Below are 144,179 nucleotides of genomic sequence, written 5' to 3'. Positions count from 1 at the left end.
TGTCCATTCCTTTTTTTTTTTTTTTTTTTTTAATGAAATACATAATTTGCAGAGTAAAAGTATTTAAGAAGAAGAAGAAGAAGAAAAAAATAACATATTAACAATTCATATTTCAAATATCAGTCATTAGATTTGTCACTAGTATCAATTTTAAATTTAAATGTAAACAATTTTCTATTAGCTTTTTAAATGACTATAAATAAAACTAAAATAAATCAAACTTTTGAAAACATTTATCTGGATAAGTTAAAACCAGTTTTTAGCCTTGGATAATGAATTATATGTGGTTCATTCCAGAATATGATCCTATATTTCTATTATTGTTGCATTTTTAGTTTCTAAACTATACAACTATGATTTTAGAGAAGTTTTAGATACATTTAACTAATTAGCAAGAATTAATGTTCTCTCCGAAACTTCCTCGCACGCTTTCTAATAAACGTGTTATTCCTTCCCTCACATAGCCTGAAATAGCGGATGTTTAGCAAGATCATGAAAGCTCAGATTTTTATTTTACTGGGTTCTTTGTAGTATGATAAAGAAAATCGGTACTTGCTTTTCCTTAACTGTGTGCCATTTGATGAAGAAGGCACGAAAGAGCCTATTGAGTGATGGCGATATTTTGGTGATATCTTTCGCGATATTTCATCAACTGATCACTGAAGAGGAAAGTGGTTAACACACAAGTACCAGAAAACCGAATATGTACTTTGGATGCTTTTCTCCGAACCAACTGAACCTGAAATTTAGCTCAGAACTATGACTGTATTAACAAGTACAGACGTATAATTAATTACATTTCATTTATTTTAATCATTGCACCATTTAGTTCTCTTAATTTACACACATGTGAAAGCAAAGCCAGACAAGCTATCGACCCTTCAATACATATGGTTCGGGACCGCGGTGGTCTGGTGGTTAGGTCTTGGCTAGGTTCGTTAGGTTTCAGGTTCGAGACCCGATTCCACCGAAGAACCGCCGTGTAAGGGGGTCTGTTGCACGCTTAATCAGGCCAAACGTCCACCCGCTGGTGTGGTGTGGTGTGGAGAGAGGGGTGCCAGCTCAGGTGTCGCTCTCGTCATCTGACCACGGTTCAAAATGACGAGGTAAGTCCCTAAATAGCCCTAGTGTTGCTTTACAACGGGACGTTAATATAACTAAACAAACAAACAAATAAACAAATACAGATGGTTCAAAATTTAATAAGGATCCACACGTTAGATGTTGTAACTATGAACCAACTTCTATTTACCTAGTTTTTTACGTTTTTGAATTCAAATCCTTAAAGAAATTGATTTGAAATGTGTTGCGTATCGACAATTTAGATGATTTGTATACTCAATTTTATCTATTTAAATTTTTTATGATTTATATTAACCATATTCATTTGTATTCTAAAGCAGCTAGATAACCCATCAGCATATGCATGGGGTCTTTTTGACCCCATCCTTTCTCTTTTATTCAGAAATTCTAGGATTTCATAAAGGTTTACACATATACCTGCATGGTAAATCTAGAAGAAGAAGATTAGAACAGCAGAAATCAATGAAATAATGTATCTCATTTTTTATTGGAGATTTAAGATCAACTTGATACCTGCGTTCCAGTTTCTCAACCGATTGAAGCAAAAATTTGACAAAAACTGCATATGTAATTACAAAATCCCATGCCAAATTTGATATACTTAAGTTACTATGTTTCTGAAATACAGCATTCACATGTTTCTGAAGGTACAGACAGATAGACAGTCGACCCGCGATTGGATTTGGCTCAAAATGTGATAGGTTTCTACACCATCGATATTAAATCTGGGTACAGAATTTTATCTATTTAACTATCTTAAAGCCTGTGTATTTTCTGTTCAAGGTCACATTTTCTACCCCGTTACAGGTTGTCTGCCTCGCAAAGCTGCTTTTCTAAAACAGCTGTTAAGGTATTCCGAAGGTAAGATATTCTCGAAACGTGGAAAAAAAACAAGCTTTGTCGAAACCATGGCAACGGAGAAGGAGAAAGAGTGAATAGTACGGAAAATGAGCGTTCTTGAAACGCCTATAGAAATTACGCAGACTATATGTAATGATCGTGTTAACTTGTATTCGAACAGCCAGACAGACGGACTTATTAAGAACCTATTTTACTCAAAATTTGATAATAATTGGCATATTTGGCTTAAAGCCCATATATCAAATTTCATTCGTCTAGCTCAAAAGCGTTTTTGGTTACCTTTGTCAGAGAAAGACAGACAGACATTTTCCAAAAATGTGTTTTATCGAACTCAGGGGGCTCTAAAACGTGGAGACAACAATAGATCTGACTTTCCCTTTTTCCTATTTTTTAAGCATTTCTTATTTGGCTGAATTGTAAGTTTTCTGTCAAAGAATTTTTGCTTTTGGTAGAATATGTTTTTTGAGAATATCAATTAGCTTCTTTTCAATTCACTTACCGTATATCTTCTAATCCAAATTTTAAACAGTTTAAAACCGTTAACAGAACTTTAATTAACTAAATAATATGTATAAATGACCCAAGCTGCATTAACTATATAAAATTCTCTTTTAGAATTCCATACCATAACATTAAGGGGATAAAGGACTCTATTAGGCACTTTTGCGAATTATTTAATTGGTATTATGAAAATTTTATATGCATATGTATTTCAATATACACATGTCAAATACCTTATAAAAATTCTTTAAAAGAAATGTGTTCAAAAAAAAAATCAATAAAACAGTATATAATTCTTAAGAATTTCAAAATATTCCAGACGATTTAATTTTTAATTATTTTTATTAGTATTTTTCTTATTATGCTGTATAAATTTATTTGGAAAAAAACTGTATATGATTTTGTAATTCCATTTAAATCTTAACTTTTTAGAAATAGTTTTTTACAAATGCACTGAATTTTCACAAGAATTTTATGCTTTTCTGAACTAAAATGGACTTTTAAATATCTAAAGAAACTCGGCACATAAAATGCGCACTCTCTTTTCTTTGGATGCTTAACTGAAATCTTTATTATCAATATTATTTAATTTACTCAAAAATTAAAACCTCTCGAACATCTCAGATATTTGAATCTAATTAGAATTATCATTTTGTGAAAAACAATTAAAGTGTCCTTTCTTTCTCTAGACTCTTCAAGTCTTCATTTTATTGAAAAATACATTTTATAAAGCTATTTAGTTGATATATTGTATGTATCACCAAATACTAATATATTTTGGTGGTGAAAAAAATATTCATTTATTTATTTCTTTTTTCTTCGCAGATATTTACACGATATTTTTGTCACGATAGCTCGGAGAATTTCTTTAAAACGTCTCTTATTAAATCTATTATATGTCAAAGGACTTCTACCACTACTGAACCCCTATTGAAAGCCTTTGTTAGTTGATATTTGTGCCAACAATCAGCATCACTCGGGCACTGACAGTAAAGAAACACTGTAATAAATACTGTAAGTTGTTTCTTTCATAACGAATTATAAATATTACAGTAATTTTGCAATTTATCGATGCAGTGATAAGGCAGTTTTTCTAACCACTTAGCTCTTTTGTACTTAGTTTTTTTTTGTTTTGTTTTTTAATAAAAATTTTATTTTATGCTTATTTGGGACATTCCTAATATATTCTGATTTTTTTCAAAATTCAAATCATAAATGTTTGTTACTATATTATATGTAAAAAAAAGCAAAAAAAAAAAGGCAAATATTAAAACTTTAAAGTTAATTTATATTCTGTGAGAATGTTTATGGTGAGAAAACATTCTTTGCTCATATTTCCAATACTTAAATATTGAATCACTTTTTCGCATTTTACCGCCAACGTAGCTGCTTTACAATCAGCCTTTCTTTTCAAATTGCCAGATTCTCTCTCGTTGTTTCCTCGCATTTTATGGCTGGACGCTACATTACTATTTTTTTTTTTTAAGTACAAGGTTAACGCGTGTCTTACTTAGGTATGCAGACGATTAACAGCCGAGAGACGAAACATTTCCGTTACTCAAAATGTAAACTAACCGGAAAGATAATCATCAGTGTTGCCACGAACGATGTGTCTAAAAGTAAAATTAACAAATAATATTGGTTTACATTCATTTGCTGCTAATTTAGTATTAATTAAAACTTTATTGTTCCTTTTTTTCACTTTCTCACCGTCAAAAGTAATATAAATACTTGCTATGACCTAACGATAATTTTCATTAAATATTTCAAACAATACTGGCAAAACAAACCTCAAATGTCATGGGTCTCGTGACTCGCTTATCTACCAACCTCAAAGCGAATAGAATACAATGTTTACATAATTTTTTATGTATATAATATGTAATAATATGTATATATGTATATAATAGAAAAAAGATATCTTTTCATATGTTTCAGGCACTTTTCTTTTTTTTTATTACTTTTGGGACCTATCGTTTATTTTTATTGTTATATTTTTACTTAATTTTTTAATTTGTTCAGATATTACATAGTATTTTTGTATATCATTTTTATTATAATTTATGAAATAATGTGGACATTATATTTAACAAATTTCAGGCAATAAATATATCTAATCTTGAGATTTGTAATGAATAATTTGCCATTAGAGCAGAAGTTAGCCACAACAAAATATATGATCTGAAAAAAGAATTTTAGAGGCGATATCAAAGTGGACACGATTTTTGATTAAAAATATCAAAGTTTGTGAGTGATTTTATTTAGAAAAAAAAAATTTCATTAATCTCAAAAAGTGACTTATTCGAATTTTCAAACATATAAAAACTTCAATATCCATTGTTCTGTAAATATCATAATCTAAATCTGTTAATATACAGTTAGCAGACGATTCCTTTTCAAACATTTTATAATTTCTACTATTTTTATTTTGTTAAAATATTATTAAAAAGTAAAAGCAAACGATTTTTTCTTTGATAAACTTACTTTGTTAATATTATTTCGCTTATTTTTTTTGTATAATAGCTGATGATTAATTGTAAACCTTATGGAATCTGACAATGTTTGTAATATATGCTGTTAAGTTGAAAGAATAAACAAGCCGATGGAATTCTAAAAGGCTTGGAGTATTATTTTAGTTTTTAAGAATTTAAGATGTTCTGCAAGCTATAGTTTGAAGTTTAAGAAAACGGGTAGTTTTCTAGAAAGCATGCAAAAATACTACTGCGATCAGAAAACAGTTGAGAATGAATAAACTGTTATAAAAACAATTTATTCATCAAAAATCATTACGTCTCGAAATTAAACTCCAATTACAAATAACCTCTCATTTTTACCTATCCTTGTGAAATCCCTTCAGAATTCATATATGGAATTATATTTTTTTCCGTGAAAAAACACAAAACAAAGAGCACGAAAAGGCAGTTTTTCTTTTGGGAATAAGAAAAAGTCTCATAGAGGTCTCAATTGAGGATGATATTCGTGGAGCCATATTTATTGTATTTTCTTCTCGAATTATACAATTCTATCGTTTTAAATGAATTAATTCACTCAAACGTTTGAAAACTTTTTCATAATATTGTGTTTTGACAATCTAATCGGCTGTGGAAATTCGTACTGCATAACAACATACATTACATTGATTTGCTTTTAATTTGGTTCTCCACTTTCTTCGAACATTTGATACAACAGATTAACTCTTGTTTTTGATAGAAAATTGTCTGTAATATGATTCTGCAACACAATTCGAATACTTTGATTGCATATATTTTGCTCAACAGCATGCGTCATTTTGGAAAAAAATTAAAATTCATTTTCAAGAGAAAGAAAATATTTACAGACGATAGTAGGAAATAAAATACTGAGAGTTGCCAGGTGTTTTATGTAAATCATAAAAATATTTAATAACAGTTTGCAAACGATTTCTTCATATGTATTTTTTTTTAAATGAAGCATTACTGATATTTTTGATCGCAGGAGTGCATTTAATCTCATATTCAGTTTATTTTATACACTTGTGTAAAAATGTCATAAATTAGAAAAACCGATAAGAAAAAATAAATAAAATAAAAATATAGATTTTGGTAATAGGATCATTGGCTATTTTTTATTAAATCCCAAAAATCAATTTTTTTATTTGTATTGTCGAAGGTATAAATTTTCACCACCTTCAAGGAAAATATTCATTACACTTTATTCTATCTCTCTGTATATAACAGCACCCAAAATTAGGGAGATTTTGTAAATCGTCATTTGGCAACAGCTCGTAAGTTCGGGTTATTTCCATGCTTCCCATTGAGGAAAATTCTTAAAACAAGTTTTTTTTTTTTTTTTTTTTTTTTTTAGGGAGCGGGGAGAAAATGAATAATATGAAAAAAGTGAGTCTAAATTGAATAATTTGGATTAAAATTCGAAATATTAGAACAAATGAATGCGTTGAAGAGCAACTGAGCAAATGAATGCATTGATACCAATGTTTTAACCTATAAATTAAGTTTTTTTAATGAATTTTTCAAAAAAAAAATATTATAATCATATTTTCCAGCAATTATTTTGCACAAAATGAAAGTAAAATTTAACCTGCAAGAGCACGTTAAGAATGTATCAGCGATTTGCTGTCACGTTGACAAAAACTCAAACTCAATAATTAAATTAACTCTTATTGCAAACTAAACCGAGGAAAGTGTTCAGCACGTGTTTAAACGGAAGCGGAATTTATGGAATAACTATAAAATGTGATATTTTCCACATGATTCCACGGCAGCTGATAGCAAATTCGGGAGATATATATAGCACATTGAACAAATTGTCGTAAGGCTTCTATAATAATATGAGTTACGTGACTGTGACTATCGAAATTTGAAGTTTAAATACGTTTTGCTGAATAAATTATTAAGACAGCAAGGTACATACATATTTAATTGAAAATTTTAGAAAGCATTTATCCTGGCGAACCGGCTGGTCGCCAAAAGCGGCTAGTTTTTCATAAAATAATATTTTCAACTCGGTATACCGACATGCGCACGTTTGAAGCGCTCTAAAGAATGGATAACTGCAAATTTTACGAATAGTTACCTCTTGGATAGCAGGTATTCGCTGAGAATAGTTTTCAAAATTTTAATTACATTTTTAATTAAAAATTAATAAAAATTTAACTTTTACCTTAATGACATCAAGCCATACCACAAAAATAATTTTCACGCCATTTTAAATTTAAAAAAAAAAGCTTTTTAATGCGGACAAATTTATTAATGTACAATTTTTCTTATAATTTTAACAAGTCTTTAAATATATCTTAAGGAATTTGCCACAGCACTCTTTATTGTTTTAATTACTGGAATTTTACACATGCGATATTAATTGCATTTTTTTTTACATACTTATATTACATATATACATCACACATAACTACTTTAAAATTCTGAAAATAAGCTTTTTAATGCGGACAAATATATTAACGTACAATTTTATAATGTATATTTTTTATTAATGTATAATAATAAGAAAAACTTATATTTCGTGCTTATGAGCTGATTTCCATCACACTTGAGATCACATCCGATTTCCGGTATCATGGTTAGGGATTGCAATACCGGACCAAAATTTCAATACCGGTATTCGGTATTTCTTAAATCTTAATACCGGGATACCGGTTTTAATACCGGTATTAGAAATTTTAGAAAAAGGAAGAAAACACAGGTGTTTCTTTTTTTTTTTGTTTGCCAGTTTTGTTAGAGAGTGTAACTATCACAAAAATAATCTGTAACTTATAAATTATAACAGTATATAATCACAAAAAAGTATAGAAACATCTCATTTATTTAAATCACAAAAAAAGTTTAAATATCACTATTCAGTCTGTGGTACTATTACAAATTTTGAAATGTGATCTTAAAAAACATAATGCATCAATTCTACTATCATTAAGTCTGAAAAGTAATTTTGTGTAAAAATTACCAGCTGTCGAAAACGCTCTTTCGGCATCTACGTTAATTGGTGGTACTGTTAGCAATGCGCGATATATTTTTTCCAAGTATTTACCTCTAAATCCCTCGTCTTCAAATAAATCGATTTCTCGTCGGATGGTTTTGGATATAGCTGGTTTCTGTATTGTATTTTGGTTCGTTGCAATTTTTTTATTTATCGCTCATTCTAATTTTTGTTCAAGAGACAATTCCTTTTCACTATCGACAGTAGTGACATCATAATCTTCGATAATTCAACCGAATTCTGAATGTGGATAGGTTTGTGGGGAAAAAAAATTTACGAAACTTTACTCTAACTTAATCATATTTGAATTGGCTATTTTCTTTTCTTCTTTTCATTTTCATTTTTAAAATCATTAGAATTATGTAAATATCCATAAGACATTTTCTATTTCGGTATGCCTTTCTTCTGTGCGAATTTTCAATGTAATATATAATTCTTCAGATACTAATGTGAGTTGTTCTTTCAGTGACTGCAACATGAAATTTATTGTTGCATTAGCTGTTAATAAATTAGAATCTCTCCGACATAATGCCTCAATAGTCAGTTTTATTGGAAGTAGAGCTGATATAGTTCTGGATATTAAGTCGAATTCACTATCTGAAAAATTAATTTACAGGTTTAAGTCGATTATTGCTTTTTGGATTGGATTTCTCAGTTTCAAAAATCGTTCCATCATTAGGAGTAAACTGTTCCAACGTGTTTTAGAATCTAATATTAACATATATTCTGTTTTATTTTCAGTTAGTATATATTTTAGTAATATGTCCTTTTTATAGGGAAACGTTTAAATATTTTAACAATTTTTCGAACTTTATAAATTATAGGAAGCAATTCTTGATAGGTTAATATTTCATCCTCATTAGCAATATCTTCTTCAACAATTACATTGTCATTATCTTCATTGTCAATATCACTCTCACTCTTACTCTTTTCAAAATTGGAATCCGAAGTTTCTATATCCCCATTATTTGGATTCTTCCGTTCTTTATATTTTTGATATATATCTATTACTCCTAATTGAATTGCATGTGCATAGCACAACTGCTGATTTGCCCCAATCCACTTTCCAACTTTTTTCATAATTGTTGCTCCATCAGTCGTTATGGATACAATATTTTCTTTCAGGGATAATCCATGTTTCGCTAATTTAGATTTAAGCAATTAATTAAGCCATTGATTAACTAATTAATTTCGCCCGTAAGGGAGACATAAAAACAAATACGTACACTATATTGCTATGTTCGCGATACCTGAACATATAGTGGAGACAATTTTAAAAATTTTTAGTAAATACCGAAAAACCGGTATTTAAACTTGTGAATACCGGTATTACAAATACCGGTATGCCGGTATACCGATATTGCAATCCCTAATCATGGTGATACCATAGAATTTTTTTTCTCTTAATTTTTACAAGCTGTAAAAAAATATTTTAAGCATATCACATAACAGCACTTTTCATTATTTTAATGATTGGATCTATACACAATTGCATGTCAATGATAATAAATACATTATTTGTAATCATATTATTATTAAAAGAAAGATTTTTTTTTAAAAAAAATAATATATTGACAGACAGATTAAACCTAAAAATCATCATGCGACTTCGTTTCAGATAAGAGGATTACTCTTAACAATATTTTTTCTTCGTGTGAGGTACTGCGTTTTCTAAAGATAGCATTTCAAATATATCTATATGATTCACCATTTTGACTCTATTCATTTTAAAAGCAGACACGTGTTGCATATCGGTACTGTTATTTAAAACCCCATTTTCCTTTTGGTGTGTTCATGAAAACAGCTATAAATCATCCATTGTTAACTTTGTCTAGGCATCTGGACAATATTCACACAAGCATACCAAGAAATTTAACAGAACTTGATCCTTTGGTAATTCGATCCTTACAGCTGACCACCACTTGTTCCAAAACAGTGTGGAAGCGCAGGAGGGACCCAAACTGTTTATTGGTGATGGACAAAGAGGATCGCTAATGTATCTCTGTGGGGAGTGTCACCCCAGGGGTCCAGTAAACCCCTAAGGATCCCCGTTTGCTTTCTGGTGGGCATTAGCTACCTACCAGATGTGTGTCAGATCCTCTTTGATCAAAAAGGCCGCTCTGATTATGACCGTGACTGTGGGTGATATCTGTTTCCAAGGCTGCCATCTCGTCCAATCCTAAAGACTTCACCCTGGGTGGTCTACCATAGTTGGTCACTATGGTCATCACGTCTTCCAAGCAGGGGATAATCCTTTGTCTCCTGCTCTGACATGTGGAAATGCTTGTTTTGTGTCAATCGATTATAAAATTGGTTCTTTACTTCTATGAGATAAGATAGGTCAATCCTTATTGCCTTTGCTGTCTATGCTTTGTCATTTAATAATAGAAGGCACACGTTCCATTTATTACTTTCGTTTCATTTCACCTGGACAACACACTACTAGGGTGGCCTGTTAGTGTTCGAATCAGCTACTAACACATACCTGATTTAGATTATCGGTAATTTAGTAATCTGCAATACTAGTGAGTTAGATTTAAGTCCCGCCTTGAAAATGCACAGTGAAAATTGGGTATCAATGTTGTTGTTTTTTAGTCAGCCAATGAAAAGCTAGGAAATATATTTCCCAGTCAATATATTATAGTTGTATAAGGTATTATGATGATATTTTATATCCTAGGGCTGTTTAAAAGTTGTGGTTGCTTATTAAATCATTGAACGTTTTCACCTTATGTGAATGCTTAAAATTTTTCTTGAGCAGAAAATAGTTTATTTTTTTAATTGAAGGTCTTTTTCAATAATCCTCGTCTGTTATTTTTTAAAATAAATCTTTCTCTCATATTGTAGTAAATTTTAAAATAATTTCATTTCCTCTCTATTTTCTTCTTTATTTCATTATTGCGAAATTCGAATGCTTTCTGTGAAGAGCAGTTTGGACTCTTTAAAATCGCTAGAGCCAATATATAGGCGATAGTGCGAAAAATAAATTCGTATAACTCCTTATTTATAGTTTATTTCGACAATAACACAAAATTCTTGTCTGAAAGTCGAAGTGACGAGTGAAAAATATTTCAAAAAAACTTATGCCAAGATTGCAATAAAAAAAGTTACTACAGTAGAGCACTGCATTTTTACTTTCTGGCATGCGAACAAAATTTTTTAGCAGCCCATTTATTAGCTGAAAAAATAATATAAAAAATATATATGCGTAAATTTTGGTATTTTGTTTGTTTTATACCCTTTTTTATTTTCTCATATACTAAATGGAGATTTTTATGCTTCTCCATATTTCAGATGTTTCTAAGTCTGAAAACACATTTCCGGATTTACGTCTGTCTGCCCGTGAATACAATAATTGAAATATCCTTTGGCATATACGAATGAAATCTTGCATGCGGTTTTATAACACCAAATCATTGGATTTTTGTCGAAACTAACTCCATTCACAGGTAGTTTACTTCTCTTTCTGTTAAATATGAAGTTCTATTATATAAAACAAAACTTTTCTGTTATACATAAAGTTCTCGCTACATAAAATTTCGTGCGTAATTTAGCATATAAATCAAGTTTTGAACTAAATCCATCGACGGATTGCAAATACGTAAACGTATTTATTCGAAAATTGACTTATTCGAATGACTTAAATTAGCAGAATTTCGTATTTACTACAATTATAGTTTTAATTTGTCAAAAAGGGGGGGGGCGTCCGAAATTCATATTCGAATTTTCTTTGATAAGTTGTTATAGCAATAAAACACTCAAATACAGCATACTGGAAAAAACAAAACAAAACATAAGCGTTCATTTCATTTACGGATTTGTTTAAGGATCCACAATTTCTTGCTGTGAGATGGAGAGTGATACATTTATTTAAAGGATATTAAGGATAGTTCTGCGAAGACCACCTGCGCTGGTTGTTCCTATCGATTTAAATAGGATTTCAACAAAATCTTGAATTTTTGGTTAATCCATCAACAGATCTCATTAAAATGGCTTAGATATATAAATACAATAGAATCTTCATTCAACGAACTGCCATTTAATAAAGTTTTCTATCTAACAAAATTCTTTACAGACCATTCCTTTAAGGTTATCTACTCTTCATATTACGACAGATAATTTCTATGTAACGAAGTATTAGAGACTAATTCATTCATTGTGGCAACATTCTGGAGCTGTTGAGGAAGGTAAGAGTTGTCTAATTTTCTTCACGTTGATGAAGACATTGCAATTGGCTGATCATTAAAAAAATGTCGCCAAATGCAATGAAAACAAGACTTTCCGACGATAATGAAGAGATTATTAACAACCTTCACTGGAAGAAAGTTAAAGCATTTGATACAATGAAAAAAGAATATAGTCAAAAGAAAATTTTGCAGCTGAGTCGTTATAAAAATCTTTATAAAAATGCGCGATATTTAGTTAAATCTTAGTAAAACTTAGTCTTTACAAAAATGTGAAAATTGTAATGGAAAAAGTTTCGTTTTCGTAATAAATCGGTGCATTGAAGGTTTACAGACTTTCTTATAAATCAAGATATGTGCTTATTTTTTTTTTTTTTTTTTTTGTCTTTATTGAGTAATCCACCGAGGAACCATCATGTAAGCGGGTTTGGGGCCAAACATGCTCCCGCTGGTGTGGTATGGAAGTTTGGAGAGCCGTGCCAGCTCAGGTGTCTCCTTGTCATCTGATTGTGGTTAAAGATTACGAGGTCCTTCACAAAATAGTCCTAGTGTTGTTTTAAAACGGGACGCTAACATAACTATAAAATAAACTTACTGATTTATCAATTCCTGTTTAATGATTTTTATTTATAGCGAAGAGAAATTCGAAGAATTTCATTCAATAGAGACTCGACCATGATTTCAAAATAAATATAATGATTAAACCAAAATAATTTGCCTTAATATTACGCAATAGATACTCGCAATCAATTATTGATACGGTTCCTTTATAGTTTAAGCGGTTTTAAGCACTCAGTTGACAAGCTATAAATAATAAAATAAGAATGAAAAAAATGAAATCTACTATCGCAAATTTCAAGTTATCATGTTAGAACATTATTAATTTTTATGTTATTATTTGTCTTTTAATTTAAGTTATTAACAAGTTTAAACCTGTTTGAAACAATCACGAGGCTTCTTTAAAGGTCTCTTCTATCACCCCCCCCCCTCTCTCTCTATATATATATAATAATTTATATAAAAAATGATAATTTTTTAAACTTTTATTTTTAATTTTTGTAGCTGCCAAACAAAGTTTTAGAGCTCGACCGATTTTAAGATGAAAACAAACAAACAAAAAAACATCGTTTTTCTAAATATCGACACAATCTGATAATCTCGCGATTGTTTCAAATCGGTTTAAATTGGTTAATGACTTAAATTAATTAAGACAATTCGTAAGAATTTAGAGAATGTATAATTTGAAAATCAAGTGGTAACTTTAGTTGGCGATAAATTGCCAAATGTGACAACCTTCTGCATTATTTTCTAATAACCTTATTTTAATTAGTTGAAATTATCTCTGAACCAACAATCTTTATTGATTAAACAAACAATATTTTAACTTGTTTGGTTTATTTTTTAAAAAATGCTGCGTGAGTTAGGCAATAGCACTGTGATTTCCAAGGGAAATACTACTACAGCAGAGATAGATATTTCAAAAGCTATACTGTGAAAGCCGACTCCAAAATAAAACTACATTAGCAGACGATAGATAATGGAAAAACTATACTGTGAAAGCAGACTCCAAAATAAAAAAAAAAGGGATAAATCGCCAATTTGTTGCCTACGCATTTTGAGGCTTCAACAATTTGTTGCCTTCAAATCGCTTCAAAAACCTCAAGCTAAAACAACATCATGTTCTCACATGATAATAAATAGCATTTTTTGTGGATATTTACATTTATATAATCAACATCTCTTAAATAAATAGGCAGAATTTATCCACAGTTTTCACACATATTAATTCTGATAATTCTTCAAAATCCAAAAGCTAAACAAATTATCAATTTATTAGAAATTAACCTATATTCTGTAGACGTACAATATCTTCAGTGCAAATTATTACATAAAAATCTACATTAATCTTATTACAAATCTTAAAATTCAAAAATTCACCTTTTCAGTGTATTAATTTCATTTTTATGCAGTTTCTCCCTTGATTCTACTAATTAAATTTTCTTTTACAAATAATAAAATAGAAGCAGATAATTTAACAATATAAAATTTTTAAGAAACTCCTTTATTAACTAAAGGTGTGACTTCGAACTAGTCTACATTTATTTTTTTAATAATTCCGATACATTATTATTATTATTATTATTGGCAGTGTTTATTTATTATTTTATTGCATAAAATTTGTTTTTCTCATTTTAATAAAATTTTCAAAATTAACTTTATGCATAGATTGCAATAAATTTTTTATAGCTGAAGAACAAGATTATATACGAAGAACTGTTGACAGAACAAAATAGTAAAATTCTGAAAGAACTCAGAAAAGAAAAGCTTACAAGCAGGCGATTAACACTTTATATAGGGAGCAACTATAGATTTATTTTATTTTCATATTTTTAATAAATGAAAAATTTACTATTTAATTAATTGTCTAGAAACATTCATTAAAATCTTACTTTTATTTCAGTATCTGTGGACAAAATTTGGAATATTTTTATAATTTACTAAATAACTTACAAATATTTTACTAATTACGAATATATAACAATAATTACAAATATGCATAATAATAATAAATAACTTATTATTTATTAAACGACTTACAAATTAAATAAATTATTGGCGTTTTTTTTTAAAAATCGTCTGATCGACTGAGTAAAAAAATAATTCAGACGATAAAAGAGTTTCATTATTATATTTTAAACAAAAGTAGTTTTTGTGACAAAAATATCGGATATTGAAGCCTTTTAATCTCGAGTAAGCCGCAAGTAATAAATAAAATACAAAAATAAATTAACTTAAATTTTAATAAATTAAAAATTAAAAAATGGAAGGTTATGACTGTCATTGTAATCTTAGAAATTGATGACAATGAGTTATAAATTCCAAAATACTATAATTCTTTCTAAGTATGTCGTTTTTATTCATACAACAATAGATAATATAAATATATTTTACTACGCTATTGTTATAATATTTATTAAATCACTTTATCACGTGACCGACTTCATTCATTAAATAAGAAAGGCGTAAATGATAAATCACCTCTGTAACACAACGCAGTAATAAAAGAGATTAGTGCTGAATATATTAAGCATTTTTCGATTAAGTTAATCTAATTAACATCAATACGATACCACCCCAATATATTTTCATTAATTCATTAATATTTTTTACATCTTCTATAGCCTAAACCTAAATTATTCCCTCCAAAAAAAAAAAAAAAAAATCGCAGATGATTTTTTTTTTGCACTAATGGTAATTTTTTTTCCCTACTCCAACAGTAGCATCGGGCTTTACACCCATATTTCAACTCATTTTTTTTTCTTGGAACAATTAACTAATTACGCTTTTTTTTAAACCGAAACCATTCTTTAGACATCGCTTGAACGACTTAAAGATTACAAGCATTTTAAAGTTAAAAAAAACTCTTAAGGGGGAAAAAAGGATAAAAAAAATTCTATAGTAGTGACAGCCGTATCCCAAAGAATCTTGCGCTCACTTCTTGCATCCCCTTCCCCCTTATAAATTTTTCTTAATTTCTTCCTAAATGTATTAACCCTTCTCGGGTCCACAGGGACCATGTCACTGGGACAAGGGACGGACTCCAAAAAAAGGGAGACTTAATAAAGCGAACGCCATATATTTCAGGGCATTTGCATGGACTTGATTAATGTAATGAAGACTGGGGAGAGTAATTTTTCCCTATTAAGACAATGAAGACATACCAATTAAGATAGCGTCGCTAATTGTGGGAGTGCTCTTTGTGGATTTGTTTGCGCGTCACCGAGTTTTTAGGAAGGGGGTTTTCGAAGGGGGGGGTGAGGATCTGAAGCATCCAGTTATCCGGTCAGCAAGTTGCACCTCCCCCCACCCCTTCCAACCCCCGTTCGCAATCTCCGGAACAGTTGAGTTTTTGGAAAGGGGTTGTACTCAGATTGGATTTGGAATATCCTTTCTAATGAGAATTTCTTTTGGAAAATCTATGCAAATTGTTTTTAAATAACGTCTGTTTCATATGTAGATGCTTTCAATTGGCTATCGATTTGAAGTTACAATATTAAAAGAAATTATTTTGTGTATAATTAGTAATGAATTATTTGGATTTTTATTGCATGAATTGGTTTATAAATGCAGTGCATTATTTCTTCATGTAATATTTTCGTATTTTTTCAGCACAGGTTTCAGATTTTCCGATCAAAAATCCTCTAAAAACTTCTTAGGTTTTGCAATTTTTCATTATTATTATTTTTTTATTTGGGAGGGGGTAGGAGGCTTTCGTCTTTCCCTGGCTTCCAAAATCAGAATCAAAAGCAAATTTTTGGTATGCAAAATTATAAAACATTTAATTGCGAGCCCCTTTCAGAAGATTGATTTCCATACCTGACGGATAAAAGCAATTTTATACAAAATTGTAAAACGTAGACAAAATCGTTTGATACAATCTAAATGATATGTTATTGCAAAATCGGACATTCTTCAAATTATATATTTTTTTAAAAAAAAGACTTTTTCTAAAAAAATATAAAATAATATAACATAAAGTTCGTTAGAGGTGATAATTTAGAAATATTTTTTCAATAATATACGAATTTTAGACTGTATTTCATTTCAATTTGAAAATAAGTTCAAATGTTCTTGTCCCTAAAATTAAGTTATTAAAAAAATACTCCAAAATTTCAAGCCCTCATGCCCCACAAAATTGAAAAGCTAAAAAGCAGTCACCTATTTTGCCTATTGAATAATGCAGCGCGATTAGAGTATACGTAGAATATCAAACAGAATCATTCTAATAAATAAAGGATTAATGTTTTAACTCTTCGAAATTACCTTACTGCTAGATTGCACTTTTAAATAATAATACTCTCTATATAAAAATGTAAAGTATATTTTTTACTTTTTAAAAATATCTCTATTAATAATAAAGATGAATACGTGTGGGTGTGTTTGTGTTTGTGTATTGGCGTTGACAGGCCAGATCGTTTGACGTATAGCTACTAAATTCCACCCACATATACTTCGGACGGCAAGAAAGTGCACCTCAGTACAAATTTTAAAGAATATTAATTCAAAAATATTTATGCTGAATTTTACGATTTTTCCGTGACAACGCCCGAAAATATTATTGAACAAAATTGAAATTTACAATATTTTTTTTAAAAAAATTTAATAACTTTTTAAAGATAATTTATAGTTGAGGGAATTAATTTTTGGAATTTTAAAAAAAATATATCTTTTGACTAATTTCTAACAACAGATTATATTGTAGTTTTGGTATTCAAACCGTTTTTCTATACAAGGCATTTTTAGGGATAACATTTTTATTAGAATATAGGATTATTATTAGGAATTTAATAGGATTATTAACGTCTTGTAAATGAATCATATATTAAAAGGCGTTTATTTTTTAGCTTTCAGCAATGGAAGAAAAACCCACGATTAAATATTGGATGAAACAAAGGAAATGGTTTAAATTTTGGAACAAAAAGTAACCTTTTGTTGGAAATTAAGAAGAAAAAAAAATTTTTTTTTTTTTACTTGGCAAAATAAATATTTTAGGAAATATATGCACAGTAATTTTTTTAAAATAATGAAATGTTGTAAAATTTATTTTTGTACAGTACTATTTCCGAAAGTTATCACGAAAAAATGTCGAAATTTAGTTTATTTTTTAAATTAAAATTCTAATTATGATTTTAAATAATCACCTAGAAATGCTCATTCCCAGCCTTCAAAGTATATATGTGAAAATTTCGGAAGTTCTAGATTAAACGTTTTGACATGAAGAGAGCCAATAGCAAACATACACACATTCTTATTATTATTAGTGGATATTTGGAGGGATTGTTTTTGTTTTCTGATTGGTGTATAGCAAAGATGAGCTTATTGCATAGTACCCAAAACAGGTTTTATTTACTTAAAATTTTAAAAGAAAACAATTGGAATTTTCGCAACAAACTATGTAATGTTTCTCAACTTTTTGTCATTCAAAATTCAATTTTCGAAATAAAAATTAATTCTTAATTCAAGTGTATTTTCTAATATGAAATAATTGGTATAAAAATTATCTTTGCGTTAATAATAAACATTTATCAATTTTCAAGAGCGATATATTTTTTGTATGTTAATATAATGTTAGCTTAAAAAAAAAAAAAAAAACTAATGATTTTTTTTTTAATGTTTTGATTTGGGAAGAAGAAATATCCTGTCGGTTCTTAAACATTCTGCAGGAATTAATGAATCTAAAAATTATACATTTTAAATTCTTGTTGAAGTTAACTATAACAAACAAATTATCTAATAATTTGAATTCTTAAGTAGGATATAAAATTTAATGAATTCTAGATTCTTTTCGTTTCAAGGAAACTCTTAGAACTATTTTAAAATGTCTAAGTAGCAAAAAATTTAGACATTTTTCAATGTTATTGCTTAACATTACAGAATAAGAGACTGCAATAATTCTCAAAGCAGCTTCAAATGCCAGATGCCAAAGAATATATATATATATATAAGCACTATAAATTTCTAGCATTTCATGCGGATAACAAACTTTTCAATGGAAGATGCAAAATTATTTCAATATTTAAACGGAAAGTTTGGGAATTCTTATGGCAACAAAGATTAGACTGAAAAAGCAGCAAGTAAATCAACAGTTTTAATTGAAACTATAAGCATTAAGATCAACATTTCCTAAAATTTATTGCAATACTTAACATTGAAGAATAAGAGTCTGTAATAATTCTTAAAGAAGCTTCAAACGACTGAGAAACAGGATACATTTAAATAAAAGAAGAAAAAAAATGCAGTAAACTTCTGGCATTTCAAAAATGGAAAATAAACCTCTAATGGAAAGTCCAAAATTATTTCAGTGTTAGCGAGTATAAGAAGTTTGGAAACTTCGTAACAACAATCTTTGGTAAAAGAGATTAGACACTGAGAACGCAACAAGTAAATCAACAGTCCACAACAGTTTAGATCCACATTTCCTAAAAATTATTGTATTTCGTACATGATACGCCCCCCTCCCCTGTCTTCGGACACACTCTTCACCCCTTTGTAGCCAAGCAGTCAATCCTTGGCTTGCCTCATGCATATGCATAAGCTGCAAGAAGGCGAGGCCCACCGATGTCAAACGCTCTGCTAATGGCAAGATGCAAATTTCCATCGGCCATTTTGAATGCCAAACGAAGGGATATTGGAAGGCAGGGAAGCGCAAATTTGTGATTAAGACCTTTTCCCACCACCCCCTTTTCCCCAGTCGCCCTCCGTTGCCAAATCCTAAATGGAAATTGTTGAATGTCGGGACACAAAAGTAAAGTATCGCCCGACGTGATTAAAGACAGTACTTAACCGGAAAGATTGTTTAACGCAACTAACTTCGGAATTGTTGGAGACATTAAGTTATTTTAGCACTTTAAGAGATTAGTAAGGTGGTTGTAGGGGGTGGCCCAGCTCCGATGTCCTCCCCCCACTGGAAAATGACCGTCTCTTTTCTGCTTCGAACTAATCAATCTTTACGGTCAGAGAACGCATTTTGGATGGTGGCGGGCTTTTGCCCAAAAGAGTTGGGCAGTTTTAGAAAACGAATTTCTATGCAGTCGTTGGCATTACCTGTTAAGTAAAACGGTTTTATTGAATTGGACAGGGGCGCTTGGGTAATTAGCAAAGGGGCGCCCCGGGAAAGTTTTGATGGGGCCATAAAAGTGATTTCTCTTTAGGGAAACGATTGTCCTGTCCATCGACTGTTGACGTCCTTTTAAAGGAAAGTTTTCGTTAGATATGCAAGCTGAGCACTTGCAAATCCTAGCTGGAAAATAATCGTAAAGATGCAACACAAAAGAGGCGTCTAAAGCCGAAAAGATCTTCATACAAAAGACAAAACGTCAGTTGAGATATAAATGGGACAATTTAACTTAAAAGCATCATAATCTTTCTGAAAGAGTTCTTTAAAGAAATGGACGAACTTTTCTAGGTAGGTATAGCAGTGCAGATAGACTTTAAAGCAGGGCTATTAAAATAAAGCTTATTGAACATATTTGGATTCTCTTGATAAGAATCCAATATAATTTCAAAACATTTATACTTTTACATTGCCCTTTTCTTACTATTTGAAAGCAAAAACGTTTTTAAAATATAATTTTAGATTCTAGTTGTTTCCATGACAAAAAAATAAGAATGTGCAAGAAGCTGCGCACGTTGTTATAACAGATGTTGAAAAGGAAGAAAATGGAAAGGATATATTTTTTTTAACAATTCTTTCTCTTTTTGGCTTGGAGAGAGAAAATAATATAATGCAATCCAGAATAAACTTTTTGCATTTGGCAATTTTTAAATAAAAACTTTTAGAAATGATGTGATTCACCAATATAAATATTTTGCACAGATTGCAAATAATTATGCAAATCCATTATCATAACTCATGCCATATTGAATATAAATGTGCAGTACACAGATTGCAAATAAGGTCCAAACCCTTTATTATAACTCATGGAATACTGTAAATAATTATTCATTGCACAGATTGCAAATAACTGTGGGAATCCATTATTATTACTCATGCAATATTAAAAATTGTGCATTGCACAGATTGTAAATAACTGGCGAAACCCTTTATTATAACCCATGAAATGCTGTAAATAATTGTTCATTGCACAGATTACAAATAACTGTGAAATTCATTATCATAACTCATGCAATATTAAAAATTGTGCATTACACAGATGGCAAATAACTGTCCAAACCCTTTATTATAACCCATGGAATATTGTAAATAATTGTTCATTGCACAGATTGCAAATAACTGTGCAAACCCATTATTATAATTCATGCAATATTAAAAATTGTGCATTGCACAGATTGTAAATAACTGTCCAAACCCTTTATTATAACCCATGAAATATTATAAATAATTGTTCATTGCACAGATTGCAAATAACTGTGGAAACCCATTATTATAACTCAAGCAATGTTAAAAATTCTGCATTGCACAGATTGTAAATAATTGTCCAAACCCTTTATTATAACCTATGGAATATTGTAAATAATTGTTCATTGCACAGATTGCAAGTAACTGTACAAACCCATTATCATAACTCATGCAATATTAAAAATTGTACATTGCACAGATTACAAATAACTGTACAAACCCATTATCATAACTCATGCAATATTAAAAATTGTGCATTCCCCAGATTGTAAATAACTGTCCAAACCCTTTATTATAACCCATGGAATATTGTAAATAATTGTCCATTGCAAATAATACTGTTATTTGTTACTGTTATTGTTGCTGTTGCACAGTTAGATTGCAAATAGCTGTGGAAACCCATTATTATAACCCATGCAATACTGAAAATAGCTGTGCAAACCTATTATTATAACCCATGCAATATTGCAAGGGAAATATCATGTCTAATAATTGCTACGGGGTATAGCTCTCCCAAGCAACAATTTTAGAGAGAAATGCTGAAATGATGGTTATTTAAAATTATTGCAAAGGTTACGAATGATCAGAGGTGTTGCGATCAAGGGGCAAGAAGAGGATTATAAATATTCCGAGGGATGGGGGGGGGGAGGAAAAAATATCATTCGATACTCGGGGAATCATTTAGTCAGTTACGTCATAGCAAATAGTTATTTCGCAAACCATAAAAGAAAGAAAATTTTTAGTCAATATAGTAAAAGAAACTTATAGTTTTTGCTTGCTTGCTTAATGATTACCTTACGTGACTTCACTTGGTTATACACACGATGACCATGTGACAGTGCGTTTCACTAACGTATAAATCATTTTCAAGGCTGCATGCTCATTTTCTATTCGCGTAAAGCGTGTTTTAAGACAGAGTATACGATACCTTCTCATTGTGAAATGGACTATCAGTGAATGAATGTTGCCCGTGCCACTAAGGGAAGTAACATAGAAGAATTATTAGTTACCAGAACAACATTTCAATCTCTTATTTGCATCGTGTTCAGTTTCTTTCTTCTTTTTTCCTTTAATGCTTACAAGAAATTACAGCCGCATGCCATCAGTGGGATTATTTTTTTGTGTCAGTGCTTTTATTCCACAGTTAGAAGACGGATATGCACATTGACAGGTGTCGGAATACATTTTATATAAAGTTTTTATCATCTCTTAAAAAGTTTTATATCTTTTTTTTCCCCCAACAAACTGCAAAAAAATGTGACCATACGGGTCTGCAAACGAATTCGGAAAAAAAAAATGAATACAAACCAAGTATAAGATTAATATTCTAAAATTTAAATAATACTATATTTTAATTTAGATGAATATTGCTATTTTACATTAAATAAAATAATGGATTGGATTACCTTAAAAATAATGCGAGAAAAAAAAAGATTAGGAGTGTTTAGATACCCTAGGCAGTCACGTACTTTATCTATTTGAGAACCCGGCCTTCAGTTTACAAATAGTTTTAAAGTAAATTCAATTAAAAAACAGAATTCAAAGAAATATCTCGGAAAAACTTGAAATTACTGAGCTGAATATACATATGCTCCATTGCAAACTTTTTTTTTTCTTTTAGAAGAGGCGATAAAAACAAGCTATAAAGTAATTATTGCTCCAAAATAAAGCATCATATATGCAATAAATAATTAATTTGCTTTCGAAAATGGCAACAGACTATGTAAGCTCAAATAAGTAAAAAAAAAAAAAAAAAAATGTTAATTTTTGGAATAATAACAGAAATTTTTATTACAGCAATAACCATTTTAATAAGAAGAAAGCACGTCATTTTTTTTTATTTTCTGTAAACACGCACCACTTCATCTATTACCACAACTCTTTCCACAAAAAAACACATTTCATCGAAAGTTATTCGATCTTTCCAATTTGGCTATCTGCGTGCGACGAAAATATTAACTACTGCATTTCCTGATACCATCCCGCAACTACTGCTCTGCCGTATATGATACCATTTTTTTTTTATCACGCAAGGGCCTGCATGCTGGCTTGTCATACAAATACACGCCACTGCGAAACAAGTAATTTATATCGAGTGCAATAAGTAGCTTGTTTTGCCCCCCCCCCCCAAAAAAAAAGAGAGATTTGTTTTATTGACACGAAAGAAAAATGTATAGAGCAGTACGATCCCAGATTAAAAACTACCAATTGTTTCAATTTCTAAATTGTTTCTGTTTCAAGTGGCAGCAAAATATTTCTAAAGATTTCCATATGCGAAGGATTAAAAATGAAAATATTGTAATTTGTAGAATTAGATCTTCGAGATTTTGATGAATTTCTTCATTTTGAATCTGTCTGAGTCCCATAATACTGTTACGAAATTTCCGGGTTCGTTTGGATAGTGGAAGTTATATGGTGTGGAGAACACTCAATCAGCAGTAGAAAATGAAACAACGACGTTTATTTACACGAAGACACAGGACAGCACAAAGACGTCAACTATATACAGCACAGAAGACGATTATCTTCAGCCGAGACGTGCAGCATACAACAAAACTCTATTGCAGACAGTAGCGCACAGCTTAGTTCAGCACTAGCTTCACTCCATCGCTGCTCCGCTTATCTCTGGAAGTGCGAGAATAGTCCACCACCGACTATTCTCGCACTCTAGTGGTTCACGACTACTTGGCAGCTGCAGGCTGCTCCTTTTATAGGTCTCAGGAGGCGGGGCTAGAAGCCTCTCAACCAATCAGGAACGTTCGAGGCGTAACTCGGTTCCTACTGGACGGATCGGGAAAATTGTCGATGTTTCGGGTATAATCTACTTTGGCGCCAAAGTCGCCAAATTTGTCGCCAGGCTCTGTAACCTCTTATGAAACCAACTATGCTGGGAAGCCGCATTGCAGATTCGTAACAATATTAATAATGGCATACAACAGTTAAGAAATATTTACCTTTGGCATCCATTTAGCATCTTCACTGATTCTATCGTGTGAACTTTTGGCGAGTTTTCTATCGATTAATTCATGGTATACCATGAATTAATAATACCCAAAAATCGAATTTCTGCTTTAGACATGTTTTCCTCAACTGATTGAATGAAAGATTTGATACAAAACTGCACTTGTAGTCCCAAAATTCTATACCTAATTTTGTATATTTATATATTGTGTTTTTCAAATACAACTTTTACATGTTCCTGAAAGTATAGACAGAGAAACAGTGAATCCGTCGTTGGTTTAGGCTCAAAATTTAACAGGTTTTTATACAGGTGACAATACAGGAGAATGCACCTAATCTTATGTATCTAAATCTATGTATCTAATGTTTTATCTATCTAAATCTATGTATCTAATATTTTATCTATCTAAATCTATGTATCTAATGTTTTATCTATCTAAATCTATGTATCTAATGTTTTATCTATCTAAATCTATGTTTTTATACAGGGTTATTAATAAACCTCATAACTTCCGAATAAAAAATATTACGCAGAAACCGATTACGTATTCGTAAATTATAACTCAAAGAATTTTATTAATGATATTAAAGTGTAAAGCTTGCACAATTTGCACTTTGTAGGCATTCAGCTGAAGGCGATTATGTGTTCGTAAATTACAACTCAAAGAATTTTACGTGGCAACAATGCGAAGAGGTGGACCAATCCCATAGCCTCCGAGATCACCAGATATAACACCGCTGGACTTCTTTCTATGGGGGGGGGGTTGTCAAGAACATTGTGTACAAGACCCCTGTGCCCTCCCTTGATGAACTGAAGCGTAGAATTGTTACTGCGATCCAAAATGTTACCCCATAAATGCTGGAGAACACTTGGAGGGAAATCGAATTTCGTCTCGATGTGTTATAAGCCACGAAGGGCAGCCATGTGCAAATTCATTAATCTTTTTAATATCATTAATAAAATTCTTTGAGTTGTAGTTTACGAATAGGTAATCGGTTTCTTCGTAATATTTTTTATTCGAAAGTTATGAGGTACGGAAACCCCGACAGTAATTAATGAACACCCTATATATGGTTTCATATATGGTGGAAACCAGTAACTTCAAATTATAACGATTTCTACTACTAAAAATGTACAGTAATAATTCGTATTCTTTCTGTTCTAAAATTTGTGAAGAGAAAATGCTGTTGAAAAAGAGACTCTACGCAAGCGCAATACGTAGTAAGCTGATTTGTTCCGCCGTATATTTTGAGTAACAAATAAGGCACTGCTTAGAAAATGAACAATTAGCTGCTCTTTGCGCAACAGCAAAAGCGTTGTTCCCTACAGCAATAAATATTTTTAGTGGTCTTAAATTTGAAGATAAAAAAAGAAATAGAATAATTATTTATAAATAAAAGATGATTTTAAAATATTTCCTTAAATGTTTATGTGATATTAACCTTAATTTGTTATTATTTTTTAATGTTCTGCATCTGATTAAATTCTGGTAAAAAATATTCTGGTTAAATTCTTTTTAAATATTCTGGTAAATATTTATGCCATCATAAACATAACGTGTAAAAAAAAACCAAGTCTCGCAACTCAGTTCTTCTATCGTAAAAAGTTGTGAGATCCATGTAATACCAAGTCGGTCCATTTATTCAGTCCCTACTTAAGGGTCCTTCTGTCTTAAGTTATTACGTAATTAGCTAACCTAACAACATCTTATAGTGACCATATCAATATTAAAAATCTTTTATGGTTTAAATAAATAGATTGACTTGGCCATCGCATGAAAACACAATGTATCTTTACATTAAATTAGATTACATTAACATATTATATAAAATTAGATTGTTTAGTGCGATTGCCAAGTCAATCTACATATATATATATATATATATATATATATATATATATATATATATAGAGAGAGAGAGAGAGAGAGTGGAATAGAAACCGATAGAGAAGTCTCGTGATAGTTTCAAACCGGTTTAAACTGGTTAATGACTTAAATGAATTAAGACAAATAATGACTTGAAAAAAATAATGTTTTCACATGATAACTTGAAATGTGCGATAGTAGATTTCATTTAATTTATTTATGTTTTATTTTTGTTAAAATTTACCATCAGCAATGAATGATTTTTCTATTATTATTCATTAATAAATAATTCAATGATTCAAAATAAATCAGAAAAAATAAATTTCAGATATGCTAAAAGGCTATGCTAAGATATGCTAAGTAAATTGTAAAAGACTACAGGACCTACACATCTATAACAAACGCCTCATAACCTATATCCGGTAAAGGCCCAGAAATGTCACACCTCATTAAAATGTTCGAATTATAATTCTTTGGTAAGAATTCCTTAACAAACAAGAAGAAAAAAAAATGTGTCGACGCTCCCTTTGTGGATTCTATGAAAGAAAGATGCCGCAAAACGCGGTGCCTTTGTAGAACGGGCCTTTCAAAACTCAATTGGAAGCTACGTTGGAGGTTTTGGGAGCATGTCAATAGTGTAACTTGAAAACAGTGGTATCGGTAGTATTGACCCCCCCCCCCCCAATTAGAAGAATGATGTATTGACCAGATATAGAAGGAACTTGACATGAAAGGCCGAAATATTTATTGTTCGAGGAACACAATCTTTAAGAATGGTCAAATCTTTAGCTACGCTAAAATCTTCAGATTTTACACCTTTCAATCAAATCTATTTGGCGAAATAATTGTAGAACATTTTTCCGTCCTGATTATTTTACTTTATTTTCGTAGCAGCTAGTAATAGTGATAGCCAGATATACAGGCTTGTAAATTCTTATCGTTTGCGACCCTTTTTTCTACTAGATGAAATATATTAAATTGCATTTTCAAATGAAAATGAGGCATTAATTAATCTTTTACTGAACATGTTTTTTTTTCAACAAAAATTGTGTTGTAAGTAGAATGGAAAAAAAAATAATAATAACCCTAGGAAATTTTAATTTCATGCATAACTTTTAATTAAATTCATCAAATAAGTTCAATTGCATGCGATCACTCGAAAATGCAGTGACTTACACAATGAGCGAGAGTAAATAAACTTTCTCGCATATGAAATCTCTAATGAAAATATATCCCCCTCTCACCCACATAAAATTGTGGACCACGAATGCCTTGCGTGACATTAGCTAACAATAATTACAAATATTTATTTTTGGCGTGAACCTATCGTTTTTACTAAATCTACCATGTGATCTTTGGCGATTTTTTAGCGATTCATCCGTGTCATTTAGCAATAGGTACCCGAAAATCGAATTTATGTTTTAGAAGCGTTGTTTCCAACCGATTAAAATGTACATTTGACACAGAAGTACAATTGTAATCACAAAATCAGATACCAAATTTTAAATACTTCATGGCGTTTTTGAATATCGCGTTTATATGCTTATAAAAATATAGATATGCCGGCATCCTGGCATAGGAGTAGCGCTTCTTCCCTGATCGTCCTGGGTTCGAGGTCCGGTTCGGGCACGGTTGTTCTTCATCTGTTCTATCTAGGAGATGTGTGAATGTGCCCCCCTGTAAAAAGGGGTTGTGCAAGGGGTGTGAGTAGCTAAGACGTACTCTTAGCCCTAGTTGGCGCTACTAAAACAAGAGACGCTTCCTTGGTTTAAAATCGCTGCATTCGTCAGCGAGCTTGTCCATGGCAAGTCCCATTACAAACAACAACAAATAGAAATATACGAAAATTCAATTTCTTGGCCGATTTAATAAAATCTGCTAGATAACTATTCTTTTGGATGCTAAATCCAAATCTTATTCAACTAGATCATTTTGTTTTGTAGTTATCGTGTTAACTTATATTCACACAGTTGGACAGATGGACTTCCTCTGAATGTATTTTGTTGAAAATTTGATAGAAATCTATAAATTTAGTGTGAAAACCATATACCATATTTCATCCATCTGGCTCAAAGTATTTTTGTATCAGACATAATCTTAAAAATGTATTTTTTGAACTCAGAAACGTCTAAAGCAAGAACATTCTTCAAAATCTCGAATTCAAATTTCTTGACCATTACAATAATTTTTCAATACTTCATAAAAATGAAAATTAAAAGAAAGAAGGGCTGGCGTCCTGGCATAGAGGTAGGGCATCTTCCCCATGATCTGGGCGTCCCGGGATCGAATCTCGATTCGGGCATGATTGTTCTTCATCTGCGTTCTATCTGTGAGGTGTGTGAAGGTGCCCCCCTGTAAAAAGGGGTTGTGCAAGCCAATGTGTGCGAGTTTCATCTTCATATGAGCTAGAAGTCAGACTTCTGCCCTCGGGTGCTCAGGGGTCTTTACCCACAGAAGCTACTGCACCCCCTTTCCGTGTTAACGCGGACACGACATCATCATCATCAAAAGAAAGAAAGAACATAAAGGATTGACTTGCCATACATATTGTACATAATTAAATATGTGTCAATTTGAGGAAAATATCTAAAATTCGTAAACTTTTTTAATTTTCTGATACGAAATATTGCAAAAAAAAAAAAAAAAAATTATTGCAATCGACAAAAAAATTTGAATTCGAAATCAGATAAATCATCATGTTCCAGACCTCCCTGGTGGCGAAAATATAATGCACTATTTGTAATACGATAACTGAAAAATACTTTGAACCAGACATTCAATACATAATCTTTACACTAAAAGTATAGATTTTTTGCCCAATTTTGGAAGTGAATCTATCTATAGTCGTTCTGTTCGTTTGCATGTGAACACTATAATTTATAAAGAATGGTCCCTATGAAATTTGGTATATAGATTTATCATTAAAATGTTAGATATATATTAAATTCTGGATCAAATTCCCTAATCTGAGCGTATACAGCACGATAATTAAAAAAAGAAACAATTTTGGTAAATGAAATTTGGTATGCAACTGATATTGAAGTCTTCTGTCATATTTGGGTTTCAACAGGTTGTAAAAAAAAAGTTACAAAATTCATATTCGGTTTTTCTTTATTTTCATAAGAAACCACAAACTCTCTTTTTCAGAATTCTGAAAATAAAAATCTGAGCACTTTCTACATTCAAAAACTCACCTAAAGTTAAAGGGAAGAACATTATCAATGACTTATGTCTTCTAATATAACTTGAATATGATTAAATAAGTAACTGAATAGAGTTATTCCTCAAAGATTGTTTTAATTCTATAATTTTGCTTCACGGTTTTTTGACTAATATCAAAATTTACTTGTACTTGAAGATTAATTTGATTGCTACCTTCTTGATTGATTGGAAGACAGATTAATTGCTACCAGAGCATCACCACGAAAATTTAAACTTGCATGCCAAACTTTCCTACAGTCAGACGTGTCTACCGGAAGACAAAAGAAAGTTGGGAGAAGGAAAGGACTTTTAATACCCACCCCCCCTCTCCCTCCAAATCATCAATCAAGTCACGTTCCCAGTTAACCGAAACCAAAAAATTAGATTACGCATTCCAAATTGGCGCTAGAACGAGAGAGACACGTGGTCCTCAAATTGGGGGTTGAGCTGTTCACCTGAAAGACCCCTGATAATAAAGTCAGTCACTCAGACGTTCACTCTGGTGCTGAACGGGGTAAAGAGATGAGTTTGGAAGGGTCGAAAGGGGTGATTCTAATCATGATACATATTTTAGAAGAGGAGCTGGTGGTTGTATTCATGTAGGAAGGAGGAAGAGGGGAGGTCTGTGGAATGTAGAGCAGAAGGGGTTAAAAGTGATTGCGCTGCAGTTTTTTTTTTTTTTTTCTTTTGGGAAAAATTAATTGATGAGATATTTGATGAAATGTAATACATAGGGCTTGAAATGACTTTCATCTATTGCGATGATATATCTATCTTTGCTTTGCCTCAAAATAGTATTTGATGCAGTGATTACTCATTTGACGACCAGCTGATAAGATTGGTAATATTTCACAATAATATGTTTTCTTTAAACTTATTCTTATAAATATTCAGTTGGTTGAAAACTGCCTTTTTTTTTCCCCCTTCCCTTCGAGGACACAAAGTTGCATTGCTAATAATTGATATCCAGTCAAAAAATATATATCCTTTCAATATAGAAAAATAAATTCCTCCCAGCGCCGGCGTTCTGGCATAGGGGTAACGCGTTTTCCCCGTGATCTGGGCGTCTTGGGTTCGAGACCCAGTTTGTGCAAGGTTGTTCATCATCTGTGTTCTATCTGTGAGGTGTGTAAATGTGCGCCCCCCCCCTCTAAAAAGGGGTTGTGCAAGCGAATGTGTGAGTTTCATCTTCATATGAGCTAGAAATCAGACTTCTGCCCTCTGGTGCTCAGGGGTTTTTACCCTCAGAAGCTACTGCACCCTCTTTCCGTGGTAACGCGGGCACGACATCATCATCATTCCTCACGGCCCTCTGGAAGGCAAAGGTAGATCTGTTTGTCAACGGATTCTGAGACGACCACATTTCGACGATTCCATCTCACTAAGGGGTGAGACACGATGAGTGCGTTTCCAGTATTCCCTTTGACCTTGGATTTCCCCTATTAGATCTAGTAAATGTAAACATCTCCTCTTTTCATCTTTCCTTTCACCCTTATTTTGATGGATTAAACCCATTCTAACGCATGCGCAAAAGCGCGGAGGGTTTTACAATCCGTTGCTGAACAGTACCTTTACATCTCAGTTACTATCATAAACTGTTGATGTTAGAAATCGTCAATATTAGGGCTTGAAAATCACTTTTCGGTCCTTAACTTCTAAGATATTGCAGTTATGGAAAAAGTTCAAATACAAACATTGTTCGTCTTAACGAGGGGCTCATTTGGCTAATTTGATTTATTTTTTGATCTTCAATATTAAGAAAGTTAGAGAGAAATGAAAATTTCAACCCCCTTTCAGGCCATTTACGAACTCATCTGAGATTCTTAGATTTTTAACAACATATTCCAAGCCAGTTAAAATCCAAACAAAATTACTCTGTTTACAAGATAGCATGGGCAAAGCGTTACACTCATACATATATATAAGCTTTTGAACGAAGGGTGGTTTGGGGTTGTAGGGACCGTGATCGGTAAAAAAACTGAAAATCCCCCCCCCCCCGAAATCTTGTTATGAGAAACATTGTAATCGGTAGTCTTACTATAGGAATCTGCTTAATAAAAAACAATACAAAAAAAAGCAGCGGGGCCGGAATAGCCTGGTTGGCAGGGCGTTGGATTCGCATCCCTTGGGATGCAAGTTCGAACCCCGCCCGCCGAAGACTCCTCGTGTGTGAGGTGGCTGGCGCACGTATAAATCTGTCGTGGTCACAAAGTCTATATCGAGAGTAATACCACTGGGGCTACTGGCTCGTTCTCTGATTCAGGCCTAAATTACGATCTATGGATGAGTGAATGAAATGCATGAATGAAGTCCGCCCGGTAAAAATGCTTGTGACGTGTGTGTAGCTAAGTCGTACTGTTGGCCCTAGATGGCACTACTGAAAAACAAGAGGCGCATCCTTGGCTTAAAATCACTGACTTCTAAAATCAATGAGCTTGTCTATGACAAGTGGCATTAGAAACAACAACAACGAAGAAGTAGCTAAATTCATATTAGCATTCCAATATTGATATTTGAAACATAGGCGAAATTAGAATTTGCAGGTGCAAGTTAAACTGATATGAAAGAGTAGGTTCCAAATGCTAGAGCATGGATTTTTACTGACATAGATGGTGGTTTATAAATTAAGCCAATTTAAAAAATTATAAAATAATGAGGAAAATTGGCTCCGTTTCCGCCACCAATTTCCAAGATTCTGCAGTATCAATTAGTTAGTTGCTAATATCCAACAGGACTGAAGAAAATTTACCTCAATATTTAGTAGTACAAAACTAATGAATTCTGTTTATCTTTATGATAAAAGTTGAAACTGTAAAATATTATAATAAAAGTAATTAATTTACTAATTAAAAAGAAAAATACGCCACTTGTTAAAAAGCAAGTTTCGATTAAACTTATTCCTCCATTTTTTTTTTTTTTTTTACTTTCTCGTATAAATAGTATATAAGAAAGTATTGTAATCGTCCAAAAATTAAAACTCATTTTGAAGAATCTCCATGCTTCAGACCTTCTTGAATTCGAAGAACACATTTTTGGAAAATATCAGTCGGCAAGTCTGTAACAAAAATAACTCAAAAACACTGTGAGCTAGACGGATGAAATTTGGTACATGGTCTTTACACCAAATTTGTAGATTTCCATAAAAATTTGAGTAAAATTCGTTCAGAGGAAATCCGTCTTTCCGGTTATTCGAATATAAGTTAACACGGTAAACTACAAAACGGAGAGAGCTAGATACATAAAATTTGGTACACAGATTTGACATGCATAGTGTGGACATCTATCAAGTTTTGAGCCAAATCTAGCAAGGAGTAGGCCATCTGTCTCTCTGTACTTTCAGAAACATGTAAAAGCGATAACTCAAAAATAGAATGACTTTAATATAACAAATATGGTGTGTAATTTGTTTCACTACAAGAGTAACTTTGTGTCAAATTTTGTTTCAATCGGTTGAGTAATACGTGCCTAAAACACAAATTCGATTAGCGGATACTATTAACCGCATACTAGAGATTAATCGCCAGAAAACTCGCCAAGAATCACACGACAGATTCAGTAAAAAGCTTTCTCGTCAAAAATTCGTATTTCGTAACTATTGTAAGCCAATGCCATGCAAGGCATCCTCTGAAATAACACCTTTATTCGAGAATATCAAAGAAAGTTTTACGGAGATCACTTAATACTTAGAGAATACTTAGGGAGAACTTAATACTTTAATCCTCCATAACGAATTCCGTGGAATAGAATCAAATTATGTTAATTCGATGCAGTTAGGCAAACTCAATAGTTTAATTTTCGAATCTATCGCACAAGAAAAAAGACATGATGTCACCAAACAACAAACGATAAAATAAACTTACAATTCAGAAAGCCTGATTAACATTATTTGTTTTATGACTGTACCGACACGTCAAAATAAGAAACGAAGCTGTCGAGGGGGGGGGGAGAGAAGATTATGTAGATAGTTCTGGAAAAAAGGAAGCAAATTTTAAAACAAAACACTAAACACTTAGGATGTGCATTTAAATTTATTACCATTTACAAGTATAAGTATTTTTAGTCAAGAAATATTCATCTATGAATTTTTAAATTTAGATATTAATTATTCATATTATCTTTATTAAATTTAACATTATAATTTTTAATACACATTTTTATTAATAGCAACGCTATTAATAAGATCGATTTAATCAAATTATTAGAGTTGATCAACAGTTATTCTAAATTTTTAATTAATATAATTAAACTGGACTTCAACTTCGAGAAGGAATATAAAGTATTGGAATATTTAAATTTTAATTCCCAACGAAGAAAAAGAAGTTAAAAAAAAAAGAAAAGAAAAGAAAAAGAAAGAAAGAAAGAAAAATTGTATTGTTTTTGAAAGATAAAAAAGAACAATTTACAAATCGAATTCATTAATTTTTGTTTTATTTTCCTCTCTTGTTTTATTCCGAAAACCAAAGTATATGAAACTAAATTAACATTCTTCTTATATGCAAATTTTCATTTTTTTTTTTTTTTTTAAATATTCTTTCCTCGCCAAACTGGTGATTTGCTCTGTTCTCTGCGATTAAATTCATTTTTGCTGAAGCGACTTTTAATAGAAAAATTTCGAGCATTTGCATTCTAATCGAGAAACAATAACAAAATTTGTGCTGGTATAGCGACAAGCAAGTGGTTCTTTTCGTTAAATCCGTCTCCTAATTCAAAAAGAACAGAACCGGGACTGATGAAGACAGCGAGTTATCCAGAAATTAAAAGTTAACACAATTTGTTTCGGCCCGTTACTTTCGCCAACTAAGGTAATGAATCAAATTTTTGGCGATTCTTCCGGTCGAGGAAGCGCGCCAAATCTCATGAATAGAGCAATGAGGCGAAGTTTCGGTGCGGAACCCTTTCGTTCCGCAAACGATTTTTGCATCGCAGACGAAAATAATCGTTTGCGCTCGTCCTCATCAGTAGATTGAAGCACCCTCCTCCTGTCATTTCCACCCTCCCTTCCATTTTCACTTTGACAATAGGTTAAAATTCTTGATAATCACCGGGGGAAAATTTACAAAAGATTTTAAAGATGCAAAGCGGATTTAAATTGAATTGTCCAAGTTTTAACATATTCCCATTCTTGCACGAATAAATTAATAAATTGTAGGCTTTTAAAAACGAAATTAGTTCTTTGATTTCTAGATATGATTGTCTGATAGTTTTTGCAAATCGAGTAAAATTTTAATAGATAGAAAGAAAATTTTAGTATAAAAATCATTGCAGTAAAGAAAAAAAAGTCTATTGCAGCCAAAACGCAAAATATTTCTTTTACGAGCAGATTCATAAAGCAAATAAGAAAAAGAATATAACATCGAATCTTTCTCCAATAAAAATGTAATTTTAGCTTTGGATTTCCTTGTGTGTGCGTTGCTTATAATCGGAAATTAAGTGATTGAAAAATGTGAAAATAAAAAGCAAGTGAAAATGAAGTTAAGAGAAAATAAAAAGCAAAAAAATGACAAAAAAAAAAGATGAAATTTCAACAAAAGCTTTGTTAATTATTTTAAGGAACAGTTGTTCTGTGCATATTTTTTAAAAAAATAAATTTCCTTGATGGGCTTTTTGTTTAATGTATTTTTAAACCAAACGATTTCTCTTGGCAAACTAACTGAAAGGAAAAAATTCCTTACCATATATATTAATATTTAAAAATTCCTTTATCTTTAAGCAATAAATAAATAAATAAAAAATAAAAATGCAAATTGAAATAATCATAGATAATGACATTATTGATATCGCATAATTCAGCATTTATTGCAAAATAAATATTTAGAATGATTTGTATTTCCATATTTAAATGAATAATTAATTATTATTTATTTAATAATAATTAATTATTCATTCAAAACATCAAAAACATGCGAGCTTCTAAAAGACGAGCATTATTACATAATATTCCAGGGATACACATAGTATAGTTGCATTAACCCATTATTTACCAAATTACTTTAGCATCAATTTTTCAAATTTTTTTTTGAACCATTAGTTAAATTTTGGTACGGAATAAACTCAAGGAAGAAGAAAAAACTTTAATTAATTGAAATTTCTTAATTAGTTTAATTAATAAAGATTTTTAATGTTGGTTTTTATTAATATCTATTGATTTCCATTGGAAAGACTCTCTTCGTGTTCTTTTAAATACTGTTAAAAAAAAGTCATATTAGGAAGATATCAGCCAGATTTAAACGGTACTTTAAAATACCGTCAGTAAATAAAGAGTTAATAAATGAATGATGAAAAGTGTACATTTTTTTTTCTATATTAAAATTTCTATATTTCAAAATATTTATTTATTGAATTCTTTGTCCATCTTTTTTCAAGTGTAATACATAAAGGTAGTGCTGTTTTCTTTCTTTATTTTCCTTTTTTTTAAATAAATTTCAATTTAACGCATCGTATACCAGAACTTTATTTCTTACCATTGCGGACATGCTTCCTATGACTATAAAAAAAAAGGACCATAAACTTTTCGCTATCACAAAAAACACTCAGCCTAATCCAACACATGTATGGGAAACCATATCCACCTCACTTTACTTTATCGCTATAAGAACTAATCCGTGTTCTATCCCATGCTTTTAGTCCCCATGGTTTAATAACGGTTGCCGACTTTCCCCGTATAAAAGTAAGTTACACCAAAAACATTTAACGAAATAACCCGGATATCTCCGAGTATTTTGTCTAAGAAAGTCACGTGTTTCGACCAAATCTCATTTTTTACGAGTCTCTTCACTGCAACTATATTCGGAACATTTTCAGATTTCCCTTTCGTCTTTTTTATTGATTGAGCCATTTTCTTTCTGGATATCTATTTTATCCCACCTCGTTTGAGTGGTATTGGTGACAAAACAAAGAAGAAGGAAGAAAAGTTTTTTTTAGGGAGATTTTGACTTTTTTTTTTCTTTTTCTTTATTATTTTAGTTCTAGTCGTCGTCGTTGCATAAGCCTCGAATCCGAACAATTCATAAACAATATCCTGATCTGACGTTTCGGTTTGAAAGCACGATCCTATTGATAGCTTGGGTTGCCTGGTTGGAGTGAAAACCTTAATGGGAGATTTGGCGATGTTTGGAAAAGATCTCATTTCGCCAAATCGTAATCATTTGAATATGGAATATATTTTGAGTTAAAAAATAAAATTAAAGATTTTCACTTTCTTGTATAGTATTCAGAGACAAATATTGTCAGCGGCATAAAACTTAAAATCGAGATTTTGACAAATCTCCATGTTTCAAAGATCCCTGAATTCTAAAAGCACACTTTTTGAATTATGTTTTCTGTTTGTGATTATGATCACTATAAAACGCTGAGTTGTATGGATGAAATTTAATAGTGGCCTTTACACAAAATTTTTAGATCTTTATTAAATTTTAAATAAAGTCCATTCTCAGTGATTTTGACAGTCGATTTGTTGAAATGCAAATAGACACAGTAACTAGAAAACTTAAAAAGCAAGATGAATAAAATTTGCCCAAATAAAAACAAAATTGTCTAAAAAATTGCCTTATATTTAAACCTTTATTATTAAATACGCAAGAAAATTTCGAAGATTTTTGTATGAAACAAAATGACATACACGATGGTACTTAGGATTAAAACACTTTCATATATAATATTTTTAATGTAAAAATTGCCTTTGTGCAAAATGCTACAATTCATAAAATCTTTTTACTGTCTGAAAAGTTTGTAAATTAAAATGAGCAAATGAACTGAACCAGACGATTTTTTAAATAGTATCGAAGTTTAATTTTCTACATATTAATAAACCAAATAAATAGTTGTTCCTGAAATAAAATATTAATCGTCTGCTTTTAAATGTTTTTTTTATTGTTCTTACCGAATTCTACTTATGTGTTCTTGCAGACGCTCTCTATTTATATTCTCGTTCTTCAACAATTAAGATATAAAATATTGTCTGCTTTTAAATGTGTGTGTGTGTGTGTGTTTAAACTGTTCTTCACGAATTCTTCTTATTTGTTTTGGCAGATGTTCTTTGTTTCTAGTCTCATTCTTCAACAAAAATATATATATATAATTGCAAATTTGTACAAATTGTTTTTCGAAACCAATAAAAAGATTGTCAATTTTTTTTTTTTTTTTTTTTTTTTTTTTTTTTTTGATAAATAAAACAGAAATATCGGAAAAAGAAGATAGAATATTTCAAAACATTGGATTGGATTTTCATATTTCTTTCCTTAGTAACAGAATATATGAGAATATCTTTAATTCAAAATCGTCTGCATCTATTTAGTTGCAAAGTTTTGAAAAATTAATAAAAATAAATGAAGAAAGAGATTTATGAAAATGAAATTGATATTTTTGTCACATTATGAATTTTTAATATGCTATAAAAATATTTCTTGTGGAACAATTTGTTTCCAAATTACTGTGGAAAACGAAAAAATTTCGATTAATTTCTAATTTATTAAATTATTAATTAACTTTTGCTCTTTGAAAAGTTTACACTATTTTTCTCTTATCTTAAATAGTAAGTATGTGAAGTTCAATTAAATTCAACGTTGTTATTTAAGAGAATATATGGATATATACTTTAATAAGACCAATGATTTTAATTTGAATCAATAAATACACAATTAAATGAGCAAAATTATTACCTCTGTTGGCAATCCTAATAAATTGAGATGAGCAGCCAATTCTGGCAATCCTGCGATATTGATGGGGCTGCAATTTTCTTTCTCATGCAAATCTCCCCCCAAGTAGACTACCAAATAATATGCATCTCGATGAGAAGTTGCTCTCCTTCCATATCCAGACTTTATTGTTCTCAGCTTTCAAGGTGATTATCAAATAAAGTCCAAACTCTGCGATGACTCTTCCATTATTTGTTTTATAAACTTGATTTATTGCCCAGTGGAGGGCGCCATTGTTGAAGCTTATATTATTTGAACGTCAAGAGCACGTGCAAAAGCAATCCAATTTCCCAGTTGCCACAATTTCATGTCAAATATTTAATTGCTTTCGTTTTAATACGGTCTTGTTGCTTTATTTATTTATTTATTTTTTTGGATCTCTTTAAAGGAATTTTCCAGTATCATAATTGTTGTGTAGAAGTTGTGAGAAATGTGATTTATTGGGATTGGATTGGATTTGCATATTTTTTTACTGGAAAGATTTTTTTTGCATCTTTATGAAAGGATTGAGGGATTTCAGCGCGGCTTAGTTTTTTCTAAAAAATTAATTTTGAAAACTTTCTGAAGCCTTTTTCTTTAAAAAAGAAAAGGAAAAAAAAAGAAAGAAAGTAGTAGGAAAAGAATGGATAGAATAGAACGATTAAATGAATGGAATATGGAATGAAATTGAGACGACTGAAAAGCTGATAGTCTCATTTTGTAAAAAGTATTTTTAAAGGAAGCAAATTTATATTTATTTATTTATAATTTAAAACAAAAGAGATTTTTTTAAAGAGTTTATGCACTTAATTTAATTTATAATCTGTTTTGAAATGTAAACATCGCCAATCAATTTTTGACTAACAAGTTATTGATCATTTATGGTTGAAAATAAAGTTATAGTAAATTAATTTAGAATTATTTTAAATACAGCTGTACAGTTTTTTTTTTCCCTTTATGGCGAACTTTGTCTTATATACTATATAATTAATAACGATAAAGAATGGCTCCCATCAGTTTTAAGAGAAAAAAAACTCTAAATGATTTTTTTTTAAATTTCTTTTGGACTTATATATGTATAAACATATAGTAAACAAATGACTGAATATTTGCTTTAGAGCAATCTACATCTTTGTTGGAAGAAAAATTTCTTGCTTGTCTTCAACATACTATACAAACGAAAGCCAGTTTTTCTAAAAGTCCTTCAAGAAGAACTGATAGAAAAGTTTGAGCTTGTAATGTTTATGGAAAATAATAAATTTTACTAAATATTAATTATCCTTAAAGTTATCTGCAGTTAAGTATTTAATTGAGGGAAAAATTAATCTGCTGGCTTTAGAAAATCGAAATTAGGAATTAAAATGGAAATTATAAATAAATAAATTAATGGAGCACCGAAATTTTCTGACATACTTTCAAATAAAGGTATTATTGCCTCAGCCCTCTCCCCTCCCAGCATTAAAAATGTGAATTTTAGTTAGAACCATGAAGACCGTGAGTACTCAGATCTTTATTTTCAGAATCCTACATATTAACATTTTGAGTTTCAAGTATAGTGAAGAAAATCGAGTATGTACTTTGAAGACTTTTTTGATGACCATTTGAAACCAAACTTTGACACTGAACTGCAATTTTTGTAATCATACACCAAATTTCATCATCTAAGATGTTGCTTTATTGAATTATTACATTTATGTGCATACAAAAGCGTAGACCAATAAACGATAAACCTTTTGATAGTCTTTGATTAAAATTTTGATAAGACTTTATGTTTTGAATGCTAAAACTTTGTACCAAATCTCATTTATCTAAATCATTGTCTTTATGAGCAATCGTGCTTACTCATATAAAAATACAGATTGACAGACAATCACCAAAATTTGATACAAATCTGTAGTGCAAATGTTAAAACTGTGCACCAAATTTCATCTGTCTAGCTCTTTACATTTTCAAGCTATCATGATCACTTGCTCTCAGATAGCCAGCCAAACAGACTTCTTATGAGTCAATTTCGTTCAAAATTTATTAGGAAGCCTCATATTTGGTTTAAAGGCCATATACAAAATTTCATTCATCTAGCTCATAGCTTTTTTTTGTGCTATCGGGTTCACAGTATACATAATTCATTTCAAGAATGTGCCTACAGTCTAAGGAAGGTCTGAAATGTAGAAACTCGTCTTTCTCGCATTCGATTTTTTTTTTTTTGGCGAACTTAATATTTTTTTTATGTTTATCAGAAACTAAGAACAAGTGGAAAAACAAAAATATGTATAAAGTAATTAAAACATTTTATATATGATTGGAAGACTTTTTGTAAATCCTTGAAACACATTATCTATATCTATACTTATAATAAAGCTCAATGTGTGTGTGTGTGTGTGTGTTGGCGCTCTACAGGCCAGACCGTTTGACATACAGCTACCAAATTTGGTACATGTATACCTTGGAGGTTGGGAATGTGCACCTGGGGTTTCTTTTTTCGAATTTTTAATTAGAATTTTAATTATTAATTAAAAACTTTCCCGCCAAAAAAATCTTCCATTTTCCCCACCGCCAACTTTTCCGCCAAAAAAATCTTCCATTATCCCCAGCGCCAAACGAGAAAGGCTTCAGGTTTTTTTTTCTCCCAACAGTAATGAGGCTAGGGTTAAAATTTTTCGGTGGATTATTTCAATCGGTTCTGTTTATTTTCTTTATGTTTGATGCATTTAAAATTAAACATTGTTAATGAATCAATCTTTCAGATTCATTCTGAAGTACTTTTGAATTAAAATAAAACAGAATAAAGGAAATTAAAAATTTCTAATCCGCATAGCGTTACCCCAACTGGCGTAGAAAAAATCACGTATTTGCGTTACGTAACCGGAGAAGAAAATTCACGCATGCGCATTCTGTTCTGTTGCCATGACAACGTTATCAATAGATGATTTAAATTATTTTTGGGTTAGTTGCATGCTTTTGTAAGTAAATTGTATTTATGTTAGTTATATATTTTTTGTATATGCTTATAGTTTTAAGTACATCGTTTTTTAAGTAGTTTTTTTAAAACCTGTTTTCAACCGTTTATTTTAAACGATTCGTTTTATTTTCTTAGTGTTTGATGCATTTAAATTTAAACATTGTTAATGAATCGATCTGCTCATAATGAATCCAGGAAAATTTTGTTGACCAACTCTTGAGATATTACATAAATTAAAAAAGATATTCTTTAGTGCCCATAAAGTTTAAAAGCTGAGTGACTCTAATTTCAGTAATCAGATTATAAAAAAATGCTTTGTTTCAGTAAAAAATATTATTATATTAATTGAAGATAAATTCTTTCCACTTTAATTTAAAGCATAAATTCTACGGGTGCTAACAGAAAATGAGAGAGATACATATTACGTTATGACTGAAGGCCTTTATAATATTATGAATGAATTATATGATAATCAAAATTTGAAGTTTTAAAATATTTTGATGAAGAAGCTATTAAAGTAGAAATTGCATAAAATATTTAATTATTAAAATTTTAACGAACATTAAGACTGGCGAACCGGCTGGTCGCCAAAGGCGGCTAGTTGTAAATAAAAAAACGAGCAGTTTTTACTTTTATTTGTACCGTTTCAAAACGATTAATTAAAAAAAAATATTCTTTGGGAATTTAAAATGCTATTATGAAAGTATTTACGAAATTTCCTTTCTGTTAATATTAAACGAAAGGTCTATGAAAAAAATTAGATGGCTCTAATTTTTTTTTTTTTTTTAATACTTTGCAGATAACTGAAAATAAAAATTCCGGTAAACCGTGTTTCCCCAGAACTTATGGATCTTCTCTTATTATTTTATTAAAACTACATCCATTGGACTAACAAATAGCACTGATATATAAAGATCGGTGGGGGGGGGGAATGAACGTAATGGAGGTATATGAACATAAAATGAATTTTCCCTCTTTAAATATAAATTTTTTTTCCCATTTTTAGTTGCAAACGCATTTTACGAATCATTACAATAGAATATAAATAGTTACAGTAAATATAAATTTCGAGTGAAGCAATCTTGATTAACAAAAATTGATTAATGTATCTAAAAAGAGCGGAAATGCGATTGATGAAATTATTTGGTTCATCCTAAGCAAAATCAATCAAACAATAAATAAATAACAATTTCACATTTAAATATTTGCAATGAAAGAACATAAAGGGAAATAAAAAAGCTTTACCGCGAATAAAGATACGAATTTCACTTTTCAAAAATAAAAAAGAATACAAACTATACAAATAAGAAGAAAAATATACCAAATAAAAAGAATATTTCATCATTAATAAAAAGAATATTTCATCATCAATAAAAAAGAAAGTTTCTAATTATTTCTTTCTTTAATGTATTGATATGGATCATTAGTAACAAAGGCTGAACTGGTTAAGCGATTAAAGAAAAATGTGCAACTGATGCTTTATAAAAACCTTTTTTTTTCCCCCAAAACAGTCGTAAATGACAAAATTGATTGTTGATTAAGTTTGTTCCCTACGCATGCTCTATGAATTGAATGCAATGATTTCTTTAGTGCACTCTGAAAGTTAAATAAAACAAGCAAAAATTGGCATTTCTCTTTCAGAAAACCAAACGATAATCGAATACAATGTTTTTCTATCTTCTTTCAAATATTTCCACTTTAAAATATCGATTCCCATCGTTTAATCGTATCGCTTTCTTTTCCTTTGCATTTTTATTTTATTTATTTATTTATTTGAATGCGCCAAACGATTGATGTTTCAATTGCATTTGTTTGAGTGCTATTTGCCTAAAAATGTGACATTCACATCCTCTAACGTCAAGATTGACTTGTTCTTTGCAAGTCAGAATTTGCAGAGCGCGGACATTTGACTTTCGAGGAAAGCGATTCGTTTTCGAATTTCAGTCACTTAAATTGAATAGATAGAAATCAAATTTGCAAAGCAAGGTATTTTTGGAAATTCAAGTTGGCATTAAAATGCAACTGTGAAATGTTTTCTCTTTGCAAATAAGTTTAAGGTTATCTTGTCTTGGCAAGAATTGACAGTGATCTTTGTGTTTCCTGTAGATTGGAAAGCAAAGATTTCATTCTCTCAAAAAGGGAGAGGAAAAAAGAAAAAAAAAAAAGGCCTATTTGAATTTTTTTTATTGGGCTGTTTTCCTTGAAGTTCTGGATTATTTTAAGACTAGACGTTTGTTTCAAAATAAATAAAAAGCAAAAATATATATTTTTGAATTAATATCGCATGTTGTTTCCATCTTTTTTATTTTTATGTACATTATTTTATTGTTATGACTAAGAAGCTGTTATGATGATTATAGAAGTTAAATTCTGTGTTTTAGCTTAAATAAATTAAATATTTTTTTTACTTAGCATTTTTTTTATTATATGGTGATTTTTTTTTTAGAAAATATTAACGATTCATTTATTTATTTATTTTTATTTAGAACGAAGGTGAGAATTTGTTTACTAGTTTTTGCTTGGAACAAATATCGCAATTGATCTGATCGATGGGTTTTTAATAATCATTGACAATCATTTTACGATCCTGATTATGGCAACATCATTGTTCGGGAAACAAAAAGCTCTAGCTATCAATGTTTGAAAAGAACATTTTTCTTTGAAAAATATTAAGCTAATCTGAATCCAATTACAAATGTTTGCTTGAACTGCATAGCGTACAGTCACATTTTTATAAACATTAAGAATAATTTGTATTCCGAATGATGAAAAATATGATTATGAAAAAAAAAAAAAAAAAGAAAGAAAGAAAGAAAAATTGTAATATAAAATAAAAGAAATTTAAATCTTTTTTTTTTAAATATACATACCAATTTCTTAAAAATAAATCTCAATACAGATGGAATAACGCAGAAAAATATTGAAATCACGAATTCCGGATAACTTCTTCGTCTTTCAACTTCACCAAAATTCGCAAGCAAATATTGCCAAGGATTCAATTTTGACTTTAATGCTTACTATCATTATCAGAAATTTTTTCGTATTCTTGAAGCAAAATTTGGATTGTTATTCTACAAAATAAATTCATTTTAACTACATTTCTCTCTTAAACAACGAAATGTTTCTAAAAATTTTTTTCGAAATTTTGTAAACAAATGATTATAAATTTGTATCTATTTTAAATTCTCTTTTTTTTTGCGTGTGCGTATGTGTGTTCTAATGAAAATTCCAAAATGGAACTGATAAGTAAGATTCGCCTGATTTTTTTTTTTTTTGATTTTTTTGCTCTTAATTATTTTTGTGATATTTCACCCTGATTGTTAGAAAAGAAATACCTGTTTTTATTTTTATAAAACTCCTTCAACTGAAAAGTTTTAAAATATTTTCAATATTCTCACCTTTTCTTGAGTACATATATTAAAATGCTACTTTTTGAGACTAAATTTATTTACTGCTTATCATTTCAGAAATTTTGATTGTTGTAACGAATATATGCATCAAGAACAACTGTACAGTTTCATTTCATTCTGTTTAATTCATTTTTTATTTTACTTTCTATTATATGAATTATATAAAGAGAAAATATTGTGATTGTCAAAAAAAATTCAAACTGCAGATTTTGCATATCTCCACATTTCAGACCTTCCTTGGTCAGAAAATTGATTCTGTTTTTTGTCTGTGAAAGCAGTAACCTAAAAAACGCTCTGAGCACGGCAGATGAAATTTGGTATATGGTTTTTTCACCAAATTTGCAGCTTATTATCACATTTTGAGCTAAATTCATCCAGAGTAAGTCTGCTTCTCCGGTGGTTCGGTTAAGTGAACCAGATTCATTACAAAACAAAGAGACCTAGATGGATAAAGTTAAGTACACTGGCTTAACATCTATAATCTAGGTACCTATCAAATTTTGAACCAAATTCAACAAGTTGTCGAAAGTTTATCTGTCTGTACTTTCAGAAGCATGTAAACGCCGTAACTCAAAAACGCAGTGATTTAAATGTACGAAATTTGGTAGGGATTTGGGATTGCATTTCAGCAATTAAACGTCAAAGATAAGGTTTTTCGTAGCTAGTGTTCGCTAATGGCTTACGATTAATATACACAAGTAATTTATTAGTATTTACGAGAAAGTTTCGGAGAGACTAATCCTGCTGGTTCAAAATTCCTGGTTCAAAAATATGGTATATTCCCTGGTTCAAAAATATGTCCGTGGAAGAAATGCTGCAGATGGTTTAATGCGATCAACATAAACAAATGGCCATCTGCTTTCAATTTTTGCATCATGAATTAAAAAAAAAATTAAGTGTTACCGAAATGATACAAAATTAAATAAATAAACATTTTTTTCTGAACGTGAAAACGATATTAGAGCCAAATGCGTTTAATTATTACCATTTCTGACATTGTTCTTGATGTTTGTTCGTTCAGAATTGTTATCGTATTCGTCTAGAATTTAAAGTAGAATGGCTTTTATCTTTCACATTAAGAATTCATTATTTTTCACATTAAGAAGAATTGCTACATTTACATTTTTTTTCATCATAAATTATTTTTTATTCCGTATTTTCTAATCTGCATCGAGAATCATCAGTTAATCGTCAACTAAAGAATAAATACTTAAGTCTGGAATTTTCTATCAACAATGTTGACAAAGTCAGATGTTCTCTGTTATTTAATCATTTTGCCACGCATTTCCATAGTAATCATTAGAACCATCGTTACTCAAAAACCGATTTCTTATCCGCACGTTTAATTTAGACAAAGAAGAAAAAAAAAAAAAAAAAAAAAAAAAATCAGGCGATATACTCAGATCAGTACTTTCCAGACCAATAAAACATTTCTTAGACTGCTGCCATTACTGATAAAAACGTTACCAATTTACTTAAGATTGACCAGGACACACTTGTTTGTTTGCTTGTTGGGGGGTCCATGCACTTAGATAAGTAGCCTTCCATTGTCTGTATTCTATTTTAAATTGATTTATACATGTTCTTTCTTGTTATCATAGTTGAGATAGCACGAGTCATAGCAAAAATCGAACGATATGGTACGATGGAGTAAACAAAACATTTCGTATCCTATTAGTTTGTTTGAGTAAGGGTTGCATGTGACTTCCAAGTAGTATGAACTTGCAAACAATGTCATTGACAGGACGTAAATTTTGAGTCTATGGTTTGACTATTTCGCAATATCATTGTTTACCAACAACAGAATTTCAGAATATCAACTAAAATACAAAGCAAATGGATGAAAAAGAATATTTCTGGATGATATAGGTTTAATTTTGTAAACGTGTGGTTTACAGAGGTGCAGTGTCTGGGATTGTATTATCAACTAAGAATTAATATTAAACATAATTAATTTTTAAAAAATTATTTGATTTAAGGAAGAAATTTTTCTGTGGGATATTGTTTATTTGATTCAGAAAAATAAGGAGGGAGCTTCAGAAAATTTCACTCTTATTTCCTAATAATAATACATCTCTTCCCTCCATTTAAAAATTGTTGGCTTTGGACAGAGTTGTGAATAACACGAGTGCTCAGATTTTTATTTTCAGAGTCTTGGACAAGAGAATTTTCTGCTTTATAATATAGTGAAGAAAATCAAATATACATTTTGGAATCTTCTTTGATGACCGATTTATACAAAAATTTGACATAGAACTACATTCTCTGTATCAAGATTACATGCAAAATTCTGGTTATTTAAGTCAATGTGATTTTAAGTTGTGTTTATATGCCTGTGAATATAAAGATATATAGGTGGTCAACAAGTTGATGGATTTAGTTTCAAAATTTAATTTATATCTACACTTTAGATGCTAAAACGATGCAACAAATTTATTTATGACTCGTCACATTGCGTAGTAAATCACTTCACTTGTAGTCGACCAAACAAAGACAAACTTTCTAAGCATGGTAAGCTTTCTAAGCTCAAATTTTTGTTGAAATCCTCCACTTATGTAGAGACGACATACCAAATTTTTTCCATTTAACTCAAAGCGTTTTTGATTTATCGTGTTAAGAAAGAAACATTATTCCAAAAATCTGCTTTTTAAACTCAAGAAAATGAGGAATTTTGTAAAATTCTCGAGTCCAAATTTTTCGACAATTACAGCACATTTTTTATTATTTTTATTTTTGCATATTTTGCATTAAGGAAGTGAAAAAGGATATTAGTTAATGATATTATAAATTCATTTAAGGAAAGAAATATTTATTCTTAAATAAAACAAATATTTAAAAAGGAGATATTTATTTGATTAAAAGTACATATATTATTTACTCAAAATTCAATCAATCAAATTCAATCTATCAAAATTCAATAACATTTTTATGATTTATTTAAATTAACATAGCACTACAAATATACAAACCTTTTCATCCAAAACTGGATGCAGATATACTATCTTGTCATCAAAAACACAAACCAAGTTCTATTTATCCTGTTTGTTGTACTTTCAGTTACTATACAGATAGAGAGAATGACAGATAATCCATTTATTGAAATATTTGAACCCAACTTTGACACAGACTTACAATTCTAGAGTTGATATAATATGACAATTTTCATCAATCTAGGTCACTGCATTTTTGAGTTACCATGTTTATATTTATAATGATTACAGAAACTTCTTTTCATTCAGAATTTGATTTAGATCTATAATCTCATTGCAAAGATCACCTTCCCAAACCTCATCTATTTAACTAATTTCGTTTTTTGAATTAAATTCTGACCCGCTGACAGATATCCGATTCTTTGAAAAAAAAATTACTTAAATAATGTCTGAAAACCCCTAATAGCTTTAATATATTAAAAAGTGTGATAAGATTAAAAAATTTTGAATTACTAAATAACTAAATTAAATAAAATTAAGTAATCTAAACTTGTAATAAATTCTTTAGATTTAATTTAAGAAGAATCGATATATATAAAACATTAATGTACGTGGCACAGAAATCGATCTTATTACTTATAGTTGAATGGCAACATTCAAAGTGTCATACAAATATTTCAGACTACTTCACTGAACGTTTTTACAATCTTAATTCTTCGCTTTGCTAATTAATGGAGCTTCAAAATGTTATTAGAAATTTTCTGGAGATGGTTCATTGGGGGTTGTATGCTAAAAAGGGAACTCAGTACACTTCCATTCAGTCAGAGGAAAAAAATATAAAATAAATCAAAAAATAGAAAATTTTATCGAGTTAAAAATAGGTCTAACCGTAAACATATAAGCAAATTCCGTAACTTGCCTTTGGAAACTGAAGCGCGTATCTTTCAAGACTCAAAACATTATTTTTCAATGATATTAATGTGAATTCTGTATAATTTTCTTCCTTAATTTTAATAATATTTTTTAAAATTCTATTTGACATACTTTTTTTTTTTGGAATGTTATAAGAAAATTCAAATTTTTCCATCAAAACATTCATTCGTGCGATTTTGCCAATTACTAACTCCGTAATAGGATTTTCACTTCTGCTTTTATTAAACATATTTACATTTTTTAACTTACAGCAAACTGATTTAATCGAATTCTTGTTTTGGGGTGGCATCATTTAACAACATCAAATGACATTTCATATTAAACTTTAACAGCCTAAAAAAACCAGTAATTTAGGCGAACGAACTGGTCGTCAAAGGTGGCTAGTATCATGAAAAAAAAATCCAAATTTAAAGAAATTCTTAATTTATAGAATTAATGATGATGAAAGAATCTGAAGAATAAGTCTCTAATTAATAGTAAAAATATTGTTTATGTGTGTTTATCATTTCTTATTTCGTTTCTGCAAATTTTCACTTATTGTCTCGCTTTTCTAATAGTAAAATTTATTTACATTGTGCAACTTACCCGTAACATAATCGGAATCTTGTTTCCAGCTCATTTCATGATTAATCCAATCATGCAACTGCTAGCGCCATCTATTAACAAAAAGAATAAGTTACATACGGGAAAATTATGGAATAATTAATTATTGGTTTATATGTTTCAGTTTGAGATTCACAGATATTTTTAAGTATATTAAAATTTTTATCATTTCATTTTTTATTATAATTTTGGAAAATTTCCTAAATATTATAATATAAAATAAACAAATATTTGACAGACAAAAAAAAGTATCTGACGAAAAGATTCAGTGAAAAAAAAGTAATACTTTAATAAATTTTAAATCTCTATCTCAAAAAAAGTTTTTTTAATTATAATTTGTAAACTATCATTTTAAGGTGAAATGATTTTATATAGAAATTTAAACTATTTATAATTTATAGGTGTCATTGTAGTAACTGATACAACTCACTAACAAAATATTAAAGGAGATCCAAGTAAATATATACTTCAAAAGTGTGATAATGTTTTAAGATTTATTCATATATCTTTGTATTTTTTTAAATACAATACTTTTAATTATGACATCGATTTTTGTGCATACACGTTGATTTTCAATGCCTTGAAAGAAATTTCGCACTATAAAATAATAATTTTGCTATTTATTACACTTCAGAAATTGGTGTAAATATGTTCTTAAAGAATACATAAGAATAAATAAATAAATTATTTTCATAAAGTTATGCAAAGCGTCCTTAAAGATTAATACAACAAAAGAAATTGTTTCATAAATTTATGACATAGAGTAAAAAATGTGAATAATTAAAATAAATTTATGATTTTTTCCCCTTTTCTTGCATGTTTTATGACAAATTAGCTACCTTTGGCGGCAACTGAATTGGCGATAATATTGGTTGTGTTGATTTCCAGTTAAATCTGTTATATATAACTTAATACACATTATTCTACCAAGAAAACATTTTTATATTTAAAATCGCAGCAGACGTCAGGACCATATTATTTTCATAGCATTTCACCTGTCATGTTGTGCATTACACATATGGACTGTCTTAAGAGAGTCAAGTGTCAAGATATCATAGAACTATTAAAAACGTAAATATTCGGATAATCTATGTTCTGACTTTTGCAATTCTGGAACTTCACCTAGTTATTCTTCAATAGCCGTCTTTGGAGACCAGCTAGTATTCTAATCGTGTATAAATCTTTTATGCTTAAATTAATCTTCATATTCCACCAAGAAAATATTTTTAAGTATCAAATTGTGAAAGACATTAGAGTCATATTAACTTATCAGCCTTATGCCTGTTCAATTCATTGTGTGCATGGATTTTCATAAAAGAAATCAGTCAAATGATGTCATAGAACTATTAAAAACATAATTGTTCTATTCGTATATCTTCCAGCATTCGCAGGAAAACACCACCATTTCGTTTAATTTTTAATTTATTAAAATTGTAATTAGTTAGAAATTAATAAAAAGTTTGACATTTTTCCTCAGTCTTAAGAAGTAAATTATCTCTCAAGAAATATTTTTATACTTAAAATTACAAATCTTACTTTTTCACTAACACTATTTCTAAACAGTTGTCCTTCAATTTTCTTTATTTTTCTTCAAGATCTAATAAATAATTGAACAGATAGAGCTAAAATCTAAATAAGAAAATTTATAGATGTTTCATTGTGTGGCAACGGCGAAATGTGGAACATTTTTTTTTGATATTTCGGTTTTAGTATTTTTTAAATGTTTTTTTGGCAACGTTTCTCATTGGTTTAAAAAAAAATTCGTACATAGAACTATTGCCAGAAAACATAAATAGAATAATCGAATAATAATAAAAGAAGAGTTAATAATTTATATCAGGCGATTAATAATTTATATCAGGAGCAATTATTATTTGATTTATTTTCATGCTTTTTATTCATGAGAATAATTTTTATTAATTAATTATCTCAAAACAGTCATTAAAACCTTTTTTATGTTTCAATGTTTGTAAATAAAATTTGAAGTATTTCTGTGAAAAATATCAACAACTTTTATTGAAAATTAGACAACGGTCATTTTTTAAAATCGTCTGTTTCAACTGATATTTTTATTTTAATTAAAAATTGCTTCAAACGATAAAAGGATTTTAGATATTTCAATATTTTTAGGCAAAGAAGTTTCTACATTAAAAGTATTAGGTATGACAATATTTTAATTTCGATTAGCAAAGTATGATATTATGATAGTGACATCAAATATAATAATAATACACGATAAATATTGTGATTTTGGAAAGCAAAACTCGATGCAAATTTTGATTACATTAAATAAATCATTGTAATCATAATCGATATAGGCATGCGAAATCGCATTGCTTCACAACAATTAAGAAAATAATTTTTAATCATCTTGTGAATACTATTAAAGTTACAAAGAGCAAGAGAAAGATGATGTTTCATATTCGGGAAAAATAACGGTTCTTTTCTTAAAAGAAATGGTAGTGTTATAAATTATAATTAGAAAATTTTGAATTTGGTAATAATTTTCTTGAGATAAATTCGTCTAATAGATTACTTCATGATAAAATTGTTTTATTTATACGACATTAAAAAAAATGGCAAAATCTATTCTTTTTTTCTATCTTTTTTTTTTTTTTTCAATTTATGAGAGAGCATTTGTGCTATTTGCTTTTGTTTATGTTAGTCATGTTGCAAAGTTGTTTAAATGATTATATAAATCAACATTAAATTCATTTTTTCTAGTAGTATGATTATAGCAAATAACAATTTAATAGTTTATTTTGTAAAGTTCTATAATATTTTACGCTTGGTATATTTTTACTTGTCAAATCACTTGTCATATTTTTAAATACAAATAGTTTATTTATTTTTAGATTTCGCTCTTAAAACATTCGATGTTTACGATTAACTACTAAAACGCAAGATCAATGATGCATATTATTTTTACTTTTCTCATTTTGTAAACATCAAAATCTGTCAACAAGCACGCCGAGATTCAAAGCACTTAATCCAGTCTTGGATTGACAAAAGTAAAATGTGTGCAAATTGAGTGATTTTCAATTATGCATGTATTCGAAATAAAAAAAAATTATAAAAAGGTTAAAAAAAGTAGAAAACATTTTGTTTTGCAAAAACTGCCCCAATGTTTGCATTCGAGTCATTGTTTGCATCCGAGCTCTGAACGCAGTACTAAAATAACATGTTATTGTAAGGTATATATTTAAAAACATGGCTGATTAAAACTATATGGCTATATTTAAAAACATGGTATAAAATGATACTGCCCCATTATATAACTGCGCCTAAATATTTTAAAACAAACAATAATAAAATAACCGGAGTAGTCTTCCCCAAACTTTCTCACTACTCTCTAATAAAGATGTTATCCCATAGAATGCTTTTGCATGGTATTGTTTCATAATAGTTACAAAATATTAACTTTTGGTGTGAAGTTAGCATTTTCACTGAATCTATCGTGTCATCCTTGGCGAGTTATTTGGCGATTAATTCCTTGCATACGGTTAATAGTATTCGAGAATCGAATTTGTGTTGTTTTATCCAACCTGGTTTGACACAAAATTGACAAAATTTGACACAAAACTGCACTTGTAGTCACAAAATCCCATATCATATTTGATATATGTAAGTCATTGTGTCTTTGAAATATCGCGTTTATATGTTTTTGGAAGTACAAACCGACAGACGGTCAATCTCTTGTTGGATTTGGCTCAAAATTTGAAAGATATCTGCATTATAGATATTAATTGTGTGAATAGAATTTTATCTATCTTGCTCTCTCCGTTTTGTCTGAAATTTTATTCGAACAGTCGGACAGACAAACTTCCATTAAGAGGATTTTGCTCAACCTTTATCTACAAATTTTATATAAAAACGTACACCAAATTTCATCCGTCTAGTTCTTTTTAAAAATGTGTATATTGAACACAGGGAGATCTAAAATATGTAGATTCATCAAAATCTCGAGTTCACATTTTTTGACGATTGCTATACTTTCTCTAGATTATGTATACAAAAAAAAAAAAAAAAAAAAAAAAGTAAAAAGTACCTTTCTTTCTTTTTTTTTTTTTTTTACTTTAACTATATTTTAGAATCGACATTTCAAAACATTCGATTCATTTTAATTCAGCTAAAATTTAAAATTATTTAATGTGGAGCTCAGATCACCTAGTTACTATAAACAGTCGTATAAGGATTGATTGCTACCGGATTATAGAGCGTAAACAGTGGTTGAAAGCAAAAATATAAGAGAAATATATTTTGTTGAGCAAAGCAAGAGTATCAAGTTATGCATAAGAGATTTAAATTAACATAACCAATATTCCTGGTGAAACAACTGATCGCCGAAGACAGCTAGTGTTTAATAAACTTTAAGACCACCTATGTTGACGCTTTTTTTACAGGTTAACGAACCTTCACAAAAATTTGCTGCTGAGTCAATTTATTTGAAAAGCTTTCTTTAAAGTATATAACTTGGAAAAAAAAATTAATACCTCTTACAATTATTACGAACATAATAAAAATAATTTAATATTATTTTTGAATAATGGCCCGTACGAATCATACTAGAAGAAGATAAACATTATCTGGTTCTGAGTTTATTACGCAAGCATTATGTTCTGACCTCTTCTGCTCTCCCAATTCGAGCACCCCTGTAAGGGTCAGAGGCCGCAGATCTCATCCCGATCTTTCCTGATAATCGTCTGCAGCGTTTGCGACATTATAATTTTTTTTTCATAGAGATTGTGGGTAAAAAAGAAGCCATGTCAGAGGTAATATCGTCTGCGTTCTACATATTTTGTGTCATCCACTTTGTGCAGCTGCCACTTTTTTTTAATCTTTCTGGAAAAAACTGAACTTTAGGAAGATGACTCATTTGTAGTAAGTGAAACACATTGCAGCTTTAAAAAAAAATCCTCAAAAGTTACTCTCTCTGTCTTTTTTTAAATCTCTTTTATTATTATATTTTTTTACTTCTAAAAAAAAGAAACGTTATCTTTTCACTTTTGAAAAGGGATAACACTAGTTTATTATTTTTTCCCCTTAACTTGCTTGTCAAAATGACAATTTAGAAAGTATTAAGCAAAAGGATGGAAAATGTGTCAAGTTATGTTTATGTGTAAGAGTTAATGACCATACTTGTTTTTTATACTGTTTTTAATAATCTGCAATTAAATGTCAAAAAGAGAGATAAAACACTTATATAACTCATATTATATATTATAAAAATCGCATATATATATTGAAAAATAAATTCGTAAGCCATTAATAGTCGTAATTATAAAATTATATTAGTTCCAAAGTTCCAATAATTTTTTAAAATTGAAAATTATAGTTGACCTTTGTCATTATTATATGTAAAACAGGGGTTATAAAATATGATTTGCAGGAACATATTTGAACCTTACGTTTACTTGAAGTCCGAGCTAATTAACTTTTCGATCTAATAAGAATTAATATAAACTGTGTTACATTAAAGAGGTTTTCTTTTTTAAAGAAAATGCGTGGAAAAATCCTTAAAATGTCTTTAATTTCATTTCTTTGTTTTGAAAAATTTCAAAACTAAAGTTAACCAGACATTTAAATTTAAAGAATTTCTTAAAAAAATAAGTCGAGTCATAAAAAATTATGGAAAATTTTTGGATTTGCTAATTGTATCTTTCAAAAAATAATAATGCCAAACGATTATTACCAACTGCAAAAAAATAATAAAATAAATAAATAAATAAATAGATGATATTTAGTTGCTATTAGCAACCAGAGGTTACCTCATTTGGTAATAATTTATGTAAATCTAGTGAAAGCAGGATTAAATACATGAAGCGTCCCTCTAACAGACCATATTGATAACTTCTAAGCCTTTAGAAAGATATTTGTATTTCTAATCGGAAACATTTGTGTGAGAAACAAAATGAATTATTCTTTAACATTTGTATCTTTGAAAAAATTACGAAGCTACATTTTAATACATTCCCCCATTCTTATTAAGGCTGCTTAGTAAAATAAATCTACCAAAAATGTTTGATCACATTTTAATAGAAAAAGAAAAGGTTTCATTCTTTTTCAGTTAAAACTGGGTGAGTTATGAATCTTTGAATTTCAATAATTCAGACGATTTTAGACTTCAGTAGCTGATTCAGTAGAATAGTAGAATAGGGGAATTATGTAAAAATGAAAACTTTTTCAGAAATTTAATTGTTAATTTTTTAGAAATATATTTATTTATTCAAGCAGCATAAAATATAATCCTATATATTATCCAGAGCTTTTCACCAATTGGAAATATATGCCTAAACTAGTTTTTGGAACACTACTAGAAAAGAATATTATATAATAAAGAGAAAAAAAAATATTAGCTTCGACCAGATAGAAGCAAAATCATATGAAGTGAACTAAATTCACTTCAAATAAATTAGAAATAGTTGAGCATCGAAACAAAACACCATTTTATGAATTTCAATTTTATTATTGCGTATTGTATCTCAGTGTGTATAATTTCGTTATATAAAATTTTTGTACTAAAGATAAATATAAACTAGTTTGGGGATATTTTATAACAGAATTGTTTTCTGTAAATGCATATTTCGGTACTAAAAGCATATTTTGTAGTTGATTTCTAACTGGATAACTGATTCAAAATAATTATATTAAAAAAATTCTGCATAATGGTCCAAAACTATAAGATTAAAAACAGTAAATGCAATTTTATAATACAATTTGAAACTACATGGCCATATAAAAAATCGGAAACAATATTTTATTGAAATTATATCAATAACTAGTTTTTGCTGCTTTTGCCACTAAACATAGGGAATTATATTAGATAAGAATGCAAACGATTTTTATTGAAAATGATTACTTTTTGTTTTGATTTTCTCTTTGATTCATAAGCAATAAATTTTGTTTTTGCTTATTTTTGATTGTTTTATTTTAATGGTTTCAATATGGTAACAAACAACTGCTTAAAAACAAATATGTTTCAAAATTATATTATGAGTAATTTGATATGCTTTGTGCTTTGCAATGTGCTTAATCTCACAACTAAAAGTAATTTATGAGAGATTTATTGTTTTTTATCTATTCCAAAAGAAAGAGAGAGAAAGTAATATTTATTCGGTATATTTTTCTTTTCCTTTTTCTTGTTCTTCGATTTTCTTACTTTTTTTAGTGGCTAAAATTTTCAGACGAATTATCAAGCTATTAAAAATTTCAAGAATGAATTTGATTAGACAGATATATTCAGTATATGTTACTAGTTAATTTGTCATTTCTTCTTAATAGTTTCTTTCCAATGATTAATCCTTTATCACTATAATCCTTCTAAAAAGAAAAAAAGATTTTCTTTCATGTTCTACATGAATGTTTTTCATGGAACAAGTTCAGTCTCTTTATTATGTCACTAAAAAAAAAAAAAAAAAAAAAAATCAACCATCACGAGGGACGATAAGAAACAAATAAAAAAAAATCAACCTTCATTCTTAGGGTTGCATAATTGAAAGCAAAAGGCCCTCACCCCCTTTTGACATCCGCCCATTCAATGGCACACCTGAAAAGAGGAAGCCGTTATAAATCCCCCTTTTAATCTAACAAGCTAAAATGACAGGTTTCCTTTGCACCATCTGACATATGACAGCCACTTCAGCTTCTAAATCAAAGTCGTTGACGTTCGAAACTGCCCGAAAGTGAAACAATACCTTTCTTCCAAAATTAAGACATTGACATGAACCGTTCCTGAAGAATGACTGACAGAATGTATGCCCACATTTTGGCGGCTGTAATCTTTCAAACTTTGACGAGCAATGGTGGATTTAGTTGTCAAGTCAGCGATAATGGTCTTTTATGGAAACGACTACATTAGAAACCCAATTTTGACCGAATAAATTGGGGATCGAATACTTCAACAGATTGTAATTTGAAAAAGCTACAAAATTAAGTAAAAAATATGCTGACGAGCAAAAAAAAAAAAAAAAAAAAATCTTTACTTATTTAATATCTTATACTCAATAAATTAAGTTTAATAAATAAACACAAGGTACCAAAGAAAGAAAATTATTATATTTATAACTAAATACAAATTAAATTATGTTTGAAAGTATTTAATAAATGTATTAAAATCATACATAAACTATAAACCATGTACCCTACTTTAATTGAAACTTATGTACATCATTAATATTGCACTCTGAGCAGCTTGAAATATCTTTAGCAAGAAATTATACTAATGTAACAAATGTAGGGTTATGATGCAAAATAATAGCAGAAACTGGCACTATGTAGCATTGATTAGCATTTTTATCAGTAGCAGGATAGGAGTTCCCCTATCAGTATTCGTTGCTGACAAAAGAAATAAATTCTAGCAGAATGCATTAAAAAAAAAAAAAAAGACGAATATATTTTAAGAACAGTTCGGAATACAGGCAGACAGTTACATACTACAGAACTGATATGACAGACGATTGACATTTTCAAAGTCTAGAATTTAGCCATTTTAAATTTTAGGATTGAAAAATGGGAAGGTAAAGATGATTTGGATTTCTTTTCCGTATAAATTCTTTAAAAAAATTTGAATAATCTCTATAACTTTAAAAATAAGTTACTTATAATCGTGCTATTGTATTAAAAAAAGGTAAACAATTATTTCAAATTTTAGATAAATGCGATTAAAACTAAAGATTAATTATGATATAAGAAAGGGAAAAAAATCTTTAAAACAAGATTTTCACTATTTATGTTATGCACATTAATATGCTTTAAAAAATGATGATAAACAAATTTTTTTCATTAATTTTGAACCTTTTACAAAATGAGCATATTCATATTCATCTTGAATTATGTGGTCGAATCACGAATTCAGAATTTATTTTAATTTTTATGTTCACTTGTTTTCCCGACTAAAGAATTAATTCCAAAAACAAAACCTATTTTCTTTTTTAAATATTATAATTCGAAGCTTTTTGAATAACAAATTCTACATAATTGAGTTGAATAAGGAAGATTACATCATTTTTATTTTCAACTTTTTTCCCTCAATAACTGATTTATTTTAAACTTTTCTTCATAAAATTCAAACTTTTCAAAAATATTTTGTCTGATTTCTTAAAAAAGATTCGATCGTAATGAATGAAATTACTGCCTTATACTTAATGTTATATATTCTAATGTATTTAAACCAATATTTTATTCTATGTTCTTTTTTAAACATTATAATTCAACGTTTTTTGAATAACAAATTGTACATAATTGACTTGAATAACGAAGATTACATCATTTTTATTTTAAACATTTTCCCCTCAATAACTGATTTATTTTTAACTTTTCTTCATAAAATTCGAACTTTTCAAATATATTTTGTCTGATTTCTTAAAAAAGATTCCATCGCAATGAATGAAATTACTGTCTTATACTTAATATTATATATTCTAATGTATTTAAACCAATATTTTAAATATATTAATTCATCAAATGCTATTTCAATATTGTAGCTCTATTATTCAAGAAATCGACAAAAATGATTGACTTTTCGATGCCATTTAGTCATCTCAAATTTTAAGGAATTATCTTTTAAAATTTTTACTAAGCTTTATTGAGGTTATTGGCTGCATGCGGAAAATTAATTTTAACATTCATCGCCAATTAGACAAAACTGGTGTTAAATATTCAAAACAAATAATTACTTTTTTATAGCAAGAAAGTTTAGGAGAAAAAGAAACGGTTGTTTTATGTACATTGTTTTCAGAACAGTTTTGAAATAAAATTTTTGCAACCATTAATATTTGATGAAGAATTAAAGAATTGTTTTTAGGTCACAGATTATTATGGTAAAATCGGTCATTAGCAGACGATTTAATAGCATAGCAAAGCAAATAGCATAGCAAAAAGAAGAGTTTTCAATTCAGTATTAAAAAAAGGAATTAGCTCTAATTTCCATAACAAACATCTGCGTGTAGAAATTTGTAAATCAAACAAGGGACGAATGTCTCTTCAAAAAACTCATTAATCATTTTTGCTTTTAATTATTTTATGTAAGGGGCGCATTAGGGGACGTTATTTATTAGAGCTACTTTGGAAATGAAAGAACAAACCGACACAGCGTTGAAAATTAATAGCTTTTGGACTTTTGTCTAAAATAGACGATCCGTAATAAGCTTTAGAAATTAACTTTTCACAGGAAATTCGAATTTGTGGAGTAAATAAAAGCCCTCATTTTCTTTGAAAAGTAATTAGTGACAATTTTGGAGAGAAATAAAGAAGAAAATAAAGGTTAATGATGTGAAAAAGTCAGCTTTTTTACATGCAACTATAGATATAAAATATTATTTAGATTCTTAAGAAATATTTTATATAAATAAAGTTGCCATAACTGAGAAGTGTTTCCTAGAGGGGAAAAAAACTATTCATGAATTTTCTTAAATTTAAATTAGGTTTTTTTATTCTAAAAATTATGAAAGAATTCAAAGAAGAGATGTTTAATGATTATTTTCAAGCATTGCATTCCAAACTCGCTATCATGAATAACCAGCTTTGCATTTTATTCAAAAGTAAGAATTTTTGATAAAACATCGCTTCACTAAATTCTTTAATATTCTCGAGTAACGAATAATTCATAAATTCATGTAGATTTTAATAATCTAATAAAAAATTCTCAAATAAATATGAAGGAGAATTAAAAGAAAAACAAAAGGAAAATGAATTTATTACTAATAAAAATCTTTGTCTTTTGAGTTGTAAAATCAACTTAACAGCCATTTTTAACCAACTAACTGCCATTTTTGTTTTTTAAACTTTTGACCGAATAAAAATTATTGTGTGTCGATTGTGTAGCAGCATAATTATATTTAAATTATGTCTTGTTTTGAAAAGATTTGATATTTTTGAAAAAAAGGTGTCGTTATAAAATGATCAATAAAATCATTTCAATAAAGCACAAAAGAATGAGTTATTTTTTATGATAACACAGGGATATTATAATCTCTAAATTACATATTTATGTACGGTATTTCATTATAATAAAAAACCAAACCAAAAATATAACGTTTCTAATATGATAATTCTGTTTATTTCACATTTATTCGCTTGTTGTGAAGAAACGAAAAATAGAAAAATACTTATGTAAAATGAAACTTAACTGTTAGGTCTACTTTTTGGTGCCAAGTGGTGTACGTAAAATTCCAGAATTTCCGATTGGGGACCGTGGTAGCTAATGGGTTAAGACTCAAGTCAGACAAGAAATCACGTAACAAATGACTTTCAGCATGGGTCCAGAAATGGCAAAGAAATTGTTAAAGAGGATAGAAATAACAAGAAACGATCGAGGATATCCAGAAATGACAAAGAAATTGTCAGAGATGTTCAGAAATGACCGAAGTTGTCAAGCATCTTTTTAATTTTTATTTTTTACTATTAATGTTGTTGTCTTTATTATAGCCTCTGTTTGAACCAAATTTCTGCCCGACAATTAAAATTTCAATCGAGTGATCCAAAAATTTACTCAATAGTTATACACAAGAAAAAATTTATGAGGTATCTGTTGATATTATTGAAACTACAACAATTTGAGTTTTAGGATGGTACAAAAATAATTCTTTAACTGTAGTTTTTAGGTAAGTTATTGAGTAAAAACATCAAAATTTAGACTCATTTTTAATTTTTTAAATTTTAATTAAAAATTTTAAAAATAGTTCTTTTGTGTACATCCTCATTCTCTGAGATATATTTGCGCGATGCTTGGGGAAATAATTTGGCCTGTACAGCGCTACGCATATAGACAAATACACATTAATTTTTATTATTAATAGACATATATGCTATGCTATGTGTCAGTTTTTTATCACGCGTTACGGGAATTGAAAGTAATAAATAAGTAGTAGCAAGTAATTTGACACAAGTTCGCTGTTACTGGAATATTCTGGAAGAATTCGTAAAAGCGCGAATATGAAGTAAACAGATCATCGTTAAGGAATAAACATAAATTGCATATTACAAGAATGCGATAATTAAAAAACTGAAAAAATTTCAGAAACACCAAACGATATACACGAGAATTTTTTCTGAGCGAGATTAATTAATTAAAAGTAAGAAACCAACCGATATATTAATTGCGTCATCTGAAACTGACGTCACTTTATAGAAACGTTGAACATTATGATTATTTCAAATAATATACTCAAATGTTGAACACAAATACTGAAACGTAAAGAATGCTTTAGTAAAGATTTTATAACAATTAATAAAATAATATTTTATTAATAAATTACATGAAAATATTTTCATCCAGTGCAAAGCTGGCTATATTAGTTAATAATAAATAAATAAATTATGTAAGGAAAATAAGCAAAAAAAAAAAAAAACATTCAAGCACAATTTTGGGGGAAAAAAAAGATTGACATCCCTAACCTGATCACTGACATACGAACACCAACCAATCTGTAAGAGAAACCATTTATTAGTTGCACGACAGGAAAGCAACTTAAAAGCACCAAAAATCAGTTCCCATCGCCTCCGATACGCATCAGACAATCCCATCACAATGTCCTGGTACGCCCTCCGCGAACGCCCGGTACAGATCATCGGAATCATTAATAACACCACCCCCTGAGGGTTTTTTCAATCCTTCATTGGGTTTCATCACCGAAATTCGGACAGACGCAACCAGCTTCCGGTAATGCTACTGGAAGCTGTCAAGTCGTCATGTCCTTTTGATGGGCATTTTTTTGTGGGATCTGTGGCATTGTGTTTGGCCGCTTTGCTGTATCCGGTACATGGTCAATGGACACGCGACCTTTAGGATTTGGATTTTTAGGAGCTTTGTTGTGGTTGAGCTGTGAAAAAAAAATGATTTTCTCAACTGAAGTGCAAATCGATAGATTCAAATGATGATTATAAAATAATAATAATAATAATAATTTATTTAAATGTATACATAACGAATTGAATAATTGAACCAGAAAAATATATGACAAATTAAACAGTCGATTTCTCTCTCTCTGTTTCTTTAAGTATGTAAATGTCTCTTTATGTAAAAGAAAAAAAGAGCGAGAAAGATTGAAATTTTGCGGAGTTTATCTGTAGATTTAATCACTTTTGTAAACAATGAAATCATTTTTTTTAGTCTATCCCCTTAATAATAAATGCATGCTAGTAGCGAAAAATAGTTGCGAAATATAGATCTTTGTCGTTATTTAGTATTTTAGTAATATAGCATTTACTGCGAAAGATTGAAATCGAAATTTCATTCGGAATTTCAATTGTAGTACGTGTTGAATTTCATTGATTTTGCGTTTACATTCTTACGGAAACACAGATCGACAGACAATTTAAAGTTTGTAAAAAAAATCCATATTTTCGATGCTAAATTTGTATACTACATTTCATCCATCTAGTTTTTTATATTCTGTAGTATAGAGTTCCTTTATACTCGAACAGCCAAACAGACAAAGTTCCTCAGAATGAATCTTGATCAAAATTTGATAGAAATTTACAAATTTATTCTATAAATTTATATACCAAATTTCATCTTTCTAGCTCAGATTATTTTGAAGTTATTGTGTTGACAGACAGATATACGCAATGCCATCAACGGGGTTTTTCGAACTTAAGGTTTTCTGATATGTGAAGATACGTCGAAATTTTATATTTGAATTTTCCGACGATTATAATATTTTTTCTACGTACACGAGAAATTTTAAATAATAATAATAACAATAGCAATAATAATATTAGAGAAATACAAATGATTCATAACATAAAAATTACCAACTTCAATTATTGTTATAAATAGTACTGATTATGTGATTAAAACTATCGGAAATATTGTCAGAAATTAAATACTTCAATTTATAGATCAATATTTATAGCATCGCCTTTAATGTAATCTACTCCAACTTTTACTGCCACTATCCGATTTTCAAAACATGCATGTTGCGAATTTTCATTAATTGCATCAATAAACTTACAATGGTGATCACGAAAACGCAGAATCATATTTCTACCTTCTATAAACATTTTATTTCAAATACTCTTATTTATAAAATATGTTGAATTTCCCGATTAATTATGTTGAAGTGGCGCTGCGATCGCCAAAATGAACTTGTAGTGTGTAGTTTGTTATGATTCGAATCCTTGTAAACGTTGTTGAAAATTCCGGAACGCCAATGTCATATCCGAAATAAAGCTATGTAATTAAAATAGTTTTTCATCTATTATGATACAGTTTATGTTTTGGATTGTTCTACTTCATAACAAAATAGTTATCTTTAAATGATTTTTACAAGTAGTATAACAAAAATAAGTGGGCATTCCTTAATATTTATTAAAACTTATTGTAAATGCGAACAAAATTCCATTCATTTAAAACTTTTTTTTATCATTGTTTAGGTTAGTACTTTTATATAAATTAAATAACTTTCGATTTAAACATTATATTTATTGCTTATTTTTTAGTAAACATATAAATATCTTTTTTTTAAGATTTTTTTAATCGTTTCATGAATATTGCCAATCAGTTTTAGTAAGTAGTTTGGTTTATTTCAAAATATAAAGAAAAAAAATAACCATATTCTCTATTTAAAGACAAAGATAATAAAAAGAAAATAAAAATAAAAAAAATAAATCAAGCGCTGAATTTATACAATAAAAAGAATGTTTTGGAATTTCCTAATACAGACAATTTTATATAATGTTGCCATTAAATTTTTAATTTCTTAAAAAATAAGTAAATAAAAAAAGCAGAAAACTTTAATCCACATGTGTCTAAATTCACACATTCAACCTAAGGAAAAGAAATAAGTGGACAAGCTTTATTTCCTCTAAATGTGGCAAGGTTTTCGACTGTTAATCTTCTTTAAAAAAAGGAAATCAAATTAATTCAAACAGATATAATTTCTTAACATAACCTACATATTATATACGATAATTCAAAACAACAGAATCATAACCAGTCTTGCAAAACGGCAACTTTTTACAGACAAGTTTACACACCATTCCTTTCAGTTTCCATAAATAATCACTCGAGTGCTTCTAACAAATAACCACCAAGTCCGTCATAATCCAACCGGAAAGCTTATGAATACGAGTTAGATCATCGGATATTCGTTTGTTCGACACCCCCTCCTCCCACCCTTTACGAAAAACCCCCCTTCCATATTTCTGGGGGGAGGGGCTGGCTCAGAAAACGGCAGTCGTCATCCATCACATTCATTAGTGGCTTTTTCCTCTGCGGGAGTCGTCTGCTTTTTTTATTCTTGTTGTTGCCAATATCAAAAGAAAAGTTTTGAAATATCTGGTTTCCGACAGTAGCTCAGCAGACGATATTAATGAAACTCGAGGAACCGGTAGGGAACGGTAATGAAAAATGGTAAGGGTGTAGGGCGTGTAAAAGATATGAAAGATTCGAAGACTCCAATTTCGTTGAGAGGAAGTGGGTGTCCACGAGTTTCGAGTGAAATTAATTGTCGTCTGTTTTGGAATAAAAGGCGAAACGGTGGCAAGCGATATATATATGTATATTGAGCTTCTCGTTTACACCTGGGTGGTTGTAATGCCGTTATTTTGTGTCCCTAACAAAAGATTTCCCTTTTGATAACTTCATAAAAGAGTTACAATTTGTAAATTTTCAAAAATATTAATGTGCACAGAATAAAAGTTTTTGTTCGGGAAAAGTGGCAACAGAGTGTTCATTAGTGCATTCTTATATTTGTAGATACAGGAAAAAGAATAATTTAAAACATATCAATAATGAAAGATAGTGAATCTGAAACCTAAACTCATTACAAAATGCTTTGAAATTTCTAAGAACCAACGGAACATAGATTCGCTACCGGAAATTATTTTCTAGATTTTTTAACGACCGTTATTTCATTAATTCGTTAAAAATTTTATAGTTATAATAATTATCAAATTTTCTGAGCTCAATAATGCAAGTATGTAATCTTTAACAGGTGTAGGCGTGGAATTATGGTGTCACGACTCTTTTAAAGGAACGGTGGATTTTCTTAAGCACTTTTGTAAATTATTGATTTAGAGTTAAGAAATTTTTAAGTATATATATGTTAGAATATAAATATGACAGATATCTTTAAAAATATTCTTATTTCAAAAGAATAGATTAAATAAATTTATAAATAAATAAAGTTTATTTCATAAAAACGTTTTAAAAAGTTAATTTTTTTATTTAAAAACAATTGGCAAAAAGTAATTTTTAATTTTTTTTCTTTCTTTTCTTTAATTACCGTTTATAACATATTAAAATACATTTGTAACAAAAATGCATGTTTTTTGTGATTTGATTTAAAACTTATTTTCTAGAAATATTTTTACATGCCCGTAATGAATTTTCAAAAGAATTTTATAAAAGATTTTTTTCCTTAACTAAAATTGATTTTTTCCCTCTAAAAGAACTAAAAGCATGAAATGCACACAATGTTATTTAAAAAATTTAGCAGGAATTTTTTTAAATACATTTTATGCAATTTTCTCAAAAATTAAGACACCTGAAACATTTCACTGACAATTAAATCTGAAACGTATATCTTTCTGAGAAAAAATTCATTAAAAATTAACTTCCAATGAAACTTCCTTAAAGTTAAATTTCATTTTGTTTAACAATACATTTTATAATTATATTTTAATCGTTTATTAACATATATTTTGAAGATAAAGCATTAAAAAAAGAAATACCATATTTTGGGGAGTTTTTACTAATTTCAGAGGCCTCATCTTTTTAATGCATAATTATTTCTTATCAGTTTTATTTAATTTAAAATAAAAATTCATGCTCTTGATTTCCATTAAATTTTCGGATGAGATTAAAAATCTAATTAACATTCAAAAGAATCCTTTCTGGTTAAGCATTTACTGCCCAATATTTGGTAATAAGCCAAATTTAGTCGTTCAGGGTTCAAAGATCTGCCCCGTAGAAAGTTTCGAAAGATTTTTTTTTGTTATTACTCTCGAAATTGACAGAGATTATACCAATTCGTAAACATTATCACGTTAATATTACGATTTTACGAATAAAATTTAAGAATAAAGATTGGTTTTTAAGCGTGGCTTTTCTGCTCAATCAATAAGAAAATCACTGCAAGATGACAACATTCGTACAGTAAGGAATTGGTTATTACATATTTAACTTGAAATAATTAATTTAAAAATGAAAAATGTGATTGCTGTACATAAAACAATCATATTTAGTGTTCAATTTGTACAGAAATTATTTTGAATTTTGCATTAGAATTTGATACTACATTCCTTGATGCATATTTGTGTGGAACATTTTTGTATTTTTATTTTACTTTTTTTTTTAAATATAATTTTGAATAACTTAAAAATTAATTAATGGAATTATTAATCATTATATATTTAATCATTATATATTTAACTCTAAATAGAAGACTTATTTCATAAAGAAATGTTAAGTAATTTATATTTTTAATTAAGAAATTTTAATAAGAAACTCATTTAAAAATTATTTTCCATTTATTATTTAAATACACGAATAAAAAACAGGGATTTCTATTCAAATAATAACAATAAACAAGCCGCCTTCGGTGACCAGTTGTTCGTCTATCATATCATTATAATCAATCTTAATTAAATGCTATCTAATTAATTGAAGTCTATTTTAAATTACATCATAAACATTAAGCCTTTTTTTTTTTAATTATGCTTTCTAAGTAATGAAAGAAAATATTTAAATCGATCGTTGTAGTTACGGGGGAAAGGGTTGTGCCAATATTTTATTTTTCGATTCTTTGGAAAATGGAGAATTGTAGAGAGTGGCAGACGACCAGTTATGAAATATTTAGATATCATAAGCTTTAAAATAAAGTAAAAATTGGCGAAATGGGCCTAGTAATTGGCGCTGAGGTGGAGGAGTTTTTTTCCCATAGATAATATACATTGAATTGTAATTTTGAGATTTCTTATGAAAATGGAAGGATGGTGGAGTTAAAGATAATCACTGTTAACACATTAGAGGGGGGGGGGGGTTGGGAGCTTTCCTACGAAATAAAAATTGGGGAAATCGAACTTTTGGTTAGACTGGAAGACTAATTCTTTTGTTTTGTCTGCCTTTTTAACTATTTAGCGTATTTTTAAATCTTATTTCTTTAAAGAAAAATTCGAATTTTTTTTTGTTGCGTCATCTTAAAAATTCTGGATTAACATAAAAGTCATGCTAAATTTGATACTTCTATTTCACATCCGAAAAATCTTCTTCGTTAATTTCGATTCAAAAATTCAGTGAATTACTTCAAAATATGAAAAATCTACCAGCTGTTCTATACATGTCACCTGTTATTCAACTTTTATCCAAAAGGATTGTCTTATCGATAAGATGGAGATACAAGTAGAAATCCCTGAACATATAAAATATCTTATCTCTGACGAGGAACGACATGTGGTCATTTTCCTAGCGAATCGAAGATCTGATTCCTTGCCATTTACGGAAACAAAGTCCTCGGAACCCACTACTCAGAAGTAAGCTTTAATTTTTTTCTATTTTAAAATTCTTTTATCAATGTAGAAAATAAATGTAATAAAAAAAGAAGAAAAAATGTATTTAAATAAAAGTTTAAAAAAAAACAATAGTAATGTTCTTATCAGAGTTGAAGATTTAAAGTTTGTTAAACTTTAATTTTCGCTTTTATAGTTCTTTCGGCAACGTAAGATTTGTGTTAGAAATCATAAATCAGAAAAATCTAAAGTTTTACGTACTGAATTATGTTAATAAAACAGAGAACAGACGATTAAATGCAGCTAATAATAAAAACAGTGTTCAGTTTGTCTAATTTAAACTTTTCATTTAATTTCTTTTTCTATTCATTTGGCTTTCTAAATGACGATAAATAAGATAGGTGACTATATTAAAAAGTCGATTTTTTGCGAAATTATGAAATTTATTTTATTTAATATTTCTAATGTTTGAGCAGTTAGAATTGTGTTTCCAAATCTATTTTTTGGAAAGTTACACTGATTTTTATATTTGAATTTACATACGTTTTATTTCTTTATTTTAATTCTTTAGATGCTATTTTCTCATATTCTAATCTTTGACGAAATTTTCTGACGGAAAACCTCATAATGAAAACCTAAAAAAAATTTTTTTTCGTTCCAATTTGGTACAATAATTTCTGAATATGTTATTTAGTTCTTGAACTAGAGAATTTAGAAATATTTTATAGTTGTTTTAGTTCTTCACAATGTGAAAAAAGAAAATTCGTGTCATTGTTCAGTCTAACTCCAATATTTACAGAATAGATAGTAATGTAGTTCAGGAACTAAATAACATATTTCTTAAGCTATCTACAAAATTTTAAGCAAATGATTTGATAAACCTCTAAACTAGAAGATTTTTGCTTTATACTTGAAGATTATAAACTAGAAGATTTTTGCATAAAGATTTTTAGACAAAAAAAAAAGCTTTTTTTTTTTTCCAATTTTGTAAAAATATTTACCATTTAACTAGTATATTTTGGTTTTATAAATACTTTTTTTCATACAAATATTCAAAAACATAAGTACTTTTCGAACGTTTTTCAAAAAATTCACCAAACCGTGATCGCATACCTTCATTTCTGTAAATCGAAACAAAATTCAAATTTAAACATACTTTAAAATCAAAATTCATTCAAATGATTAAAAAATGTACAAATTAAGAAGAAAAAAACTAAATAATACACAAAAAATAGTAACTATTTGATTTACTAAGAAAAAGTAGCTTTTTGCATTGAAAAACAAATTCACTTTTATAAAAAGAATACTCAGTTAAATTAGAATTTTACCAGAATACATTTACATTTTTCAATATCGTTTGCGATTTTATCAGAAGAAAAAAAAAATGCTTTTTCTGTTTAGAACTGAATTGTTAAACATTATTCTCGAATGAGACAAAAAGAATGAAACACTTTTACAATGCGAAACAATTATATCTGTAATTCGAATTTATTTTGAAAAACACGAATTGAAAATTGAAAAAAGGTTTTCATTTTTGCTTTTAATTCACTCGAGGACATCAAATTTTTTAAAATTTCGCTTTTCAAAACGCGACAGCTTTGCTCACGGAATTTCATTAATACGAACAAGCAAATTAACATGAAAATGCTTTTTATTTTTTATTTAAGGTTGAAGACATAAACATACAATCATGACTTAATAAAGGATAGATTTCTTATTTGCAAGTTGTTTGTTTACTTTCTTTTATAAAATGAATCGATTATTTATTTTTGTTTTTTGGCATTAGAACTTCTTTTTTTTATTTATTTGGATTGGAATGTTTTAACAATTTTTTTTTGAATTAATAAACTACTGATAGTTGACATTTAACTGTACTCAATCAAACCGTAATGAAATGTTTCTCGTTTTTCTCATCTCATGCTTTAGTTCTGAAATATACTATTTGTTTTGAAATTGCACAATTGTTGTTTTCTAAATGCTGTATACGGTTTGTTTACTGACATTTTTGAAACTAGTATTTTATTCTAAACAATTTAACAGTTTTCATCAATCATATCTATGTTTTTAAAATTATTTGCTTTTTTTTTGTTAATTTTGATTATTAAAAATGATTAATATCAAAGATAAATTTTCAATGTCATTTTTATTTATTTTTGCTGTATCACGTTTAGATCTGTATTTCCTTAATTCAATTTTTACATTTATAAAATTTTATTTTCATTTCATTAATTTCAAATTAACCTAATTTCATATCTTACTTGCAAAAACTATTAACAGATTTTAAGAAATTAATTCTTTTCTGTTTTAGTTTAAATAACAATGGCGAAATTGTTCTATTTGAACTTGAAAAATTAGTGAAAACATACCGTAGTCATCAATCTCATCAAAATAAAGATATTTTTTGTCCTATTTCTTGTTTTTTATATCCTTATGTATTGTATATTTAAAATAATAATAATAAAAGAGGCGGAAAGAACGTAGACGTAAGAAAGTAACGTAAAGAAAGAATTACAGTGGTCAAGTCTCGGAAAGGCAAATTATTTGGTAGGATATTCTTTGATTTGTTTGATTATCGTTCATTGATGAAATTCAGAAAGTGCGGTGAATAGTAAGACACAAGAGTTAATAACAAGATGTAGCTATGATGTCATGATTAAAGTAAAAGATTAGCAGAATTATCAAATAAGCGAAATATTAATTATGTTGTAATGTATTCTTTGATTTGTTTGATTGTCTTAATGAAGAAGTTCAGATTGTTTGTTGAATATTAGTAGAAGAGTTAATAATAAGATATAGTTATGGAGCAACGACAAAAATAATATATGAACTGAATTATCAAACGAACGAAATATTAATTATTTTATAGAATAGGCTTTGATTTGTTTGATTGTCGTAATGTTGAAGTTCAGAATGTTCGATAAACAGTTGGATAAAAGTTAACAATAAGTTATAGCTACGGAGCGATGATAAAAGTAATAAATGAACATAATTATCAAATAGGTAAAATATTAATTATTTTTTAGAATATTTTTTGATTTGTTTGATTATCGAATGAAGAAGTTCAGATTGTTCGGTCAATATTAGAACAAGAGTTAATAATAAGATATAGGCTACGGAGCAATGATAAAAATAACAAATGAACAGAATTATTAAATAGGCAAAATATCAATCATTTTATAGAATATTCTTTGATTTGTTTTATTATGGTAATGAAGAAGCTCAAACTGTTCTGTGATTATAAGGAAAAGTGTTAATGATAACATATAACTACGGATTGATGACAAAAACAACAAATGAACGGAATTATAAAAAAAAAACAAAAAACTATCAATTATTTTATAGAACATTCTTTGATTTGTTTGATTATCGTAATGAAGAAGTTCAAACTGTTCTGTGAATATAAGGAAATGTGTTAATGATAAGATATAACTATGAAGTGATGACAAAAATAACAAATGAACGGAATTATTAAAAAAAAAAAACTATCAATTATTTTATAGAACATTTTTTGATTTGTTTGATTATCGTCACGAAGAAGTTAAAATTGCTCTGTGAATATAAGGACAAGAGTTAATAACAAGATATAGCTATGGAGCGATGACAAAAGTAACATATGAGAAGAATTATCAAATAAGCGAAATATGTATTAGAAGGGTTTTTGATTTATTTAATTATCGTTTCATGTTTGAAAAGATGATAAAGATAGATGTTGTGCAGGTTTCTGTATTTATTTTATACAGAAATATAATATTTTTTTACATGATTTCTATAGATTACACAAACAAATAAATAAAAATTGGACATTATTTATTTATTTATTTTGCTACTAAAATATTTCTTTCTTTATCTGTAATTGAAGTATTTTTATTTGCGCATGAATAATCGTGGAGAATCAAAAATGTTTGTATTTTTTTTTCCATAAAAAGATTATCCTTCATAAAGTTTCATTAATTTTCTAACACAAAGGAAATTTTGTCTCATAACGACAGCATGACTTCATTTAATAAGTTTTCTGGGTACTGTGTAAAAATATCCCCTTCGCAAAAAAAAAAAAAAAATAAAATAAAATAAAAGAGAGAGAGAGAGAGAGAAAGAAAACACTACCTCTGAAGTTAACAGAGATCAAAGAGGGTTAATAACAAAAGGTCAAATTACTTATCTAGTCTCAAATTCAGCCTTTGTATACCGACAAACCAGGATCACGGCACCTCACTGTTTTTTGTCATCCCCTACATAGTATGGGGTTTAATATTATCAGGCAGGAAATATTTTGCAGCCGAGTAACATAATGCTGTTTGCATGGCTTTCAGACGATATGCTTCGATTCATCATATTTCCCTGAGGATTATTTGAAATTTTTTAAGATGATATTCAGGTCATATTAAAGATATTTTCGTTAATATACTAAGCTGCAATTTTTTTAAAGTGAAGATTGTGTGCTTATTGATTGGTGAATCATTATTCGAGAATTTGTTACATAATTTTACTCTAAAGGATTAAAAAAAAACAAATTAAATTTTTTCGCAATATTTATATAAACGAGTGCGACAGGAAAACAGGAAAAAACAAATTCAAAATTTTAATTTTAAATGTAATCTGTAATTAAAATTTTTGCTCAAAACTTGCATTGTCTAATTTAACCTTCCATTGGGCGCAACTAATCTGTGAGATGAAGTCACATTAATTGAGTACTCATATATACTCAAATACTCATACTAAATATACTCAAATGTAAGTGAAAAGTTCTGTTTAATATGTTTTTTTAACATACATTCAAAAATTGCATTAATTGAGTACATTAATATCTTAGATGAATTGCGTCCGATCGTGCTAGGATTTGCATTGCGCCCGACGGAAGGTTAAAAAAAAATCAAATAAACTTCAGAAAGAAAAATTAAAGAAAAGAATTAAAGGAATCTGAAACATCGAAGCATGATAATGTTTTCGACTTGATTTATTCGTTCTGTGTTCGTATGACTTGATTGCATCAGCCTTTGTAATGTTTGAGGTAATGTTATACGTAATTTAATGAGCAGAATGCCAGTTAAAAACAATGTTATGATAATAAAATAGAAACTGAAAATTGAGCATTGGAATTTAGTCCAAAAGAAAACAATTTTTCGATAGTAATTTTTAATTCGATAATTAATTTCGATAACAATTTTTCGATCTTTAATACGCATCAGAAATATTTGATGAAACAATAAAATTAATTTGAAATTCATCACAATAAAAAGCACTGATACAAAATAAAGTTTTAATATTAATTTTGAAAAATTAACAATAATTAAAGAAAAAATGCACTGAAATAAAGCTGATACACTCAATTTTTTTTTGTTTTAATTTAACGATTAAGAAAATGTTTTTTTGGGATGACATTGAAAGAAAATGCTAAAATTTTTATTAATTTTAATAAATTAAAATTTAGGAAATATTTTTTTTTTAAATAAGCTTTTTTTTAATCCTTTCTAGGGCCATGAGAAGTATACTTCCCGCAAAATTCACCAATCTTTGTATGCTTTGTATTAAACCTTGTACACATTCTCTCAAATTTTTCAATGAAGCAGAAACCTAAATGTTTCAGTTTCTAATCTGATACAAAATGATGTGTTTTAATTTATTATTTAATTATTAATTAACGAAATTAATAAATTAAATCATATTTATCTAATGAATTGAACAAATTCCTTTTCTCAAGTCTAAACAAAACTTTAAAATTATTTTAATATAACATTACAAGAAAAAATGGCCCGTTAAAGGGTTAAACAAGAAGTAACTGTGTGCAAAATGTGGCAACTCTAGATGCAGCAAATGAATTTCCTGATAAAATTACGCTATTTGTATTTTATTTGACGATACAAAGTGAATATCTTTGTTAGTGATAGATCTTCTTTGTTCCAGGACATCAGCCATGACGAACGTGATTTTGCCTTTCTTGATGTCCATGTTATTGGGCAGAACAATTGATTTAAGCACTTACACCATCAGTGGAACGAGTGTTTACGATGATGCCCAATTTGACGAGGTAAGATATATTTAACTAGTATACATCTAAAACTAGTATAACTAGTATCATAACCCTGAATCTATGTATTACTCTCTTGACATGGTGAACGAACTATGCTACTTATTGTCATTACTTATAACTTATTGCCGAATGACAACAGTCAAATGTAAACGAATTGCTATAGAAGCTTTCAATCTATTACATTGAAAATTTTTGCAACTACACTTAATTCAATATTTCGTTAATTAATGGAGTTCAAAATTATTATTAGAAATGCTCTAGAGAGGGATCACCATGTCATCAAAATATTCCTATCATTCACAGGAAAGAAGACGAAAAATAAATTCAGAAATAATATTTTCTGCCATGGTTAAATTAATGTTATCGTTATAGCGAGTGGTCACTGGAGGCGAGTTTTTTAAAATATAATGATCTGATTTTTGCATTCCCTCCATCTCCCTCATTATTTTTCATGTTTTATTATATGCAAATGACTGTCACTTAAAATTTTCCTTACTAAAAATTTCTTATGACCCTCTGAAGCATGTTTTCAGCTTTTTTCGTCCTTTTTTTAAGGTAATAAAAAATTTTTTTAGTCAGCTCCCCATATGTAATTTATTTACGTATAAGCAATTAATGTATGTTTCCTAAAATTAAAGATCTTACCTTTGAAGTATTTACAGAAGTTCCTTTTATTTTCGAATTATTTTGTCAAGAATTTTCATAATTTTTAATTTTTTTGCCTTATTATTAAAAAGACAAGTTATTTTATTTTTAAGTGCATTGACTTAAGAGCTTTCTAATAATTCTAGTCAACTTTCTCTTCAGAAAAAAAAAATTAAAAGTATTGTTTTCTACCCATTACTTATTTACAAATACAACAAATTACCCATTACCCATTACTTAGTTACAAAAACAAATCTGTAATATTAGGTAATAATTTAAAACCTGAGCTGATAATTATTTGAAACCAGTGGGAGTGGTCTCCATAAAACTTTCTTGCAGATTCTCTGATAAAGGTGTTATCCTGGAGAAAGCCATGAATGGCTTTGGCGCATGATAGTTACGAAACATTAACCTTTGGCGTGAATTTAGTATTTTTACAGAATCTATGATGTCATCTTTGGCGAGTTATTTGGCGATTAATCTCAGACATGCAGTTAGTAGTATACGAAAATCGAATTTGTGTTTTAGACGCGTTTTTCAACCGATTGAAATAAAAATTTAACACGGAACTACACTTGTAATGATAAAATCACAAACCAAATTTGATATATTCAAATCATTGCGACTTCGAGTTATCGAATTTACGTGTTTCTAAAAGTTCAGACCGACAGACGGTCAATCCGTTGTTTGATTTGGCTCAAAATTGATAGGTGTCTAGACTATACATATTAATTCTGTGAATCAGATTTAATCCATCTTCTCTCTCATCGTTTTGTAGTTATCGCATTAAATTATATTCGAACAAACGGTCAGACAGATTTTTCTCTAAAGGAATTTTGTTCAAAATTTGATAGAAATCTGCAAAAAGAGATTTTGTCTAAAGGGATTTTGTTCAAAATTTGATAGAAATCTGCAAAAAGGGATTTTCCCTAAAGGGATTTTGTTCAAAATTTGATACAAATCTGCAAAAAGGGATTTTCTCTAAAGGGATTTTGTTTAAAATTTGATAGAAATCTGCAAAAAGGGATTTTCTCTAAACAGATTTTGTTCAAAATTTGATAGAAATCTGCAAAAAGGGATTTTGTTCAAAATTTGATAGAAATCTGCAAATTTGATGTAAAGACCGTATATCAAATTTCAACTGTCCACATCAAAGCATTATTTAGTTATCTTTGTCCCAGACAGATGGGCATTTTCCAAAAATGTGTTTTTTGAACTCAGGGTGGTGGAGATTCGTCAAAATCTCGAGTTCGAACTTTTCGACGATTACTGCATCTACTCTATACTACGTATACGAGAAAATAAAAAAAGAATGTTTTATATCAAATGATTGTTTAGATATTCCATTAAAAACACAGTAAAAAAATTTTTGGATAGTCTATTTTTAATATATCATTAATCTCATTTTGAAAAACTTTGAATTGATTTTTTTCTATTTATTAATTATTTTTTATTTTTAACATCCCGTGAAGTCTAGCTTTAATGACTCAAATCACAATTTTAAGCGAGTGCCAAATCAGTGTTCTATTCTAAACATGCACCGACCCAAATGCTGGGGATATTTTCTCCTAAGTCCGTCCCACCTGCTTCCTTGTCCATCCCACAAATCAGGACCCAAATCACTTCACTTCAAATGACATCCCCTCACCTCAAATGCCTCCACTGACCATTATGAACCGTCAAAGCCGATTCAATCAAATTCAAATACCCATCCACACAGAGTGTAGCACTGCTGTGGCCACACGATCTTATTGCAGCGCTGCAGCAGGAAATAGACCTTCCCCAGTAAGTCTCAATTAAATCCGTCTTTTCCTTTAGTCCTAATAACCCCAGTAATCCTGATCGTATCATTAGAAGCACAGTTCAAACATCCCTCTCGGAGGGCGCCAGTAATTGACTGGACATTGCCGGACACAATCCGGCTCTGGTCAGGTCCGGCGGCGTGGGCCTAATTAGCATATCTCTCATCTTACTTGTGGAATATGGGGATTTTATCTAATAGAGAGCGCTTCGCCTCGCAAATGATGTTCGTGATTTAAGAGGATCACTGTTAGACATAATTAATATTCCGCGTCCTTTTGGAGCTGTAATTTAATTTTAAATCTCCTTTTGTGCGGCGTTTTAAAGCTCGCATCGAGGATAATGATTGTAAAAGGAGGGCAATTAGAAAGAAAATATGGCGGTCAGAAACAGGAGTGGACGCAATGAGCAGAGGAGACGGTTTGAAGTGTTGTGTTCGCTTCAGAAACTGAGCCTGTGTGCTTAGATATGCGACGAGATTTTTCGACAATTAAGGCAAAGGAATTCTGGGATTATTGAGTTTAAGAATTTGGTTTCAAAAAGGGTTGAAATTTGCAAGGAAATATTTTCATCAGAATGAGTAATAATAATATATATATGTTACCATTAAAGTATATAATGCAGTTATTTCATAGAATACCTAGTTATTCCATGAAATAATTGATCGTGTCCTTTAAAGTGTGTGATATGTTATTAATCTGACACTTTAACTAGTTATTCTATGAAATAACTAGGTATTCTATGAATTAACTAATGAGAGACAGTTGAAGTGTAAAATAAACAATTTATCTAAAATGAAATTAAACTAATGATAGACAATTAAAATGAAAAAGAAGCCATTTATCTCATTTATGCAGCGTATAAATAGTATTTATGGAAACGTACCATAAAATCATTTGTTACAACAAGGATTACTAAAATGACACTTGGAATGACAAAGAACATTATTTCTAAAATGAAAACATTGTTTGTTGACACGCTGGGTTTTACACGAATATTTTTTAAATCCCTGACCAGTACCTAAACTTTGAGTTGTAGCAACCGACCGGAGCGATATTTCTACATCCGGTACTTCGATTTTAATTAATTTTTGTTCGCAGACACTGAACTGGGATCGGGAATATAATAGTTTTATGCGGCCGTTTCTTGTGCCCAATTGGGAAAATCCTTCTTCGGTTATTTTCATGATGATAGCTAAAATAGATTTGGCATCACTTTTTCGTCTGTCAACTTCAGGCACTGGGATACGGACGGTAAACCCCACAGAGGCTTCAGAATGAGATTTATCCGACATTAATTTCATCTTTTTCCGCTTGAATTTCTAAACATTTTTTTAGACTTTTCTCTTTTTTTTTTGAACATTAAGTTCATTAAAACACAATTTGCAGAGTTTCTGCTCAACTTCATCTTATATATACTGCTAGATATATGATATAGATTATTTTACACTTTAACGGGCTGCAGATCGTTATTCTATGAAATAACTAGGTATTCTATAAAATAACGGATTTCATACTTTAACGGATGTTAAGATGTTAAAACCAGTTTTCTTGTGCATATACATGTAGAAATATGCAGTTGAAATTTCACTGGAGTTCGTTTAAAAGATTGTCTTTAAGAAAAAATTCTTTAAAAAAGGTCTATAAACATTTTTTCTTTCTGTCATATGTATTAAAGAAAGAAAAAAACATATCCTCCTTTCTTTTAATGACTAAAAATGAAGGTACTCGATGATATTTTGAGATAGGTTTCATTTTGTACCCATGGTCAGATGTCGAGTGGGATTCCTGAGATAGAAACACATCTCCAAATTTCCACACGAGAACAGTGAGAGGAAGTCTATCTTGATGGATTTCACGAGAAATATATTTGTATACATGGCAAATTTTTGCTTAAATTTTGTCTTGGCTTATAGGTAATCCGAGTCTCGGATTTCTTCATTTAAACACTTTTACTTCTAAAATCATATATATATATATATATATATATATATATATATATATATATATATATATATTATTGATTTTGATTAAATTCGAGCAGTTTTAAGTAACAAAATTTAACAATTTAATGTAATATAATTACTTACCGGTTATTTTCAAGAGAATTGTTTTCAGTATCTCCTGTATATATATATATAAAAAAAGATTAGTTATTTAAAATTAAAAGTAATTTTTCAACAAAAGAATTGAAAAAATTATATAATTTTTTTTACACAACATTAATTTTATTTAATAATAGAATTCAGTACAGTACACTCTCGAGTATCCGGTTCGCGATTATCCGGTCTAGTTTTCTTTTATCGTAATGAAATGAGGAAGTCAATAGATTATTACAAAAGTAATAATCTATTAATAACTTTTTCAAAACCTAAAAACTGTAAATTTTTATTCTTATCATAAGGTTACTTTTTTATATCTGTGTAATCATTTATCAATGAAAAATAAAATCAGTTTGTGTCAATTTTCTTAAGAATTAGGCCTACGATTTACGTTAACGTTGTGTTTATGTTTCCTGCATTTAAGTTGGGTATTACAGAATTTATGTTAAAATGTGAACAGTTTATACCCTTTAATTTACTTCTTCTTTAATAAATTCTTGAAACGTGCAATGCAGTATATAAACATATAAAAACTACAGTACAGAGTGTGTTCTATTATAACTCTACACGTTACCGGCAATTGCTTCTGTGATTCACCGGGCCGCAGCTGCGTTCACATTCTGATAAATGGAGGGCTTAGTACTCAATAAGAAGCGAGAAAATACGTATTACATAAAACATTTGGTATAAAAACTGTGTCTTCTGGTATTGATGGGCAAAGAACTCAGGCCTATCAGGGTTTTTTTGTTATCCGGCCTGTTTTTCTGCCACATTAAGCCGGATATTCGGGAATGTACTGTATTTGTTTCCGATTGTAGTGTACAACGTTCTTTTTTTTTTAGAATTATAAAACAATATAAAATAAAGCTTGCAGAAAGTAATTAGAATAATATTTCAAGATTCAGACGATATTTGATTTTAATTTAAATAAGTTCAAATTCAAATTATTTATGCCTTTGTAAATTAAATTAGGGCATTAAATTAAATTACTCTGGAAATATGCATAAAAAATGAGGAAAAACTTCAAGTGCTAAGCCGTCACTTACCTCTTTTGTTTGATAATCCAACCTTCTTCGAAATTACGACTTTCAGTGACTCTCAAGCTAATATAATACAGTTATGTCTATATAAAATAAATGAGAGACAGTCAAGAGTCTCTAATTCTTTCCATTGTCTCCAATTCTTTTAGTATTTCAGCATTTGTAAATATTAAAAAAAACCCCAAAAGAACTGGAGATAACAGAGAGAATAATTGAAAAAACAAATTTAGCAAACTTCCACCGTTATTTATGTTCGATTTTAAAATAGAAAAAGGATGATCTTCGGCTATCTATTAAGATAATCAGTGGCTTGATAAAATATAGTGAACACCAGGAGGGACAAGTAATAAATCCAATAGAATGTTTAATAATAGCAAATGTCTATTAAAAAAAAATTCCTGTTTTAAATACAACTACATTTGACTTTTTATATATCGTGATGAAATCTCAAAGGGAGAAAACTTGATATACGAAAATATATCGAGTATATGCAAGTATTTCATTATTTTTTAACTAAAAATAGTCATGTATATTTATTCTATAAGGGTTTAAGAATTCTTTCAGAAAATGAAACTATCGAAGAAATTAAATTAAAAAAATTGCACAGTTACTCGCACATTATTTACAATGTTTCACATTTTATTCGATATTTTAATTATTTTTCTATGATGTAGCTCCTATTTACTTTTCAACATTACATTTTGTTGACGCTCTTTCAAAATATAGTTTATTTTATCCAATCAAATATCGTCTAAACTTCACTGTATAACTTTTAACTATTTAAAAAAAAAACAACATAACTTTGATTTTTAAAAAATATTTCGCTTTTTATTTTAAAGAGGTAAAAATTACTTCTCGGACTTTAAAAATAAATCTCAAGCCACTTCAATCTGTTTTAAATGCTTCCATTATGTATTTTCTAGTTGATATTTTTAATTACTGCTTCTTTATAGCCATCATATTTGGGTTGATCAAAACTGTCATTCGATATGTTCTTGTTGGTAGGTAATCAGCCACAATAGAATTAAAATTAAATTGCAATAAGTTTTTTTTATTTAATTTATATTCTTTTTCATGAACAAAATGCCATTGGTATGAGCAAAAATTTTTGTAAGAAAAATATTTTACGGTATATAGAAATTTTATGAAAATGAAACCCTAGTTTCTTATGAAAATCTAAAGTTTATGAAAAATTTCTATTAACAGATATTTTTGGTATATGTTTGTCTCAACGAACAGCCAAACTATTCAGAAAATATTCTGTAGCACTTTTCTCTCTCCTACTTCGCTTTCAATTATTCCATAGAGTGGGATGCTAGCGCCATCTATAGGTAATAATTAGTAAATATATCCGTAACAAAGTTAATGCCAGCTCATATTTTTTCTTACAATTTTTGAAATAAAAAATTGTTTATATTAGAAAATCTCTGTTTCTTATCTACAAAAACAGTTGACTTACGTTTTTGACTTTTTCTTTCTTTAAATGTTCAAACTTTAAAAATATCACAAAGCACTTTAAAATTTTGGTAGAAATTTTTTGTGACTCTATTTGCATTCGAAACCCTATGCCTAAAACTTAAAGAATTCTGAATAAAACTCGATAAATGGAAAAATCTTGATATATAGAAATTTTAATATACAAACATCGTAAATGTTTATCATTTTCTTATTAAAAATACCATAATTAATTTTTTGAAATTAAAAAAAACTTAAAAGAAGAAAGTTACTAAAGAAAATTATTTTTAAAAAATGTACAAATAAAATCGATTTTTCAAAATTTTTGATGCCTTATTGTTAATTGTCAAATTCTCAGATTTTTTTTAATTATTTTTTTTACAGAGTCATTTGTTATTATTATTTTGTTGATCACTTTCTGGAACTTTTGCAAAACTGACCTTTTACAATTTCCGAAAAAAGGACATATTCTCAACAAGAAACTTAAATTAGATTGATTTTAAAGTCAAATTCTCACTTAAAGAATGGAAAAGCATTCATAGAACAAAAGCTAAGAATTACATATGATTCATTAGCAAATGTTTAATATTTTTTTATAAATGATTTATGATGTTCTGAATGTTCCTAAAATAATGAGAATCAGGTAAAAAAATTTCTTTTAAAATTTATATTTCTTTTTACTCTTTCGTGTACGAAATATACAAATATATGTAGTTGTTATCACTATCTTACAAAGAATAAATCGCGTTAGGGAATTGTTTAGACTTTTTTCGAAATTCATCAAAAATGGCTTTAAAGTGTGACATATGTTCAATAAAATGTTCTCTTCTGAATAGCCTCTAAGAATGACTCTTGTATTTATATTTTTCTTCCCCCCCCTTTCAATGCGTCACTGTGATCTGGTCCAATATCACTTACTAAACTTATTCGTACAACTATATACATTTTTGAATTATTGGTCTCATTTAAACACCAACTGGCAAATTGATAGACAAAAAATAGATGGATTAAGTCCAATTTGGTATAGATTTAAAGTTTTGGATGATAAAATCCATACAGCTAAATTCATCCATTTAATTCTTCATGCTTTTACTTTCTAGTATACGAAAAGAAAGTATTGTAGTCATCAAAAAAATTCGAACAGTGATTCTGATCAATCTGTACGCTTCAAATCTAACCGAGTTCGAAAAGCACGTATCTGGTATCATGCAGTCTGTATGTCCGTCTGTGATCCCGATAACACAAAAAAGCTTAAGCTAGATGTATAAATGTGGTATATGATTTTTACACATAATATGTAAATATATGAATTTTTAAACGAGACCCATACAGAGGCAGTCTTACTACATACTATGAGAATATAAGTTTACACGCATAACTATAAAATAAAAATAGCTAGATGAGCAAAATCTGGACTCAAGTTTAGAATCTAACATATTATTAAAATCTTATGTTATTAATCAATTCTGATAAAGCAAAGGAGAAAAAAAAACAACTTTATTTAATGATTAAACAAAATCCCAATCGAAATAACATGGAATTCACAAGGTCAATCTGTAAGTTACATCCCTGCTGCCATCTAGTGTCACATGTGGTAAATATAAATGCCCTTTTAATGCCAAAGTGCTATATTCTTCTAATTATTTATTTCATGAAATACCAGAAAAATCAATTTGGCGCTGCCTTTAACAAGATGAGTGTCATGAAAGCAAACTCATAATAATTAATTTCCTTTCATTTTCACATTCTCTGAAGCGTTTGTAAGTTTTTCAATCTTACATTGGGAAGTAAAAAAAAAAAAAAAAAAAAAAAATCTTGCACTCAATTCAATTTTTTAATAAATTTTACTGATATCTATAATGGTTTGCAAAAAATATCAAATTAAATCACCTTTGATTAAAAATTAAATAACAGAAAAGTAATATTTTTCGATCAAATATAACTCACAAATGAATTTATCACGTGAATTATTTTAATTTTAATATTACTTAAGAATTAAGTAATGATTTATTCTTTCCACACGTCTCCACCCCTCCCAAAATATTTTTGAAAGAAAACTGTCAAAATATAAGTCAAAATATTCAGTAGGGCATATATCTGGTGACCTATTTAAAAACATTCTATCTCATTTTATACGCCCATTAAATTCTGCTTTAAAAATTAAATTTCCTATTTTCGAAATTAAATTTTTAAGTTTATTGACATATAAATCGCCAAGAGCGAAAAAAAAAATGGAATTCAAGCTTTAATCTATTGTAAATAGTTTAGGCCAAAATTTAGCCAAAAGAAATTGGAAAAATATACATTTCATAAAAACTTATATTATTAACTAGTGCCTGCAGGGAAAAAAAAAAGATTGAAATCAAAACAAAATTTTCGTTTGAAACAGAATGAAAATATTCAAATCAATTTGAATACTGCAACTCTGCTGCCATCTAGTGTAAGAAGTGGTAAAGATAAATATAAACATGATGAGTGTCAGCGAAATCAAACTCATAATAAATGATTTCCTTTCATTTTCCCGTCTTCTTTTTACGCTTTTTTTTTTTTTTTTTTTAACTTTTATACGCTCTTTGACAACACGCAATATAGCTAAAAATGTCTTGAAATCAGTTCAATTTTCCAATAAATTTTGTTGATATCTACAATCCGGTGTAAAGGGTTTCAAATAAATGAAATCACACTGTGATTCAAAATTAAATAACTTATAGTATTTAAATAACATTAATGTTATAAAAATTGAATTTACAATATTAAAATATGGAAACCATATAAAAATAAGATTTATTTTGAATAATTTTTTTTACATGATAATAATATCATGCCCGGATAGAAATCGAAAGAGCAATTGATAATAAAAATGCTTTTAAAATCATTCCAATTAACGGTTTATCTTATGGTGAGATGGCTGTAAAACAAGAATCCGGACTTGAGGCTATTTTCTATTTTATTTGAGACCAGTGAACGCCGAATCTGATAAGATAATTATAATTGTCTCATATGACGAATGCTCATTCAATGGATCAAATTTATCCATCTTGTGGAGATACATTTTAAAGAATTTTTTTCCGATGCATTTTTAATTTGGCTTTTTGCCAAATCAGGGAAGAAGTAAAACTTCTCTTAGAGGATCATCCGTGGATCGGGAGAGAAAATTTTTCAGTTCACCAGGAAAACCATCAATCAAAAATCAATGAATAAAGATACTTTGATCATTCTGTCTTTATATGAGAGAAAAATGTTCGAATGAAAATCTGAAAAAATAATAGAAAGTTGAATACTAAAATTTCAGTTTAAAATTTTTAGTTTTTTCAGGAAAAAAGATTATTTTTTTTAATAAAAATTGTATCATTTATACAAAGCAAATTGCTTTAGAAAAGAGCTTATTAATCTAGAGATGCATAATCCACGATTTTTTTAATAACAAATAATTTTGCTATTGTTATTTTTAAATATTCGTTCCAAATATCTGTTATTTCAATCATATTATTAATTAAAAATTTTTACTTAGTATTAAATATAAAATTTATTAATTGAAATTAATACTTAATTTACTAATTTAAGTAACATGTGATTGAATTAATTTATCTATTTTAGCTTACTTCTTAAATTTGATTTTTTTTTCAAACTGTTTATTGAATTTCTTTATTGGAGTAAACCATTCTCTGAAAAATTTGAATTAAATATATATGTCATTTCTTTAAAATGTTTACTTTAGTTCTATATTCTACCAATAGACACAGAAAATATGCAATCAAAGTCGTGAAAAGCAATTAAAAATGATTTGTAATGGAATAGTGCATCGTCAAATGCGAATATCGGAAAGTCAAGGTCACTCTCATGTGGAGCGGCGACTTCACACTTTCCAGTGAAGTCACCGCTCCGATAAATTTCAGTGATATGCAATTCAATGATACGATAATTCCAAGAATAACCGGTCCGTTCACTTTTCAACCCATTCACAGATTTCTCCTTTTCTGTTTTGTTCGAGAGCTTCCATTAGACAGATCGTATCGATTGTTACTTTCTATCGGGATCCAAAACCTATAATCGAAATATCACCATCAAGGATTTGAATCACACCCCTCTTTGAAAACTATTGATCAATGGTATTTGTGACTTTATGATATTGGTTACGTAATAACCGCTCGTGAAATATTCGTCATCCCTCTGTTAGTCTTGCATTAGAATGATTTTTTTTTTTGGCCTAAAATGCAAGATCTCAAGAATATTTTACGAAATCTGATTGGTGAGACAAGATTTCATATCTTGTTTATATTCTTTATTATTTACTTCATGCAACACAAAACATGTATGGATATAAATAATTATGTCTATATTTCTGGATTTGCAGATTAAAATAGGAACTCTGAACACAACGTATAACGTGATCCAGGGCGATGTCTTCCCTTATACTTTCTTCGGAATCCCGGCAGATATTGTCCTCCGAATCAAGTCGAATTTCCTCAGTGCCAGTTCGGGCGCCATGGGGCTTGACGGCATTCTGAAGGACACCTCTTGGAAATACAACAGCGCAGTCGTTTCTGTGACGACCCTTTACAGAACGGTAAGGAATGTATTTGCATCTTTGATAAATACACAAAAGAATTATATATTTCATCCTTTCATTTCAAAATGAATTCTTTTTTACATTCTTTTATTTAATTTGATATCTTTGATGTTTGTTAAAATTGAATTTAGTATTCAATTTTTCACTTATCTTCTGAAAGCTATAAGTTAGAGCTATAAAATTTTGTACGGTTGTGTGTTTCAGGATGCCAAAATAATATTTTGACATTTTCAGAACTATCACATTATCAGTGAATTATAATTTCGGTAGGTTATATATTTGCATCTTTGACAAAATAATAGAAAATAATACGTAATTTTTTTATTTTTATTTAAAATTAATTCTTCTTTGCATTCTTTTATTTAATTCGATAAATTTCTTGCCTGTTTTAACTGAATTTTATAATCGATTGTTTTTATTTACTCTCTCAGGTGCTAGAGCTTTAAAATTATGCGCAGCTGTGTGCTCAGGATGCCAATTTAATATTTAAGAAATTTCAAAACTGAACTATCAGATTATCGGTAAATTATAATTTTGAATTTATCCAAGAAATACTGTTAAATAATAGATTAAAAAAAAAGTCGGTGAATTATAATTTTGGATTTTTTGAAGACAATTATCTAGAATGCGTTAGAGCAACCCTGCGGCGCAGTTGAAAATTTAACATCTTCATAGTAAAATTTTGAAAAATCATGAGTGTTTGTAAAAATACTAGAACAAAAACGATGATTCCAGTGAAGATGACTGTGTTGAAGACCCCACCCCTACAACGAATGGCGAAATGCATTAAGCATTTATTCATTTGAAACCCAGAGTGAAATATCATTCAATAAGTTTTAAAAAATAATACAGCTACTAATAAACAAAAATTAAGAAATAATTGTCTATTAGCAACATTTAACCTTTTCAATACCAGTTTTTTCTTTTCCGAAATTAAGATAAATTAGGACTCTAATATCTGGCGACCTATCCATTGAACTTATTGAAAGGAAATTTCACATAGTGTTAATTGAAGGTATGCTGCCGAAATTGTGAGTGTGACTGTTTAGTGTAGTTTAGTTATATTAATGTTCCGTTTTAAAGTAACACTAGGGTTATTTTGGGATGAAACTCTTTATTTTGAACCGCGGTCAAATGACGGGGACGACACCTGAGCGGGCACCCCCATCTCCAAATTTTCACACTACATCATTGGGAGAACGTTTGGCCCTAACGGATTTGGCATGTGCCAGACCCGCTTACACGACGGTTTTTCAGTGGAATCGGGTCTTGAAACTGGCGTCCATTAGTTCCGAGGCCAAGAACTTACCGCCAGGCCACCGCGTCCCCACCTGTGTGATTGTGACGAGACTGTGTGTTGAAGCAATTGAGCTTCCTCAGTTACGGATAAAATGAAAATGTTTCGAAATTTTAGAATGGCAACATGACTTTTCCGAGCGGAAATTGATCAGTGCATTTAAAAGCTACATATGATGTTGGAATTATACCATACGACGAAATTTGATGTCATAAAACACGTGCAAAGTCGAGCATTGTAAAAGATAAATGGTAATACCACACACAATACTAAAGTTACACACAATACAAGTTACCACTACAATACTAAAAGAAACTTTCTTTTATTTATTTATACAAATGAGCATGAATTTTCAATTTGGATATTGAACATTATTAATTTAAAAAAATCAATACAATGAAAGTGATCTTAAACTGAAAATGCAATTTGTATAAAAAAGCTGTATATTCTGAATTATTTATAAAATAGTAAGAGTTTGTAAAAATAATATTCACAAGATTGCAAATTCTTTATCTGTTAGTTTACAAAAGATTATTTATAATTCAGAAAACTTTGAGATATAAATTTTCTATGCGATTTCATAAATTTATTAAAATAACATAAAATTATATTGATAACTTAGAGCACAAATACCATGCCTAATCAATTCTTTATAGTAAAAATTTTTGTAAATCAGAGGATATTACAAAAAAATTGAAAATGCAATTATTAACATTTTTCATAATTTGCAGAGGTATTTCTATATTAATATCGTTTTTTCATTCTTATTTTGATTTTTATATCCTTATAATTTTTATAACAATTCACAATTAGTAACAATGATAGCCCCAATAATAATAATTACTTTTTGAAATCAGAAACGAAAGGTATCAAAATATCTTTTTAGACTGTTTTTCTGACTTGGTCGTTTTATCAGGGGAAAAAAAATACTAACGATATAGGACCAAAAAAATTTAAGAAATACAGAATGATTTCAAAAAAAAAAAAAAAAAAAAAATAATAATAATAATAATAATGTATATTGCGCTAGAATATACCATGTGATTATTATTAAATACAATATCAGATAGGTCAAAATAAAATGAAATAAAATTACTTTATTTACAAAAACAAAGCAAAATTTAAAAAATATTTCAAATTTTTTATTCCTTTATATTTTATATCTTTTATATATTTATATCTTTGAAACATTTAAAAATATATCAAACATATTTTTCTCCTATTGAAGAATCTTGTATAATTTCAAATCGTCACTTTTAACTTTAAAGAGAAAATCTCAACTTATCGTAAATATCAAAATAATACTTCTAAATCTCTTACTTATTCTTGAATATAAAAATACAATAAAATAACAATAAGGAAGATTTAAAAAATCTATTTTTCTATAGCGAACAGCATACCTGAATCATTTCAATTGATTTTCATTTAAATATAGGTGGCGGTATGATCATTGATCAAAGTCTATAGAAAAATTTCAAATTCTTTGTGTTTTTAAAGAGGTAAAAATGTATCTTATTTTCATTAAACTTCTATGTTAAATTTGCCTTCTGTCGTCTCTTTCACACAATTTAATGTGACTTCTAAAACTTAGATTAATCATCTCCGATTTGAAAAATAATCATAGAATTTGCTTCAAATTTAGTCCATTTTTTTAAATACTCTGTATGAATTAATTATTAGGTTCAAACTCATATATGAAGTTGCCATTGACTAAGGCTAACGAAAGGAAATTGTTGCCAGTTAATCTATACTTATAATAAAGCTCAATGTGTGTGTGTTGGCGCTCTACAGGCCTGGTCATTTGACATACAGCTATCAAATTTGGTACATGCATACCTTAGAGGTCGGGAATGTGCACCTGGGGTCCCTTTTTTTGAAATTTCAATTAGAATTTTAATTATTAATTAAAAACTAACTTTCCCGCCAAAAAAATCTTCCATTTTCCCCACCGCCAAATGAGTAAGACTTCATTATTTTTTTCTCCCAACAGTAATGAGGCTAGGGTTAACATTTTTCGGTGGATTATTTCAAACGATTCTGTTTATTTTCTTAATGTTTTATGCATTTAAAATTAAACATTGTTAATTAATCCATGTTTCAGATTCATTCTGAAGTACTTTTGAATTAAAATAACACAGAATAAAGGAAATTAAAAATGTATAATCTGCATAGCGTTACCCCAACTGGCGTAGAAAAATTCACGCATTTGCGTTAATGTAACTGGCGAAGAAAATTCACGCATGCGCATTATGTTCTGACTGTTGACATGACAACCAACGGATGATTAAAATTATTTTTAGGTTAGTTGCATGCTTTTGTAAGTAAATTGTATTTATGTTAGTTATATATTTTTTGTATATGCTTATAGTTTTAAGTACATCGTTTTTTAAGTATTTTTTTTAAATCTGTTTTCAATGATTTAAATTATTTTGAGGTTAATTGCATGCTTTTGTAATTAAATTGTATTTATGTTAGTTATATATATTTTTGTATATGCTTATAATTTTAAGTACATCGTTTTTTAAGTACTTTTTTTAAACCTGTGTTCGACGGATTATTTTAAACGATTCGTTTTATTTTCTTAGTGTTTGATGCATTTAAAATGAAACATTGTTAATAAATCGATCTGTTCATGATAAATTTCAGAAAATTTTGTTGACAAATTCTTGAGATATTGCATAAATTAAGAAAGATATTCTTTAGTGCCCATAAAGTTTAAACGCTCAGTGACTCTGTTATCAGTAATCATATTATAAAAAAATGCTTTGTTTCAGTAAAAAATATTATGATATTAATTGCAGATTAATTCTTTCCACTTTAATTTAAAGCATAAATTCTACGGGAGCTAACAGAAAATTAGAGAGATAATATTGCGTTATGACTGAATGCCTTTATAATATTATGAGTGAATTATATGACTATCAAAATTAGAACTTTTTAAATCTTTTGATGAAGAATCTATTAAAGTATCGTAAAATATTTAATTATTAAAATTTAAACGAACATTAAGATTGGCGAACCGGCTGGTCGCCAAAGGCGGCTGGTAATAAATAAACCAAAATAACTACACAATTATATGTATTGTATGCCTTACCACTATATTTTAAAAAATTGATTTTTATTTAATTTTCCTTCTCGAAATATATCATCTAATATACTATCATAAAAGTTTTTGTTATGAAAAGCCAGAGATTAAAGATATATTTTCGATATCTGTAGATTTAACTTTATTCACTGACGGATCACAGCTTGTGCTGTATTTAATTATTGAAATCGTAAATGTAAGTTTGCACAAGAACCATTTAAAAAAGCGAAGCAAGATAAGTAGTGCATAGTGATAGGGTGAAGTAATTTTTTCAATAAGAAAACATTAGTAATCACTACTGCCGAAAGTTTCCTGAAATAATATTCAACAGGACAATGTTTTAATCACATAATGTAATCATCAGCTCTGAAAGAGGAACACTTGTCTGGTAAACCTTTTTACTTAAAATGCTTTATACATACCGATTTTAACATTGGTATGCAAAACATAAGTAACTTTCGAAGCGTGAAACTCTTTCTGTAATAAATAATAAAATTCTATGTAAGAGCTAAGGTTTTCACCAAGTGTAACTTTATCTGTTACGTTTTCTAACGATCTGAATGAATTACTTATTGTGTTATAAATAAGATGCATTTTCATAATATGAAATGAATAAACAGAAGGAGATTTTCAATATTTACATAATTTTAGAATCGTATAATAAGCAAGATTTTTTTTTTTTTTTTTTTTTTTTTTTTTTAAATTTCAAGTATCCAACGAAGCACCTTCAATTCTTTCAAAAGTAACTTCTTTCAGAATGTGTTGATGCCCTAGGAAAATAATGAGTATTTACCGTATCACCAGTGTGTAGTGAATGAAAAACGAATAGTTTCTAATTCCTTGTAATTTCGTTCATCACATAAATTAATGAAACCTGAGCATCGATCGAAATGAAACTTTTCGAAAAAGGAAAACAAGGTAAAAAATTTAACATATCACATTTCACTAATCTGGCAATTAATGCCAGATTCTTTAAAATAAAATATGGTAAAATCCTAGATGGGTCCACCTCTTGGCGACTTATTATTACGAAATATCGCCAAGTTGACTACTAATTGGATATTTGTTATTATTTTTCAATTAAAAAACGATACTTGAAGGCAATAATAAATCAAATATAATAAATAAATGAAAACTAAATATAATAAATAAATAATAAAATAATTAATAAATAATAATAAAAATAAAATAAATAAATAAAATGAAATAAATATAATAAAAAATAAAATTAAAAAAAAAATCCGCCTAGGTTGCCACATTGGCGACGTTATCGCCACTCGTTTGGAGAGAGTTCAAAAAGACGTCAAGAGGTGGGCTGTGCTAGGATTCACTTGTGAAATTAAAAAATGCTTTAATTTTTTTGGTAAAATCTTAGATGGGCCCACCTCTTGGCGACTTATTTGAAATCTCGCCAAGTTGACTACTAATTGAATATTTGTTATTATTATTATTTTTCATTTAAAAAACGATACTTGAAGGCCAGAAATAATAATAAATAAAATAAAATAAATGTAATAAAATAAATAAAATAAATAATGATAAAATAAAATAATAAATAAATAAATGTTGCTGTTGTGTCTATGCATACAGTGCTAGTGCAAAAGATTAGAGTTCTCCAAAAGCCTTGGTGATAAGATCTGCAAGTTCTGGAGCCCGATGGCTATGGAGGATTTCGATTGGGGGTGCTCCAAGTTGAAAGAGGGAACCGATAATGGCCTGGCAGTCAAAAACATGATCTGGAGTTAGTTGCGAATGGGGACAGTACTTGCAGATGGGATAGGATTTTATATTGGTTCGTGAGATCTTCATGTCTTTGAAATGTCCATAATAATGATAAAAAAAAAATATAATAATAATAATAAAATAAAATAATAAATAAATAAATAAAAATATAATAAAAAATAAAATAAAAATAATAAAAATAACTCCGTCTAGATTGCCACATTGGCGACGTTACCGCCACTCGTTTGGCGAGAATTCAAAAAGACGCCAAGAGATGGGCTGTGCTAGGATCCACCCGAGCTTTCAAGAAAGTATTATGAATCTGAGATTCAATAATCATCCTGGAAGAATTAATAAAATTGGTCTACTGGTCTAGGAGATCACAAGAAAAAAACCCCCAAAGAATAAAAATATTATTTGCCACAAGCTATTTTAAAAAGTTTGGGTTCATTCATTATATAATGACTGTGAAAATTTAAACAATTTTCAGAGTGGTGGGTCACATTTTCGATTTCTTCGAATAACGCTGCCACCAATGACATAAGATGAACCTTAAAGTTCCTTTTAAAGCTCTTCATTTATCAGGAAGCTTTGATCACGTGGCCTAATCTAATAATTTAAAAACTTGTTTGAAAACTTTATTTACAGCTTTAGTTTAAAAGGTTTTCGTTGCGTCTTAAACAAATGAAAAATTCGATACAATGCATTTAATGAAATGCACTTGAATGATGACAATACCAACTCTCGAGTACTTTAGGGGCATTCTTGATTCAGATAACGTTGTTATTCTACTGATCCTATAAGATATCATGCACAAGATGAAAAAAGAATAATGGATGCAAATTTATTACTTCTACGTTAATTTTATCTTTTCACGTCTCTGACACTCAATTTAATGTACTCTCTACTATTTGGAGTTATTTCCGATTTGACAAATTATCGCAGTATTTGTTTTCATTTTAGTCTATTTTTTAAAATATTCTGTATGAGTTAATTATTAGGTTCAGTCTCATATATGAAGATGCCATCGTCTAAGGTTGACGAAGAAAACTGCTGTCAGTAAATAATCAAGAAATTAAAATAACTACGCATTTATATTTTTTGTATAATTTACCACTATATTTAGAATAATGTGTCTCTATTCTATTTTAGTTCTCAATAACTCACTGATTAGTGTTGGCATCATCGCATATTTCTGAAAGCTTTTGTTATCAAAAGCTACAAATTGAAGATATTTTTTCGAATACTCTAGATTTAATTTTATTTCTAAGGGTTCTGAACTTGTGCAGCATCTAATTATATCTACCATAAATGTAATTCTGTTCATGAACAATTCAAAGAAACGAAGTAAGAGAAGTGACGCATATTGATAGGATGTGATAATTTTTTGCCCAATAAATAATCATCAAAATAACTTCAAATTTAATATTTTTGAAATAATAGATCAGTAATCCATTTTTGATCATTCTTCTATTATGTTTATTGTAACTCGGATTCACAATACTTTCTTGAAAGCTGTTGTTATCAAAAGTAACTTAATATTTTTGAAATAATAGATCAGTAATCCATTTTTGATCATTCTTCTATTATGTTTATTGTAACTCGGATTCACAATACTTTCTTGAAAGCTGTTGTTATCAAAAGTAACTTAATATTTTTGAAATAATAGATCAGTAATCCATTTTTGATCATTCTTCTAGTATGTTTATTGTAACTCGGATTCACAATACTTTCTTGAAAGCTGTTGTTATCAAAAGTAACTTAATATTTTTGAAATAATAGATCAGTAATCCATTTTTGATCATTCTTCTATTATGTTTATTGTAACTCGGATTCACAATACTTTCTTGAAAGCTGTTGTTATCAAAAGTAACTTAATATTTTTGAAATAATAGATCAGTAATCCATTTTTGATCATTCTTCTATTATGTTTATTGTAACTCGGATTCAAAATACTTTCTTGAAAGCTGTTGTTATCAAAAGTAACTTAATATTTTTGAAATAATAGATCAGTAATCCATTTTTGATCATTCTTCTAGTATGTTTATTGTAACTCGGATTCACAATACTTTCTTGAAAGCTGTTGTTATCAAAAGTAACTTAATATTTTTGAAATAATAGATCAGTAATCCATTTTTGATCATTCTTCTATTATGTTTATTGTAACTCGGATTCACAATACTTTCTTGAAAGCTGTTGTTATCAAAAGTAACTTAATATTTTTGAAATAATAGATCAGTAATCCATTTTTGATCATTCTTCTAGTATGTTTATTGTAACTCGGATTCACAATACTTTCTTGAAAGCTGTTGTTATCAAAAGTAACTTAATATTTTTGAAATAATAGATCAGTAATCCATTTTTGATCATTCTTCTATTATGTTTATTGTAACTCGGATTCACAATACTTTCTTGAAAGCTGTTGTTATCAAAAGTAACTTAATATTTTTGAAATAATAGATCAGTAATCCATTTTTGATCATTCTTCTAGTATGTTTATTGTAACTCGGATTCACAATACTTTCTTGAAAGCTGTTGTTATCAAAAGTAACTTAATATTTTTGAAATAATAGATCAGTAATCCATTTTTGATCATTCTTCTAGTATGTTTATTGTAACTCGGATTCACAATACTTTCTTGAAAGCTGTTGTTATCAAAAGTAACTTAATATTTTTGAAATAATAGATCAGTAATCCATTTTTGATCATTCTTCTAGTATGTTTATTGTAACTCGGATTCACAATACTTTCTTGAAAGCTGTTGTTATCAAAAGTAACTTAATATTTTTGAAATAATAGATCAGTAATCCATTTTTGATCATTCTTCTAGTATGTTTATTGTAACTCGGATTCACAATACTTTCTTGAAAGCTGTTGTTATCAAAAGTAACTTAATATTTTTGAAATAATAGATCAGTAATCGATTTTTGATCATTCTTCTAGTATGTTTATTGTAACTCGGATTCACAATACTTTCTTGAAAGCTGTTGTTATCAAAAGTAACTTAATATTTTTGAAATAATAGATCAGTAATCCATTTTTGATCATTCTTCTATTATGTTTATTGTAACTCGGATTCACAATACTTTCTTGAAAGCTGTTGTTATCAAAAGTAACTTAATATTTTTGAAATAATAGATCAGTAATCCATTTTTGATCATTCTTCTAGTATGTTTATTGTAACTCGGATTCACAATACTTTCTTGAAAGCTGTTGTTATCAAAAGTAACTTAATATTTTTGAAATAATAGATCAGTAATCCATTTTTGATCATTCTTCTATTATGTTTATTGTAACTCGGATTCACAATACTTTCTTGAAAGCTGTTGTTATCAAAAGTAACTTAATATTTTTGAAATAATAGATCAGTAATCCATTTTTGATCATTCTTCTAGTATGTTTATTGTAACTCGGATTCACAATACTTTCTTGAAAGCTGTTGTTATCAAAAGTAACTTAATATTTTTGAAATAATAGATCAGTAATCCATTTTTGATCATTCTTCTATTATGTTTATTGTAACTCGGATTCACAATACTTTCTTGAAAGCTGTTGTTATCAAAAGTAACTTAATATTTTTGAAATAATAGATCAGTAATCCATTTTTGATCATTCTTCTAGTATGTTTATTGTAACTCGGATTCACAATACTTGGGTGGATACTAGCACAGCCCACCTCTTGGCGTCTTTTTGAATTCTCGCCAAACGAGTGGCGATAACGTCGCCAATGTGGCAACCTAGACAGATTTTTAAAAAATTTTTTTTTATTATATTTCATTTTATTTATTTTTACTATTATTTATTTATTGGTTTATTTTAGTATTATTTAATTTATTTTATTTATTTATTATTTTTATTTTATTTATTATTATTTCTGGCCTTCAAGTATCGTTTTTAATTGAAAAATAATTATAATAACAAATATTCAATTAATAGTCAACTTGGCGAGATTTCAAATAAGTCGCCAAGAGGTAGGCCCATCTAGGATTTTACCCAATACTTTCTTGAAAGCTGTTGTTAGCAAAAGTAACTTAATATTTTTGAAATAATAGATCAGTAATCCATTTTTGATCATTCTTCTAGTATGTTTATTGTAACTCGGATTCACAATACTTTCTTGAAAGCTGTTGTTAGCAAAAGTATGTCATAAAAGTTAGTGTTGTATATCTGAGGAAAGTCGGATAAATGTAGGACAAACTTGCCTCATGTGATTATAAACGTTTGTTTAGGATAACAGCTTTAGACACAATGAAGTAGAGAAGAATCAGAAGATGCTAACTAGTTTTCATAAGCGATCGTAGCGCCTCTCCTTTGTTTGTTAGAACTATAAACCAATACCAGTCCTATTTTAAAATGAGAGAATCCTGTTTGGATATTATTCGAGATTCTTGTAATTTTAAAATTTCATATTTCGGGTAAGCTAATTTAGAAAACGTGTTTCACTTTTTGAGTAAAAACATGTCATCTTTCGTTTCTGATATGTAATAGTATTTATTTCTGATTAATTATTACTACTATGAAATCCCTAATATGCACTGATATTTTTCGTGGTTATTTGGCATAATCAAATATGCACATTCCTACTTAATCGTACATAAATTAATTTACAAAATTGAATACATTTTTGGTGGCGAAATAGAGCTGATTAATTAAACTCCCCACCCCTTCTTTTCCAGGACATGCGCATTGTAATTTTTTTATTTTTTTTTTTATTTCTGAATATTTTGTTTTGAAGAATCTGGCAATAATTGCCAGATTCGTCAAAAATGTTATTATGCTAAATTCCAGATTAATTTCGGAATTCAAAACAATAATTGTTTTTACCTTGTTTTCCTCTAGTGTAAAGTTTCATTTTGATCGATGCTCAAATTTTATTAGTTTATGTGGCGAACGAAATTACAAGGAATTAGAAAATGTTAATTTTTCATTCACAACACACTGGTGACATGGTAAATACTCATTATTTTCCTTGACATAAAGTTATACTGATAGAAGTAACTTTTGAAAGATCTGAAGCTGCTTAGCCTAACTTAAAGTTCTCGCTCAGAAAAATATTTCATCAAGATTATTGTAACTATAGTATTTATCGTCTGGAAGCTTGAAATTGCTACGATTACTTGTGATTCAACTATGTATTCTAAAATTCTAAATTTTGCTTGTCAAGTTCTAGGAGCACTTATATTCTTATCTGGAAATCTCCATGGAATTTCCCAATAACAATCGCATCTAAGCCTAATGGGATCATTAGCTAAACGGAATCTTATCTGCAATATTTTCCGATCTTCTTGAGAAGAGTCAAAATTATCCATTTTTTAAAAAATTTCAAAAAAAAATTGCATTATTTAGGATGTTTTAGTAAATATTATTATATTGTACAAAAAGTCGTCCTATTCAATGATAACCTTGAAATAGTCGCGACACCTTGTGATTAAATTTATAACATTATATTGAAAATTTAAATTTTGGTCTAATTTCGATTAATAACGGTCGTCTCAAAGTTCATACTTGGCGATATTCGTGCCAATTTAAAGTAATTTTGAAGAAAATTATAAATCTTGCAATGAAATACTTAAATATGAACATCAATATTAAAGAAGTTGTGAATTTAGTATCGTTTTGTAATATTTCCATGTAATGTCCATTAATACCATATTTCCGTTTTTAAATTTGCCAAAAAAATCTTTTTTATTTAAAGTAATGAAATAAAAAAAAAATGTGAATTTTTGTGTCTGTTTTTCAAGAAAATCTTGCAATTGCCTGTATTGCTTTCAATCACCCTCTTTTATGTCATAATAATGTGGAGTTATGGTTTTGTGCGGGTTGAGGTTCGAACTCGCAACGTTAGGGTTCATAGCCGAGTAACATAGCCACTAGACAAAAGTGTACACTCTTCTCCGGAAGTTGTTAACTGGCTTATAATGTTACCACCACAATAGTCCCCCCACCAGTGAGTCGGTAGAGTTTATCGCGCCAGTTATGGCGAGCGACGAACGTGATTATCGCGCCAGGCGTTATGGCGAGCGACGAACGTTGACATCGCGCCAAGTGTTATGGCGGGCGACGGCGAGCGTGTGTGAGTGGTTGCTGCCGGTAGATGGAGCCACGACAGCAGAACGAAGGATGCGGTTGTTCAGAACAGGGGTCACCAATGTGCGGGTTGAGGTTCGAAGTCACAACGTTAGGGTGCATAGCCGAGTAACAAAGCCACTAGACAAAAGTGTACACTCTTCTCCGGAAGTTGTTAACTGGCTTATAATGTTACCACCACAGTTTCACCAAATAGAATCGCAATTTTTGATAGCGGATATTGCCAGGAAAACAAATTTTCATCATTTTGAGGCTGTTTTTGATGAGGCGGTCTTAAATTTCGTTAAAAAGTTCCAAAATCTAGTTTCTCAATGCATCTGTTGCCCTCAGAAAACCCCCTGGGTCATTTTCGTGCACTTGATGTCTGAAAATGGAGATTAGAGGATTTGTGGTGGCTATCGCCAGCTGAACGCTGTTATTGAAGCTGTTCGGCATCCAAAATTTCACATCAGAAACACATCCAAAATTTCATATCAGAAATAAAATAATGTTTTCCAAACTAGGTTTAGAAGGTTTGTATTGTCATATTCCTGTTGTACTTGCAGACACCCAAATCAGCTCAGATTACCCCTTTTGATTTATATGAATTCCTTTGCATGCCTTTTGTTTAAACAGAATGCTGGACAAACTTTTCAGCGATCTAAATTGTTTTGCATACTTAGATGGTATTTCGTTAGCTTCGATTGACCATACATCTCAGAACAAAGATTAAAGGATGGTTAAACGAGAAAGATTTAATCCTAAATATCGATACATTATTTTTAGACCTTATAAACTTCTCTTTTTTGGTTGTGAAGTTTAGAAGGCTGAAGCCCTTGTTAATTTCCCTCTACCACAAGTTGTAAGCATTCCATGGATATTTCGTAAGATGCTTACCTTTTCACAGAGATTTATTCCGAACGCTGCAGAGATAATCTTATATGACCTTATTTAAAAAAAAAATTACTTTTTGGTGAAATATAACTGTTATTCAAGCTTTTATTTGTTACAAAAATTCAATCGTTCAAACAGTTCTTTTAGCTTATCTAAATTCAGAAGTTACTTTGGTTGGCCCATTTAAGACAGTTATTACTTGCAACAAATATTGATGAAAAAGGCCTGCATTTCTCCCCGGAAATAACTCCAGTCAAATCTAGATACAGTATGCAAAATTAAGTTTTATCTCTTTTTACTCTTAATAAGACATTTCTGTTCCTTGTTGGAATGTCCTGATTTCATTACTGATCATAAAATCCTTACATTTGTTTAAAAAGATATGACAGGACATCATCTTGGTAGTAGCCACATTTAGAATTTATATCTCTGCTTAGTAATGATATCAGATATGTTTCTGAAGGTCAAAATGGGAGGTTTTCTAGTATTAAAAAGATCAATATCCGTACTGAGATCGATAACGTGGAGATGACATGTTTACCAGTTTCTATCAGTTTTAAATTTTACAAAGTTCAAATTCTAATTGAGTTTTTTAAATTTTTTTTAGTACATCATGGTATTCTTTTAGATTGACAAACTCTTTCCCACATGCCGAAACAGTTTGTATAACTATTATAAATATGATTAATCTTTTGACTCATTCTGATGCAAAATCTAATACTAATGCTGCAAAACCGCGTTTCATGTGGTCGTTGAGGAAGGACTGCACAGAATTTTGCAAGCAGAGTATCCCTTACCAAAAATCAAATCTTGGTTGTCATGTTTAATTCTAAAAGACTTTTTTCGTCAACTACTGTACGTTTTAGACATGTGCCTTTAGATGTTGTAGTTCCTTACCTCCTTTCAAGGTTACAAATATTGTTTAGTTGCAGTTGATTAATTCAACTGTTGATCTAATGCCATCTAAATGAAGAAGAAGAAACTAGAAATTTTGTAAAATTTATTTACAACATATATATTTGCTCATTTGAATTTTAATCTTAGTTAGTGAATTAATCTTTCAATTCTTATAGGTTAACCGACAGGTGAAAGCAGATGCTGCTGTGCTTGAAGACTGGACGGACAAAGTTCCTCGAACCCAAACTCATTATGCTGAAACACTGTTTTATGGCGGATGGTCAGTGGTTCTCTTCCGTTTCAAATGCGACATTCCCAGCGACGTAGTGAGGGTCAAGGCACTGCTTACGAAACACCTGGGTGTCGTTGGACAACTCTCGAAGGATACTCTAGGTCAGTAAAACTAAGAAATTATGCATGAAAAATTACAAACTTATTTTTGACTACTTTCTATGTTTTGTTTCCTAGTTCAGGTAATAGTTTTTAGTTTAATTATTCATGTGTGCGAAGTGTCCTTCTTACTTAATTCACTTTTCCTCATGTATTAATTATTTTCTAGATAAAATCGCCAAGTTCCGCCTTTCGTCACTAGGTGCACTGCAAGTCTTTTCTTTGTATCATACATATATGGCGACTTTTGAGGATCATAGAATATTCTTTCCTACTAGAAAATAGCAGTTTTATAATGTAATCGCTTACAAATAAATCGTCTATACAGTGCACATTTTCCAAAATATGCATACTGCTTTATATTTTACCTTTATTAAATATTGCATTTGGAAATAAATTCAATTTCAAAGATTTCAGCATTTAGATATTTATTTAAGATTATGTCACCTTATGTATTATCTTTTGTATAGAAAGGTATTCATTTAAATTTTATTTCAATAAAATTTTATGTGTATATTTTTAGACAATTAAATAAAATAAAAAAATTTTGTTTTTAAACGAACGTATTAAAAGAAATTTAACTGCTTTTATATGAAAAAAAAATAGGATAGGAAAGAATTATTTAAGCATTTTATTTGTTTAGTAAAATAATTTTAAAAATCGGTTTTATTTTATTATAATTAAGCTGCATATTATATACTTTCTTTATAATTTTTATTTTATCAAAATGTTGCTGTGGTAAATTAAAATTAAAAAAAAATTTAAGGCATGTTTGTCAAAATAATTTGAAATCGGAAAAATTACAATTTTAAACGATTATTTGTTGTAAATATACATTTGTTAGTATTTAAACATATTATAACTATTTACTTAGGAATATTGAATTTAAACTACATTAAAAATAATATAATTTTTTAACTATACATTAAAAAAGAGATTCAGATTTCTTTTAAATGTATTCATTCAGCATGTGTTTTTATTTCAGGTGATCCATCAAAAACGATTAATAAAATAATTTGGCAATTCATGTAGTAGTTACATTTCATTACTTACTTCCATCAAAAATCTATCAGAATTTTAAATTTTATTTCAAATTTATCTAATAGCTAGAGCCCAATATTTCAAAGAAAAATTTCACATCTGAATTCAATCAGTTCTGTAATGTCAGTTAATATGAACACTGTGTCGCCATCTATCGGAAATTACAAAGACTAATAACTCATGAAATAATGTAATTCTTAAATAGCAAAAAGAATAATTTATTTTTCTTCGGTACATATTGTTATGATTTTGCATAAGAGCTTCGTAATTTTATCTTTGTTTAATTTGTCCTTTTTATCATTCAAGCTTTCTTTTTTACAAAAATATTTTAACCAGTATTCGGATTATGTTGTAATCAGCAGATGGAAATCAGTCATTATATACTGAATATTGGCTTTGATCCTATAAATTATATCTTAGTGTTTCTAGTTCCCCATAAGAAAGTTATTTCATTCCAATCTTTACGGAAGGGCTTATCCAAAATACAATAATTAATTCTTAAAAAGTGTTGCATTAGGATTTGTATTCCAGAAATGTTTCTAAAAAACAATTATACCCGAATTGAAGATAATTTCATATCACATAATTATATCAAACTCACTTGTCAACTACTCTGTTAAAGCATGGCATAACTTTACCGAGATTCAAGATGAAGATATGGGTTCTATAATCTAGTATATTCCTAAAAAACATTTTTTAAAAGTCTAGTATACCGGTGTGTACTTTTGTAACGAATAGTTAGTTCTTTGTGACCTGTGAATTTTTGCAACACTTGAAATAAAAATGTGTATTATGTTTCTCTATAAATCTCATTAAACGAAGCAAAAGTTTGGAACAGTATCCTTCCGAAAGAAACTTCCAGCAAGGCAACTTTGCATAATTCAGTCGTCACATTTCAAATTTAGATTTCGTTTAAGTGTTCTAAGGTCACTTTGTCTAATGGAAAAAAAATCTGGTATCGTCTCAATATGCGATCTACCTTACTTAACGGTACTAGTTACTTTACGGATCGATAGGTGGCGCCAGATGAATTGTTGATTGACATTTTTTCCCATCATTTTATAAAATTATTACTTTTTAATAATTTTTTAATTAAAAACTAATATTAATTCATTGTAATTTAATTGTATACATTATGTTGCATTAATTGTAGAAAATTTACGTGGCGCCATCTATTGATCCGTAACACAACTAACTAAAGTAGTAGTATTGGGACAATACGGAAAATCTAATATTTCCCTTTCATTATGCGTCATTGGTTTATGAATATGGGCAGATACATTAGACCAATGAGGATAACAGCCATTTTTACTGCTTCCAAATAATCGTATAAATAAGAATAATCATGCGAATAATTAAAAAAAAAACCTGATATTTTATAGAAGATTAAAGTTTTTTATTTTTCGATCTCACAGGGGCATGGGAAAAAGTTGTGGCTGAGATCAAGGCAGACCATGCCATAAGAGGTGCTGTAACCCTCCACACGCAAGTGTATTCTTCTGTACCTCTGCCAGAAGTGGATTCGCCTGAAAGCTTATTGAAGAGCATCGCGAAACTCAAAGAAGCCATCGGATCGCTGGGACAACCTCTTTTCATGAATCTGCAGCCTCTGCACGATTTGGATGAAAACTATCCAGTTGTACAAGAAAATATGTAAGTATAATGCAGGGTGATATAAAAATTTGCACAACATCTTGAAAGTCAAATAAATGACATTTGAAAAAAGTCAATTATCACATTGAAAATTATGGGTACTATGAAGATAACAAATCACAACTGTTGTAATAGAATCTTTCCTTAAAGATTTTATAGATTTTTATTTTTTTTACTCATTTGCGTTCGGCTTAATGCATATTCTGTGTAAGTACGGTAGTAAGATTTCTGTATCCTGAAGATAGTAATCTGTTTGTTCTTAAGTTTCCCAGTAGATGGTGTTGATCTCTTGCCTTACTGTATCACGATGTACGTTATGGGTAGCTAATGAAAGAATTCCTAAAAAGTTTCCAAGAAGTTAATATTCATTCTACAGGAATCACGGATTTTTTTCATTAAGGTTCACCACATCACAGTCAGGTCTGACGATCCGTCAAAATGTATTGGGTGATTAGTCAAAAATACATTAAAGACAGTAGCGGGAAAGTATCTGATTGATAGTTTGCTTGATTAAAATTAAGATAAGAGATGAAAATTGAATTGGTTAAAAATTTCAATACGTTTTTTTTTTGACACAGGGACAAACACAATAATGGCGTGTCAGAAGTGAGTATCAGGGAACTAATCTGATTGGGGCACCTGTATGTACTGCTCCCTACAAGAAAATATATTGTTACGGATCACCGGGTTCGTTTTGTAGTGGATGTATGGTGCGAAAACCCAAGCAGGCCTCAGTAGAAAACAACGACAACGAGCACAAAGACGACAAATATTTACAGCCGAGACGAACACAGGACAGCACACAGCAGCAGACAGTAGCCCACAAGTAGTAATCGCCCACAGCACACGAAGCAGCCAGACAGAATCCAGCAGGAGAGGGGATCCTCGGAGCTTCGCTCTACGGTCTCTCCAACGGTTGAACTTCTCGCTGTCTCCTCCCTTTAGCTGACGACTCATTATTTCTCACAACTCGCTACTACACATGCGACACGACACCACTTCCACACTAGACAACAGGACTTGGCACACAGCAATTCAGCACTCGCTCCACACAACGCTTGCACTCCGCTGTTGCTTCGCTATCCTCTCGAAGATTCGTTACTTGTCTACGACTCCTCTTCCGATCACGATTAAATTCACTACGACTTGCAGCTTGAGACTGCCGGCCCTTTATAGTTCCCAGGAGGCGGAGAGAGAACTTTCTGGGCCAATCAGGAGTATCTGGGCGTATCTCAGTTCCTATTAGATAGGTCATGAAAATTCTCAAAGTTTCCAGCACTATCCATTTTGTTGCCAAATTAGCCAAATTTATCGCCAAGTCGCCAAATGGTCGCCAAGCTCTGAGGTCATTGACGCGGCACCCTATCAGCACCCACAGGGCTGATCGTACAACGGTCTTTCTTACGATGACACTATTCGTTCTGGGAAGCAAAATTACAGGTTTGTAACAATATTGAAAAGGGGTGGGAGCAAAAATGTATACTATGCATCAGGCGCTATTCACTTTCCCTAAGCCAGCTAGGAAGAGTTTTTATATACAGATTTCATAATTTTGAAAATTGGATAAAAAAGAGAGGCTAACATGGGAAGAGTTATTGGGTGACCCCATCCTCCAGAAAATCAGTAGACAAATACTGCCATACGGTTGATTACATTTGAGCTATTAATCGAGCTATGTTTGATTTTTTAAAAAGAATTTTAATCGGAAGCGGTTAGTTAAAAGAATTAAATAAATTGTTTTAGTTTTGTAATAAATCTTTTTTACGGCCTTACATATTCCATTTTTTTTATCAAAAAATATTTTTTTTGAATATATATTTACATACTAGAGAGCGTTATATGGTCGAAGCTTGGGGTAAATTTATTGCAAACATTTGATAGTCATCGGAGCTTTAAGTAAAGATTTGAATTAATACTTCCTTTTATTTCTTATGAAATAAATTAATTAAAGTTTGAAAATTTTAATAAATTTTAATTTTCTAATTTTGTTTATAAAATACATTTACACAGAGTATAACGTCACATTTTAGCCCCCACCTCCTTATTTCTTGCCAATTTAATGCTTTTTATAGACTCCGGTACTTCTCCAATAATTTTCTGCTTTCAAGATTATATTCTTGCATATGACTTCCCCATCCTAAAGTATTAGTTCATATTGCCAAGCTACTTTACCAAGAGTTGCCCAAGGATCTTAAGAAAATTGAGCTGAGATGATGAGGAGATTATTTCTTAAGAATCTTCACTGTTTGTATTGAATGGTTATTGACAAGTTTTGTTAATGCTTGAATTATAATCTTAAATATCTTCGATACATACATGTTTCAAGTAAGTGTATCCACTCCCTTTGCAGTGAGATGCTGAGTGAATTGGAAAAACTGGATGAGATGTATGATGATGTCAAAGTCACTCTCGTGAGCATGAGGAGATGGATGCAAGAAAGTTTAGCCGATTTCGATGATGAACAGGAAGATAAAGTAAGTTTATTCACAAGTTTAGAATGAATAGTTCCTTTTTCGATTTTCTACTATTTCGTAGAATTACATCTTTAGTAAAACCCACTTATTCTAACTTCATCAATCTTGCACTTTGTATTTTTAAATTATCCTATTCCAAAACGAACGTGTGGACAGAGAAACAGTTCCTACTCCTCTAAACGGAATTAGTTCAAATTTTGTTGCAGAACCGGAATTGTTGCAGAAGCAACATTTTAAATTTCATTCATCAAGGTCCATGCATTTTTTGAGTAAACATGCGCGCTACAAATGGACATATAAGTAATCTTCCTGCTGATGGACTTGTCAGAAATTCGATAATGCATACCTGTAACCTTTAACAAAACTAGTTACCGTTGGGCGCCAACTGCTAGGGAAAAACAAAACTCTTAAGGAAAGAAGCTTAAATGATTTAAATCTTTTTAATGAAACTTTAAAGGACATAACACACGAAAAACAATAATAGGGCAAACAATTAATACAAATATTTAAGGGAAAGTACAATTCTCGGGGGTAAACAACATGCTTAATCCATGACTCCAGAGCACAGACTGAAGTTTTATCGAGCGGCCGCTAGGTGGCAAGCTGGAAAAGTTGTCCGGTTACATACCTACGATTAGGGTGCAAAGACATCAAAAGACATTTCAACTTTTATTATTTTTTAATTTTTCTTCTTTACAAGTAGACAAAGATTATTCTAAAAGGGATTTTATCAGATTCAGGGTGGTCTAAAACACAGAGATTTATCAAGATATCAAAGATTATTTTTCTTTTTCTTCGAATTCATAGCATGGAAGATATTTCATTTTCCAAACTTCGTATTTGCGATAGTAATAAAAAGAGGCAGGAGATATTCTGAGACATGGAATTTTTATATGAAATCGGGAAAAACACTCAATATTTTTCAATTTATTTCTTCAAAAATGTGTCCCAGCAACTTATTGGGGATGGGATTCATCTAAGAGAGATTCTGTATTTTTAAAATTTTTTTTTTCGTACAACTCTTGCTTTTCTAACTTTTTAAATATTATTATAATATAAGATGCATTAATTTTTTTTTTTCGATTTCTTCTCAATTGCATGAAGATTGCATGTAATCACATGTTTTGAGTGTTACTAGATTTTTATATAAATGGAGAGTTTTCAAAGGTTTGAAAACGTGTTCTTGTATATATATATTTTAAATGTAGCAATCTGACAACTTTTTTTTATCACAATACTATATACTTAATTGCGTTCTTTGATTTTGATCACAATACTATATACTTAATTGCGTTCTTTGATTTGCATACACAAACAATGACTTATTTGACGGAATAATTTGTAACAAATCTATGAATTTGGTTAACAACATATACCCATTTTGATCATCTACTTCTTTAAGAATTTTGATTGATTGTTTTAAAATTCACATTTTCTTTAATTTAAATTTTCATAAAACTCTAAAGTTATTTTTTAAAAAACAAGATCGCAGATCAAAATTTCATTCATCTAGCCTTTCCCTTTTCAAACCTATCATATGCATAGAAAATGGAAATAATTTTTAAAACGTTTTTTTTCTGGACTTCAAATAGCTTGAGGTACAGAAACTCAAAAAAAAAAAAAAAAAAAATCTAATAATGAAATTTTTAGGCATTTAGAATAACTTTTCTTGCATTTGGCATATGAGACAGTATAAATTGTTATTTCGCTCAGCATTTTTCTTTTCTTCATTTTAAATTACATCCTTTTTATTAATTTACTTATTTCAACATATTTAGGGATTGCAACATCGTACCAAAAGTTCAATACCGCTATTCGGTATTTATTAGATCCTAATACCGGGACACCGGTTTTAATACCGGTATTAGAAATTTTAGAAAAAGAAAGAAAACACAGGTGTTTCTTCGTTTTATTTGCCAGTTTTAATAGAGAGTGTAAATATCACAAAAAAATAATTTGTAACCTATAAATTATAACAGTATATAAAGAATCACAAAAAAAGTGAAGGAACATCTTATTTATTTAAATCACAAAAAAGTGTAAATATCACTATTCAGTCTGTGGTACTATTAAAAAATTTTGAAAAGTGATCTTAAAAAACATAATGCATCCATTGTACATAATGCATCCATTAAGCCTGTAACGTAATTTTGTGTAAAAATTACCAGCTGTCGAAAACGCTCTTTCGGCATCTACGATAATTGGTGGTACTGTTAGCAATACGCGATATACTTTTTCCAAGCATTTACCTCTAAATCCCTCATCTTCAAATAAATCGATTTATCGTCGGATGGTTTTGGATATAGCTGATTTCTGTATTGTATTTTGGTTCGTTGAAATTTTTTAATTTATCGTTAATTCTAAATGTTGTTCAAGAGACAATTCCTTTTCACTATCGACATTAGTGTCATCATAATCTTCGATAACTGTACCGAATTCTTCTGAATGTGGATAAATTTGTGGGTAAAAAAATTTGAAGAAAATTTACTATAAACTTGATCAGATTTGAATTGGTTAGTCACTTTTTTTCTTTTTCATTTTCATTTTTAAAATCATTATAATTATGTAAATACCATAAGACATTTTCTATTTCTGTGCAATTTCTCAATGTAATATATAATTCCTCAGATAGTGATGTGTGCTGTTCTTTCAGTGACTGCAACATGAAATTTATTGTTGCATTAGCTGTTAATGAATTAGAATCTCTCCGACATAATGACTCAACAGCCAGTTTTATTGGAAGTAGAGCTGATACAGTTCTGGATATTAAGTCGAATTCACTATCCGAAAAATTAATTTGCTGGTTTAAATCGATTATTGCTTTTTGGATTGGATTTCTCAGTTTCAAAAATCGTTCCATCATTAGGAGTAAACTGTTAGGAGGAAAAAAAAGTTTCTAATAAATTCCGAAAAACCGGTATTTAAACTTGTGAAAACCGGTATTACAAAATTGTTCAAATGGCTCAAAATAGCGGTATTCGGTATCCCGGTATTGCAATCCCTAGACATATTCTAAAATCTTTATATTAAAATTTATAATTCTTGTGATCCCACATCCTTTTATTTGAGTGCTTTCTATAAAATTTCTTTAATTGAAAACACTTTGAACTTAGTTTACTCATGTTAATAGGGGAAATTTTTCACGCTTAATCTCCACTCCCACAGGATTTAATTATTTGTTATTAAAATTAAATGTCTCCTTTTAAATAAACCAATGTGAGGTTAAACTGCTTGATTTATATGTATTAATTTTGTAAAATAGAAGAAAAAAGATTCGAGGAAGCTGCGCAACTGCGAAAGTATCATAAACTTAATACATCATTTTTCTTTTCGCAAAAATTTTAAGTAAATAGCGGATTTAAATGTAAAATGAAAATTCTTGGCCGAAATTGCATCTAAATTCTATCTGTTGATAAATTATTTAGAAACTATATTGTATTCATGAGGGGGGGGGGGAAGGAAATCGACTACATATATGGATATTTTAAAATTAATTTAGAGATTTTTGATCTAAATTATTTATTGTAAAACTTCATATACCTGTAAAAGAAATTTGATAAAAAATATTTAGAAATGGATTAAAATTGTTTCAAATAAGTTTTAAGGTGTATGTACACACTTGAAACTATATCGAATATTTTTTTTTTATTGCCTAATAATGTTCTCTGATCCTTTAGCTTTCAAACGATACCAAGATGTTGTCAATATTCGAAATATTTCTCGTGTTATAATTATTTTTCTTGAGGTGCTTTCATTAAAAACTCTCGTTACGGTGTTTTTAAACTCATTTTATGAAGAATGATATTTTTTCACTTTTGTTGCCTCATTCAAACAATCATAACTCAACAAGAAATGAACCAAATACAGTTATTTATACATCAAAATAATCTGTATGAAATAGCGGATGTTTTATGCCTCAATCAAAGTTATATTTATAGAAATAAATGTTTAATAGCTATTTAAAAGTTAAAATGACAGAAAAAATCTCGCTTTTTCTATTCATCGTCGATGAAAAAATTGTTTAAAAAACTATACATTTTTATAACTTGATTGAGGCAGACAACATGAAGACTCATAGTAGGCATCATTTCCAACTAGAATTGTGTGTCTGTACAAATTGGAATTTAAGATATCATATTTCAAAAAATAGGCTCATTAGCTCATTAAATATTATTTAATTAATTAATAATGAGTGTAATATGGTTTTTTCTCACTGAAATGAGTTTAAACATATATTAATGACCTACTATGAAAAAACTGGATTTTTAAAGTTAAAATTTAAAAAAAATCTTCTAGTGTGTACGCACACCTTAAGGCATTCTATTTCAGTATTAAAAAAATACAGATTATAAAATAGTTAAGAATAAAAATAATAATTATAAAAGAGGATGTAATGCGTTGCAAAATAAAGTAGCAACGATTTGAATACACATAATCAGCTCTCTCCAGACAATGAAAACAGAAACAGTCTAATCTTAACTTCAGATAAACAAATTGAGGTTGAATGTGGGCGTTTATTCTAAACAGAATTGCATGCGTCAGTTAAGAATGATAAAATAGGAAAGATATTATTCACTTTACCGTTCGTGGAAAAAAAATTCGCAGGAAATGGATTGTTATATATTAAATTGTTTTTAGTTAAAACAATTGGATTGGTAAACATTTATTTTGTTGATGTTGTTAATAAAAATACATTAAATGGAGTGATCTCCTTAATTATTATGTATTTATACTGAATAAATAAATACATCATCATGTATTTATACTGAATAAATAAATACATCATCATGTATTTATACTGAATAAATAAATACATCATCATGTATTTATACTGAAACTATGTCTCGTTTTGTGTTTAGTTTCATTGTAAATAAACCTCGGTTTTCATTTGGTCATCTTTCTTGACATGAGTCCGAAGTTCCACACAAATTTGTAATTTCGAAGACAAGATGACATGACAAATTTAATTTAATGAGTTCTGACACGTATTTTTTAAACAAATAAACAGACTGATAGAAAACCACGTGTTGATGCAGCCCAAAGTTTAATAGATCAGCATTTCTATTGAGAAGATAGTATGCTAAATTTCATTCATTTAGCTTGTTTTCGTTTTCGAGTTATCCAATTCACATCTCCCACCGGGGAAGGGGACACCTCAGATATGAAGTGAGAAGCTTCCGGCATGGTGGTCGGTTCTCACTAACCGGGTGGATACAGAAATGATAGAGATCTGCTACCTCCTACCTATGACGGGGCATGCTTTCCGCGGGAAAGGTTGTGCAGTGGTCGGCAATGGCCTTTAGAATTCAACCTTAGTTCACCCCATCAATTGGTTCGATCAGTCAGATTTAATCCGCATGACTTAATGGAGGGTCGGAGCATTTTATGGTCATCCAATTCACATGTGCGCAGATAGATAGATAAGTTTCACATTGAGGTAACAAAGTCAAGGTATGAATAGCTGAAATTTTGTTATCCAAGTACAAGCCGATACGGATACTGTGTCACGAAATCGTTTAAGAAATCACACCCCACTCAGAATTAATAAGGCTCGTACAAATGTTGTATTAATATACGGCTTGTAGCTTTCCAAGTTTTTAAGTAAGGAAAAGGTGTAAATCAAAATAATTTTGGATTTTTTTTTCACTCATCCTAACCTCTATTTTTTTTAAAAATATTTTTGATTATGTCATATTTCAAAAAGTTATCTTTCAACTTCCACTTTTCAGTGGGTAAAATGAAAGCTGGTCCTTTGCAAAGAGGCAATTTTCAGTCCCTCATTAAATAATACTTTCATTTCAACAATAAAATGAAAAAAATGTCTAATTTTCAATTTGCTTTAACGATTCTGCGCTCATTCACACAAGAAAGCAATGTCAAAATTATTATTTCCACTCTTCAAACCTATGTGTCAAAAATTGAACAAAGATGTACCAATGAAAGAATTGCAGGGTATTCTGAAAAGACTAAAGAGATTCTTGGTAAGGGGGGGAGCCATTCAGCAAAATAACTAAAACTCCTCACATTCATTGATGAAAATCTCATCTAGTAAAAAAAAAAAAAAAAAAAAAAAAAAAAAAAAAAAAATTAAATACTTTGAACTCATCCTAGGTAGAATCTAACATTTATTCCCAGTACCAAATACAGGGTGTTCTAAAATTAAAGTCTTTACTTATCAGGACAATTAAAACAAACGAAAACAAAATACAGTCTTGTGGTTCATTGGAAATCAAGAATAACCACTGTGTTAAGTGCAACACTGTTATAAATGTTCAGCGTTATTCCTACATAAATGGATATCTCAACTTTGAAAGGTTATTAAAGCGAAATTAAACAAAGCACAACTTTGTTGTTCAACGGAAATGAAAAATAACATATGAAATTTTAAATCGAACACAGTTGTAAGTATTCGGTGTGAGTCCATTCAAAAAACACGTAGGATATCCAGACGATACATTAACTCATCATTATTATGAAATATCTCTAGAAAACAGAGTTCAGAGGTGAGAGTGTGATTCATTTTTGATTCTGTATGAATTGATGAAGTAGTAAACCGTCGTGAAATTTCAAATAAAATAAAAATTGGGGAATAAGTACCTGTGATTAGGTTTGAAAAATTGCATTTTTTTCATATAAAATGTACAGCGAAATAGTTTCTACTCCAAAATGGGATGGTATTGGGTCCCGAGTAACAATTTATGACATATCCACAGATCGTGCGCTTTTTCTTTGAAATAAAAATTGACAAAATTACTATTATTTAGGGATGGGTGACTGGTTCTTTGTTGTCTTGCCAATTATTTTAAATTTATTTTTGAAATGCAAGAAAATTTATTCATTTCGGTTTCGCCAGATTGCTAATTTATTGGACACCTTGAGCCTATGTAGCAAGGCTTTCAGCGCTGTCGGAGGGGACGTCAGCCTCTACAAGGATATCGACCACAGACTCCTCGACAGAGCCTTCCAAACTTATGTGAAAGGATTGGAAAAAGGAATCAGTTCCTACAATTTGGCTTTCAGACGTCTCAAAGAGGAAGTTGGTAAGTCCATTTAACTGCTCATTTTGATAGTTATAAATCTGAGGTATATTTTACTAGATCATAAATGCAGAGTGTTTCTATAATCATGAGACAAACATTAAAAGTAGTTTAGATAAACGGAACACAGTGAGAGCAATCTCCTCAGCACTTTCTGGCATACAAGCATCAAGAGTACACCGATTTTTATTTTCAGATACGCATATGAGCGTTTTATGCTTCGTAATACAGTAAAGAAAACCGAGTACGCCTTTTAGAAGTTGATTTTGGAAAAGGATTAAGATCAAAAGTTGATGCTGAATTACAATTTTAGTCACAAGATTCAAATTGTAACAAAAATCTATAGTAAATTCTCTTCGAATTGGTCATTGTCTTCGAATTGATATTGCTCGTGATCGATCAACAATATATTATATTACATTACTTTCAATTGGTGATCAGCTTGTTACTATTGACTTTATAGGTCGTTAAGTGATTAATATTGGATGCATTTTTTTGAAAAACATTTCATCTTGTTATGTGGTATGATTGAGAAATATAAAGTCAATTAAATTAGTTTATTGAAAATTAAAAAGTGCATACCTTACAAAATAAAAGCGGAAATCCTATTTTGAAATGAAAAACACACGATTGATTGTTTTAATAAAATGAATTTGAATCCCATCATAATATTTAAAGAATTTGATTAGATTGAATAACATATTGAATTAAAATTACTGGAAAAACTGTATAGATCTGGAATTTATATTATGAGCAATTTTTGGAGTCTTTAAACAATACAAAGATTATTTTTGTAAGATACTTGTTTTGGAACATATGAATAGCAATTTCTACTGGCAAGTTATAACGATTGCCTATTTGGCGATGGGTAAGTCTATTTTTGCACCCGGTTAAACTTTCAGTTGGAAGCCTATTTTCATATCTTTTTCTTTTGATTGAATGGACTTTTTGATGATACGGCGAACATCAATTAGAACATTTCTAATAACATTTTCAGCTCCACTAATTAATTAAGCAAAGCTTGCAGCTGTGAAAATGCTCAATGCAGATATTTGAAAAGTTCATAGAGTGATTTATTAACGGTTGCCATTTGACAATTAGTAATATGAGCGATTTCTGTCACACGTACGTTAGCGTTTTGTATATATATATTTTTAAATGAAGACAAAAAAAGAAGAAAACGATATGTGTGGCCATCTGGATTTCCGGTAACATTATTTCCATAAGATTCGTTATTATACTGCTGGGAATTAAAATTTATCCGAAACAAATAATTTTTTTCATCTATAATAAAGTTAATAATTTTTCTTATGAAATGAAGAAGAAATAATAATTTTCTTTTTGATTTCTAAACTAAACCTTCTTCGTTTAAAAATTATTTTAGTATCTATTTAAAATCTATTTGTTATCATAATTTTATTTAGAGTATCAGAAAATTTGTATGCGAAATACTATAGTCATTTTCAAAATAATCTTTGCAGCCAAAAACTTTTTATATAATTTTGTAAAATCAAATCATTGCTGATCACAAAATTTAAATCTTAACAAGTTGACTTCCGTGACTTTGCTATCACATTTACGTGATAACAAAAGTTCTCAGTCAATGTAGAATTTTATGCGAGTCGAACAAGCCTATTTTTAGTTTATATCACCTTATTTTAACACGTTACTCAACACGTGAGTCACCTGTGATTCATGCATATTATGTAATTAGATATTTTCTTCTATACTACAATTAAAAGAGAGCAAATAAGTAAGCATCTTATTAGATAGTGGTCTGAATCACAGGCATCAGTCATGGTAACGAACGTGCGAAAAAGAAAGAAAAAAACCCTCTAGAACACAGATTCTCAGCAATTTTAAAATATGAAAAGGCTTAGTATTTTTTTAAAACATGAAAAGCTTAGTATTTTTAAAAAGATGAAATGTCTTAATATCTTTTAAAATACGAAAAGGCTTAGTATTCTTTTTTTTTTTTTTGCATTATTATCTTAAGATTCTGAACTTTCAATTTTTTATATCAATATTGTATCTCTAAAACATAAGTAGTTCCATCTGTCAAAATTCCACACAGCAGATAAGCACATAGCTATCTCTAAAGTACTGTGTACGAAAACTGTCAAAATTAAATGGCGTATTGCCATAACCAAAAAGCATTGAAAATGCTTTAAAATAATTACATGTAATATTTAGAAATGATTTGAAAACTTTTATGAAATATTCTGAAGATCTATATAAATTTCTGAAAACAGTCAGTATTTGATTTAATATTAACGTTCGAAAATAAATTGGTTTTTTAATAAGAAATGAGTTTTAACTTTGTCGATTTTCCAAATGCAAGTGAAATTTTGCAAAGAATATGTATTTAAATTTATTTCCAACATGTAATCTGCTCCAAAAATGTTTTGAAATCTTACGAAAAATGGCTTATCAAACATAGTAAAATGTTTGAATATGAATAGTATAAAATGTTTGAAGAAAGTAAAGAATCCTTCATAGAAAAATCACACTCTAAAATATCATCCATTTCGTCTAATTATCAGTTCAGGAAATTGGTGCTTAACATGTGATTACAGTTTGAAAATAGAAAAAATTAAAGAATAAGTTTCTGTATAGAAAAAGATCCGGACTGTGGCGAGATAACTCATGGGTTTTCCCCCACAATAATGCCCTTTCCCCTTCTCATGATGCCACTATTTTTTGGAAATTTTCGATAAAAAAATTAAATAAGACTACAAGCTCAGTATTCATTAGGTATATTTTTATTTTCTTAATTCTATGGTTACACTTGCCTTTTTTGGGGTTACTATTTTGAGTGCCGCCGTCCTGGCATAGGGGTAGCGCGTCTTCCCCGTGATCTGGTAGTCTTGGGTTCGAGTCCCGGTTCGAGCATGGTTGTTCTTCACCTGTTGTAACTGTGAGATATGTATATGTGACCCCCTGTAAAAAGGGGTTGTGCAAGCGAATGTGATGCGTGAGTAGCTAAGACGTACTCTTGGCCCTAGTTGGCGCTACTAAAATAAGAGACGCTCCCTTGGCTTAAAATCGCTAACTTCGTCAGCGAGCTTGTTCACGACAAGTGCCAATAGAAAGAATAACTATTTTGAGTCTATTTGTGCAATAAAAAAAATTCGCGTCTATTTAAGTTTTACAATGGCCATGTAGGGCAACTTATTGACCACCTGTTAATGAGCATTATATTCACTTACTGAAATTATCAATTACCAAAAGAAAATTTAATTTTTAAATAAAGCAAACGAAGCTAGTTTTACCATTAGGAGAGTTTAGACAATGATACAGGAGAGGGGGTAAATAACTTTCCTTTCGTAAAGCTTCATTTATAGAAATCTATTAAAAAATAATACTTATACAGACATGAGTGAGCAAATTTGAACTATAAAATGGTTTAAAAATTTAGCTTAAAATGTTTCTTTTTGTAGTTAGAATAAGTATTTTTTCTTTCTAAAGCATATTGCAGTTAAATAATATTGCAATGCAGCTATCTTTTATCAATATTAAAATAGTCATTATTTAATTAATCATTAATAATAATAATTATCATTATAAAATATAATTATTAAAGTAAAAAGAGACTAAACTTCACTATTTTTGTATTTAAATTATTTGTCTTTCATTAAATACTATGATGGAATTTCAAATATTTCTGAATAATAAAATTTTTACGAATATATATAAAACATTCACTCCATCAATAATAAGAAAAAAGCATTTCTGTTGCTGAACTTCTAAAGAAAATTTATCGAAATTTGATGAACATAACATTATTTTTATTTCCAGCAAGATGACAGAACTTACTGCTTTTATGACTTTTTTTAGTCCATTTACAGTAAAATTCAAACTCGAAAACATTTCTTTGCAAAAATATGTTGACTGAAATTTGACAAGAATCTTTAACTTACTTTCTTTAATTCTTTCACTTACAGTATTTGTGATGCTTATGATAATATTAAAACTTTTATTAACTTAATGTTTTATTGTTGTATTCAATTAGTTATTAGAAATATTCACACAAATACTACCAAAAGTTTAATCGAATCATAGCAAAAATTTAACTTTTTGTGTTTCTATTTACTAAATTTCATATTTACTGAAAAATATTCCCTTTATTTTTTTTATCTAATAGTACAGTTGAGTTTATTTTTAATGAATTAATTTTTAGTGTAATAATCAATTAATGTATGTTTTTCATCTTCAAATTGTTGCAACAAGTTATATATAAAAAAGAATATTATATATATATATATATAAATTATATGAAAGTTTAATCTGAAAAAAAATATAAAAATTTAATACTATGCTCAATTTTTAATTAAAATCATTTTATGAAAAGTATTATTTAATCAAAATTTATTTACTGCAAATTTTAATTCTTCAAATAAAAAAAAATATCTGTTAGTAAGTTTGTTAATCAATTATTAAATCATTTCGAATTAGTAAGAAAAAAAGTAAAAGTAAAAAATTGGGATATATGAGTCAATGTTTACAACAAGTTGAAGTGCATGAATATATAAAGAGATAGAAAATATGATAAATCGTGTTCAAAAATCCAGGTATTTAATTAAATGTTCCCAGAGAAAAATTTAAGTATGAATATATTTTACAATGTAAAAAAGTTTAATTATACTAATGAGTGCTAATTTATAAAATAAAAAATAAGTATTCCTTTCTTTTTTTTTAAAAAAAATTAAAAATATAAGAATACATTTTTTTTTTACTGAATTAACGCTTGTAGAAAACATTCCTATCCTAAAAATGTCTCTAAAATAAGTTTATATTATGAGAAATCTAGGCACTATATAAAGTGCAAAATAAAAAAAATTGTACCTGAGCTTGCTTTATTAATTATGCAAAATGAAATCTGTTCAAAAGCACTAAAGGTTAATTATAATGCACTAACTAATTTGTAACATATAATTTAAAATTCATCTATAACATTTTGCAAAAACATCTACTGCTAATAAAGTTATATAATTATAAGCATTTTTTACTTTTAGAGTTATTTTTTAGTAAAGAAATTTTAATTAAATAGTATACTTTGTTAAATTAATTTTAATTAAAGTTTGAGTTCGAAATTAAGTTTTTTAATGTTTTTTTCTTCAATCTTTTTTATATTGTCATTAATATGCATTAACTAATTTTGTTGAAAAATAAAAAAAATAATCCAGTATAGGGTTTAAAATATAAATAATTTACTCCACAATTGATATATTTTTTACCTTATCTCGCCGAATAATCTACATTTAAACAAATTACAACAAAAATAAATAATTGCATTACATCATAAAATGAATATTCTTCCTCTCATGTTGAATATTGTTTTACATAAATTCATTCAAATAGATGGTATGCTGATATTTTTTGCAATGAAAGATCATACTAAGAAAACACTAACTTTTTTGTTTGTTTTTCCATAACAATTTAATTGTAAACAGAAAAAAAAAAAAAAACTTAGCTTTTCAAATACGAATGTGCATTAAGTACAAATCACAACAACAAAATTATTCGTCAGAAAAGTTCCTCTAGAATATCCTGTATATTTCTTTTCAAAATTAAAGCATCTTTTGTATTCAAAGTTCTGCACATTTTTCCGCTTAGGCCATAATAATTACGATATCTCATTGAGATCTGTATAGAATGCAGCCTTCAAATTCACAAACATCACTTTTATGCCCCGAATAGAAGCACTCGAGACATTTAGGATTCCTTTCTTCGACGAACACACCCCCATACAATCCTTTCACTTCGATTCCAAAAGGCAAATCAGACACCTGAACGTTACTTTTAAGAAACAGGTCGAACTTCCTTTCATTGGTATATACATGAAACCATCCTCTGAAGTTATTTCTGATGAGCTCTGTCTTGACCACAGTACCGTACTGGCTAAGGATGGACACTATGTGTGAGCTGTCTACTTCAAGAGGAATATTGCGAACTTTTACGGTCACGCACTTTGAGGGCACGCGGACTAGCCGGCAGGAATGACCTTTAACCTTTAGACCTCTGAATCTAGAACTTTTCATGAACTTAACAAAGCTCTCCATGGCGAAAGTGGATTTGAAGCTTAGAATATAAGCATGGTTCAGGAAGGTCGGTCCTAGGTTAAACACCTCATTGCGGCGAACTACATGGAACAGGGCATTGACCACATCACTCATGTTGTAAGGTGCGCCTTTCGGGTCACATCTGAGAACCAGCGTCGATGACCAGTCCACATCGCCGGGGAAATTCAAGCTGTCCAAGTCATCCAGTTCTCCTTCTGAAGATGAACCGTTAGCTGCAGCCTCGTGACTCATCCTGACTATTGAATTTTTTCGCAATAATTTCTACCTGATTAACATTTAACTTTCAACAGGGAGAATGGTGGTCCTATTTCACTGAAGAAATTGGGAGAAATAGGCAAACCGGCGGTGCTTTCTGTTATCAGCGCGTGCGTAGTTTGTAGGTCGGTGTGTACACGTATTCTGACGAAGCGGTGCTGCTATCTTATCCACGAAAGAACAGTTCCTCCCAATAAATGCGATAAGACGAGCGCAGAGCATTATGAGTCGAGTGTTGCCGCATCATTCAACGGGAGACTAGTTTCGATTATTTCACCATTTTTTTTCTACTTGAGATAAGGTTTGAGGTTTTATCTCAGTGTGAAAGTAGACGCGTTGAATAAATTGTTAGAAAATGCTGCTTTTTTTTTTTTTTTAACGGTTGAATATAGGAAATGATTAATTTCCTGCTGTATCAAAATGTAATCATTTTCATGCTTACAGTTGAAAATTCTTTGTTTGTTGCCGGATATTTCTTGCAATAAAAATACAGATAATGAATAATGCTGGATATATTTATTTGTTTTAAATATGCGACGAAAAACGGCTGTTGATTTTTTTGGAAAAAGTACGTCAATTACTTTGATACATTGATACAATCCGATTACAAACTGGAAGGATAGGAAGACAAATTAAAAAGTTTATCTTACATTTTTCAGTTAAATATAACGCTAGAGAGTATTAAAATAAAGTCTGCGCCTCTAATGCCAATTAGTCAAGCTTTGTCTCTAATTCAAATCCTGGAAATATTTTTAAAATCAATATTTGGGAAAATTCCGGGCACAGATTGATGTATCTTCTTTGAGACAGTCGATGGAGTTGTCTAAATTGGAGTGGTTCTTATATGATAATAATATTCAAATGTTCTTAATTCATTTAGCTTTTAGTCGCAATAGAGTGGGCCTTTCTTATTTAAAATTATTCGCCTTTGGCGACCAGCAAGTTCACTGGAAATATTGGTTATATGCAATTCTTTAAATTGTATATATATAATTTCATGCCCATGAAACCACCAAATTATCAGATATTCAAGACGTGTTGTTTTCTTTCTTGTATATGCTCTGTTTATTATGTAAATTAACCTTTCTAATGGAGATCAGTCCCATGACATCATGGCACTCTTAAGAACATAAATGTCTTGTACATTTATCTTTTAAATTTTTTTTTATCCGTCTCATAAACTACAGATATTGAACGAAATCCCTCATTTTCAGTTTTCAACAATGAGATGAAATCAAACGATCAGATACTTGATGAAGTAACGAATACTATTTGAATTTTAGGGCAACAATGTAATCTAAAGCTGGAAATTAGGCAAAAAATATTCTTTAAAATTGCAGAAACTGCTCATAAAAAAATCGGTACTTTTAAAAAGATAATTTTTGAAATTTTGAAACGGTGTAAAATGCATTTTTGTGTAGTGATATTTTCGCAAGTAATCGCTGAAAAACTCAAATTCAGCTTAATTTTTTATTAATTAAAGTTTCAAAGAGAAGTACATTTTCAACCTCCAAGGTATACATCTGCCAAATTTAGTTTCTGTAGGTGAAATGATTTTTCCTATTCATCTTTATTATTATTATAGAAAAGGTAACTTTCAGTTTCTTATTGTATACTTATATTCCACATTTGTGTGCGAAAACTCCATAACTGCTTTAATATTCCGTATTTTTGTATTAATACATGGAATATTAGTACAAAATTGCAGAATATTTGTACTAACGCAGTTATGTAAAGATATTCGCATTAGTACTTCATATTTGCACTAATATTCCGTGTTTGTGCATAATATTAGACATTTATGTAAAAAATTTTCATATTCGCATTAATACCTTATATTTTACTACACTATGGTTCGCATTTGTGTATTAATATTCCTTATTTATTTACAAATAATGCGTATTTGTTTATTAACATTCCGTATGTATGTACAAATAATGTATGTTTGTGTATTAATATTCCTTATTTATTTACAAATAATGCGTATTTGTTTATTAACATTCCGTATATATGTACAAATAATGCATGTTTGTGTATTAATATTCCTTATTTATTTACAAATAATGCTTATTTGTTTATTAACATTCCGTATATATGTACAAATAATGTATGTGTATTAATATTTCGTATTTGTAATAACCTTTCACATTTGAACTCTAATATTCATATATTCACATTTGAACTTTAATATTCTAATATTCGTTCCAATATGCCATGTGTACTAATATACTATATCTGCATAAATAATTTGTATTTTCATATTAATACTCATATTTGAGCTAATTGTGTATTAATAATCTGTATTTGTTGCCTCACTCAAATTTCAAAGAAAAATGTAAAATATATAAAAACAACAAATATATAAAACAAAAATTTTTAAGTCAATTCCTACTTAGGTCAATAAATTCTTTTTTTATTATTTTAGTTACTTTTTATAAAATAATTACAAAATTGGTGACAAGCTTCGCGACCATTTGGCAGCATGGCGACTGATTTGGCGACCAAATAGAAATTACTGGACAAATTTAATTAATTAATTAATATTTGAAAAAAAACTATATTAACATCAAATGTCATTCACTACAAGTTTTAAAAAATGTATATCTGAACTTGAGTGGATGAATAAAAAATATTTTATTAACGACTGAAAATTTAAACAAGATTCTCTCTCTCTCTCTCTCTCTCCATATATATATATATATATATATATATATATATAAAGAGAGAGAGAGAGAGAGAGATAGCTAATAGTAGGAATTGAAAAAAGATTTTTAAGTGTCAGAAACAGCTTTGAATCTTAAAAATTTCTGATACAAAATAAAAAAATAAAATAAATAATAATTAAAAAAAGGAAGTTATTCCGAAAAAATTGAGAATCTAAAACTTTTATTCGATTTAATGAAATAGAAAACCCATAGTTTAATGACGTAATATGACAAAACAAATTAGAAAATGTCATATTTATATTCTCATATACCTGTTTTTTTTAAGAGTACATTCCAAGAAAAAATAAGAAAATTTTATAAAAGTTCCGTTTAAATTTCACTAACTAGACCATAAGATATCATAGACCACTGAACATAATGCAAAAAAATAAAATAAAATTTGAAACTGTTACATAAAATTTCTATTTATCAAACTTTTTTTTTTAAGTTCTAATTGAAATTAATGTTTCTACTTCCACAGATTCAAGAGGAAAAAATTCTTTTTTGTTACCATTTATAGATTTTAAGAGACAAATATTGGATAGCAAAAACACGAATATATTGAAAATTTGACAAAAAAGGCTAAAACAAAATTAAAATAACCAAAGAAAAAATATTAGGGATAGAGGCGTTGAAAATAAATAGTATTTCTTTTGAATAAATCATTAAATATTATTGAGTATCGTTGCTACGGGCAACGGGTTATCATATCACGACTTTCAAAAAAATAAAGAAAGAAACCACGCGCTTCGAGGGAAATGCCAAGGTCGAATTTGTGCTTGATGTCTACTAAGAAAAGATAAACAAAGCACAATCTTTTAAATACAAAACTTTATTACTACTAGGGGTAGTGGTCTTCCCAAAACTTTCCCGTATACTCTCTAATAAACTTGTCATACCAGAGAAAGCCTTAATTGGCATTGGCGTACAACAATTATAAAATATTACCTTTTGGCGTGAATTTAGCATTTTTATTGAATCTGATCCTTGGCGCATTTTTTTGGCGATTAATAGTTAATTTATGTTTTAGACACGCTTTTCACCCTGGAATTGAAACAAAAATTTGACACAAAACTGCACTTGTAGCTATACAATTCCATATCAAATTTGATATATTTATGTCACAGCTTTTTTGAATTATCACGTTTACATGTTTCTGAAAGTACAGACAGACAGACAGTCAACACATAATTGAATCTGGCTCAAAATTTAATCGGTGTCTATCCAAAAGATATTAAATCTATACATCGAATCTTATCTATCTAGTTCTCTTCGTTTTGTAATTATTGTGTTAACTTATATTCGAACAGCCAGACAGACGGACTTCCTCTGAACAGATTTAACACAAAATTTCATAGAAATCTGTAAAATTTGTGTAAAGACCGTATTCTAAATTCCAATCGTCAATCTCAAAGTAGTTTTGAGTTATCATTGTTTTTTTTTAGTTTAGTTATATTAACGTCCCGTTGTAAAGCAACACTAGGGCTATTTTGCGACGGACCTCGTCATTTTGAACCGCGGTTAGATGACGAGGACGACACCTGAGCTGGCACCCCCCTCTCCATACCAGCGGGAGAATGTTTGGTCTGACGGATTTAACGTGCAACAGACCCTCTAAAACGACGATTTTTCGGTGGAATCGGGTCGCGAACCGAGACCTTACCACCAGGTCACTGCGGCCTATTTTCACAGATAGACAGACGGACATTTTCCAAAATTGCGTTTTTCGAAATCAGGGAAGTCAGCAACGTGGAGATTCGTCAAAATCTTGTGTTCGACACTTTTGAAGATTACTATACTTTCTCTATACTACGTATACGAGAAAATAAAAAAAAAAAAGCCCAAGATCATAAAATGCTAATAAATATCATTGTAATTCTTATCAAATAATCATTTTTCTAACAGATGCCAACTGCGAAAACGCTTTTCTGCACAAAATTCGGGGACTGTTGCGAGTCTATGACCACGAAGTGCACGAGCAAGGGACCGTGGAAGATCTGCAGAAATGCCAAGATCTTTGCACCAAGGACAAGAATTGCAGAGCAATTGGTTATGCAGAGCAACTTGATGAGTTGGATCTAGAATCGGGATTGTATCTGAAGAAAGAGAGACAGTAAGATCCTTTTTCTTTCATTTTCACATAATTTTGTTTAGCTTGACTTGTTTCATATTTGTAAAGTCATATCACTGACTCTCCGAACCGCCTCGAAGGCACACGGATACAAAACTGAATGACCGCTATAGCAACACTGGTGGGAAATGTGGTTGAGTCCTAAGGGCCATCACCGGCCACAGTACAACCTTTCCCAAAGGAAGTACGTCCCGTCATCGATGGGCGGAGTCAAACCCCCACCATTTCGTTTTTCCTTCCAGGTAGCGAGAACCAACCATCATGCCAGAAGCTTCTCATCCTAATTTCGAGGTGTCCTTGGGGGGATTCATATTCGTAAAAATGAAACTTTATAACCGCATTTTTTTTCACATCTTGATACACTACTTTTAAAACTTTATACTCTCGTGACTGGCTTTCAGTCGATGCAATCTACTCTTGGCTAGTTTCGTAACTGAACTAAGCTGAAAGCTAAGCACGCGGCTTATGGCATTAAAAATATCCAAAACTGTTAAGACTTTAAAAATAAAAACAGACACACCTAACACACATTTTTTGTTTTTGTTTCTTAGCTTATAAATTTAGAATCCAGAAAAAAAGTTGCCAACCAAATCTGAGAGCTTTTTTTATACAATTTATTTTCAACAACATGATCTTAATCATGATAAATCAATTTTCATAATTTTTTTCGCACAGTTTTTTTCGCAGTAGAAGAGGTCTCAATTATGTGCAGATAAATTACACTGAAGAAAAAATGATAATAAAAAAAAAAATCTAGGCTGATTTTTAAAAGCATAAAAAGTAAATTATATCAAAAAGTTCATTTCAAATCACTTTTAAGCCCGCGGGTTTTGTTTAATTCACTTCAAAATTTGAAAAAAAAAAAAAAAAAAAGAATTCTTTGCTGTACAAATTAATTGGAGGTCAGGGATTTTAAATAGTATTATTTCCAAATGAGTTCCAAGCCTCCTAAGGCTGGTCACAATAATAACAATATATTAATTTCAATTAACTTGATCAAAATACATTAATTTCAAAACATAATTATTAATTAATCGATTAATTGCCGGCGTCCTGGCATAGGGGTAGCGCATCTTCCCAATGATATGGATGTCCCGGATTCGAATCCCGGTTCGGGCATGGTTGTTCTTCATCTGTGTTCTATCTGTGAGGTGTGTGAATGTGCCCCCCCCCCCCCCCTGTAAAAAGGGGTTGTGCAAGCGAATGTGTGAGTCTCATCTTCATATGAGCTAGAAGTCAGACTTCTGCCCTCGGGTGCTCAGGGGTCTTTTCCCTCAGAAGCTATTGCACTTCCTTTCCGTGGCAACCCGGACACGACATCATCAATCGATTGATTTAATTAAATTGACGTTCATACAAGTGGCGCCATCTGTTAGTAAATTAAAAATCATTTTCAATATTTTATTAATTAAATGTGGAAAGTTTAAAATTATATCAGCAAAGAAAAAGTATCAAAAACTGATTAACATAAAAATAATTTCCAATTTGAGTTATTGTCAAATCAAAAAATTCGAACTTAAAACTTTATGAATCTCTAGTTTTTAAATCTCAAAGTGCATGTGAAATAAAATAAAAATGTTTTATTTTTTATTTGTATGACATTTACATGCGAACATAATAATATGATGTTGGTTTTTAATAATAATCTGTAAATTCATGTTCAGTTTTGGACCAGTTTCAAAGTAATTCTTTTTCAAATCCGAAACTCGATTTATTCTTTGTCATTGAATTATTAAATTTCAATAATAACTATAATTCAATTCAGTTATAATTAATAATTATAATTTAAATTTAAATCGTTTAATTGTTTTGTGCTTCGTAATAAGAAAAATTATTCATTTTCGATACAAAATTTCATATAGATCAAAAAATGACTCCATACAAAACAAATTTTGATAATCAAAGTCGTTACATTTTCGAACCATGTCATTTACAGAGCTACATATATACAAAAGGACAAATCATTTTGCTGACGCTCATAATTTATCTGTCATTCTGATGATGAGACCATACACCAAATTTCATCCATCTAGTTCCTTCCATTTTTGAATTATTTATTCATATGCGATACGAACGAGCAAATAAATATACTCCGGGTGAACAGATTTCTCTAATCTTTGATATAAATCCATACATTTGATGTAAAAGCCGTCACCAACATTAACATTAACCCTCCAGCTGCGTATCCCGCGATTTTCGAGAGTTGGCAATCAGTCCATTTTCTATTGCATCCCGCGTTTTTCGCAGTTTAATATGTTTATTTTTACGATTACAGATTTTTAATTAATTAATTTAGATTAAATTATAAGCAGCTAAGAATAACTATGCGAATGAAACTAAATCACAATGGCTAACAAAAGAAAATAAATGCTTTAATCTTCATAAAGAAATAAAATCTAACATAAAAGTAACTAATATTCCAATTTTTATGGAGTATAATTCATCAGAGTCTTTCTTCTACAATTTTGTTTCGACATTTATAATTTTTATTAAAAAAATATTATTATTTACCGTTTAATACAATGCACAAAAGATGACAAACTCAAAAGATGTCACAGGCCAATCAAACATCATCCACAAAAATCTCAAAATTAAAATAAAATAGAACCTTTAATTTTTATAGAAACATATATTTATATCAAAAATGTATATAAAAATCAAATATTTATATCAAAAATCATATATCAAATATGTATATCAAAAAAAGAAGAACTAGTACCACTGCTATGTTAATATTTTTTTTTCTCGACATTCGGCTTTTCATTTCTTCAATTATCATTTCTATTTCTGAGATATCGTGTCCGCAGTGATTGATTTCAAAATTGACCCATGGTGAATGTCAGTAATACTGAATCTAACACGAGAATTATTTCCTTTCACTAATGAAATTAACCAATGAGATACTTCGATGTAACAAGAATACTAGTCGGTCTTTGTCGAATGAGGTAACTCATTATTAATAATTATGTGCATTTGAAATTAAATCAAATGTAAATTAAATTTAATTACATTTTGTTATATATACAAGGTTGCAAAGGTATACATTATGAGCCGAGAGTTTGACACTCTTGTAGCAGTAATAAGGTGGTGATTTAAAAAACTTTTTTCTATTTATTATCTGCCGCCTTTGACGACCAGCTAGTTTGGCTTTCCAGGCTGCTAAACTATATAAATAGGGAATGCATTTGCTTAAAATTTTTCCTTATTAAATGAAAGATAATGAAAAATATTAATTTAATGGAATCAAAACATTTCAAATTACTGCCATAGATTGAAAAGTATATATATTACAAAATAATTATTTTTAATTATTGCATAGAAAGCAATTTTTTTTTGTCTTAATCTTAACATTGACAAAAGCCTGAAGCTAAATGTTCTGATGAAATAATTAAATTAGTTTGAATTTTAACATAATATATACATTTCTATATACATACAGATTATGCATTAAATCATATTAAAATTCATTAAAACTACAGGAAAATATGTACAGGTGCCATCGAAAATACACTTTTCTGAGTTTTAAGATGGTCTAAAAATACTTTTTGCGAGATAATATGTTAGGAAAATATAATTGACAACCACCAAAAAATTATTTAATGTTTAACTAATATTTTAATTAATTTTTGAACTTTGAAATACCGACTATGATATTCCACTTGAGTTCAATAACATACCGGAAAAAAATCCGTAGATTTGCATGAAATATATACAATCAATCACTAATATCTTCATACATAAAAGTTTCAAATTCTTTTTTTCAGATGCTGGATCTACCATCGCAGCACAAGTACAGCCACAGTTCACACACCAGGTGGACTTTCCGGTGATATGGGAGTATATGACAGAAAATGCTACTAAAAATCGGAATATCTAATTTAGTTGACACTTTAAGGAAATAAAATTTCTGCAAGAATAAAAGCAACTATTTGAAATGCTATTTTGTTAATAAAATTTTAGAAACAATTTATTGATTGGTGTTAGCATCTTCCTGCTTTTGTCCCATTTTTCTATCACGAGTTAATAAACGTATTTAAAGTATCAACATACGTTAGGAGCCCATTTTGAGGAATATCAATAAAATAAATATTGTGTTTACATTTTATGATCATTATTGCACTAAACTTCAATGTAATCAATGAAAACTTTCTTTTATTCTCACGGATTTAAAAAAAACATTAAATTTTATAGTAAAATTTAACAAATTTACAAAAACCCGTATCCAATAAAACAAAACTAAAAATACAAAATCACAAAAGTTTGAAATCATTTGTCTGGAATCTAGAATTTAACAAAAATTCTCAAAAATCATTTTTTTAAATAAATTTTTGAAATGAATAATATAGAATTTTCCTAATATTTGCCCAAATGTCAACACAATAAGTGGTTAAAAAAATTCTAAACTTTGTTTATTTTAGTGCATTTTCTAGATAAAGATATGTAAAAAATACATACCAAATTTGAAAGTTTTAGCAAAGAAATTAATTTAAAAAATCATATGGAATCGTTTGGGAATCGTATCAATTTTGTGAAAAACGTAAGTACAAAAACACATTATTTCAATTAAAAGTCATGTAATAATTTACTCAAAATTCTTCACATTTATACGTTGCACCCTCTTTCTTCTCTTCTTGAGTAATTTTTACTGTTTCTAATCCATTTATTTTTTGTCCCAACTAACTTTATTACAGGCAGTAAAAAATACAATTGTAATTACAAGCAATATTAAAGTTGTTCTATTCGTTCGTTCGCTTCTAATCAAAAATAGTATACCTAAAAGCAGTTTCTCTTTCATATTTTAGGCATATTTGACTATAAAACTGAGGCTTTAAATCCTCTAAACACTTCGTGAAATCGCATAATCAAATTATTATATTTAATGCCTGAGGTTAAAATTTCATACACTTTTCTTTACCAATATATTTCCATACGAGCCTATCCGTACGGGCCTCGTTTCATTTTGCGTTGCATTCCCATTTAACCCTTTCTGGGGCCGTGGGAAGTATGCTTCCAACCAAATTTATCAATCTTTGTATGAATTTATGTAGGTTGTTATCAGTTCTGACACATTTTTTTAGAAAGACAGAAACTTAGAGGCTTTAGTTCTTTGTCTTACACAAAATTATGTTTCTTGATTTGTTACTTAATTATTAATTAACCTAATTAATTAATTAATAAAATTAAATTTATCTAATAAGCTAAATGAATCCCTTTTTCTTATTCTAATTTCAAGCCTAAAAATATTTTAGCATAATATGACTAAAAAAAAAGGCCCTTTAAAGGGTTAAACAACATTTTAGAAGTTCACGATTATACACACAACTTGATATATGCAGACTTTAATATTTAATTGTACCAAATGTCATGTTTAATTGGCCCTCTTAGATTTATCTTGGCATTTCATACTATTGGCAAGTGTACGTTGATGTTTGTACCAAATGTCAATGCTCTCTGCCCATGCATTGGTTGAAATTTATTTTAGCAAACATATGAAAAAAATTGCCAATACATAGCTTTGCAATGAATCTATTTTTTTTCCTTTTCTTTTGTCTGACCCTTGAAGCGGTATGGGACGCGCTAGGATAGAACCTGGGACCTTTGGGTTAGCAGTCCAGTAACTAACCGGTTTTGCTAAAACAGCTGTTCCAGCGGAAGCGCTGTTACTGGCTTATATGCGATTCACCACAGTACTCTCCCTCCAGTGAGGCGAAGGGGAGACGAACGATATGGCGTTGAGTCACGACCTCCGTAATACAAGGCCTCACAACTAGTTTGTGACGTCACACAATTAGGATGATTGCCTGCCGTGAGCAGAATCTTGCTTTCTTCCTTGATGTGTAGGTATATTTTAAATTCACTTAAAAATAACTTACTATTCCTAATATTAAGACATGAATCTTGCATAAAATTCAAGATTTATTTTTTCCCGTGTGAATAAAAGAAACGGCATGATAGAAAATCTTAAAAGTCCTCTATAGCGTATTGACCATTTAATAACATTCAAACTTTCGAAGATGTGAATTTATTAGATATATACATTGAGGTATTGTTAGCTTTCTTGTTTTAATAGTTTTTTTTTATTTTATTAAAAGCTGTTAAAAATCGTTTTATTTTTTCCTTGAAAATATTTTTTAAAGCTTGAAATTAAATTAATCATTAAGACTTTTTAAAGCTTAATGATTTTAAAGCTTTCAAATAAAACATTAATGTATTTAATATCAGATTTAAATTTTACACCAACTAATTCTGTTGATAAAAAAGAATTACTTTCACACCTTGTTTTTTCACATTAAGAATTGTTTTCATTTAATATATTAGTAATTCATACAATTTAATAAACTAGCTTTTATTACATCTGATTTCACATTTCAATGCACTTATACTTAATCTGAAGTAACAGTAAAGGATAACACAAATAAAAAATCACACACTATTTGATTCATAACATTTTATTTTCAGAGACAATAACAAAATACATTTTGTTTCTTAACTTTATTATAAATTTCACACAGACAAATGAAAATAATTATAATATTAAATAAAGTTAAAATACAAATTTATAAATGAAAGTTAATAACAATATTAAAAGAAACAATTGTGATAAAAGTCAATTAACAATTTATACTGATATTACTTCTTATGCTTGAAAATTTAATATTAAATATTTTTATCATCCCTCCTCTTTTTCAAGTTAGTAATTTTTAATTTTTTTTCCTTTCTTTTTTCTGCTTTCTTTACAGCTAGGTTTTTTTTCTGAACTAAAGCTTTAGCTAAATTATCATTTTTTTTCTTAACATAATTATTTAAAAATATATTTGTGGAGCACCAAACTTTCCAGATAATGGAATTAAACTGATGACCTTCATCACATGCTCCACTATCACAGAATTCATTTTCTTTTAGAATAGAATATGTAAGGCAAGAAACTATTTTTCTTTGATCGTGAAGTTTTAGGAATTCAGACTCATATTCGTCGCATATTTTTTTAAATACTGTAAAATTATAGAGCACTGCATTTAAAATATGTTCTTGCGGGAAAGAAAGTTTACCCCCATTTTCTAAACCTATATGAGCATGCAATTCATATTGTTTTACAACTATATCTAACTTTTTTACATAATATTTTAGAACAAAATATAAATTTAATTTGCTACAATCTATAGTCATGATATATATAATAAAAAATTAAGTTTTATTATTCATTAGATGATTTTAAACTTTTTTTATAAGAGTATAATAACAGTAAATCACTTAAGTACTTTGTAAGATTTTGGTGATAATTATTACATATTTCTAAAAAAAACTTACCTTTTATACTCCATTGGTACTTGAATAAGTTCTCCTGTACTGGTATTAAACGCTTCTCTAACAGTTAAAAACTGATTTTCTGGAAAATGTTTAGCACAGACCTACATATATGAAACAAATATTAGGCTTAAGTCAAATTTTAAAAAAATATATATGAAGTATAATTAAAAAGATACAGAAACAAAACATTTTAAATATTAAGAACAAATTAAAAAAAAGACTATGAGAAGTAACAATAAAACAAAGAAATTTTTTATTTAGCTCAAGCAAACAATACCAAAGTAATTGGAAGCATAAGCAACTAAATGTAGAGAAAACAAAATGACAGAAATGGAAGTTATACATAATTTTAAATGTTTCACAGTTCAAGAGAATTAATTAACTAAAAATTGTACAAAAAAGAATGAAACTTACCTTACTATATTTAGTTGGCACGAAATTGTCCCGCTTTATTGCAGAGATCCATGCTCTTCTAGTGTTTTCATTTCTTGGAAACGAAAGTACTGAAATATTGGGGCTATTTTTCGTGTAATTACTTTTACAATTAGGAACACAGCACGCACTAGGCATCTTTATTACAATAAATTAAAATTAATATGAAAAAAAGATCAGAAAACTTTTAAATAAAACCAGTAACACAATACCCGCACTTCGCTACGCCAACATCTACCGTGACTAACCGCACTCTTTTACACCAGCTGCCTTTAGAATTTTCCTGAAAATTCATCCTAACTCGTGACGTCACGGGCTGAACGCGTTGGGAGTTGTGAGGCCTTGTATTACGGAGGTCGTGGTTGAGTGGTGATATATATTTAGTAGCTGTTGTCTTAATGGGCCTGTACCCTATTTTGAATAGGGTCAAGCGTTATGGCGAGCGTTTTTGTGGGTGCTGATGCGCCAAGTGTGTCTGGCGACTTTGGGTTGCTGCGTCACGTGAGACTGACGGCTTTGCTGCGCCAAGTGAGTCTGGCGACTTTAGTTGCGGGTAGATGGCGCCACAACAGCTGTACGAAGGTTGAAGGTTCAGCGTCCGAGGTCACCAATGAAGCGGTATGGGACGCGCTAGGATAGAACCTGGGACCTTTGGGTTAGCAGTCCAGTAACTAACCGATTTTGCTAAAACAGCTGTTCGAGCAGAAGCGCTGCGCTGTTACTGGCTTATATGCGATTCACCAAACCCTCAATAATTTTGAAGTTTATCAATAAAATTGCGTGTCAGTTTTCCTTTCCTTCCCAGACTTTTATATTACCACTTTTTTAAAGACAGAAATATAATAAACATTAAATACTATTTTTTAATAGTTATATAAATGCTAAAAAGTAATTAAGGGATCTAAATAATTATTGAGCAAAATATTAAAACGCATATTCATTTATATGATTGAAATTCAAAAAAATTCTTTTTCAATAGTATCACTTCCGGTTAATTTAAAATAACTTCCGGTTTCGTTTTCAGCTCTTGGCATTTACATTAAAGGAATTGGTTTTCTTTCTAGTTGTCGTAGAAATAAAATAAAAAAAATTGGAAATTTGAAACTATGAGCTTTTAATTAAAAAATAAATTAAATCAATTTTGCCCGAAAATCGATTTTTTTATGTAGGCTGGGCTAGATTTTTAATGCATCTGGTCTTTATACCGGGTATTCTGATGAAGAAAAAAGAGACTTCCTCTATTTTTAAATTACTAGAATATAAAATGTAGACTGAAAACAAAAAATTACTATTCTTGATCTGCAATATTTAAATCCTCAAATCTTTGTTATTTCTGCAAGCGAATACCTTGGAAATATGACAAGATTGTTTTTTTATTTTTCATTGACCCCTCATCCATTAAAACTTGGTTAATTACTTGCTGACAGTACGACAGTAAAAATTCGAGCTATGCAAATGATCAAATTTAGAGACGCCAAGTTTAAATGAGGACAGCAAAAAAAAACAAAAAAAAAAAAAAAAAACGATAATTTTTAAATTAAAAAGCAGGAGAGATTTATTTAAAATATGTTATATTTTAATGAATACAATAAAATGAATAAATAAATGACATGTCATTTCAATAAATAAAGGAAAGGAAATCAATATTAACGACACGCATCTAAAAATTTATAAACATCTGGCACTTACACGTTTAAAAGCAGTAATAAATTATATAAGATAATCCTATACTTGGAATTTAGGTTTAACTGGATTTTAATTCCATTAAAGGTTGCACAGTCAAATTTTGGGACCAATACTGATTAGCAAATATAATTCATAAAATTTCATAGAATAAAATAATTCAATTAAAAAATATTTTATTTTATGCTCATTTATGTATCTTTTGTTTAGAGATGAATTAAAATAAATAATTTTGGGTGATAGTTAACAAATGGAAAAAATTTTTATGTTTAAAATAATTATGTAAAGCACCATATACTAATCATATTTTAGAAAATAACAAGAGCCTTACATTTTCAAAATTAGTATATAGATGGCAGCACATGCAATTAATTAAATTATTCGTTTTCCGATGTCACGTTGCCAGACAAACTTTTTTCTATAACTAAATAAAAAATGACAACAAATAATTTATAATCTTGGAATTCGGAAAACTGTTTGAATAGCAATAAAAATATAGCTAGTTCCCAGATAAATTGTAAATATAGGATATTTATTATAGTGTACATAATCATACAGTTTAATGTATTGTTTGAAATTCAACTCATGGTTTTCTTTTATCTATTCTTCTTTCAATAAAATAGAAAAAAAATTACTAATTCTTTTCCAAACGAACGAAACTTCTTCTAAACAACTGTCACTATATTTTTACATTTTGTAGTTTTTTTTTCCCTTTGCAATAACTTCGGGAAATATAGGATATCTTCATCAGATTGGAATGGCAACATTTAAGCTAAAATATTCTTTGCAAATGCTGCGCCATTTAGCTAATTCACGCAATATAGAGAAGGAAACTGAATATTAAAAAAAATATTTTTCTCGTGCACGGATTTTGTCCAAAATTTGTTATTTAAATACAGTTTTCGTAGTAAAATTCATATATCATTTTCCCCCATTACATTTGTGCCATTATGAGGCTGATAGATAAAAGGGTAAAATCCTAGATGGGCCCACCTCTTGGCGACTTATTTGAAATCTCGCCAAGTTGACTACTAATTGCATATTTGTTATTATTATTATTATTTTTCAATTAAAAAACGATACTTGAAGGCCAGAAGTAATAAATAAAATTAAAATAAATATAATAAATAAATAAAATAAAATAATAAAATAATAATAATAAATAAATAAATATAATAGATAAATAAAATAATAATAAATAAATAAATATAATAAAAAATAAAATAAGTATAATAAAAAATAAAATAAGTATAATAAAAAATAACATAAATATAATAAAAAATAAAATAAGTATAAAAAAATCCGTCTAGGTTGCCACATTGGCGACATTATCGCCACTCGTTTGGTGAGAATTCAAAAAGACGCCAAGAGGTGGGCTGTGCTAGGATCCACCCGATAAAAGATTGATAGTTTACCTATTGACAGATATTAGTTCAATATTTGTTGCAGATTTATATCGTTATGTTGTTCATACAGAAAGGGATTGATATTTGTCTCAAAATTTGATGCAGATGTGTTGTTTACATTATGATTTCATGAAAATTTCAAATATTTGATTCCCTGAGTTTTGAGAATCATGTTTACAAGCACACTTAGAGGCGATCTAATTTTTCAATAAATTTAACAAAAATGATCCTGAAAAACGCACTTTTAACAATGAAATAAGATCGCTATTTAGTTTCTTTTTTTCCTCAATATTTAATATTATTATTAATTATCGTAAATATTAAAGAATGAATAAAAAATTGGTTGCAAAATTAAGTTTTTCCAAAACTGATACATGTAATAAAAAATAATAAATACTTGGTAATAAAAATATGTAAAAATAATCAAAATACTATATTTTCATGTTTTAAAACTTCTTTTTAAAAGCTTAGATATATTTTTATTTCATAGGAATAAAGGTTTTGGCTAAATGTATGTGACTTACTAAACAGTCGTAAGTACTTCGGGTCTTTTTATAAAAGTTTTGAATTTAAGACCGAAATTCTCTATTCTATCGGAAATTCTCTATTTTGCCGAAATTCTCTATTCCACTGGGATATATAAAACATATACATAATAATATAAGCATAACAAATAATAACATAAACATATAAATATAAACATAACATATATAAACATCTGCCAATCTGCGCAAGGAAAAAGTTTGGAAACAGGTATGCATCATCATAATCAAACTTTGTTTCTCTTTGTAACTATTCGAAACTGATTCCTCAGCTTTTTGTCTTTTAATAAAATCATATATTTAGCAAGTTGATTTATAGGATAAAAATTATCTTTTAAAATTAGCAGCGAAGATAAACAGCAATATTTATCTAGACTCAGATGAAGGAAGATAAAAGTGAAGATTTCTTTAACTGCAATAACTTAAAGGACAAAGATAAAATATTCTCTTCATTAAGAAAAGATTTTACCTAAAAATTATCATATTTTAGTTCAAACAAAGAGTCAATAGTAATTAAAAGACATGAGCATGATGCGGAGTTCTAGAGTAACACTCAATTTGTCTGATTGTTTGTGCGCTTGTAATCATTAAAAGTGGTGGTACAAATCGACAATAAAGTATCCGGATTAAAGTATAAAGGATGCTCCTTATTTCGAAATTAAGAGTCGCATAATTAAACTGAAAATGTCTATTGCTACAGAAATATGTTCTCTATATGTGTGTGAAATTTGTGAAATAAAGAATTTTCTACATATTCAGAATAGTATAAATTCAATTTTAAAATAAAATAGAAACATCCACTTCAGAATGCGTATCCAATGGTCAAATTAAAATATCCTGAATGCATATAACATTTTGCAATTTTGAGTAAACAACTGATGAATTATAAACGATTGAAATTTTAAAACCTCAATGTTAAATTGAAGTTCTTTTTTTTTCAATCAATTTTCGTACATTTCAAAATAGGACGAATCATTGGAAATAATACTCATTTTACATCAAAATGCTTAATAAGTGAGACAAAAGCAATACAATTTTTACGAATATGAAAGTATAATTCTTTACTAATTTTTAAATTCGTAAATTAAAATTTTTTGAAGAGGAACTCACAACAATTTTGAAATTGAAACAAGATCTGAAACACCATTGTTCCAAATACTTATCTTAGGAAGCATCTTACCTTTACAAAAGCAGAAATAAAAAATCACCAAAAAGAAAAGAAAGCAAAGTAGGGGCTTTTGACGTTGCTTTCAATTAAGACATTTTATATATTTTTGAAATAAATGGAAAAGAAACAAATTGATTCAAGTAACCAATGCTTCACTGCTCACATTTTAAGAGGTTTCATTTGAAACAAATGGCACAGTTTACATTTGCAGAAATGATTGGTGAGATCTTTAATTCATGAAAATTCCGCAGAAACTAGATTCTACACAAAGCACGAATTTTATAGCGTTAAATTTTTAACGAATAAAACATTATTGAATAAAACACAAAACAATTTATTTGTGGATAATGCAGAGTAATTAGACAGACAAAAATTCTTTCAAAAAATTAAACAAAAGTTTAAAAATGTTTCGGTTCGTAATAAATCGGTTCTTAATATTTTTCCTGTTAAAAGAGATTAAGTAGAAAAAGCTTCCTAAAAGTAAGTTATTGTCTGGAGGAAATATAAACATTCAAATCAACAGCATTATACTATTTGTGTTTCAATTATAAAGGAATGATTTAGAAAATAAATATTCACTTTTTATTTTTCAGCTACTTTCCTCGCTCCCCAAATATATATTTTTTTAAAATTTAAGCGTGTTTTTTTTAGTCCTAAACTTATTTAGAACTTCTAATTGTTTTAAACAATATACATCTAAAATATTATTTATGATATGCTCAACTTTGTATATTTGTTTCGTTATATTCTCAACTTTGATTTTAAGATAGAGAACAGAGGGGAGACTCCAGATTTCTTTGCTTACATCAATTTTATTTAGTGTGTAATTGAAATAGAGGGATGAGCTCCTTTGTTCTAAATTTCGATAACTGAGTGACAGTGCCAATTTTAAAGTTGGCAATCCTTTTTGAGAGCATTTTTAATAATATCAGTTTTTATGTCTTTTGGTAGTCCGCTTTTTACTACTTAAATAGGACGACTAGCTCGGAGTGTAATTATAATATAGTCTGGGTTATGATTCTTAAAAAAATTCCTATGTTTTTTTTTTCATTTTTTATAAATAGTTTGATACACGATCCTTACGTTTACTTTCGTCAGGGCCGAATACATCATTAATTAATTTCTAAACCTGCACGAAATTACGAGAGTTCGAACTTTAATAGTGGCAACACTGCTGTAAAAACGTTACACAACAAAACCAAAGAATGTCACGTATACCACACGTTAGCTACATAGTACCTATCTTACCTCTCAGCAAAAAGACTCGTCCTTCCTACGTCACGCGCATGCAGAGTGACGCGAAGAACTGATCCTTGTATTAGCTTGCGGTCTAAAGTAAGTGTTATCAGGATGTTTTCTAAACAAGAACAATGAAGTTGGATAAAAATTGAATGTGCCAGAGGTCGTACAGCACTACAATTCATCTAAGGCTTCAAAAGGCTTGCGGGGAATCTGCTTTGTCTTACAGAACTGTTGCAAGAACTGGGTAAAAGCCTTCAACGAAAGACGCCAAAATGTGGCAGACATGCATCGACCAGGTCGTCCTAGTGTCAGCGAAGCAGAAGTGCATGCTGTTGCAGCACTAATGGACAGTGATCGATGCCAAACCATTCTTGAGCTGGCCCGACAGACAGGATTTGCGCATACGACTGCGCTGCACATTCTGAAGGGACACCTGGGCATGAGAAAAATTGCTTCACGATGGGTTCCACATCATTTGACGGAAATGCAGAAATGGTTACGATACGATGCTGCTCGAACCCACCTGGGGCGCTACGACCGCCAAGGAGAGGCTTTATACACCGTATCATTATACTGGATGAGACTTGGGACAGATCATACCAGCCAAAACTGAAACACCAATCAAACGAATGGTGTCATTACGGGTCATCACGAAGTTTGAAATTTCTTCAGAAGCCCAGAAAAGTGAAAGTTATGCTGATTCTCGTGCACGACTGTGATGGTGTCATCATAACGCATACCGTTCCCCCACAGCAGACCGTCAATGCGCAGTATTACTGATCATTTTTGGAGCACCATCTCAGACCAGCTCCCCAGATCTAAGCCCTTGTGACTTTGACTTAATTCCTAAGATGAAGGAACCGCTTCGAGGCATTCGCTTCAAAATTGTTCCAGAGATTCTTGGGGGCAGTATACCAGTCCATTCGAACTATCAACAGAACAGGTGCTGCTACAGGTGTTCTGCGACTTCCACATGGTTGGAAACTGTTTGTACAGAATGCTGGCGACTATATTGAAGGACTATAAAACATGGTGACATGAATCACTTTTGTATTCCATGTAAATAAATAGTTGCCACTATTAAAGTTCCAACCCCCATATATGATCTTTATTACATAACGAGAGGGAGGTTAGAAGTGATAATATTTGCATCATCGTCTGTCTCTTCCTTGTCCATTGCTAGATTTTGGTACTTTGGTCCGTCCTTATTATATTTTTGTCCTTGCATTTAGTATCTTGGGAGGATTGAAATTTTTGCTCACTGCTGCAACAGGGTGATTTATCAGTCACATTGATATTGGGGACTTACCTCCAGCAGTATCAGTAAGCCTCTACGTCGTTATCCACCTTGTTTCTTACTCTCTTAAGCTTAAATTTTATATTAGACAAGCGGTGATGCACGCAATTAATTACAGGACAAGTTCCAAGAATACTCACCCTGCTCTTCAGTACCAATAGTTTTCCCTCAGACGTTTTTCGGCTTCCGCGATCATTACAGTAGATGAATCATCCTCAATCTCATTCAGTAAGAAATGACCACTTTCATTCCGTCTTCTGATTGTGGGAACGTCAATATTTAGTTTTCGTGATGCATCACAGATACTCAGTGAAATCAGAATTGTCAGAGTAAGCCTGCATATCATCAGTTGGATCAGCAGTACTCTGAGCTAGTCGAAAAGGAGTCAGAACTTTTATCCAAGGAAACATTTTATTAATATTAAACCTAATAATGGTAAAATATTTAGATTGGTATGACTAAAATATCAATTCATATTATTTTTATATTATGAATAGATCTTTTAGGACTTTATAACATCAATTACAACGCTGATTAAAAGAATTCTATTCTTAAAATAACTTGTCAAATCAGTAATTACTGGAATATGATAGTTAATTCAGGTGATTTCTTGCGGTTATATCATGGTATTAACTCTTTCTAGGGCCGTGGGAAGTATGCTTCCCATCAAAATTATCAATCTTTGCATGAAATAATGTAGGTTGGCATAAGTTCTGACACATTTTTTTAGTAAGTCAGAAACTTAGATGCTTCAGTTCTTTATCTCAGACAAAATTATGTGTCTTGATTTGTTACTTAATTATTAATTAACCAAATTAATGAATTAATCAAATAAAATTTATCTAATAAGCTAAATGAATCCCTTTTCTTATTCTAATTTCAAGCCTCAAAATATTTAACATAATATGACTAGAAAAAAATGGCCTTTAAAGGGTAAACTGATAACTCTAGTTTCAAAATTTTAAGCAAGTAAAATGATGAATATTAAAATAGTCATGAAATTTTGTAGCTTTAAGCACAGAAAAGAATATTCAAAGCTATCCTGTTGAGCAGCGCCCTCAGTTTTGAAAATTGGAACTAACTGCTTCCAGCCCTGCCATTTTGAATGAAAACCAAAATAAGTGATGCCTTGTTGAACTTAAGAGATGATTAAATGAAATTTTAAAACTGCATTATTTGCATTCAAAACTGCGCCGTCAATATGTATTAAGTTGTGTGGCGTAATGCGCCGCCGAGTAAAAAAAAAAAAAAAAAAAAAAGAGACGTTGTATCTACCCATTGTAGTAATTCCAAATGGGAGGAAGTGCGTTTCCATTAAAAAAAAATTAGATTTTCATTATATCTATGATGACGGTGAAATTCAAACATTCGTTAAAACAATCAATCTGTCACGCAGCCTGTCTGAATCGGAAAATTATATTTTTGTTCAAAAAATTCTAAACATTAAAATGCTTTATGCTGACGCGAATATGAGGGTAGGCGCGGTAGACAAATTGCTGATTCTTTATTAGGTAGATTCCATGTAGGAAGTCGACCTATTGCAATGGTTCTCACGTCAATCAATGTGTTTATTACCAAGAAAATTTAAAAATGCTTTGAAGTAGACTAATGAAACTTCATACATAATCTTTCCACCAAATATGCAAATTTCTATCAAATGTTGAGCAAAATCTTTTCAGAGGAAGTCTTTATCCGGCTATTTGAGTATAAATCATTACAAAACGCAAAGAATAAATGAAATATGATGCACAGGACTGGCATCTAAAAGAGTCTTTGTCCAAATTTATCTGTCTGTACTTTCTCATGCTGGTAAATACGATCGTTCATAATAATTTAAATCAATGAAGTTCATTATATTATCTTGTCACTACAATTGCAGTAAAATTTTGATGTGAATCGGTCTGCAAAAAGACGTCCAAAACACGTATTCTCACTATGGATTCAGTAAAAATTATAGATTCACGATCTGCACTTTGTAAATATCAACAGATCCATAATTCGTAACTACCTTGCATGGTGTTAGTAAACGTCATTCAAAATATTCATACTCTTATCCGAGGTCCACACTTTTAAGTGGGGTAGCGGATTCATAGAAAGATATGCGAGAACGCTTCGGAAAGACCATTCCCGTTTGTTTTTGTCTAAAGATCGAAAGGAATTTGAAAACAGTAATTTGGATGAAAAGAAATCTACTACCTTTGCCTTCCAGCATGCCGAGAGAAATTAATTTTATCTACTGCTAACTGTTACAATCATAATAATAATAACACAATATTTGTTTTTTTGGTAAAATCCTAGATGGGCCCACCTCTTGGCGACTAATTTGAAATCTCGCTAAGTTGACTACTAGTTGAATATTTGTTATTATTATTATTTTTCAATTAAAAACGATACTTGAAGGTCAGAAATAATCTATACTTATAATAAAGCTCAATGTGTGTGTGTGTGTGTTGGCGCTCTACAGGCCAGGTCATTTGACATACAGCTATCAAATTTGGTACATGTATACCTTAGAGGTCGGGAATGTGCACCTGGGGTCCCTTTTTTTAAATTTTGAATTAGAATTTTAATTATTAATTAAAAACTAACTTTCCCGCCAAAAAAATCTTCCATTTTCCCCATCGCCAACTTTTTAGCCAAAAAAAAAAAAATCTTCCATTTTCTCCACCGCCAAATGAGTAAAGCTTCAGTTACTTTTTTCTCCCAACAGTAATGAGGCTAGGGTTAATATTTTTCGGCGGATTATTTTAAACGATTCTGTTTATTTTCTTAATGTTTTATGCATTTAAAATTAAACATTGTTAATTAATCCATGTTTCAGATTCATTCTGAAGTACTTTTGAATTAAAATAACACAGAATAAAGGAAATTAAAAATGTATAATCTGCCTAGCGTTACCCCAACTGGCATAGAAAAATTCAAGCATTTGAGTTACCTAACTGGCGAAGAAAATTCACGCATGCGCATTGTTCTGATTATTGTCATGACAACCACTTTCAACGGATGATTTAAATTATTTTTAGGTTAGTTGCATACTTTTGTAAGTAAATTGTATTTATGTTAGTTATATGTTTTTTGTATATGCTTATAGTTTTAAGTACATCGTTTTTTAAGTAGTTTTTTTTAACCTGTTTTCAATGATTTAAATTATTTTTAGGTTAGTTGTGTACTTTTATAATTAAATGGTATTTATGTTAGTTATATATTTTTTTGTATATGCTTATAGTTTTAAGTACATCCTTTTTTAAGTAGTTTTTTTAAACCTGTTTTAGACCGATTATTTTAAACGATTCATTTTATTTTCTTAGTGTTTAATGCATTTAAAATGAAGCATTGTTCATTAATCGATCTGTTCATGAGGAATCTGAGAAAATTTTATTGACAAATTCTTGAGATATTACATAAATTAAGAAAGATATTCTTTAGTGCCCATAAAGTTTAAGCGCTCAGTGACTCTATTATCAGTAATCATATTATTAAAAAAATGCTTTGTTTCAGTAAGAAATATTATTATATTAATTGCAGATTAATCATTTACACTTTAATTTAAAGCATAAATTCTGCGAGGGGTAACAGAAAATGAGAGAGATACATATCACGTTGTGACTGAAGGCCTTTATAATATTATGAGTGAATTATATGACTCTCAAAATTTGAAGTTTTAAAATATTTTGCTGAAGAATCTATTAAAGTTGGAATTTCATAAAATATTTAATTATTAAAATTTTAACGAACATTAAGATTGGCGAACCGGCTGGTCGCCAAAGGCGGCTAGTAATAAATGAAACGAATATAATAAAAAATAAAATAAAAATAAATTAGGAAAATCCGTCTAGGTTGCCACATTGGCGACGTTATCGCCACTCGTTTGGCGATAATTGAAAGAGACGCCAAGAGGTAGGTTGTGCTAGGATCGACTACTTTTTAAAAATTTTTTTTGATCAATTGAATCATAATTGTTTTCGGCTGTCCAATAGCTTTGCGATTTATTCTTGCTTTGACTCATCGCTGCTGTGCTGAAACGGCATATTTCATAATTTAACAGTGAAATATTTATTTAGTTTGAACAAATCGAGAACTTATATTTTTTACATTCGGATATTTCTAAATTTTAGTGGTATATTTCTCACTTCAATAAATACTCTGAACAAGACCCAATTCATTTATATCAAAAACTGGCACTATTAATTAATAAAAGTTAAAATTACATAATTTTGGAGAATATAAAGCATAGATTGAAACTCTATATCGTTTTCAACAGTTTAACTCACTTCTTTCTTATTATCTATAATGCTTCATGCATTTTATTGACAATTCCAATTTTAGTTGCTGCTTCTGGAAGAATATTTAAAAACTGAAAATAATTAAAAATTACGCGTTCTATTACGGGTCTAGAGAGATAGATAAATATTGCAATGATTTTTATTGAAAGTTACAGTTTACAAAAATTAAATATAGATTTACTTATAAAAGAATTTGCTAAAAGCCAAGCCCGAAAAGTTTATTTTAGTTCCAATTATTTTGTTTAAAATTTCTTCATTTTATTTATTATATGTTTATTATATGATTTGCTAACATGATAGAACGCAGTTAATGTGAAAATGCATTTAATATGTTAAATAAATTAATATTAATAAATAATTAAAATATAATTTATTTATTTACATTTCTACCAAACATATCTCTCTTTAGTTATATAATTTTCAAATATATAAAATGTTAAACATGTAAGTTAAGTTTTCTATTTTAAAATAATAATGTTAAGCATTATGTGTGATATTAGATATTTTTAATGTATTATTTCACTTCTCTTACAATATGTTATTATCATGTGAGAACAATTCATAATTATTTATGATAATGAAATGCATTTTATGTATTATGATATACGTTGAAATGCATTCTAATTAACGAATTCTACAACAATTTTTTTCAGGTACTCAGTAATTATTACAGCTACTCTGTCTTCAAGACAGCTGGAAAATAATCAGCTTGTAGATTTTGATAGTGGAGAATTTGTCGATAAAAAGAAGCCTCTAGTTATGAATGCACAGAGCGCAAAATTGTATTTAAAGAAGATGATAATTTTTTAACAACTTTTTCACAGCAATGATATAAATTTTAAATTCAAAAATGTATTTAGTTAATATTGAAATTAATATTTCAATCTTCTAGAATCAACAGAAAACGATTTTATTTCTTCTTTTATTCAAATAAAATTATAATATCCAGTACAATTTATAAAAAAATTAAATATATTTTTTCTTTCTAAATTTTTAATTCACATCAAAATTTAAATCAGCATTTTTTAACTTGCTCCTATTTTTCAAATTATTATTATTATTTTGCACTTACTAAAGTTATATATAAGTTAATTCAAGAAATAGATTCTCTTAATTGAAGGAATGCGGTAAAAATTTCCCTTAACAGTACAAAATGGTGGATATTCAGAATGATGTTTATTTTATAGCATAATTGGTATATTTAAAATACCAATTATGCTATAAAATTATTTATTTTATTCCATTAAGTTTGAGTAGATTAATTATATAATATAATTACAATTTATCTAAATGAATTTTAGACTTAATAATGAATTACTGAATCTGAGGAGATTCAGTAATTTTCTGAACAGCTGGTTTCTAGATTTCAGTTTTACATTTTATATTGAATGCTGTCAAATTTGAGATTTTTTCCCCCCACAGAATGGCATCCTTTAATTAAACTATTTATAAATTCATTCTATAACAATTTCAGATTTTGGAATAGTACATATAAACACTTATAAAAAATATGGCCGTTGTAAAACAGTTTTTCATAATATATAATTTTATATATTGCATAGAATATTTTTAAGATAAGGAAATTTATGAATTTCCATTGATATTTTAATTACCGTACATGGTTAATAAAGTCACGTAACATTGTTCTGATAGCATTTATTTTAAAAACTTGTTCCAAAATTAAATATCTGTGCTTAATTTATTGTGAAGGTTGGAAAATTCATGAAAAATGAAATGATTTTGCTTTAAAGAACTTATATTCTTTCTATTACCTTTTTTTCCAATTTGAGTAAAACAAATTGATTATTAAAATTTGTGGAAACTTAAAAATATTCAGTCAAATATAGATTAATGTTTATCTTTACTTATGACAAAGAAAAAAGAGTGCTTGTATGCGTGCGGGTATTGGCGGTATACAAGCAAAACTGTTTGACCTAGAGCGACCAAACATAACACATACATGTTTCGGAAGGAAAAAAATACGCACTTTGGAGCGATTTTTTAAAAAAAATTAATTTGAATTCTAATTAATTAAAATTAAGCGAAATTTTGGCATTTTTCCGAGATAACCACGATAATAAACAAACCAGCGTGTGTAGTCTCCTTAAAATTTTCTCGCATACACTCTAATAAATGTAATGCCATTGCATGGCACTGACATACAATCGATATAAAATATTAACTTTTGGAGTGAATTTAGCATATTTACTGAATCTATCGTTTCATCCTTGGCGAGTAGTCATTGGCATGTGGTTAATAGCGTCCGAAAATCAAATTTGTGCTTTACGTGTTTTTCTAAATCAATTACAACAAAGAATAGACACAAAATCCCAAGCCAAATTTGATATATTTGAGTCACTGCATTTTAAAATTCTTGCGTTTACATGTTTCTGAAAGCATAGACAGACAGACGGTCAATCCATTAT

The 144,179-nt window shown here is 29.3% G+C and overlaps 1 protein-coding gene across 2 annotated transcripts; it reads left to right on the top strand.

Annotated features, from left to right (window-relative positions):
* The first annotated feature begins 57,066 nt into the window (after positions 1-57,066).
* LOC129957561 (uncharacterized) lies at positions 57,067-126,362 on the top strand. Of its 2 annotated transcripts, none has more exons than XM_056069924.1 (9): positions 57,067-57,089; positions 72,925-73,048; positions 84,447-84,659; positions 98,800-99,016; positions 101,470-101,707; positions 104,058-104,181; positions 111,035-111,221; positions 122,167-122,374; positions 126,157-126,362. In XM_056069924.1, the coding sequence occupies exons 1-9, from the start codon at positions 57,082-57,084 to the stop codon at positions 126,251-126,253; spliced, it is 1,416 nt and encodes a 471-aa protein (XP_055925899.1). In that variant the 5' UTR covers positions 57,067-57,081; the 3' UTR covers positions 126,254-126,362. The 2 variants fall into 2 exon arrangements, with proteins under 2 accessions (XP_055925899.1, XP_055925897.1); XM_056069922.1 differs by lacking the exon at positions 57,067-57,089 and adding an exon at positions 66,890-67,047.
* The last annotated feature ends 17,817 nt before the right edge of the window (positions 126,363-144,179 follow it).

This window comes from Argiope bruennichi, chromosome 11 (genome assembly GCF_947563725.1).
Source record: "Argiope bruennichi chromosome 11, qqArgBrue1.1, whole genome shotgun sequence".
Taxonomy (NCBI): domain Eukaryota; kingdom Metazoa; phylum Arthropoda; class Arachnida; order Araneae; family Araneidae; genus Argiope; species Argiope bruennichi.
This window is presented reverse-complemented; position numbering and strand designations above follow the sequence as displayed.

Coding starts and splice junctions, on each gene's coding strand:
- LOC129957561 (XM_056069922.1), top strand. CDS start 66,905: ATGGAGATACAAGTAGAAATCCCTGAACATATAAAATATCTTATCTCT. Junction 101,708..104,057: donor CCAGTTGTACAAGAAAATAT/GTAAGTATAATG, acceptor CTCCCTTTGCAG/TGAGATGCTGAGTGAATTGG. Junction 111,222..122,166: donor ACGTCTCAAAGAGGAAGTTG/GTAAGTCCATTT, acceptor TTTTTCTAACAG/ATGCCAACTGCGAAAACGCT.